The sequence below is a fragment of the Python bivittatus genome, unplaced genomic scaffold, assembly GCF_059951505.1.
Source record: "Python bivittatus isolate LINGU-HERP-01145 unplaced genomic scaffold, Pbiv_v1 ctg000840_np1212, whole genome shotgun sequence".
Classification (NCBI taxonomy): domain Eukaryota; kingdom Metazoa; phylum Chordata; class Lepidosauria; order Squamata; family Pythonidae; genus Python; species Python bivittatus.
In genome coordinates this window covers 43,184,089-43,328,267 of record NW_028277113.1, presented here as the reverse complement: position 1 = coordinate 43,328,267, position 144,179 = coordinate 43,184,089, and the positions used below count along the sequence as shown (strand labels likewise).

Here is a 144,179-nt window from a genome sequence, read left to right as displayed (position 1 = left end):
TTGGAATGCTAAAGTAGGAAGTCAAGGAGTAATCGGAATAACAGGCAAGTTTGGCCTTGGAGTACAAAATGAAGCAGGGCAAAGGCTAATAGAGTTCTGTCAAGAGAACAAGCTAGTCATAGCAAACACTCTTTTCCAACAACACAAGAGACGCCTCTACACATGGACATCACCAGATGGCCAATACCGAAACCAGATTGATTATATACTTTGCAGCCAAAGATGGAGAAGCTCTATACAGACAGCAAAAACAAGACCAGGAGCTGACTATGGCTCAGATCATGAGCTTCTTACTGCAATACTTAGGCTTAAATTGAAGAACGTAGGGAAAACCACTAGACCACTCAGGTATGACTTAGATCATATTCCTTGTGAGTACACAGTGAAGGTGGTGAATAGATTTAAGGGATTAGATTTGGTAGACAGAGTGCCTGAAGAACTATGGATGGAGGTCCATAACATTGTACAGGAGGCGGCAACTAAAACCATCCCAAGGAAAAAGAAATGCAAGAAAGCAAAATGGCTGTCTGATGAGGCTTTACAAATAGCTGTGGAAAGAAGGAATGCGAAAAGCAAGGGTGAAAGGGAAAGATATAAGCAACTGAACGCAGATTTCCAGAGAATAGCAGGGAGAGATAAAAAGGCCTTCTTAAATGAACAATGCAAAGAAATCGAAGAAAACAACAGAATGGGGAAGACAAGAGATCTCTTCAAGAAAACTGGAGATATCAAAGGAACGTTTAGTGCAAAGATGGGCATGATAAAGGACAAAAAAGGCAGGGACCTAACAGAAGCAGAAGAGATTAAGAAGAGGTGGCAAGAATACACAGAAGAACTATACAAGAAAGATCTTCATGTCCCTGATGTCCATGCTGGTGTGATCACTGACCTTGAGCCAGACATCTTAGGGAATGAAGTCAAGCGGGCCTTAGGAAGTATTACTAACAACAAAGCTAGTGGAGATGAAAGTATTCCAGATGAGTTATTTAAAATACTAAAAGACGATGCTGTTAAAGTGCTGCACTCAATATGCCAGCAAGTTTGGAAAACGCAACAGTGGCCACGGGATTGGAAAAGGTCAGTTTACATTCCAATTCCAAAGAAGGGCAATGCCAAAGAATGCTCAAACTATCGCACAATTGCACTCATTTCACATGCTAGCAAGGTTATGCTCAAAATCCTACAAGCTAGGCTTCAGCAGTATGTGAAGTGAGAACTACCAGATGTACAAGCTGGGTTTCAAAGAGGGAGAGGAACTAGAGATCAAATTGCCAACATTTGCTGGATCATGGAGAAAGCACAAGAGTTCCAGAAAAACATCTACTTCTGCTTCATTGACTATGCAAAAGCCTTCGATTGTGTGGATCACAACAAACTGTGGCAAATTCTTAAAGAGATGGGGGTACCAGACCATCTTACCTGTCTCCTGAGAAATCTGTATGCGGGCCATGAAGCAACAGTTAGAACCGGTCATGGAACAACCGAATGGTTCAAAATAGGGAAAGGAGTACGACAAGGCTGTATACTGTCACCCTGCTTATTTAACCTATATGCAGAGTACATCATGAGAAATGCCAGGCTGGAAGAATCACAAGCTGGAATTAAGACTGCAGGGAGAAACATCAACAACCTCAGATATGCAGATGATACCACCCTAATGGCAGAAAGTGAAGAAGAACTAAAGAGCCTCTTGATGAGGGTGAAAGAGGAGAATGCAAAAGCTGGCTTGAAACTCAACATTTAAAAAACTGAGATCATGGCATCTGGACCCATCAATTCCTGGAAAATAGAAGGGGTAGAAATGGAAGCAGTGACAGACTTCATTTATTTGGGCTCCAAGATCACCGCAGACAGAGACTGCAGCCATGAAATTAAAAGATGCTTGCGCCTTGGGAGGAAAGCTATGGCAAACCTAGATAGCATATTAAAAAGCAGAGACATCACCTTGCCGACAAAGATCCGCATAGTCAAAGCTATGGTTTTTCCAGTAGTAATGTATGGCTTTGAGAGCTGGACCATAAAGAAGGCTGAGTGCCAAAGAATTGATGCCTTTGAACTGTGGTGCTGGAGAAGACTCTTAAGAGTCCCCTGGACTGCAAGGAGGTCAAACCAGTCAATCTTAAAGGAAATCAACCCTGATTGCTCATTGGAAGGACTGATAATGAAGCTCAAGCTCAGATACTTTGGTCACCTAATGCAAAGAGAGGACTCTTTGGAAAAGACCTTGATGCTGGGAAAGATTGAAGGCAAAAGGAGAAGAGGACAACAGAGGATGAGATGGTTAGATAGCATCACTGAAGCAATGAGCATGAAACTGAGCAAACTCAGGGAGGCAGTGAAGGACAGGAAGGCCTGGCGCAATATGGTTCATGGGGTCACGAAGAGTCGGACAGGACTTAACGACTAAACAACAAATATTATTGAACAACAACTTGCACTTGGTACTGAAAAAAACCATAGAATCCAAACTGTACAGAAATTCAAAATTAAGGAATCCCCACAGATGGCAACTTGACTTGCATCCAGGGAAGAGGGGCACGCTACACCTCAAGGTGATTGGTTAAATGTTGAACTGAGCTTACTGTTAGTAAGTTTCTTTCTAACATTCACCTGGAATGTGCCTTGAATCCATTATTTTGTATCCTGAACTCTAGAATGATGAAAATCATGTATTGATTTTATTCTGTGGGACATCCTTTCCAATATTTTAAAGAGGTGATCAAAATCTTCTTTTCTCAAGGTTATTATATTCACAGTTCCACAAATCTTTCTGCATAGCATTTCATTTCTAGTCCCTGGATTACCCTTTCTGCCCTTCTCTGAATCTGTGGAGTCCTTGGGGTTCTCTGAGCTTGGTTCTTTTCCTGAAAACATTTCATTACCCGGCTAGGTAACATCTTCAGTGCTGGAATGGGATGGGGTTTGCTCTCTGTTTATATACTCTTGCATGTCCTGCCAGTGTTGGTGGGGGTGAGGGTTTTGTTTTATTTTTTCCCTCTGGTAGTTCCTTGATTAGGGTATTGTTTGCTGCTTGCTTGTGTGCCCTGTGTTAACCTCTGCTTAACTTGGTGATAATTGCTGGTGAGAAGCTGTTCTGGTCTTTTGTCTCTTTTGAATAGTGTGTAGATGCTGTTTATCTCTATGTGTCTGTTAATTGCTGCCTTGTCTGAATACCAAGCTTCCAAGGATTCCCTTGCATTTTTGGATTTTGCTGTCTAAAATGCTGACAGTTTCCCAGTTAAAATTATGGTTATATCTGTCCATGTGTTGTGAGATTAAGGAGTCTTCATCATGTCTTCTGACTGCTAGTTGGTGCTCGTGGATGTGCTCTGCCAGTCTTCTGCCTGTCTGTCCTACATAGTGTTTGTCGCAGTCCTTCCACTCTATGTTGTAGATGACTCCTGTGACTGGATTTCTCTGAATCTGTCCAGTTTCTCTGAAACTTTCTTAAAGGTGGTGCTCAGAATTGGATGCTGTACCTGAGATGGGGATTTAGGAAAATGGAATAAAGTGGTTATTTGGAAACAATGATTTTGTTGATGCAGACAAAAATTGCAGTTGCCTTTTTGAAGCTGTCACACTATGTGGTAACTGAAAGGTAATCTTAAAGAGGGACAAAGTGGGCATTAACTGACTGTGTGAACAGGCATGGAGATAGATGATCCATCTCACATTGTGTGTTTGCTCATTGGTCCTTCACCAAATAAACTCAGAAGCTGTGTACTAGAAGGAGAGGCCCTCTCATGGATAAGTAATTGGCTAAAGGACAGGAAAGCACAGCAAGATTTTGCTTATAGAAGTAGGAGGAGTCTCATGGTGATAATTTCTTCTTGTTGTTCATTCTATTCTCTTCGTATCCTGAAATCCAGCAATTGTTATAAGAGTTTGGTAGAAGTGTAAAGGATAGAGAGCAAATAAAATAGCATTTCAAAACTGAAAGCAATTTCTCTCTAAAAAATAATTGTTTTTAAATAAAAGTAGTAAGTTTGGAGGTTGAGTCATGACAACTGGACTTCTTTTCTTTTTGGTTAGAGACATTTCACTACTTGTCCAAGCAACTTCTTCAGTTTAAAAAAGTTGGTTAGGAGGACCCCATAAAAGTCTTCCAGGGTGGCTGTGTTTCTTACTAGCATGATAGGTTCGTTGAAGGGACAATAGGAGATGTGATTCCTAATCACTTTTATGGGATCCCCCTAACCAACTTTTTTAGACTGAAGAAGCTGCTTGGACAAGTAGCGAAATGTCTGTAACCAAAAAGAAACGAAGTCCAGTTGCCATGACTCAACCTCCAGACAATTCCACTTGGATGACTGAGAATCTTTATAAACAAAAAGTAGTATGTGTTTAGATTTAATTTCCAATATGTTTCTTCCAGAAATATATTTAACTTTTAGTTCATTTTGAATGCAGACTTTTAACATCTAATTTTTCTAGAATCTATCTACAATGATAACCAAGGGCTGGCGGGAGAGGAAGGGCATGGGGCTCTAGCCCTGCTGTTGCTTTGGGCCCCCAAAATCCTTAAACTGACTAATACCCAGTACATTTGTTTTAAGCGCTGCCAAGCAAGCTGAAACAACTTGTTAGGACAACTGTGTTAATCCTTCATTTCCATTTTAGCTGCTTATTTTAGAAGATGATGTTGACATTAAGTGTGGTATACAGAGAGATAGCCAAAAGAAATGAACACATTTTATTGAAGTGCAACAGCAGATTCTCTGACAAAGCATATTTTACTTTTCTGCTTAAAAAGTTGAACAACTGGAGAGCATTGCAAATCATTATTTTTAGCCTTCTAGCCACTGTGCCTGCTTAAATATCATTGGGGGTTGCCAGAAAGGCCACATGTTTTAGGGCTTGCCAATAGTTTAAATTGATTTTGTGACATTCAGAGAAAATAGGAGGCAAAAACAGACTCATTGCTTTCTCCCTTTGAGCTTTTGTTCAGCATATTATTTTAGCTTGCTTGTTTCTAGAACTTCTTGTTATATTCAACTTGCAGAAAAGAAACCCCCCATGAGATCTGATGCCTTACTAATTCTCCTTCAGATGTCCATTGATGTGATCCTCAGAGATTGTTCAAATTACATTATATTCTGACTTGTGCTATTTTTGTGACTGTAATAACACTTATCTATCTACACTCTGATTAGTGCATAGATTTTGCTTCAGTATGCATGGAACAACCCGGTATTGTTTACCTATTTAAAAAAGCAGCATTTTTTTATATTAGTACAATAATTTAACACCTGCCTCATGAGAATTAACAGTCTTGCTGAGTCTACTGCAGAACTAAGATGCATCTTCATTGTAAGTAAAGGAAAATGTAACAAAGGGGATATATATTATATTTCCAAACACTAAATCAACTGTATGTGTCAAAGAGACGTGAAACAACATTTCTTATGAAGGAGAGACTGGGAAGGTGAATCTTACTGGTCCTTACCTATTACATGAATATGGGACAGCAGAAATAAATTATAATCCTGTACTTGCTTACCAAGGTGTAAATAACAAGGTTTACTTTGAACAGGTCCATGTAAGAATTGCACTGTTAAGTGTTCATAGAACTCTATCTTATTTATCAACGTCCCATGAATGATAAGAAGCTTGCTTCTGAAAAGAGAAGTGTAGACACTGAGGAGCAATAGTGAGAGCTCAAGGGCAAGAAGAGAGTCAATTGGAGGGAAGGAGAAGAAAAGCAATAGAAGACTATTTCTTCTTTCTTTCCATTTTTTTCTCTCCCCTCCATTAATTTTTAGAAGATTAGTACTTCTCCCAAACAATGTTATTATTGTATAATATTCTAAAATAATTTTTAATTGGCAAAGTCTGAGAACTTTACATTTCAAATTTTGAAGAACTGCTGATCATCAGAGTTTTTCCATTCAGCTCATCTCTATAAAATGTCATTTCTGGTTAATCTTTTATGACTATTTGCAAAGAATACTGCCCACATCATGGATTCAGTTCGGACCTTCATTAACCTCAGACCTGTATTAAAATGTCAGGGGAAAACTCAGTGGCTTCATCCTTGCCTTCAAGTGAATCATTCCTAAATTCCCTTCCAAAATGAACCACCTGAAAAATAAATAAAATGTCATCCAGATCCTAAGATTATGTACCAGCAGAAGGAACCCCTCCAGCTTAGATGGCTACTGCCTGTTGAGAGTCTTAACTTTGCTAAGATAGTTGAGGACAGAGTTCATCTATATAAATTGAGAATACATTTTTATTTAATGTAAGGACTTGGGTCACTGAAGAAGAGGTTAAAAGATTATTTTATAGCTTTAAAGCACCATTCATCAAGTTGAAGCCCAAATCACCTTCTCAACATTTTTAAGACTTTCAAGGTAATCTGTCATGCTTAATGCAATAGTTTTACATAAAACTAATGAAACTCCCTTACCATTCACTGAAGTAGATATGCACCATTCTTCAAATATTGTTAATGGTTTTGGTTGCTGAAATTATTATTTAGGGTGGAGTAATTTCATTTGACTCATTTCAGATGAGGTTAGTACTTGTGTTCATTCCTTTTCCAAAACATATTCAGGCATTGCATGATTGATATTTACAATTAAATCTTTAGTTCTTTTTTCTCATTCTTTATACTGAATTAATTTGTCCTGAAGCTTAAACTGTAAAGGTCTAGGAATAGAAGAAGAAGAAATTACACAGGTGCCAACAGTTGTTTCCATCTTCTCAAAAGCATTAATAGGAATTTTAATAACATTAATCTTTATTTCATTTCAGAATAGAAACCAACAATTCAACATCTCTTAATTGTCTGGTCTAGCCCAAATGAACCATCTGGCCTTTGATCCTTGGTCTTTTGAACTATCTAGTGTCATAACAGCACATTCTGACTAGGAGGAGCAGTAAAGTTTCTTATTAGTGCAAGAGGTTTGACAGCACAAAACAATACACTGAAAATGATGGAATCCCACAAGTTGATTTTAATTCTGCTTCTTTAATACACAGGGGTAGGGCATTCTGAAACAACAACAACAGAATGAAACAAATACTCAACCAACTCCTAAAGTTTTAAAACAAAACAAAACAAGCCAAAACTGTAGGTGGATTCTAAACAGGATGGACGATAACAAAAGAGGAAAAGAAAACTCAATGAAAAGTTAACACTGGCACAGTGTGTGTATGCACTACTAAAACTCTCATGTCTGTAACCTTCAACCAAGCAAAACAGTGCATCATAGGGCAAAACTTTTTGAACCGAGACACCTCAAATGGGTTAACCTATAGAATGTGTCCAAAATCCGGGACCCCTTACTCTCATGCAATTGAAATTTGGGACAGCTTCAGCACTGCTGCACTGCCAGTCAGCCCAGGTCATCTGATCACCATGGGCATATCCCTAATCTGTTTCCCACCTCCCTCTGTTCCCTGTGCCCCATTGGCTGATGGCAAGGCCTGACAGGTAAGCAGCAATTGGCTGCTTTGGAAACGAGGCAAAAATCTGAAATCTCTTAATGGCAGTGGGCTTTGAGAGAAGAATGAGGCAGCAACCAGGATGCCTCTTGGTGAGGTAGGGCTGGCTGGGGGCTCCAGTGGTTGACAGGTGAGCCCTCTTCCTCCCTTGAGGGAGGGGGCCCTTGGGGACATGCTGGAATGGGGAATGGGGGTGCAATTTTCCTCACAGCCAGCAAAATGGCAGGCAGTTCCATGGGTCAGCTGAGGAGGAGGAGGCTTCACCAGGGGTCTCCTAAGGGTCATGAGTGGAGGGCAAATGGTGCAAGCCTATATTATATGTGGGAAGGAAGGAAGGAAGGAAGGAAGGAAGGAAGGAAGGAAGGAAGGAAGGAAGGAAGGAAGGAAGGAAGGAAGGAAGGAAGATTTCTGATGCTTCCTGAAAGCTTCCTACAAGAATGGGGAAATGGCAGCAAGTCAGAAGTCACTCCTGCTCCCACTGTTTTTTTGTTTTTTTTGTTTTTTTGCCCTTGGTTATTCTGTTTCTCTGTTTAGGTAAGGAAATATCTCTGAAACTATGATCCAAAGGATCATGGGTTGTCTAGTAGGAACTAAAATTTCAACTGTGGGTACCTGCAACTAGCATAACAGTGGAGTTCACATCAGGAATTGGTTAGGAAATACAACCAGAGTATAGTCCTTTCAATATCTGGGTAGGGGGCAGGGATATTCTTCAGTTCCATGACCCTAAGCCAACTGACTAACATCTGTGCCTGCAGATCTTTCAAGGACATAGCCATGCTCTTATGTGGTCAGTGCCTGCCATTGTAGCTAGGCTAATCTGTAAGTTAGACTCCTGCAAAGGCTCAAATACTTAGTGGTTTAAGAGACCTCATTTTTAAATCTTGTGAGATCTGGTATCTATCCAACACTTTTGATTCGGTTTAGGCCATTCATGTCTGTGAATCTGGAACTAATTCCTTTCAGTATATATATTAATATATTCCTGATATTATACATTTTGGAAGTCATCCAAGAAGAAACGTCAAAGCATTTCTGTACTGTTGCCAAGAAAATCATATGGTGTATTCTATATAGTCAGCAGAAGTTGAGCTCAACTTGAGGGTGCATTTAAAAAACAACAGAGAGAAACAGTTTGTGAGTTATACATCTTTGGGTTTCCTGCTTTAAAATGGTAACTGTACCAATAACTTTTAAGAATCAGAGTGTGCTCTGGGATTGCAAAAAAGGGATTCAGAAATTCTGCTTTGTGTATGTGTGTGTCTGTATACATGCATGTACAGTATATTTTCATTCGATATAAAATAATTCCCAATAGGGTTTTCTAGTAGTGAGCATGTACAGGACCTATTCTGAATGCAAAAAGATAAAGCATTGGTACTGTCCCATGATTGACCTGATTTTTTAATTTATACCTGGAAGAGAAGTTTAGACAAGCTAGCTTAATTCCCACTACTGTCTGTCATAAGAGAGCCAGTTTGGTCTAATGGTTAAGGCACCAAGCTAGAAACCGGGAGACTGAGAGTTCTAGTCCCACCTTAGGCACAAAGCCAGCTGTCTGACCTTGGGCCAGTCATTCTGTCTCAGCCCTAGGAAGCATGCAATGGCAAACCACTAATGAAAGCTTGCCAAGAAAACTGCAGGGACTTGTCCAGGCAGTCGCCAGGAGTTAACACTGACTCGAAGGCACTCCCCCACACACATAAAACAACATGTCTGCCTTAGCCCAATACCTGCTAACATGTAATCCTCACTAATATGTAATCTTCCCTTGCTAATGCCTAAACTAAGCAATTCTGGGTGGGGGGTGGGGGAGAGAGGTTGATAGGCTAAGCAACCTTTTGTGAGTCATTTCCATGGAATACCATCCTTGCTATTACTTGGACTCACCTTGGAGGTCTGAGGAGGGGAATCAATAGGGACCATTTTAATAAACCTATATTAACTATAAGCATCCTGGCATCTTCCTTAGGGTTCATTACTCAACAAACCAAATTAATGTGACCTTCCCTCTCTTTTCTCTCATTTAAAATTTCCATAGATTTTTTTTTCCCTTTGAAAGAGGAAGAATACACTGTACATTTGGTCCAGTATTATTCAAAATATTTCTCTAATATTTCATGGTTCTTTTTGGGGGGGGGGTACTTCCAAAATAATTAGAAATTGAAGCAGAAAGATTGTAGGAATCTTTCAGTCTTAAACATAATTATTTGGAACAAAGCTTCAGTGAACACAATAGAGCTATTGACTAACTAGGCATAGGGTTGTGTTATTAATTTTGCATTTAAGGTTATTAATTCTGTATAAACATGTATTTCTAATTCTTTTTTTTTTAATTTCAACCATTATTTATGAAATATGATGTAATGGAATATTCTCAAAAGTATCATTTTCTCTCATTAACTGCACAGTAAGATTGCATTGCCTGAAAGGTCACTGAAAAATACATGCCATTCAGAGAAGATGCTTGTCTGCTCCATTTCACAAAACATGTTTCTATTAAGAAAAGATATTAAAAATAAATAAAAGCTGGCTATGGTTGCTTCATGCAGACTTGCTGAAACTAGTTGTTTACAGTAAATGAGTTTAGGCTGCTGTTTACTGAATTGATTGTGAATGATGTTTATGCAATTTTTAAAATACCTTTGAGCACATTCCATTTAGGAAAGAGAAAGTTATCAGTCTATTCCATGGAAAATGGCTTGCTTAATATTTTTATTATTTTTCTCTGGAAATTCTGATTTACATATACAACTTCCCTAAAACACACAACATACCCAATTTCCCCTGATTGGGCTGATTTTTATATAACAGAAGAAAGCATCATAAATGAACAATGATGGATAGGGATGAAATGTACAACTGAGGTTGAGATTATGAAACAATGTCCTAGTGACTCAAGTCACCTAAAATGGTCACAAATACACACTAAAAGCACACAATGTTATTTTTATATAAGTACAAAGAAATATGTTTTTGTTAAATGGCTATACATTTAATTATGTTGGCTTCTTTTTTCTTTTTTTTTCAGATTTCCCTGTATCATCAGGAATTAGACTCGTACAGGATTCTGCACATTGACAGACCCAGGGATTCAGCAAAGAAAATGATTAAGTCCTAAAACATAACATTCTCCCAGAAGGTCAAGAGAGTCATCCAATCTATTGTCATAGTTCTGTTCCTCCACTGCCATTTTGGGCAGGCATCATCCAGGACTAAACATAAATCTTTCTACAGATTAGGGATTAATATGAAATCTACCTTGGATCCTAATGGGGACAAATTTGGGATGCGGTGGCACAGGGCTTAATGACACTGGAGTTTGCTGGTGAGAAGTGGTCGGTACTCCAGTGGTTCGGGCCTGGCTCCGCTGGACAGGCTGAGCTCCTGTCCCTTGTCCTAGCTCCTGCCTACCCAGCAGTTCAAAAGCTATTCCATCTGCGAGTAGATAAATGGGGACTCCCGTTTAGATGGGAGGAACCGGCGGTGCTGTGTGGGGGAGCAAAATACCGGTGCTGTCCGAACTCCGAATGCAGCCGGCACGAGCGACGAGTGATGCGAGTGGCGAGAAAGATCTACAGAGGAGGAAAAAGCCCAGATGACCCCCTAGCGACTCCTGCTGGTCACATAGTGTAATAGATATAGCACTAATTGTAAGATTTGTCACTGTTAGGTTTATATATACTTTGTGAGCTGCCCAGAGTTCCCCATTGGGGGGAGATGGGTGGAAAATAAATTGAATGTATAAAAATATAAATAAATAAAAATTTGGATCTTTTACTCCCACAACATTCCAGATGGGATGAACACCAGCCAACAGAAATTCCAGCTATAACGTCCTCTCTTTCTACCCCAAAAAGAGATGTTGGGGGCAAGAGCGTATTTTACTTGATTTTGAACAGAAACCAATGCAAAAATTTTCACTTGGAAAAAAAATGTGATGCACAAGTATAAGATGATACTGGCTTGGCAATAGTACCTATAAAAATACATTGGAACAGTAACTGATTGCAAACTAAATATGAATCAGCAGTGTGATGTGGCTGCAAAAAGGAACAGTTCAATTTTAGGTTATCAACAGAAATACTGTTTCCAAATCATGGTAACTAATAGTTGCACTTTATTCTGCTTTGGTCAGACCCCACCTTGAGCACTGTGTCCAGTTCTGGACAGCAGAGCTAAAGAAGGATTAAAATTATCTGGAACCAGGTCCAGAAAATCCTGGAATTCGGGAACTGGAAGCTAAGTCTGATGTAATGGTATGTGGAAATGACCCTGAGGGATGAGGGGAAGAGATACTGCCTAGGAAACAATCAGATAAAAGAGGGAGGAGCCGAAGCTGAATAATGGAGAAAGAGAGAAACTTAAAAAGGATCCACCATAACATATCAGGCTCTTAAAAGTGATGGCAGGAGATTTGTATTTCAGACTTGCAAGATTCTGTTAATGTAGCCTTACAGTAAAGTAGAATTAGCTCAACTGGTCATGTTTCCTGTCTGGTTTACCTGGGAGGACTGACATCCTATGAAGAGAAATTGAAGAATGAGGAATGTTTTGCCTTGAGAAGAGAGACTGAAGGAGAATACATCCTTGAAAAGATGTCATACAAGAACAAGGCAAAATTTTGTCCTCTATTGCGCCAGAGTACAGAGCGTAGAATGATGAATTCCAGTTACAAGAAGGCAGATTCCAGTTGAGTAGGATGAAAAAGACTGATTGGTTTCATTGATTAGATTACCTGAAATGTATGGATATAGCATGTTAGATATAAAATATATCTGAATGAATGCATAATATTCTTAATCTAACAAAGAAAGAGAAAGAAATAAATGAAGGAACACGGTAAGACAGAAGACAGAGAAATATCATAGAAGCATAGAATGAAAGAGAACCCTTGGAAATCATCTAGTTCAACCCTCTCCCCAGTGTAGGAATTCACTATTATGCTAAACAAGGCATTTAATGTTTAAAAATAAGATGCCTTATAATTCTACAGTGCTCTTTGGACTTTATCAGCCCTTCTCTCTCAAGAAAACTAGGAAGTGTCCAAGCTATTTAACAGAGGAATCAAGATGTGGTGTCTTCTTTCTGTTCTCATTGGAAGTAATAATATCTTGTTGCTTACATTTCTTACTTCATTCTAAGTAGTTAAATACAAATTATGACAAAGTATAATTAGGATTGATGGGTTTTAAATTTAATCTTGCCCTGTATTTTTTTTTTTTAAGATTAATTAGTAACTGATAGTAAGGAAATTATTTTGGTATTTTAGTGAACTTATTCCTGAATAAAAGGCTGTTTGATATATGGGCATCCACAGGGGGCAGCAAGCGAAAGTGAATGAAAAAATGTGTGTTGCAATTAAAACTGCTTCTTTTGTATATGCATCATGCCATCACACTGATATATTTGAGGAATGGACCTTGCATTCCAAAGTCACCAATAATATTTAATCATTTAGATGAAACCTCCAGGTTCAACAGATGTCTCTGCTTTAATTATGGCAACTTCTTCAAGTGGTAAGGAAGTAAATTTTAGGAAAAAGGAAAACCAAAATATTAAAGATACACCAGTATCCTTGGGTTCTATTATTGTAATTATCAATCTCACTTCTCAAGTTAAAATGTTCTTATGAACTCCTGTTGCTCTTTATCATTATAGAAGGTGACATATTCATTACAGAAATATAATTAGTAGGATGCAGTACAATTAATCTTGAAAGTTAGACATTGGCTATTATATATGGGATCAGAAATTTTGGAAATTAAAATGAAATGAAGCCAATAATTTAACATGAAAATGCTTTTGAGGAAATATTAGGGGATATTCTTTCCAATTTTTAAAAAAGTCAATGATTGACACTTTAATTTCAGATGATATTTAGAAATGTGCAGATTGTAAAATATTAAGTTACTCTACAAAAAGTAATTGGAAATGGATAATCTTCAGATTTTTCTTATTTCTTATTTCAAACTTTCAGTAGAAAGTTTATTTTGGCTAATGTGGTACGAATGATTCACTGAAAGAAGGTATGCAATAAAGATATAGCCCCATTACCACAGCCAGAGCATGTTTCAGATAGGTGTGGGTGAAGGGAGCCCTTGGGTATTGGAATTATGGGAAGTGAGAGGCGGAACATTGTTCCCAGGCCTGTAACAGGCATTGCCTGACCCCATGGGGGGTGAGGCAAAAGGAAGTTGCTCCTTTGGAAGTCACTCTGGAGGTGGAACAAGAGCAAGGGGAACTCTATTTTCTACTACTTGCTTTTAAACTACATGTTTGGAAAAGACTTTTTATAATATTGTGTGAATGGAGGACAGGGCTATGAGCATTGTAGTTACAGATGAAGTACAGCATTGGGAGATTAACATTTCTCATCCCTTTTCTAGTTATTCCTTCACCCAGATAAACTGGTAATTAAAATGGCCTACTCTCTGCTCTGCTGATGCTTTTATTAAATGCTAGATTAGTGAATAATAATAATTCCTTGTCCAAAATTTGATTTTGAATGAGAAGACTGAGCTGATTTGTATAATGAACAACTAGATTAGGCAGCTAGAAGATGTTAGTCTCACCAGACTCCATGGTTTAAACTCAAGACTTCTTCCTACCCTTCCAAATTAAGGACAGTTTTAGGTCAGTTGATGGCTTTGGGAGATGCCCGATATATGTTTACATAACAGCCCTCTGTAGCCTGGAAACTGCTGATTTCTGCCTCTCCAGCTTCAGCTTTTGCAACAATTCTTTTGTACAAAAGAGTCTGTTAAGAAAAGGATAGACAAATTATTTAGATTCTTGGACTGTTTTGTAATATCCCACTTAATGGATATGATAACTGAATTCAAAACACATTTGAATGCTCAATTTGGTGACCAGTAGTCCTGCTAGTGAGGTCAGCTCATTTTTTTTATTTTTATTTTTTGACTTTAGGCCTGCTAACTTAATCTCAAAGGTATTCATTTGCAATGCTGATTAATAATTTCATACACAGCTATAATTTAATTATGAGAATAAATCAAGATCCTTGTTTCTTTTGGCTTGATAACAGCATGCCAAATCCTACAGCTATTTCCTTTAACTTCAAAGTTATTTTTAAAAGTACATGGAAATGATCGTTTCCCATTTGCCTAGAAAGAGAAATCACTTTTGCCACACAAAGATCCAAAAGCCTGATAAGTGCCCACAGGTGAAATGTATGCCTGGAATCCTAACATTTCACATCTGAAAACACACAGCAATTCATAGTCCTAAAAGTTTGAAGAGCTGGTATAACAGCTATAGTATAAAAGCTTTCGCTGAAATTGCTTTGACAGCAGTTGTGAAACTCAGTTGATGCCAACTCTTCTTTGGACATGACAGTGCCTCAAGGGCACTGCTATCAATATGGAGAAATCTATAATTAGAATATATTTTGAACTTCATAGACTCAGCTGAAAGATGCTATAATGCCCTTTCTGCTTTCCTTTCCTATTTTCCCCCTTCTAAATTGATTGAATGTTTCAAGCAATTGTTGCTCTGCTATCAGATAATTTAAAAGAAACATATGTAAGAGGATCTACTTTATAAAGCATGAATTTCACATGGGACTGCCCCCTGCTACATCCTCCTACTTTTAAGTTCTTGTAGTCTACTAAGTTTATATTACAGTGTAGCTCATATCAGTGCTATATAATCATATTCAAAGAGCCTTCTTGCTTGGTCTGAAAATTGATATCCCAAGTTACAATACAGTTAAACACAACATAGACATATACAGAAGACTTGGGTCTTCAGATAGAAGAAAAGTAGACCTGCTTTCTGTGTTATGTCCTGGAGGGGCAGATTGATACTCATATTTCCATAAGAAAGTGATCAGTACAACGTATGGGAAACCCAATGCAAGGGTGCACACAGATGTGACCGCAACTCTGTGACTTGCCAGACAAAGAACCCTTTATTCAGGAAGCAGCTTATTTGGCAGAAGACTCACAGACATGACCCAGCTAGCTGCTGCTGCTGATTGACTGCAAAGAATGAAGCCATATCTACAAGGAAGATTTGGCTACTGCAGTATCCTGGAGCGAAAGGTTATACTGTATACAGTCTGTACTTCAGGGTTAAATTCTAGGCTTTTTCCTGACACCCTTCTGACTCTGTTGGCTTCACTACTCTTCTCCACACCTTTCTTTCCGATCTGAGAACTGCTGATTTCTGCCTCATCAGCTTCATTCCTTACATATGGTATTTTGCTTTTTATGTGAGGTATTGCTGATTGTTATAAGGTGCCTTGCTTAAGTGGGATATATTTATATTGCTCACAACTTTTGCAAATTATTTTTTAAATTGTTTTGACCATGCTTTGATTAAAGCAAGCTATGGACAACTAAACTTGTCATTATTATTGGTCACACAGCCAATTGTTTGGACGGGATTGGACATTTTTTCCACCTATTGAGTCCTTCCCAAGGACCTGGGATAGGCAGATGTTGCTCTTTGATGGTGTTAAAGTTATCGTCACAGGATATAAGTTGTTCCAAGTAAAGCTGCCTTTTGCAATTGACTGAGGGTGATTTTGTCAATGCTGATGGTCTTCAGGTGGTACTCCAGATGTTTTGGGATTGCTTCCAAGGCACCTATTACTGTTGGTCCTATCTTTGCTTTCTTTTGCCACAGTCATTCTATTTCTATTTGCAGGTCTTTGTATCTTGTGATTTTCTCCAGTTCTTTCTCTTCTATTTTGCTGTCTCCAGGTATTGCAATGTCCACTATCCAAACTTTTTTGTTTTTCTTATCAACAATTGTTAAGTCTGGGATGTTTTGTGGCAGGTGCTTGTTTGTTTAACTTCTAAAGTTCCAGAGCACTTTGGCTTCTTCATTTTCTATTACTTTGTCTGTTTTGTGGTCCTGTTACACATGCTGCTCCCAGGTTTGGCTTATGGTCACTCACTCACACACTCACAGCCTGTTGAGGCATGTGGATCTTGTCAGTCCCCCTTGCTTTCTACCTGGGTTTTCCAGATAGATGTGGCTGGAGCAGACAGACATGCAGCCCTGGTCAACAGCCAGGAAATAATTAGGGATACACATAAATCACTTCCAACCGAACACTGAGGCACAAGAGGTTCTTTGTAATACACGGAGACCCAGTGAATTTAAAGTAACAGCAAAACTTTACTGGTTGCAAGGTATATTTGCTCTTTCTCATACACACACACACACACACTCATCCACACTTACCCAGGTCCTTCCCAACTAGGCTGCCAGGCACTAGCTAGAGGGACAGAAGCCGCCAAGTCTGGATCCAAAGGTGACTCAGATGATTTAGACGACTCAGAGTGGGTGGGCTTTGGGATCCCTTTTATCCCCAAAAGTCCTTGCTGGGTTGATTTACAAGTGGATGGGATTGGGGTGAGGGTTTCCATGTGCTCAGGCCCAACTTCCTTTTTCTGGTTCAGGTCCTTTGTTTTTTCCTTAATGACTTGCTTCCTTCTTATCTACCTCCCTGAAGGGATCTCATAGATAAGTTTCCTGGCTTTTGTCCTCTCTGCTTACATGCCTGCTTCATCTTTAGGTTATGGCAGCTTCAGCCTAGTCTCACAGTCCCACCAGTTCTTGCTTGCAGGCAAATGGTATTCCTTGGAGATACTCCAATGCACCATTTGTCATACCGTTGTTTATAATCAGCTGTGCAATCTTCTTACAGCAGCTAACTAGGTGGCCCACTGTTTCTTCAGCTACTTTGCAGAGGTGGCATTTGCTGTCGGTTGCTGTCTTCTCAATTCTGGCTTTGTATGCTTTTGTTCTTAAGGCTTGGTCTTGTGCAGCTAGAATTAGCTCCTCTGTCTCTTTCTTCAACTTTCCTGCTCTTAGCCATTGCCAGGTCTTGTTGTTATCTTCTTTGCCTGCTAGTTTTTTTGTGTACTAGCCATGTAATAATATGCCTTGCCATGTCTCTTTTCTATTCTTCATTTGGTCTTTCTTGTAGGCCAGTTTGGTCGCTTCAGTATTCAGTAAGCCTTCATGGCGTGCTAGCTTCAGTGCATCTTCTTCACTGTCCTTCGGATATTCTTCCAATGCCCTTTTTTCTTCAACTGTCTGGTGTACTTGCAACATTCCATGCCCACCTATGCCCCTTGGCATGTAGAGTCTGTGAACATCACTGTGTGGATGAAGGGCATGATTCATTGTCATTATTTTTCTGCTCTTCCAATCCAGGGCTTCTAGTTCTGCTTGAGTCCAGTCCACTATTCCAGCTGTGTATCTAATGACTGGAATTGCCCAGGTGTTAATTGCCTGGATGATATTTCTTCCATTGAGTTTGGACTTTAATATTCTCTTCACTCTCATGATGTATTCACTGCTAACCTTCTACTTGACTTCAATATGCTTGATGTCAGCTTGAAGGATGCCAATGTATTTGTAGTGATCTTCTTCATCCAGACTCTTGATGTTATTTCCATAGGGCATCTTGATTCCTTCAGTTTTCACTATTTTTCCCCTGTTGATGGTAAGGGTGGCATATTTGTCCAGCCCTAAACTCCATTGCAATATCTTGGCTGTATATTTGGACATTGCTGAGCAGCAATTCTGTTTCAAGTGGTGTTTTACTATACAGCTTCAGATCGTCCATGTAAAGGAGGTGGGATAGTCTGGTAGATATTATTGATGTTTGGTAGCCTGACTGGTTCAGTATTGTTGAGAGAGGAATCGATGCAATGACAGACAGTAGTGGTGACAGTGAGTCTCCTTGAAAGAGTCCTCTCTAGATATTAACCTCTCCCAGTCTATCACCATTGACCAGCAACTGTGCCTTCCCTTGTGCCATTGATCTTTGCACAAAGCTTCTGAGGTTTCTACTTGACTCCTGTTATACGCCCTTGATTATCCAGTCATGTGGCAGGGAGTCAAATGCCTTCTTGTAATCTATCCAAGCTACATTCACATTGGTTTTCCTTCTCTTGCAGTTTTCTAAAATCAACTTGTCAATTAGGAGCTGATCTTTTGTTCCTCTGCTGTTTGGACAGTTTCCTTTCTGCTCAGATGGAAATAGCTTGTTTTCAACTAGATGCTGTTGGATTGCATCAGCTACCACACCAGTTAGCAATCTGAAAGTTGTTAGTAAACAGGTAATTGGCCTGTAGTTGCCTGGGGCTGCCTGTTTTGTTGGATCTTTCATTATCAGGTAGATTTTGTGACATGTTAACCAATCTTCAGTTTCACCTTCTTGCAGTATGTTGTTAAACTGCTTGGCAATGAGTGGGTGCAGAGCAGTCAGATGTTTCAACCAAAAACCATGCAGTTCATCTTCACCTGGTGCTGACCAATTCTTGATCTTCCTTGCCCTTTTCTCCACCATTTTTGTTGTTATTATAAGTTCTTTCATTTCAGCTGCTTTTTTATTCTTATCCACCTCCTTTATCCAAGCTGCATTCTTGTTGTATTTCTTTGGGTTGTCCCATAGCGGCACCCAGAACTGCACTGTTTCTTCTTTGTCAGATGTTGACTGGTTCATTGCAGTTTCTCCATTGATGGATTGGTAGAAACATTTCTGATTTGACTGAAATTGAAGATTCTGCCTACAGTGTGCAATTTGAGCTTCATATCTGCTGATCTTTTTGACTATGGCTGTTTTTATTTCCAGTGCTTGTCTGATCTTCCTTGTTTCTAGATGATATGTCTTGATCAGTTATTCTTTGGTTTTCTTGTTCTTCAGCTTCTTTTCTTCCATCTGTTCTAGCCTGCTTGCATCTGATCTTAGCATGCTGATCTTATTTTCTAACCTAATCTTCCATTTTGATGGTGCACTGTTTGGCTTTTTTTCTGGTTTGTTGATTCTGCATTCAAGGTATTCAGTTATAACTGCAGCCATGCTGTACAATATGTTGGTTATGTTTCTTGCAGTGAGCTGGTGTTTATATTTGATATTACAGTATTGTACAGCAGTATATATTACAGTATTATACAACATCTTTTAATACTTGTGCTAGCTGTTTCTTTGTAACAAGCTTCAATGCAGGCAACCTAATTCTGCTGTTTTTATGCTGTTCTAGATGCTCAGTTATTTTTTGTTTCAGTTCCTCTTGCTTTTTAGTTAGAGAGCTTTCTTCTTTCTGAGGAGAAGGCAGAGGGGAGGGTACCTGGTTTGGGAATGAAAATGATTCAATAGCTATGCCAACTACCCCTGGTTTGCCTTTACAGTCTGAGCTACATCTGGCAAGGCTTTGGTTTCTTTGCCCTGCGTAGACCTTTGTAGTTCTTCCAATTCTACTTCTGTGAATACTTCATTTTGCATTGTAAATTGGCATTGATCTGCTAGCCTCTGTTCTGTTATTTCTGATTCTGGACATTGTTCTTTCTAGAACTGATGCATTCTCTTCAGATATCCTCTTATCACTGAACTTGATTTGTTATAGCAGATCATTATTTCTTTGTTTTCAGTTTTTGTATATTTACAATGGGTAAACAATTTTTCTTCCAGTAGTCCTGCAGCTGCTGGCCCTGGTGGCTCAGCCAACAGTCCTGAGTCCTGTAGCCCACTTGTCACCAGATGTCCAGGAACTAGAACACCTAGTGCAGTCCTTGTTGACCCGGGCGACAACTGATCTGGTTTCTGTAAATTGCATCACCATATTGTTTATGGGAGACATACTCTTCATCTGGCTTATCAAAGACCTGTCCAGTATGGTTGAACCTCTGACATAGCTCTCATCCTCAGAGCACACAAGCCCCACAACCAGTCAAAGTAGTGCTTCACTGGTTGTTGTTGTTATTTTATCCCACTGAGATATACATACAGACACACACACACACAGACACACACAAACATTTAGTCAACTTAAGGCGGCAAATATACCTAACACTCCTGGCTTCTATTTTCCCCACAACAACCCTCTGGCATGTGAGCCACCAGATGATTATCTGAACAGATATCCTGGGAATATTATGTTTGGATGTTGAACCTAATTTATGTTTGTAGACTTTAAAAAAAAGTAGAACATGTACAATTTCTAATGGTCATGAAAATAAAGTGAACTTTTTGTCAATAACAGGAATTTTGTACATGTCACCATAAACTGGACAGGCTAACAGAAAGATAAAGAAAGAGTGTTTATGGTAGCTGGAAATGAGGGAAGGACAATCACTTCTAAGGATGGAACCAGACACTATCATTGAGTCTAGCAGCCACAGTATTCAAAATAAGAGATCTGTAAATTTGAGATTACCTAAGACAGGACCTCTTTTGACTGCAGTGCTTGACTCATATAGCACCAACCAGCATCTTGATGTCCAAAGGTTTGAGGTGCCACTGAACCGTATATTGCTTCCTTATGTATGTATGCATGTATGTATGTGTGTATGTATGTATGTATGTATGTATGTATGTATTTATTTATTTTTGCAGGAGTGGAGCCTAGGAGCTAAGTTAAACTGAGGCTCATCTAACAGAAAAGGCATTCAGCCCTTGTTAGAAAAACTCCCCTTGTGACAGAAGCACTGTCTGCCATCCTGTCCCACGATTTGCAAGACATGAGTGTTATACTTGGGAGGTGATAAGCTGAGGCCTGGAAAGTCATTGAAAGAAAGAAATTTTTTGCAGTCTCCTAATTAAAATGGTGCCAAGTCAAGGGTGAAACATGGGGAAAATATACTTACATGGATCTTATATCGCTTCAGTCCACAAATTTAATGCTGTCAAAAGCACACCCCAGACTTGACATACATTTTCTCCTATTTAGTTTGATTAATGTGGCTTATATATTGATCATGGCCCTGCACATATCATTATAACAAACAGAAGGATACTGTGTAACTCACCACTAATATCACTAGATAAACCTCACAGATAAAGAGTAAAACACCATGAGCTGTGTACATTAGATAACAGATCACATTCTTAGGAACAATTATCTGTAAAAGGAAACTGTTGGTTTATTTTCTATAATATACTCATATTTGTAATGGTATGTATATGTATGTACAGTATGTGTGTGTGTGTGTGTGTACACATGCATGTGTATGTGTATAGCTGAACTGGGAAATCAAAAGGCACTCAGGAAGAAGGAAATGGCAATCCCTTCCATCTTGCTGCCATGAAAAATGCATGGATATTAAGTCATTAAGAGCTGACTTCACCTGGAAAGAAACTTTACTTTTTATAATTAACTTGAATTATAAAATGTATTGGTGGGGCATACACTATCCTTTCTGCACAGTTAAAACCAAAAGACAGAGGAAGAAAGCAGAACATATGGCATGTCTCTGGTTCCATATCCACACATTCTCATTCTCATTCTCATTCTCATTCTCATTCTCATTCTCATTCTCATTCTCATTCTCATTCTCATTCTTCCTCCCTCCCTCCCTCCCTCCCTCCCTCCCTCCCTTCCCTCTCTCTCTCTCTCTCATTCTCTCTCTTTCATATCATTCCTGATTATGTTTCTAGGTTATTTTAATAACCTGCTACATTTTTTATATAATGTAATCCCACAAATCTACTTTATCCTACCATCTTGTGTCTACCTTAGTGAATAAATGTGTCCATTTGTAAATATATGTGTCCATGGTGGGGGTGCATAGGGAAGTTTTGTGCTTGATTAAACAAAACTGAGCTTGTCCGCTTCCTTGGCAAAATGAGATATTTGATATGCAGCCAGACAAGTGAACATCAGAGGAAAGGTGGGCTCTTAAACCTTTCGTTCACATAGCAGCAAGCGTCAGTTTCAGTTTGACTCTCTTACCTGAAAAAGCCATACTTGCTTACAGGGTCTGATCCAATTAGGACAGCATGTCTCTGACTGCTGAACATGACTCTATTAATTTTCTTTGGGAAAATTTCCAGCAAGGGAACAGAGCAACTAAATGACTAGAGCTGTTCTCTTGGACTGATAGCTTTCCTTAATGCTACATCAATGGAAATGTCTCCTCAAGCAAGCAAGTAAACCTCAGGCATTTTTTAAAACAGACAGGCATGATCATAACATTAACATAAAGTTCTGAATAATTCATTTGAAAAGAAAAGGTGCTTCTGTAATATGATTTGTTCATTATAGGTATCACACACAGTTCTTACCAGCACAGTATAATATGATGAAATTTTGATTAGGAGTTGTAGAAGAATAAATTACCCAGCCACTTGCAAAATCCATTAGAGTACTTTTCAAGTCCATTAGAGTACTTTATGACATCTGATGATGTCAACATATAAAAGAGGCAGCATGTCAGAAGGAAGATGAACTATTGAATAATGCATGTGTTTGTTTAACTGGACTTTCCCTGCCTCCCGTATCAGCTATACAGGTGGTCCTTGTTTAATGACCACTCATTCAGCAAGTGTCCGAGGTTATGACAGCATTGATCGAGTAGTACTTAAGACTGGTCCTTGAAGCTCTGGCCATTGCAGTGTCCCTGTGGTCACATGCTCATGATCTGGGCACTTAGCAACTGGCTCACTATTATGACATTGCATCGTCCCATGATCACGTGATCACCATTTGTGTCCTTCACTGCCAGCTTCTGACAAGCAAAGTTAACGGGGAAGCCGGCAGAAGGTCGCAAATGGTGACCACATGATGTCACACTTAACAATGGCACAGGACTCACTTAACAATGGCAACTGGAAGTGCTGGAACTGCCATTGCTAAGTGGTGTGGTCATGTGACGTCACATTTTATGACCATGTTGCTTAGCAATGGAAATTCTGGTCCAAATTACTGTTGTTAACCAAGGACTACCTGTATTTCTAACACAAGAGGTTTGTTAAATCTTTGATTGGCTACTTCTCTTTAGGATTGCCAACTCCATCTTTGCAATGGATGCTATATCTCTTAGGAACCTAAGTTCTGTTATCATTAATTTCCTTATTTGTTGACCTTTATTTTTTTACAGGCAAGGATTTCAGAAGAATATAGTTATTGTACCAATGGTTCTGTTTTAAGTGATAAAATAACATGAAACAGCAGAGATTATGGACTTGGGAGAAGCTGGATTCAATATAAATATCCCCAATTTAAGGAATATTCTGTGGCAGCAATGACATGGAAAGAAATATTCGAAAGTCAAAAGTTTCCCTGATTTTGGATTATGACACTTGTTTTTATTTAAAAAGAAAAACCTTTACATTCTCTTTAGCTTAAACATCACACTGGGTTTACATCAATTTCTGGATGTACTGTTATATACTCCTTGAGGTTATTTTCAGAGTAAGAGCTATAGTAGCCTACTGCAGCAAAGACTTGCATAGAGTGGGCTGTCAGTTATGTGACCTCTGCCTTTATACAAAAGTCTTAATGCCATTGAGATGTCTTGGAATACTTTTGTGGAGTCTTTCATGACTAACTTGGCATCATAGAATAATGAAGGTACTAGCTTGCTTTGGGTGCTTGGATTCAAGTTCCCACTTGACCACATCAATGGGTGATTTTGGTGCAGTTGCTAGGTTGTTGCAGGGATAAAATTAGGAGATACCCATATGTATATTGTTTTGAGCTGTGACAGAAAATCCAGATCTAAATGAAATAAATCAATGAACGATGCTTCTAAGACCCCCCAGGACCAAATTTTCCCAAGGAATCTTTATTTTTACTACTGAAGTCCAGGTGGATATCAAGTCCAGGTTTGCTGTAATAAGCACAGTTGCTGCAATCTTATCTTTTCAATTCTTATTTTTTCCTAGTTATCCCAGCTATGATACATCATTATCTATTGCCTCTGAAGAGTTAGGATCTATTAAGGAGATGGCAAAACCTTTTATTTGTTGTCCCTTCTATCCTCTAGTCTTAGGATTTGCAACTCTACTGACTCTAAAGATAGGCTAAATATACAGTATTTCCTTGATTAATCCCTTTTTTACTTCTCTGTTGCTCTATTGTGCTCTCTGTTAATAGGTTTCTTTTGTCAATTTATTTTCCCTCCAAGATTTTCCCCACTGTAGCTCCTCCTGTTCATCCTGCCTGTGCCCTTGCTCACTATCTCTTTGGTTCCCTTTCCATTTCATCCTCCTTTCATTATTGGTGGTTTTTCTTCTTTTCTCCCTCCTGCAACTCTGCTGAACACATTAAAATTGTCCTGCTGATCCCTCTGAGCAGGCACAATTACAGGTAATCCTCACTTACTGATAGTAATTAAGACCAGGAACTCCACTGCTAAACAATGTGGTCGTAAGGCACGATGTCACGTGACCACTCTGACTTACAAAGGCAGGTCCAGCAGTCCCAGTTGCCATTGTTAGGCAAATCCCACAGACACATGATCACCATTTGTGACTTCCTCTGGCTTCCCTATTGACTTTGCTTGTTGGAAGCTGGCAGTGAAGGTCACAAATGGTGATCACATGACTGCAGGATGCTGCAAAGTCATAACTGCAAGTTGGTTGCCAAGTGCCCAAATGGCAACTGCAGGGATACTGTGACAGTGGCAACTACAAGGACCCATTGTAAATACCCCTCATGTAGTGTTTTTGTAACTTTGAATGGTCATTGAATTAGTGGACGTTAAATGAGGACTACCCATCTTACTCCTTTCACACAACAGATGAGCATATAGCATCAGCATTTTCCTTATTCCTACTGATCTTTGTAGCCCATTAACTAAGCTGCAACATGTGTCATGAAACTGACCTCCACAACTCTATATTTGTAAATATTTTTTTCCAGTTGTACTTATGCAGGATGGTATGCTTCTTAATATTTATTTTTAAAATCACAGTAATAGCAGCACACACACACACAAAAGCTAAGCATGGTCTGACCTAGTGTTTCAGTGGGAGACATCCCTTCCACCCCAGAAAACCAGTGTTGAAGAGTTGATTGGGATACTGCTGCTGAGAAAGCAATATATCCTGGTCCATGTGATCAGCAGGAGTTGAGCTCAACACAAAGAAGCTTTGTTCTAAAGAAAGAAGAATTGTTGTTTTCTTGTAGTAATGTGTTCAGTGTTTGCTGACCAATGAGTTGGACAGTACATTCAGAGAAATGTAACAAACAACCATTTGCCAGATTAGGCAATGCTTCCCTACTAGTTACTACTTCTCTTAAGGACATCAAACCTAGTCATGTGACACTGCATTATCACAACACTGGAATAAGAAGCAAAGCTAACCTTTGGTTCATATTGCTTCACTTTGTAATGGAGATTTCCTAAGTAACTTGCAGGTTTTTGCTTCTGGCTACATAACATCAGTATGCTCATAAAGGTCAGATATTTACTCCCCAATAGAAGTCAAATGAAGATGTTTTCCTGTTGAAATTTAAATCTGACATCCAACAAAATATGATGCAAAGGAGGTAAACCAAGTATCTTGTCATGGACCATTAGATTCTTATGTAAAAGAGGAGAAAAAGTACAATAATAAAATATACTAAAAGAATATAGAACCTTCCTCTTCAAACTGAATTATGGCACAGGAAATCATGTTTTACTTTCAGACTGTTTGGAAGAAAAAACATTCTGCATATAAAGTTCAGAATGGCCCAAACTGCCTTGCTTTCTAAATTTCTTTAAATATATTTAGACATGTGTGAAAGAAAATCAACACACTTCAAGTTGACCAGCATGTTATACTGATGCATCAGTCTGTTCAACAGAATTTTTTCCCCAGTTGCTGCATTTATGAATGAGATAGAATAACTTTCATTCAGTTATTTGAATAAACAAAAATCATTTCAGAAAAAAAAAGTTATTGTATCCTCTAAAAAATGTTTCAAGTCTTTAAAAGGCATAAAAAGTAAACGATGGGTTGAAGTGCCCTCTAGTGGTGATTTAAAAGTGCTGTGCTTTGTATAACAGTAACATAGACATATGTATATTGTATTTTTTCATCTTTGTCAGCCACCCAAGATCACATTTGTAGACTGGGGAGCCATATAAATCGATTTAAATAAATAAGTAAAAAATAAAATAGCAAATAGCAAAAAATTGGCTATATATCCATAATAAATCCATTGTTGTTTATTAAATAATTTTCCTGAAAAGGGAACACTATCATTTGGGTTTCTGCATCCCATAGAAGCATTAAAGTAGTTTTCCTCTGGGGTAATCAGCTGTCACCATCTATATTTGTCAGTGAATAAGAAAATTTACATTTTTACAGGTGGGTTTGCAAGGGCATATTATGCAAGTCACATTTCCTGATGAAGCAGCAAATATTTGCATCACTATCAGCATAGGTTTCACTTCAAAATACCTACTAATTATTTCAATATAACCAAATCATGCTGTGACACATCTTCAATTGAAAAATCAACTGAGGCTCAAGAGCAGGAGGAAGCTGGCTACTGGAGACAGAGTAATTGATTGTCTATGGTTCAGCAGCTTCTGAGCATAGACAGCTGAAAAGGAAGGGAGTAGGCTAAAGCTAAGACTCAGTTTCTATTTAGAGTGGGAGTAGAGAAAAGGAGTAGAGTAGAATGGAGATGTGTTGCTGGTTAAAAATGAAGACTTGGTTAACAAGCCAGGAAAGGGGTTGACAGAAGAATCTGTATACTATTGATTTGCTGAAGGAGAAGCTTTAGATCTGCCAGAAGGTATTGTAGTGAGGTGAGGTGAGGTGAGGTGAGGTGAGGTGAGGTGAGGAGAGGAGAGGAGAGGAGAGGAGAGGAGAGGAGAGGAGAGGAGAGGAGAGGAGAGGAGAGGAGAGGAGAGGAGAGGAGAGGAGAGGACCTGGGACTTTGAAGGTGCTTATCAGATGTCTCCTTTATCAAATACTCTTGAAAATATGGTATAAACAGGGCTGATTTAAGGATCTGTTGCTATGGGTATTCTCCCCTGTGTGTAAATGGAGGTCAGGTCTATGAACAATTATTGGTATTTAAGACTCAGTGTTACCTCTGAATTGGGGAGAATATGCTTCTGCTAGAAAGCATCCAGTACACATTTGGATGGCCACTGGGGGAAATAAAATGTTGGACTAAATGGCCTTAGCCTGATCCAGCAGGCTGTTCTTGTTGGCTGTTTCTCTTGAACTAGATAAATATATATGAGACTGTAAATCAGTAAAAGCCACCTTTCTGCAAGGATGATATATATACAACCCACCTTCCTTTAAGCTCTCAGAGCAGAGCATTACGTATGTCACATTATGTCATCCTCCCATGTTTAGGGCTTTACATGACTTCCATTTCTCTGTTTTTACAGCGCATGTCCTATGTGGTGTTTTCAGTTACATAGGTAGCACATCATCAGTTTTGTCCTATTTGGACTCACCAGACATACAGTAGATAGATGTTTTTCAATAGGAAACTTTTACTGGGAATTGAATTCATGGACTTGAGTACTTTAGGTAGGATAGCTCCTAAACTAGTACAGTGTATATAGCTATCTGAAGTGCAAAGGTCCATGAGTCTGATTCCTGGTAGAGAATTTGAACCCCATAGAACATCTGGTTACCACTGATTTTAGAAGGTCTATCAGAAAATGGAGGATTCTTCCACAGTTTTAGGAATTACCAGAAGACTACCATTGCTTTGAACAAGGAGAACAGGAGGCTGAGTTTCCTGGGAAAGCAAATGAACTTGTTGCCATGAAGAGGGTAAGGGCCATGCCATCAAGGAAGAATCAAAGCAGAAACCAGGGTGAGCAGCAGGCTCCAAAAAAGTATATCCCCAAGTATGGAACATGGTGCATCTGGATTTACGGTCATGTGGAGAACACAATGCAGGGAACCAGAGTGTAAAACCTAGCGCCTGTACCACTGAGGCCAAAAAACACAGTGCTGGCAGACATAAGCCACTTTACTACCTCAATATGCTGACATCCCTGTATGCTACCTGTTGGCTTATCTACTGCTAGGGAAGACCATGGTTGCTTGCCAAAACAACATGCATCACTGGACCATTAAGCCACAGTTTTTTTATCCCTAACCTCTGCATCTACTCTTCAGGGACAGTGAGCAGAGGGAGAAGTGCTCTTGTTGTCTGTCTTGCTAATAAGCACAAATAAATTTTCATGCCCAAAATGCTGCTTGCATTTCTTGTTACTGTAGGAACTGAGACAGAAGGAAGCACAACTCCCACACAACTCAAAATCCCCTTAAATACCGGTATTCTGCAACTGCCTTGTTGGCAGCAAGAGGAAGCTTTAAGAGGAAGCATTTCCTCATTACTGGTTGCAGATATTTTTCCAACACTCCCTTCAGAGTTTTCAATCTATGTCTTCTACTGGTCTCAGTAACAATCTAGGATAACCATCTGAAGAGTAGCCATGCAACCGTCTTGAGAACTTTAAATTGAGTAGAGTCAGGATTGGTGTCTGGGAGAGGATGGGGGTGACAGGCAGGAAGGCTGAGTGGATAAGTACAAGACTTCAGTGACTGAGGAGAACACTGTGCATCAGGCATTCCCAGTTGTTGGACTAGACCCAGGGGAACTCAGGTTCAAGTCCACTTTCATCCACTGAAGCTCACTGGGTAACTTAAAGCCCATCACTCTCTCTCAGCTTAACCTACCTCACAGGGTGATGGTTGTGGGAAAAAAAATGGAGGAGGTTGTGCTATATATAGGGAAAAAGGAAAGGCCAGATACCAATAAGCAAAATAAAACAAAGACATGAGAAAACCATTTGCCCTTTGACCAGGTTTATTTAAATAAATATGAGAACATCAAATAATTTGAAACTATGGGGAAAGGGATGATGGAGAGAACTTGGATGGGTAGGATAAATTGCTCCTCTGAGCTTCCCAGTCTGCTCTCAACTTCTTCAGGGCACAGAGGTTTTTCTTCTGGGCCTCTAGTTCAGCATTCAGTATTCTCCCTGTTGAAAAATGTCAAGAAAAGCAAAGTAAAAGGCTATGTCACCAAGTCTGACTGTGATGGTTTTGATTTGAATTCCATGTGTTTATGTTCCCTTCATTATTTTGCATAATAACGTTTCTGCCAGCCCCTGTTCTAATGTGAGATAGACCAGGAAGTGATTGTTCAGTCTTTGTGTGCTCTATCATGCTTTCTGCTGGATGAAAAGTTAATAATTATAACTATAAATTTGCATGAAAACTTAATATGGTAATTCCATATCAAAATTCTGTTTTGCCAGTTTAATGATGTAAGATTCTCTTGTTACATCAGCATTTAGCAAAATTCTGCCTAGAATCCTTTTGTATTTCCTAACTGGTGGACTCCTACTTTATTGTGTGTGTCACTCCTGTCAACCTACACATTTTCAGTGGGCTGATTTTCATTTTCCAGCACCCTTTCTTCTGATTTCTCAGTGTATATGCATTATATATATGTGTAACACATGTGCAGAATATTGAGACATTGAATCATGGGCACCAAGTATAATTAGCATAATCAATGAGAAATAGGGCTTCCCTGAGAGATTATCAGGTTTGGCAGCATCAGTGGGATGTGACAATTTTTAAAATTTGGAATTACAGATTATTCCAACATCTCAAGATTTAGTCTATACTTCCAATTTTAGAAAAATAAGAATGGTACTGAAGTTGTGTCTATGTACATACTTACATGCAATAAAACTAACTTGAAAAATATCCTTCCCTGTAGTCTTAAACATAAAGGTTAACATCAGCATAGATATTATTCCTTGGTAACTTCTACTATGGCTGTTACCCTTAGGGAATGTCTGCAGTTTTACAAGGTGGGAGGAGCAGAAATATTACAATAATACAACAGAGTCCACCAAAGGTACATACATCAGAGTTTCAATAATGGAAGGGGCTTTCCCTGTGTCTTTGCCAATATTGGATAGACCCCATTCTTTCAAATGGAGGCTATCTGTAACCAAATATGTGGGAATTTCCTAATATAATCTTGGCTATGTAAATGTAATGTAAAAAGCTCACATTGGTCCATGTCTGAAAACATCCAGTACTACTATATTTTTTCACACTGGTTCATCTCTCCCCTACCCTGTTAATTTGATGTTGTTGTGATAATGACTTGAGAAATGAAATGTTTCCTCTTCTCATAAAATTTCAGGTGGACCTCATTTTCTTCTAGATCACATTGAATATTGTGAATGGTAGCAACAACTTCAAAGAAAATCTTGGAGGACAAGTGGAACATTTCTTTTCACAAACATTTTTCATTCAACAGAGGTTAATGAAACTGAAGAGAAGATATAGGGATGTTTGGATAAACATGCTGCCCTGGTTTTCCCAGTGTGACAAAACATAAGCAACATCCTTGGCAGAGTCAACAATGGGGACATACGCATACACACATATATACTTGCATAACAGAAATAAGAATGAGCTCCACGCAGGCAAGTGCAGGGACCCTAGAGCATGCTTCAATTGTGACAAAAAAACAGAAATACAATGCACCAAGACTGGATGAGAATGGGAAACTTAGAGGTTAGCTAGGTAGGGTTCCATATGAGAAGGGGAAAAGTTGGAATTGAAGCAGAAACAGTCTAGGAAAACAAAAAAGAAAAGAAAAGAAAAGAAAAGAAAAGAAAAGAAAAGAAAAGAAAAGAAAAGAAAAGAAAAGAAAAGAAAAGAAAAGAAAAGAAAAGAAAAACCCTGACCAAGTGAGGAAGAGGAATGCTGAAGTCTGGAAGTGATAGAACCTACAGCGCCCCTGTAGCTAACAAAGAGGGCCTTTTTTGGCCCATCCATGTCAGAGTCTGGTGGGATCCCAAAGGCACTTGTTTTCTGCTCCACAAACATGATCTAGAGGAAGATAAACATACCATTCTCAGTTTTCTAGAGTTCAGTACATTCGTAATGGGCATGTACTGGGCTCCCTGTCAGGTAAAATGGCAAAGACTTAGTCACTTCCCATGTTGGCTGGTATTCCAGACACTACTGGTATGTTTAACTAGCTGGCACTTCCTATGACTATGCATTTGTCACAGAAATAAAAAGCAAACACATGAAAGATCCAATGATCCACTGCCCTGCCCTGTGGAGGACAGCGGAACCCCCTCCAGCTCCTTGGTGTTTCTATTTCTTACATCTGCAGAGAGTGAAATCAGAGCCAAGAGCAGTAGAGGTGCTGCAGCTGGAGTGCCCCCATTTTGCTTCCATTGCCTTCCATATATATATATATATATATATATATATATGGAAATCAAAAAGGGGAATTTGCTGTAGATTGTAGATTAACACCACCTCCACTTCTTCAGGGTTGGGATAACAGGCAACTCCATGGTTAAGGTTGATACAAATCAAACCAGGGGTACAAAATATGTTTAATGTAGTACACAAAAGTATTTAACCTATGGTCTAGGCTTTAACATCAATCAGGCCAGTACAGTAGCTTTTCCCTTAGATCAGTTTTCCTTTCACTCTAGTCTATTGTTCATAAATGGCATTAGTATAATAGCATTATAATTTTAAAAAGGTGTTTTGGAATGTATAGGAATGCAAGCACAGCACTTCTTAAAAACAGATGTGTCTTTTCTGCATGAGCCTGAAAAAAAAATGGCTGCTTTAGGGAGTCTTGTTAAAGACAAGGCTGTATCTTGTGAGGAAGTCTGAAAAAAGACCCAGCTGCTTTAAAAAGATGCTGCGCTAATGCTCCTGCCCATTCTGAAGCATCTCTTCCAAATCCCTCTTGAAGCATGCAAAACATTAACACATAGGAATCAGGCCTTGTTTCCTTTTTGCCGGTCAAAATCTTTTTGCCTGCCAGTGAGTTTTGCATACTAAACAATTACATCTGCTTATTTTGGCTGTCTTGCTGCTTTTTTCCTGCCAAATGGACTAGGATTAGGGTTATCGATCGATGGCTGACAGATACCTTTGCAAATTTATGTACCCACACCATAATCACAACAAGGATATCGCACCAATCAATTATATATGTGGCAAGCAAAAACCTTTTGGACATGAGATTTTAACACTAGTGGCAGGCAAAAAAGGATCAAGAGCCCAACAAACTCCTATCTGAAACTCTTCCAGTTGTTTCTAGCTTCTGAGATGACTGAGAAGTTTCAAGACAGCTTACTAAAATCTTTCTGATTATACCCCCACTTAAAAAGTTATGCTTATGGCTTATTGTGGTATGTGAAACCATCCAATTGTGATTTATTCAATAACTATGATTAAACAAAACACTGCTTTGCACAATGTATAAACAAGGCACAAGATTCCTTCCCATGATAACTATAATTAAGGCATCTATGATGATATCCAATGCACAGTAAAAAAAAAAAAAAATCAGGTGTTTGGCTTACTTTGAGACACCATTACCTTATCAAAACATCATAATCATTACAAATATAAACACAAATATATTTCTTCACAGGGTGCATTACTCCATAGCATAACATTAAACATTATATCAGATTCACACCAATCATAGTGGCTCATTTTAATTACATAATCACATATTTTGACAGAGTCTTAAAACTTTGTACACAGGATTGTAGACTGGGAGGGACCTTATCGCTTGAAATTTCTGTTAAAAATATTCTTCTGCCCATAACATCCCTTCCTATTTTCCTTATACTTACTAAGCAACAAGTCAACAATGGGTCACTCTGTATTATACAGTTTAGGTCAAACTGTATGCTTCAATGAATTCCTAAGTGAACAGAAGCTGACACAATCTCTGTATGGTATAAAATCAAACACAGTATATTTCTGCAAATTTGAATGCATATTTACTATTTATGTGCAGTTGTTCTTAGATTCCAAATAAGAAATTACAGTGGTACCTCGGGTTACGAACGCCTCTACTAGCGAACCGGATCCGCAGCCATTTTCCCTGCTGCCACGCGGTCGCGGCTTCCTGTGGGAGAGGTCGCGGTAGCAAGGAGACGTTCGGTGAGGCTTGTGGTGTGTTTTGCGGTGTTTTGCGAAGGTTTTTGGTGTGCGTGTTAGCATGGCTCCAAAGAAAATGCAGAGCAGGCTTGGCGGGAGTAAGGCTCTGATGAGAAATTTGCCTCGGGTTGCGACCAAATTCGGAGGGCGGAACGGATTAACTGCATTTACATTGAACCTTATGGGAAACTTTACCTCGACTTGAGACCAACTCGAGTTGCAACCAGAGTCACGGAACGGATTAAGTTCGTATCCCGAGGTACCACTGTATTATGGCATTAATAATGAATATGTCAGGTGCAGAAGTTTCCAGACCCTTTTAGTTGGTAATTTGTGACACCTCCACCTATTTCCTGTAGCCAGCTAAGAGCCTTTTCTCCCCCTTACATTTCAGTTTTTTCCCTACTCTTCCTTGAAGAATTCTTGTACTACAGTTCAGAAATATTCTTAGGCCTCCTTGCATGCACTACATGTTTGAGATTTGCTGACGTATTTTCAGTAATATTCAGGTATGGGCACTGTGAAGACCACGCCTGAGAGATTTCCTCATAGTCACATTCCCCGAATCAGCTAGATGAATATGCCTTAATGAGTGACCTCTGTTCCGAGATGAGGCCAGGAAGCAGTGCTGTCCTTACTGTTTTAATATGGGCCAGGTAAAGGACAGGGACTGTTGAATTCTCCTGGTTGTGGTGCTCTTCTTATAATATCACCAGCCAGCAGGAGAAACAACCACCAACCACTGTCCTTAATATGTGTTGAGCCAGTCTTAGGGGACTATGGATGGGTGCTGGAAGGAGGCTGTAGGTATTTTTAAAGTGGTGTAGGTGTGCTCTGTGATGGTTGCCACCTACTCAGGCTATTTCTAACATGGGCCTATTGGTCTTCTGGAAGTTCAGGGTTCTGTATCCAAAAATATCCCTGCAAGCATGTTGCTAGATCATAGGAAGATACAGGATGAAGCAGGAATCGGCTTGTAGAACATATCAAGACAGTTCCCTCCTGCTTCATCCCATGTACCTCTTATGCCCCAGCAATTCCTCAGCAGGGATATTTTTGGACATGGGAATACCAGTCTGCCTGAAGATCACTATTCATGTTTGTTTGTTTTTAATTCCTGACTGACAGGTTAGTGGGATGTAGGAGGATGCACAATGAAGTGGGAGTGATCTTGCATAGCACAATGAGAGAGCTGCATTTTGTTTCATCCTATTAACTGCAATATTTTGGGATGCAGTTTCACCACTCTTCCAGAAGACCAGTAGACCTATGATCAGAAATAGGACAAGTGACAAGTCACAAGCACAATGGGGCAGTTCTGAGAAACATCAGGTGCACTCCCACCTCATTTCACCCTCTTGGTTGGTGTGTGACCTGTTACAAAAGGAAACTGGCAGTATACTTGTCAGTTTCACACCAGCTTCCAAATATTTGAAATCATAGCTGCTGCATAGAACAGCAATGCTAATAGTAAATGATCACTAATGGCAGCACATGAAAGTATCCTACAGCATGTGCAAAATTGTATTGAAGTAGAAAAAACAGGCCCCACCACAGACAATAAATACAATAGAAAGTACAGACAAAATAAACCCCTTGTCAGCAGAAAACCTGTAATGCACTCTTTGGGGGCATAACCAGCAACACCCAGCTGGCAAAACTCAGCTTTATTTCCTGGTTTAATTCTTCCTTGCAATCTGCTTCCTTAAACCCAGGTTTACCAGTTTTTCGAAAGACAATTAACCATGTATTTAAAAACACATCAAATGCTCTTCTGGAAGAATGCTAGGCATTATGCAGTCAGATGTTTCTGCAGAATCACATGCAGAATTTGGCAAATTTCTCTTTGCCAAAATGATCCAGAAACTGGTGGGGAGGGGCCATACCTATGGGCCCTAAAAGTGGTCAAAGGGAGTGGGGCAGATTCCTGCCTTGATTGCCTCATCACCAGAATCATCAATGCATCATCGTGCAATATTTGTTCAGCAATACTTCCGCCAGGAGAAGAGGAAAAACACTACTTTAAAACCAGGACAGCTAAAGACAAATGTAAGCTGCCTTGAAGTGGGCTAGGAAAGAGATGGAGGCTGTATCGTGAGAATATATCCTCTAAAAATGATTAGCAGGCCATCTTTGTCTTATGGTAAGTAGCATCTGAGGATGAGCCCACAGAGATTTAACTCTACTTCAACTGCTCTCATTTCAAGCAGGACTTCCACTGTAATGGCCTCAGGGCTTTCGAACCACTACTTTTAAGCAAGAATAAGATTTTGGCAAATGGCTGATCAACTCCTGGTGCTCTTTCTATAATCTTCCCTATTTTGTGGTATACTTTTGTTGTTTCTATTAGAAGGAACTGATCTCAACCATCATTTCCAAAAGGCGGTTGTACGAGGCAGCATCTAGCTGATCTTGGCTGTTATGGAAAAGACTAAGCTGGGTTAGGTGTGCTTAGTACTCAAACCAAGATTACCAGGAAATCTCACAGCTGTAGACTATATCAGTATTTCTCAGCCTTGGCAACTTTAAGACGTTTGGACTTCAACTCCCAGAATCCCCCAGCCAACATGTTGGCTGGGGAATTCTGGGAGTTGAAGTCCACACGTCTTAAAGTTGTCAAGGTTGAGAAACACTGGACTAGATTAGGAGGGCAAACGTGCATGCATACCTCTCCCTCTGTGTGTCCCTCCCTCTCATTCGACTGAGCCAATCCAGTTCCCCATATTGCCTAGAGAACTACAGACATCCCCCCATGAAACCAGGAAGAGTTAAGTCTAACTCGACCTTACCTTCCCATTTTTCCTTCCATCAACCTCAGAAGACTTCTGGCGCCGCTCTACCCAAGAGGCCACCCGCTTCTCTCTATGGTTGCTCTGCACCTCCCCAATCCGTCCATCCGGTTTGTGACTTTACCCAGCGTGCACTGCGGCGGAAGAAAGCGACGACAATAACAAACAGCGGCGGTGAGGGCTACGCGTAAGCCCGCGGGGCCCGAGACAGCCGGACCTTCTAAGTACACTCGCCGCTCCCGCGGGCGTCATCCCACCTTCTTTGGTCGACAGCCCCGTCTCTTCGCGCCGCTGCCGTCCCTCATACTTCTTTCCCCCACTTCTCCTCTCCGGGCGCCGGACCCTGAAGCTCTGTGTGGAGCCGCAGAGGAGGGGAGGAGCTCCCGAACCCGCCGGTGCCCGGCGCGGGACGGTGCCCGGGGCCGTCCAGCTGTTGCTCTTGGGATGGCCTCCTAGGGTGAGTCGCGGGAAAGGGGGGCATCCCGAGGCAGAGAGCAGCCCGCCGTCCGTGCCCGCTGCTGTCACCGGGCGACCATTGCCCGCCCCCTGCGCACCCTCCACCCCGCCCCACCCCTGAACGGGCCGGTGTCTTCTGCGCGAGCGGCTTGGCGCGTTGGTCCCGAAAATGTAGGGTTCAGGCTTGTCTCCGGACTGCCTTTTCCCCGAAGTTAACTCCGTGGGGGATGACTCAGCCGTCCCGCACGTTTGTAGTCCCGCCTACCCACCTTGTTGTGTAAGGGAGGCAGTGTAATTTTAGGGTGGCGGTGGTGGTTTTTTCCTTCTCTGTTTTCCACTAGGTGCTGTCATTTAAAGTAGTTTATGTGGACATCAGAAGTGGCTCCTTTTCCTCCACCCCTTCGTTGTTTTTTAGTCTCATGTCGTCTTTGTAACTTTTCCGTTAAAGCCTGTATATAAAATGTCAATTCGTAGTTTCTTTGCATGGGCAGTATTAGGTGGATTTGACTCTTTTCTTTTTGTTGTGTTGGTGGCTGAAGTCTGTCATTGACTGATTTTCCCACAGTTAGGAGATCAATCAACATAGCAGATTTGTTCCCCCACTCACCCTCCTTGGTATGCTGAGATTCCAACCTATAAATAAGTGTGAGAATTAAAAGGATATTTGTTAGAGATGTTAAGTGCTATGTTGTAATTGTACGTTTGATTTCATCAGGATAAGTTCAAGTGGATGGTGGATTGTATGAGTGATGGTGAATTACACTGATATGTATTATGTTTAGCTGTGGTACATATGGAATCTATTAATATGTAATGTCCCATACTCAATAGACATTTTTGGAAGTAATTCCAATATGAGATACATTCCAGTTAATCTGTGACATTGGTTTGTAAAATTTAGCTTAGATTTTTGCCAGAAGTTGATAATTTTCACTGTTCTGAACTAGACACCTACAGTGTTGCTTCAATTATTTTGTGACTTCATTGATTTAGCTGCCAAGCCTTTGCATTCTCTTTATAAATGTGTTACATTTTCCTTACAAATATGTTTAATTTGCTTTTTAAAGTAATGATGAATAAAATTAATAGCCACTATTTAACATTCCCTCAAAATGTTTTCCTTTGGTATTGTGTTACTCTAATATGCATTCTGTTTTTCAGAGAGTAATAATTACATATTTTAATTTTATAAAGGGAGGGAAATTCTAATTGAACTGGCAGAATGTATTGATAAGAATCTGTGTTAGTTACTGTCATATGTAAATAAGATGTTTCTTTAAGCAAACAGAAGTTGACAGAACTCTTACATGGTACACAGTTAAACATGACATTTTTCTGTAAATTTGAATGCATACTTACTATTTATGTGCAGTTGTTCAAATTCAAGATAAGAAAATAGGGTATACTAGACCATCGTGTGACCCGTTGGGTCATTCTCTGAGAGAAAGGTAGGGCAGTCTGATGTGACCAGAATGAACATTAAATTTTAGGCTGACCATATTCCATGAATGGACAGTTCTGTGATCATCTAAGAAGAGTATATATCATAAACAGAAAAATAATTGTAGTTGCAAACAAACTTCAATAATAAGTCAGTATTTACTTACCTAAACAGATAAACAGAATGACCACAGGTGGGCAAAAAATCAGTGGGAGGGAGTGTTGAAAAACACGATCACATGACTGTGGGGATGCTGCAAAGGCCACAACTTTGCAAATAAAACTGGTCTGAACATCATGGAAATGTCAATTCCACAGGAGTAATGGGTCCCAGATTTTTTTTTATGCATTCTTTAAGTTAGCAGATTTTAGGTACCTTGATTCAAAAATGTTTGCAGTACTACATTTGGACTAACTTGAGGGTACAAACAAACAAACAAACACAATGAGAGTTTTAGTAGTATATAGATAGATGGTAGGTGCAGAAGTCTGGACAGTTAAAAAGAGGTTGGATATCTGGATGATCTTTGACTCTTCAGAACAACCATTACATACTTAAAAGAAAACTAAAGGGTTTTGCAATGGCTTTGACAATTCGTAGACCTGAATATTATTGAATATCTGTGGAGGGGAAATGTAGTGTAGTGCATACAGAGACCTCAGATCGCAAGAATAGGAAGACTTTTAACTGGCCACAGGAAATATTTGGAAGCTGTTATTTCTGCCAAAGAAGGTGTTCCAAAAAGTAGTGAGCGAAAGGGTGTCCAAACTTCTGCACCTGCCATATATCCAATTTTCTTGCTTTGAATTGCTGAACTTCTGCACATAATTGGTAAACATGAATTCAGATTTGTAGAAAGATGTCATAGTCAGTTGTGTGTCATGGAGAGGTTATATCTGCTTTTGCTCATTTCAGGATTCATTGAAACATAAAATTTGTCCATGGGTGCCTAAACCTTTGTGTACAACTATAAATTGTTGCCATTTCATACAAATGTTTCAGGTTTATAGCTGGTATAAAATTATTGCTGCACAATTGTGCCATGTGATAATGCACCTAGGTCTCATGTTTATATCAAATAAATGACTCATAGTTTTTAAGATACTTTTCCTTAATTTGCAAGGTTTTTTTTAAAGAGCAGGCATAGTAGAATGAGGAAACAATATTCCATATTCAGAATTTTGTATTCTTCTTTTCATATATGCTATTTTGATGTGAGCATATAATTCATGTTCCTGGATTTTCTGTGGGTTGATTTAAGTTTCAGCTTGGATTGAGAGTTGTTTTCATTCTCTGCATATTCTTATATCTATCCATAAGTATTTTAATATTTTTATCCTATGTTTATTCACCTAGCTGTAAGCTCCACTGAACTCAGTAACATTTACTTTCAAGGGATATATTTAGTATTGTGCTGTGATAGCATGATTTAGAGTATGTTGGAAAGTTAAAATGTGTTTGACATTGGAATAAACAGCAAGAGTTTTCTTATAGCGTGTAAGCATTCTATTACTGTTAAAGAGCCTAAACAAGGTTGATGATGGGAGAAATGAAACAATGCAAATTGCTACTGATAGCATGCCTTATTTGTAGAGTATTGGCTTAGTGTTTTAACTTTTACATCTGTTGCTAATATTCATAATACTTTTATACATTGTTGTTGCAACAATGCAATACTAGCGTCAAACATCACATCTAGTCATAGCATCAGGTTTTTGATCTCTGAACTAGTAAGTATATAATCTGATTATTGGCTGTTAATTTTTTTCTTTGTGTTATGAAAAAGTGATGTCTTTTTGAAAAGGGAGGCAGATAATTGCCTTTTTTAGAACTGGTGGCGCCACCCTCTCCCACAAAGAAGCATTAATTTCTAGCCATAACACTAACTATCGACCCAGCCACATGTCACCTACTGGGAGGCCTTGACCAGGCAGGAGGGGCAAGGATTTAAAGTACCAGGTGGCTGAATTCACAGGCCTGAGGTCCCTGTTATCAGGACTAACACATTCAAACTCTTCCCAGATTACCACTTAAGACCGCACCTCAGGCACCTCCTGAAGTGTTTAGCTAAAATCTACTTCCTTGCAATGTTTACTCATTGATTCTAATCCAGTCTCTAGAGCAACAAAAATTAACTATGGTTCCATCTTTCAGATAACTTGTTTAAAGACTGCTCTCAGATTGCCTCTTAGTCTTGTACATACTTTTTCAAGTGTTCTACTGGACTTTTTCTCCAGCTCCAGCTCCTCCTGGTCACTAGACATGCTCCTGGCATAATCCAGAGTGTCAATATCCTCTTTAAAATGTAACTTGCAGAATTGAAGACAGTACTCCAAAACCAGTCAGACTAGTGTACAATAAACTAAAGTTATAATGTCTCGTAACTTGTTCTGTTTCTTCTGCACAGCCTAAGATTTTTTGTTCTTTTTTTCAGCAATTGCATTATGCACTGCCAAATAGCCACTTTCACATTCTTCTAGTCACATCAAAAAGTTGAACAGCAGTTGATGCAGGACATGCATTTGTGGTTAACCAGCTGGTAAATTATGTAACAACAGTACATCCCACACAAATTTACTATCTTGTCAACGTGGATATCATGTCAGATAGTTGCCAAAATAAATATATACCATGTCCTTGGCATTCCTGTGATTTACAATATTAGTAATAGTAAGCATGTACACATATGCTTATATGTATGCACCCATAAAAATGAATCTGGTCTAGCATGACCAATGCTTATATTAAGCTGACTGCTATGTACTTTTCTGGATTTATGCTTTTCCCTATTTTGAAAAGCTGCAAACATTCTTCCCATCTTCATATTTTAAAATCATCTTGTCTGTTTTTCAAATTAATTTAGTGGCTGTGAAATAAAATTTCCAAACTTTTTCAACAACTTGAATTGACCTGACCTTGGAGCCTTAAAGCTGTATAAAGGAGTTTAATGCTTTCTTGCTCATTTCCATACCTTCTCTAAATTGTAAGTCCCTTTGTATGTCATTTGTTCTACTTGAACACAAGTTATTTTTGTAGAAGAAGAAAGAAACAAAGTAGGATTGTGGTGTTAATAAGTATTAAAGAGAAGATACAACATTATATCATTTTCCTGTAGCAAAGCTTCTTTGATCATCTTTGTACTTTCAATAAAATCAAGTGTCAGTTAATGGTAACATAGACTTTAACTATTCAGACTGCTTTATTTTACTGCTTTGTTATGTCCTTTTATCACCTACAGAAGTTGCTTCTGATCCTCAGACTGTTTGGAGAGCTCATTCTGCAGTCACTTCTTTAAAGTCCCCCCAATTTTCTTTCTTATAGAAATAATTTGCCTTTAGCATTTCAATTATTCTGTGTATTTAGTGAATCTGTATATGTATGGGAGAAAGGTATCTAATTGCAAGAAGAAAGAGAGATGTATATGTGTGGTGTGTTGTACATTTTAAATACATTACCAATAGAAGAGAATATATGTAGCTCAGGATTTAACTGTAGAGTCCTTGGGGTTTTCTGAGCTTGGTTGTTTTCTTGCAGACATTTTGTTACCCAACTAGGTAATATCTTCAGTGCTAGAAGGGAGTGGGGTTCAAACCTCAGTCCCTTCTAACACTGAAGATGTTACCTAGTTGGGTAATGAAACATCTGCAAGAAAATAACCAAGCTCAGAGAACCCCAAGGACTCTACAATAAATATATTCCCAAGTTTGAGGTTAAGGCTAAATAGGATTTTTCATGAAGTATTCCTACAGTGCCTTAGCTCTTGCAGTTAAGAAAAGTAGAATCAATTAGTGGCCTGAGAAGAATGTTCTTAATTTGGAGTTTGTTTGAATGTCTCTCCAAGTGAATACCAGACTGATCTCCAGAGGAGTGTTATTGCTCAGCATAGTGGAACCACTGACCAATATTTGATGAGTGGTGATTACGTGTGTGAAACAAGGGCCTTCTTCTAGAGATGTGAGCTGGAAAAAGATCCACCTCAAGCAGGTTTGGTGGTTTCAAAGTTGTATGATCTTCTTTTCAGATGTTGGTTTTAAAAAGCTGAAAAGTAGGGATTTTATGGTTGTCCCTGACTACTTCCAATGGCTGGGAGACTGAGAAGGGAGAGGAAGCTAGAGAAGCTACAGAAAATTAGAAAAGTGTTGAGATGAAAATGATAATTGTATTCATGTTCTTTTGCCTGAAAAATACTCATTTCAGAATTTTCCAGAAAGCCTGTGCCTCTGCTTCTCAGCAACGGCACCCTTGTGAAACTTCCTGCTGTCTTTGGTGAAGCATCAACTGTTTGTCCACAGTTCAGTTTCATTGCTTGTTAAGATACACATCTTCATCAAAACGATTGAAACTTCCTGGTGCATTTTCTGGTGTTTGAGGCTTTTGGTATTGCTTAAAATGCTCTGGTATTTTGTACTGTTTAGTTTTTTGATTCACTGAAGAATGGTATAAAAATAAAATACTAAAATTTCAGGAGTGATTTAGAAATTATTTGAGTTACCTTAATGAAAGTGATACACACTTGTGTTTCTTTGATTTAAAGTTTATGTGTGCGTGTGTGTGTACTCACACTCATACATACACACATATGTGTGCGTGTATACATATGGCATCATATTTCAATAAACTGGGATACAAAACTGCTAGTTTTGTCAATATTCATATCTGAAGTAAAGGATTATGTAATTTTTGTACAGTAGGTTCCATTTAGTTTTTTAAGCTAATAACTAATGCCAATCTGTCCTAAGTAAATTATTTCACATGTAATCTCCAAATAAACAGGAGTGTAGAAACACGTTTGTGCTTCTGTTATGGAAGCTGCTTTAGGTTAGTTACGTTGTTTCTGAATCCATGGACTAAACTTTCTCTCTCCCCGGATATATCCGGGTAACAGATTACTACCATAGATAGATGTGCGGAGGTGGATTTTTTTACAAAGTCTATTTTGCAGATACAGCAGTGCTATTTAAGTGGCATTTTCAGTGTTGGCATTTATCAGTCTTTCTCTGTTCGTTTCTCTAGTGTAATCTAGTCTTTATTTAAGGTGTACTGTAAATATTCTGTGCAAGAATTACACAGTACAGGTAATCCTTGCTTACTGACGGTCTCATTCAGCAACCGTTCAAACTTACAGTGGTGCTGAAAAAATAACTTTATGACCAATGCCCTCATTTATGACCTTCATAGCATCCCTCAGCCATGTGATCACTGTGACAGCATGTGTTGTCCTGTGCCTGACCTGTTGTTTTTCTTTTTTCTCCACTTGAATTGCTTTCTGTAGGCAATCTCTCCTGTTCCTGATCCATTCCCCCCCCCCCCCGCTTGCAGAGTGGAGAGATTGGAGAGGAAGGGATTACAAGAGAGTAAGCGGGCACACAATGGGGAATACACCAGGCTGTTTGCATAGCACCTGGCACCAGCACATTGTTTTTGATGTGTATTCCCCATTGTGTGCCTGGTTACTCTCTTGTAATCCCTTCCTCTCCAATGAATGTAAATACAAACATTAATTCCCTTCTTGTTAATTATCCTAGTGCCAAGTGAGCATTCCAAAGGGCAGGGGAGTGATTAGGAGGCAAACAAAAAGCCCAAGGTGTGAAACTGATCAGTCTTTTCAGTTTTGAGTGGGCTATTCCAGTGCTGTGGGGTGGAGGGAGCATTACAAAGGGCAGAGGAGTGGGGAAAAGGAAAGCCAGTTTGGTCTAGTGGTTAAGACATCAGACTAGAAGGCAGGAGACTGTCAGTTCTAGTCCCGCCTTAGGGATGAAAGCCGGATGGGTAACTTTGGACCAGTCACTCTCTCTTAGCCCAGATCACCTCAAGATTGTTGTTGTGGGGAAAATAGGAGGAGGAAGGAGTATGTTCACCACCTTGAGTTATTTATAAAAATAATAAAGGTGGGATAAAAAAATATTTTTTAAAAAAAGCATCACAGTCACGTGATTTCCCATTTAGTGACCACTTCACTTAGTGATGGAGTTGCTGGTTCCAGTTGTGGTCACTAAATGAGGACTACCTGTATTTTTCTATTCTGTATGTCACAAAATTTACTGTTCTTTAAATAAAGATACTTTAGTGATAGTTTTAGTAGGGTTGTCACTGAGTGAAATGTCATTATTAACTAGCTCCCTATTGCATACATATTCACAACTTAATTTCTGTTTTGCACTGTTAGGTATTTGATACTCCATGTTTGATAGAAACGTCATTTTTTGGCCAAAGTCTAATGAGGACAATACTTTGTTTAGCAATCCAGCTATTCATAAAGGTAGTGATACCTCCATGCAGTTCCTGAAGGTAAGCATTCTGTCTATAGTATAAATGTTTGTAGATAAACCTTTAACATAAGACTCATAATAGCTCTCATTATTGTATTAAAGTTTAATTTTGTGGAGTTTTTATTCTTTTAATATAATAAATATGTTATAAAGACTTATCTTGGCAGTTAAGGTTTGGCAGAATGCTGGTGTAAGTTGATTCTGGTCAACTTATACCAGCATTTCTCTTACAGTTTGCAAAATACCTTAAATGGAAAAAACTACATTTTACCTGAATTATGGAGTGATTATTGGAGAACAAGAATACACATAGACAGAAATGCTTAGAAATAGAGACAACTTTTATTTGGTACACTGGCATAGCATCAGATGAAGATCTAATTTTAGGGAAGCTCACTTAGTGACAGATAACAATATCCCTTTTGGTAAAGAATGAAGAAGTAGGAGTGAATATTGATGATAAGGATATTGGCAGAGTGTTTAAGCTGCCATGATGTGATCGAAGGAAGTTTTGCATGCTGACCATGTGGACTGAGTCTGTTAGGTGAACAGTATGCTCCCTTAAGGGATTACTTCACTTAATCCTAGCTATAGTTTTGTCCCAGTACCTCCAATGCAAAAATGTAATTATCAGTGATTCATTTGAATGGCAAACCACTAGTATTATTGTAAGGAAATGATCCTGAATGCAATTAAAATTCCTGCCCAGCCCTGTTGATTGGTCCTTAATCACATTCTATAATAAAGAATGTTTAAATTATGAATTTGGGTGATGAAACCATCAATATCAAAGTTCTAGGCTAAGCCCTATTTATGTGTCAATAATTGATCTAAGATAAAAGGTTTGCTTTCCAATTAATTACATTGCCTCTGGCCAGTGAGCCCATTTAGAATATTATTGACTCTACAAAAAACTATAGTGCACAAAATTATATAGAGAATTCTTATGTCCTGCACCCCGTTATGAACTGTGGCCAACAAAAATCTCCAAATCTAGGTAATGAGCATTCAGCATTATATTCAGTAGTAATTCCATTTTTTTCTGTATTCTGAGAAACAAATTATGTGTAATTACCTTTTATTTCTTAATTTCATGTTTGTCTAGAAGGACAATTTTGGGGAAGTAATGCAAAATATCTTTTTTTCTGTCTTACACACATACTCTAAAAACATTTTATTTGCAACTAATAGCCCCAAAATCTGCTGCTTACAACTTTTGATGTTCAATTTTGCTTGAGATATTAGAAATATGTCCACTATGTTCATTATTAATTTGGAAAAATAATCTGAGCGTAAGTCAGGTCAGGACTAGTCACAGTTTGATTACAAATAAGATACATTTGTAATACAAAAGTCAGTATGATTTAGTGTTAAGGTATTGAATTAGGACCAGGAAGACCCAGGTTCAGGTCCACCTTCAGCTGTGAAAGTTCACTAGGTGACTTTGGGTCAGTCACTTTCCCTCAGCTCAGTGCAGCCTATCTTACAGAGGGTTGTAGGAGAAAAGGGGGGAGGGAGTGCTGCCACCTGCAGGAGGCTTCTGTTTGTATTTATTTGAACAGAAGTAAAAGTCTTCATGAATGGAGACTGCCTGCTCCATATAGGGAGGTTGAGACTGATATGTGTTGTTCTGTGTCTTTTATATTTGTCATATAATCTGTACATGAATAACATCTGAATAGAGCTAAATGATTTAGATAATTTCAGAATGTATGACTGATATTATTATTATTATTATTTTTTTGCAGTTTCAAAATAATAATAGCAAAGTCAAAGGTATAAACTTCAGGAACCTAAAGAAGTCATCATGAAGTTATATGTATTTCTGGTCAACACTGGAACCACTCTTACCTTTGATACAGAACTTGCAGTACAGAAGTAAGGCGTTTCTTTAAAATTTTCTAAGAAGAACCTTTTCCTAGATTAATTCTCTGTCTCTAGGTTATACTAAACTTTGGAAGTGAGAATTAAAGCAGAGCTATTGTGAAAATGCATCTGTAGCTTCTCTGTGGTGCTTGGGATAAGCTTTCTCTAATGTTACATGCATGACATATTTGAGTCTTTCCTAGAACCTCTCTCTTTTGACTTTGTTTGAAAATGACTTCCTCTTTGGTTAATTGTCTGTAAAAGATAGGTATTTTTGTCATAACTTAGTGGTAATATTGGATATCATCTGTCTGTTCTTACAGTGCTTGGATAGCCTCTTGTATGATTCTGAAAGTGTAATTATTGCTGCTAAAACATTGTAGGTTGGCTAAATGAAAATTGACATTCTCCCTCTGTCTTTTAAGTAAGTGCTAAAAATCTCCTAGTTTTACAAAAGTATTTGATACCCAATATCTTTTTATTGTTTTATTAGTGTGGCAGATCTTAAACAAGCAATCCAAAATAAATACAGGATAGCCATTCAGTATCAGGTACTGGTTGTCAATGGAGGCGAATGTATGGCAGCTGACAGAAAAGTCTGTAGTTACAGTGCTGGAACGGTAAATATTCAGATACATTTTTAAATATTTAAAAGATTAAATAATGAAAAGAAAGTTGAAATAATTGATTTTATTTTAATACAGGATACAAATCCAATTTTCCTCTTCAATAAAGAAATGATCTTGTGTGAACGTCCTCCAGCTATACCCAAAACAACATTTTTAGCAGAAAATGAGATGGAAATAAAAGTTGAAGAATCCCTTATGATGCCTGCAGTTTTTCATACAGTAGCTTCACGAACACAGCTTGCTGTGGTAAGCAATTTAAATTCTTTAGCAAATTGTACAGTTTTATGATAGAAATACTCAATAAAACATACTAAATAGAAGCTACCCTAAAATATTGTAAAATAATTTGTAATCCAAATATTTTTGTTCTGTCATTTTTATGTTAATATGCTTTGTATATTGATACTTTAATTGAATTTTTCCAAAAAGAAGTGAGTCCCCTGTGTTAATAATTATCAGATTTATTTTTCTTTTTAGAAATAAATACAGACTAAAGTATTAAAGATTAGGATGAACTTTGTGGAAAAAGGCAAAGGCTATGACAGACTACACAAACTGGATATCTTCCAGATATGTGTAATTCATCTATAGAATTCTATAGCAAGCATGGACATTGTTCAGCATTCTGGCAGTTGAAGTCCACACATGAAGCATGCTTAGTTTGGAGAAGAATAGTAATTGATGAGGCTCAGAAGTGCATGACCCCGTGAATATTCTTGAGGCTTTAATTCTAGTTAATATCCAACTTCAAGGCCCTTACTAAGTCTGTTCTGTTCTTTACTTCTTTTCAAAAGTATTTTTCTTTCCTTTGAATGGAAACCCACTCTTAAATTTGCAGAAGTTATTCATTTTAAAGAAGGAGACTAGGGTAAACAGCAGCATAGAAGCAAATATACTCTCTGTTATGGGAGAGGCAGGTGCTTGAGCTGTGTTAACACCATATATGTGTTCGTAGAATATAGGTAGTCCTTGACTTACAATAATTCATTTAGTGACTGTTCGAAGTTACAGTGGTGCTGAAAAAAAGTGACTTACAGCCGGTCCTCGGACTTATGACCATTGCAGCATGTATTTATGACTGTTGCAGGATCCCGGGGTCACATGATTGCCATTTACGACCTTCCCAGCCTCCTTCCAACAAGCAAAATCAATGGGGAACCATGTGATTCACTTAATGACTGGCACAAAAAAGTTATAAAATCAGGTGTTGTCATGTGATGCCTCTCTTAACAACTGCACTGCTTAATGATGATTTTCTGGTCCCTGTTGTGGTCATAAGTCGAGGACTACCTGTAAAGAAGCTTGGCTATACATTAAGATACTTAGATAAGAATAAATTTCATACAACTTCTCTTCATCAAGTAGATAAAGAAACTTTTGGTACTAAGGAATTCAGTTCATTCAGGAAGAGCTCCCAAGCACTATCTCTAAAAAAAGAGATTTAAGTAGCAACTGATAATGGCAATGGTACAGTAGTGTTTTTCAGTTTCTGGCATTTCAAGTAAGACACGTCAAATAGTAGATAATAGGGGAGTACCTTGCCTGTGATAGCTGGGAAACAGTAGTCAGTTAAATGGAGCAATGGTTCAATACGATTTCCTAAACAGCTACATTATTTTGCACCTCTCTTGCACCCCTGTGCACCCTCCCTAACCCTCACCGCACTTCCCTTGCCCCCTCCCCAACCTTTGCTGCACCTCCCTCGCACCTTTGCACACACCCCTTGACCCACACTGTGCCTCTCTCGTGCACCCTTGTGCACCCTCCCCAATCCACAACATGCTTCTTGCGTACCCCACATTCCCCCTTGCACCTTTGTGCAGCCTCACACACCCTCCCTGCCCCTGCTCCACAACCCCTCGCTTCCTCCCCCACCTGACAGCAGCCACTTACCTGTCTGCCAACCTGGGACTTGCAGCTTCCTGCTGGCTTCCCCACTGACTTTGGTTGTGGGAAGATGGCAGGAAGTTACCTCTCCTAATGACCATGGGATTCATTTAATGATGGCAACCAGGGCTGCAGGGATTCTGCACTTAGCAACAGAAATCGAGGACTACCTGTAATATTTTATTTTATAAATAATATTTTAATTATTTTATAAATAATAATTTATTGAATTATTTTTATCCTCTTCAATCAGACAGGCCCCCAATCTAAAACGTAGATACAGGTAGTCTTCAGCTTACAATGGCAGTTGGGACCAGAATTGCCATTGCTAAGCGACGGTGTTGTAAACTGCAAAGTCATGTGATCATGCCGCTTAGCAATGGCAATTCTGGCAATCCCGGTTGCCATCATTAAGCAAGAACCACGAGGGTCATTAAGCGAGGACCTCATGTGACCATGACTTCTGACTTCCTGCCAGCTTCTCCATTTACTTTGCTTATGGGAAGCTGGCAGGGAATATCGGAAATTGTGATCATGTGACTATGGGGATGCTGCGGCAGCACCATCGAACTTTGAATGGTCGCTGAATGTATGGTTGTAACTGGAGGACTACTTGTAATGGAAAGACAAAATGGTTGAGGAAGGCAAAGAAAATAAAATAGTTACCTGTCCTGATAAGTTGAAACTGCTCAGATAAGGGAAAAGTTTAATGGAAGACATCGGCATATGCAATTGCTTTCTTTTTATCCTACAAAAAAGGCATTTTGTGGACAGGATGCTACAGAAAAACGAGAACTGTATTCCTGATGGCATATAGACATTTATTCTGAGGCGGGTTACTGAAATGTGTGTATTAGGTGGTTTATCTATCCTGATGGTTTAAAACTATTATTCACAGACCTTCAGAGGGCATTTCTTGTCATATAAGAATCACATTTTTCTTGAGCTACAGTATATTCTTTTTGATGTTCCATATTTCTTCCCTTGGAGATGTGAGTTATTTTCATATGTTTTTCAACTACTAAATATAAGCTATTGATATTTAACATGATTGTTTATACAGGAAATGTATGAGATAGCCAAAAAACTTTGCTCCTTCTGTGAAGGCCTCGTTCATGATGAACATCTTCAGCACCAAGGCTGGGCTGCTATAATGGCAAATTTGGAAGATTGCACATATTCTTATCAAAAGCTACTTTTCAAATTTGAAAATGCATATTCAAGTTACCTGCAATCCATAGATGATATTAAAGTAAAACTTACACAGTAAGTTTGCCATTAAATTCTTCAGTAAGAAGCTATTGCTATATAGCTTCTTGTAAGTTTTTATGCATTTGTATGTTTCTTTTGACTTTATTTAGTACATTAGTTCTGGTGTTTGGGCTTTAATACTAATTGAGATGAAAATAGTAAGTAATTGTAATTATATTATTCAAGAATTCTGGAAATAAGACTATATACATTTATACGCACTTGCTAAAGAGTAGGTTCCTCTGAATTCAATGGAATTTAGTCATTGGTGTAATACCAGAAAAACACATAACTGCAAACAACCATTTCATTTGATGGTTTATACATTTGCATACCAATACTTAGATTGGTAAGTATTAATGTGATCAGCTGCATAATATTAAAGCATAATACAAATTATGGTAGCCTTCTTTTCATAAGGAAAGGTCCCATTCAGTTCAGTAAAACTCAGCAGAATATATAAGATTGTAGTCTTCATTATTTAATATGATGATAATGATGATGGATGAATGCAGGGTACTTGTTTAAATGCTTTGAGATCTGATCTCCAGACAATTATATAATAATTTATTTTCAGGCTTTCCATTCAACTTCTGGAAAAACTGTATTATTGTGTAATTAATGTTGCTATATACATAATATTGAGAGCCAGTTTGGTGTAGTGATTAAGGCATCAGGCTAGAAACTGGGAGACTGTGAGTTCTAGTCCTGCCTTAGACATGAAGCCAGCTGGGTGACCTTGGGCCAGTCACACTCTCTCAGCCCTAGGAAGGAGGCAATGGTAAACTACTTCTGAAATCTTGCCAAGAAAACTCTGGGGACTTGTCCAGGCAGTCACCAAGAATCAACACTATCTTGAAGGCACACACACACAAAATACCTAACATTGATAAAATGGTGCAAATATTAATTTTTAATTACTTGATTTCCTAATTTAAATTTACATATACATTTCAAATTATTTGATAAAGTGTTTTAAAGTATATATAAAAAGTTTTAGTTGTAGTGAAAAGATAATTTAAGTGGAAACACATGTAATACTTCATTGTCTGATAAAGCACTTGATGAAATTGGAGGGATTAGTGTAACATTGTACTGAAAATACTGTGAAAAGCATATTTTTCATGTGAGACCTCACACCTTTGTTTATTTATACTTAACAGTGTTTGTTTATTTATTTTCCCAAGCTTAGGGGCTGCTGTTTCTATTATGGCCAAGATCCCATTGCTGGAGTGCCTAACTAGACATAGTTACAGGGAATGTTTGGAACGAATGGATTCTTCTGCTGATCATGGAGGAGTAGAAAGTGAAGACACTGAAAATGAGAAGTCGGCTGAAGTTATGCTTTCTCCTGATACGCTTAAAATGAACAAACAATTATTGATAGCATCATTTTGCAAGTCAATGGAACATCCAACCTCAGATGGCCCAGTTTTTGAAAAAGTGAATGAAAATAGGGAAGCTAGTCAATATGCAGTCCAGGACAGTGATGTTTCAGTGGAGCTTAATGAGAATGATCTGCCTTCTTTTAATGTTTCACTTTTAGACTGGATAAATGTTCAAGATAGACCTAATGATGTTGAATCCTTGGTCAGAAAATGTTTTGATTCCATGAGCAGAGTAAGTGAATGTTTTTAAGAATGTCATTGTGTTCTGTTTCATAACACTAAATTATAGTTTTCTGTCTTGTAAGTAATATATAGTGTGTTAGATCCAGAGTGGCCTTTTCGTGTTTGTTTGAAAGTGGTAATTGCAAGTCAGCATAGATTCTTACTGGAGGAAGAGGACAGATGATTCTTCTCCATTGTCTCTTTTCCCAGGCAGAGTTCTTTTGGGGTATATAAGGATTTTTTAATATTTATATGATGTGCTGCTTGCATAATTTTTTCCAGAAAGTTTTAATGTATACCATTACTTCAACAACTAAAGCAGTGTCAAACGTTCAAGATAAGGATGGGAGTATCTTTATATTAAGTTGCTCAATTTATAGCCTTAGATGAGAAAAAGTTCTCTGTAGGTAAATGAATGGTGCTGTCAGATCTCTACTGTTCCACCAGACCATTTGAGTTTACTTGTCTCTCAGTTGAGTTCCTTAATTGCCAATGTTGATAAAAGCTTTTTTTTTTTTAAGTAGTCTGCTAAAAGGCTGCTATATTTGAATTTCTAAGCTGGTTAAAAAGGAAGATGTTGCTTTTCATGGAAACATATGTAGCAAGCCTCTCAATAGGCTGGTAAAAAATATTTTAAATGAATAACTTATCTGAACTACAAAGCTGTCCAGCTCTCCCTGATTAATCACATATTAATCTATAATTTCTTATCAGTAATATGAAAAATAAAGCTGATCCTCCAGATTTAGATTATTCATGTAGCAATTGACTTAATCTTACTTCCCACCAAAGCTTCAATCACACTATCAGGTGATAGGATCAGTACACAGCACCAAAAAATGGGGTCCCATAGCAAAGAAAATATAAAATCTGAGGGTTTGATCTCCAATTTCTTTGGATCCTTGGGATTGGCAATGGAAAATATCTTTCTCAAATTGTTGCAGTTCAGATATTTTGGCTTTAAAACCCCATAGCCCTCATTCCGCGTAATAGTAGGTAAAGCTATTGTAACAAATTTGTCATAGACTCCTATATTTAATCTATTTGTGAAATTTATATTCTATCACATAGAAAGACATACGTTGATCTTAATAATATATGTTATACTCTACAATTATGTGGGATCTGACATTGATGTCTACAGGTATATTGGTAACAAATATTTGGTTCATTATTTGACATTAATTGTGTCTTCCCATGTATATCTATGTTTCAAATATTTATTCCAGATTTGGCCCTGACCAGTTTGTGTCTCATATAGGAATGCTAAATAATGTATAATTGTAATGAATTTTGTATCTACTGTAAAAAAAGTAGTAACTACTTTTTAGATTCCATGACCTATAATTTCTCCGGAATCTTAAAAAACTCATATTTTTCCAAATGCTATTTTGTTATTTTTTATTGGCTTGATGAACTATTGTTCTAGTAAAGATTATAGCAACTTGACTATAATTCTCATGAATGTTATGTCATTTACTTAACATGAATAATATGATGGGATATAGATGAAATGGTATGTGAGAATGACCTTGGGAGACCAGATAAAGAGATGTTGCCTAGAGAATGGGCAGATAAGAGGGACCATAGCCCACAGCTTCATAGTGGATGGAGCAAAAGGATCAAGAGAGACCCTCCCTAAGTTCAGAGAGAATTGTACTTTCAGATTTGCAAGATTATGTCAATGTAGCTTTACAATAAAGTAGAATTAGCTTATCTGGCCATGTTTCCTGTCTGGTCTATCTGGTAAGGGTAACCATAACGTAGTAAAATTTAATTATGAATGAAGAATAATTTATTTTTTCTCACAGAACCCTGTCTCTTTCCCCCTTCCAAGGTGTCAGGGAGATAAATTATTGAGAGGTTTTTCTCAGCTGGATTGCAGTATGAAGTTGAACTTGGTTGAAACTGATCAGAACAGTTTCTGATTTTACCAGTTCTTCTCTTTACTGCAACCAGTATTTCTCACTTGGACTGAGAGAGTGTGATGGCCCAAAGTCATCCAGCTGGCTTGCAACTCTCGCTGTTGAGGAGGTTGCCCTTTATTTTTTAGAGATGAATTCATGGTGTTTTTTTTTAATGTACATCCTGTTCTTCAAATATACATGGTTTTCAGGAAATACAGTTTATTCACCCATTGGATCTAATAGCTGGATACATTAAGTTGTTGTAAGTCCAACAGAATACTTAAGATGCATTTTGCTCTGTAAGTGACCTGAGAATGTCTCTTGGTAGATGAACTCAACATGTTAAAATTAATATAAGAAATGTTTTCACAAAGAACAGAATGTAATAAATTGAATTGCAGAGAGATATGCAGGACCAGTGCAAAAATGCAAGTGATTTTGAATTGATCTGTGCTGTCCTTTAAATATTTTAAGTAGATACTGGACTCAGTTAATCTATGGATTGAGAAATGGCACTGTGGGTGATATCTTCAAATCACAGTTTGTTTCATTAGATTGTTTAGGTTTATCATATCAAATATTAACATGCTAATATATGTAATGGCCATGACCAAGATGCTTGCTTTGAGGAAAAGATTCAGAATAGGACAGTATTAGAGGTATTGTTTTGTTTTAAAAGAAACCAGGACTGTGTATGCTTTTAAGGAAGTAATCTCTGTGAATACAGCAAGACTTAAATAAGTTTATTAAGATTGCACTTTTAAGAATATTTCATAATATAAATCTCATTAAATCCACTTCTGCCATCCTGCAACTTTTATAGTAGGTTTCTCTTTCTAGCACCTTCTGTTTGCTTTCTTTTGTAGAAGGCATTTTTCAGCGTTTTAGGGTCCTTCAGTGGAAGAGAAGGAAATCCTCTTCTGTTTAAGAAGTATGATTGCATGAAGGTCAACTTTACCCCTTTTGTGTTTCTTATTAAGAAAATCTTGTTTAAAATTTACAAACTTTCAAATTACATCACATTACTTAAAGTGCATGTGTTTGGATACAAATGTGTTGTGGATGATGATGATGATGATGATTTCCTACTGAATCGGCCCAGCTGGTTAAATCTATCCAAGATAAACTATTAGCAGTGCCTTACTTTAGGGAGGCGAAGGATGGTGATACTTCTGGAAGGGTCTCCCAATGGATATCCATTTGGGTCCCAATCTGACTGCCTTCCAGAAGTTTCTCAAAACAGAATTGTTCTGGAAGGTACTTGGGTCTTGACCCCATCTTCGTTTAGGCATAACTTGGTCTGGTTAATCTGATGTTATTCTGTGTTTTTGTTAGTATTTATTGTTTCTTACATATTTTATCTGTATACCACTGAGAGTCCTTAGGGAATAATAATAATTAATAATAATAAAGTTTATATTTCCCATAATTTCCCTTTTCACAAAAAGTGATTATTCATTACATTTGTCTTTTTGTTTTTCAGCTTGATCCAAGAATTATTCACCCCTTTTTGGCAGAGTGTCGACAGACAATTGCCAAATTAGATAATCAGAACATGAAGGCTATTAAGGGACTGGAGGACAGGCTTTATGCCCTGGACCAGATGATAGCTAGCTGTAGCAGGCTCGTGAATGAACAAAAAGAACTTGCTCAGGTGAGTGGCAGTTGTTTTGAACATGTCAAGACAGCCTTATTTGGTTAATAATACTAAACTTTTGAAACTGTTCATCAGTAAATTGGATGTGTTCCGATTAAACAGTGCCCTTTATCTTAACAGAGCATACATTTTAAACTAAACTTTTTTAATGATAAATATGGATGTCTTCCTTCAAGAGTATGAAACTCACTACCTCATTCTTTAACTTAGACGCTGGTTTTGATGTGGAGGTTTTAGTATAAATTTATATGCTGCCCAATTTCCAGTGATTCTGGGAGTCTCTGAAGACATCACCAAACATTTTCAAGGACTATACATGGGTCAGGGGATTTAAGTTTTGTACCTCTGATGTAATCTCACTATTTTCTTTTTATTTAGCATTGTTCTCATGATTGAAGTCAGTGACCACTTGTACTAAGATAAGGGTCATCTGATGTATTCAAAGACATTTCTTATTGTTTATCTGAATTAGAGGTTTGCTTTACAGAAGCTGCTGAACTGCATTATCAAAAGAATCGGCCATTATAGTCAACCATAAGGAAATTGGGAATTACAATTCAACATTGGAAATAGTTTTACTTTTAATTATACACATAGCCTTATGGAATAGTTTGCCTCATATATAAGAACTACCTCCTCCCTAATGAGTTTATGTAAACAATTAAAAACGTAGTTCTGGATGAAAGCATTTGGGGTATGTTAAGATTTTGTTATTTACCTCTATTGGTCAGTTCCATTATGATGTACAGTCATGTGAAAAAGAAAGTACACCCTCTTTGATTTTATGTATCAGGACATAATAAAAATCATCTGGTCCTTAGCAGTTCTCAAAAGTAGGTAAATACAACCTCAGATGAACAACAACACATGACATATTACACCATGTCATCATTTATTTACAAAAAGAAAGCCAAAATGGAGAAGCCATGTGTGAAAAACTAAGTACACCTTATGATTCAATAGCTTGTAGAACCACCTTTAGCAGCAATAACTTGAAGTAATCATTTTCTATATGACTTTATCAGTGTCTCACATCATTGTGGAGGAATTTTGGCCCACTCTTCTTTACAACATTGCTTCAGTTCATTGACGTTTGCGGGCATTTGTTTATGCACAGCTCTCTCGAGGTCCTGCCACAGCATTTCAATCAGGTTGAGGTCTGGACTTTGACTGGGCCATTGCAACACCTTAATTCTTTTCTTTTTCAGCCATTCTGTTGTAGATTTGCTGGTGTGCTTGGGATCATTGTCCTGTTGCATGACCCAATATTGGCCAAGCTTTAGCTGTTGGACAGATGGCCTCACATTTGATTCTAGAATACTGTGGTATACAGAGAGAGGAGTTCATGGTCGACTCAGTGACTGCAGGCTGCCCAGGCCCTGTGGCTGCAAAACAAGCCCAAATCATCACCCCTCCACCACCGTGCTTGATGGTTGGTATGAGATGTTTGTGCTGATATGTTGTGTTTGGTTTTCGCCAAACTTGGCGCTGTGCATTATGGCCAAACATCTCCACTTTGGCCTCATCTGTCCAAAGGACAGTGTTCCGGATTTGTTCAGATGCAACTTGGCAAACCTAAACCGTGCTGCCATGTTCTTTTTAGAGAGAAGAAGCTTTCTCCTGGCAACCCTTGCAAACAAACCATACTTGTTCAGTCTTTTTCTAATTGTACTGTCATGAACTTTAACATTTAACATGCTAATGCTAACTGAGGCCTGTAGAGTCTAAGATTTAGTAACTCTTGGATTTTTTGCAATTTCTCTGAACATTGCATGGTCTGACCTTGGGGTGAATTTTCTAGGACATCCACTCCTGGGAAGATTGGCAACTGTCTTGAATGTTTTCCACTTGTAAATAATCTTCCTCACTGTAGAATGATGGACTTTAAATTGTTGGAAATGGCCTTATAACTCTTCCCAGATTGATGGGCAGCAACAATTGCTTCTCTAAGATCATTGCTGATGTCTTTACTCTTTGGCATTGTGATAAAACACACACACCTCAGTGCTCCAGACCAGCAAACTCCTAAAACTTCAGCTTTTATAGAGGTAGTCACACTTGCTGATGATCAATTATCAAGGGCATTTGATTAGCAGCACCTGGCTGCTATTTAGCCTCTTCATACCTATGGAAGCAGTAAGGTGTACTTAGTTTTTCACGCATGGCTTCTCCATTTTGGCTTTCTTTTTGTAAAATAAATGATGACATGGTGTAATACATCATGTGTTGTTCATCTGAGGTTGTATTTACCTTTGTTTGAGAACTGCTAAGGACCAGGTGATTTTTATTATGTCCTGATACATAAAACCATAGAACTCAAAGAGGTTGTACAGTGGTACCTCAGTTCACGAACTTAATTTGTTCCGTGACTCTGGTCACGACCCGAATTGGTCACGACCTGAATCAAATTTTCCCATACGGTTCAATGTAAATACGGTTAATCCGTTCTGACCCCTACGAATTTGGTTGCCAACCGATTTTGGTTGCGACCCGAATCAAATTTTCCCGTAAGGTTCAATGTAATTACGGTTAATCTGTTCTGAACCATATGTATTTTTTTTTTAAACTACAAAAATATGACACAAAGTACAGTACGAAGGGAGGGAACGCTAACCTTGCTCAACGCAACTTCTGGCGTGGAGGACAGGAAGGCGGGTGGGGAGGCGGTTATTGCTTGGAGGGAGAGTCCCCCTCTCTACAGGAAGCCACGACCACATGTCATGGCAGGGAAAATGGCCGCGGATCCTGTTCGTCACCCGATCCGGCATTCGCGAATGGAAGCAAAATTTTGCGAACGGTGCCGTTCGTGACCTGAATTGGTCGTGAACAGAAGTATTCGTGACCCGAGGTACCACTGTACTTTCTTTTTCACACGACTGTATATTGTTTATTATTATGTTGTTTTTAATTCTCTGTTTTTTCTGGATTGCTTCTTTGGGAGTAGAGTATCATAGGAATGTTAATAATAAAATAAAAAAAGATTAGGGCTGAACAGAGAATTTAAAAGAGGTGCTATGCAAAATGCATTAGCATAGTACAGCTGCTCTCCTTGAAGTTTTATAACAGTTGCTTCTTCCAGAAGGCTCAGAATGTCTTTTTTGAAGATTTAACTTGGTTGTCTGGTGGTCCTATTGAAAGCATTTTCTATGCACGTATACACAATTCAGACAACCAGGAAAAGCCTTCAAACTAGTTATGCTGAACCTTTCAGAGAAACATCCATTTTAAATGCTTTGCACAGTCCTAACATATACCAGTTTATATAATCCTTTTCTTTCTAGATTAGATTGATTTGCAGACTTCTTGCAGCCTAATATAGGGGCTGGGATCCAAAAAGCTAGCTGCCGTGCACCCCAAGTTTTATGGGGTTTGCTTATTTATTTGTTTTTAACAGTAGCTTTCCTGGGCCCATCTTATCACAGATTGATTTTTGCAATTGTCCTTTAAAGTTCTTCTCCATATGTTGGACTAAAAGTATGAAGGCACATTTGTGCCTCCTCTTGCTCTAGAACCACTAGAGCACTTATTTGGTTCTTAATGAAAGGCATTTTAAAACACAGCATAAAAGGTACTGATTTAATTTATTAATGTACCAGTTAAAGACATCAGGGAAATGAAGGTTGAAATGTTGGTCACAGATGTAATCAGATAATCTTTTGTGTTATTGTCACTGACATACAATTGTACAAAACTATTACAAGTTAGAAAGTTCAAATTAAAATATATAAATATTTCTAAAATCAGTATGAGTTAAGGAAATAGTTCACTGCAGCATTATAAATGTAAATAATAGAATACTAATGAAAAAAATACTAATAAAAACACCTAGATATTTAAAACCAGTAGCAGAATTATAAAACTATGAATAAAGTACTGAAGAAGTAGTAAGCAAATTTTTTAGTACTTAATACTTTATTCATAATGGTCAGAAAGCTAACCAATATACAATTAATGACTGTGCAATTATTTCTGTATATAAGTGAGAGTTGGACATAATTCAAACAAAAATAAGAAAATAGTTTAAATGTAGGTAGCTTCTTATTGCATAATTACATTTGTATATAACATCTTATTCAATATGGTCAGTAGGTGGCAATATATTACAAGGATTCTTTTACTCAGTTTCTAACATAATGCAACCTTGTTAAGTCTAAATTACTTAATGTATTTTTATTGATAATAAAGTTGTTTGGTGTTCTTTAGAATATTTTTTATATGAAGATGTGAAACAGTTACAGGTAGTCCTTGCTTAATGACTGTTTGTTTAACGATGGTCTGAAGTTAAACAAATTTCTGATGGCCTTGGAAAAAGTGCTTTATGACCTGTACTTGCACTTATGACCATCGCAAACCATCGCAGCATCCCCCACAGTCATGTGATCATGATTTGTGACCTTTTTAGTACAGTTGTTAAGCAAATCATGGTTGTTAAATGAATCACATGGTCATTAAGCGAATAATGTTAAGCAAATTCTAGCAAAAAACATCCATTGGGAAAGCGGGATTCGCTTAAAGACCACATGATTCACTTAATGACCATGGTGATTTGCTGTTGTAAAAATGGCCGTAAAATTGGGTTCAATCATGTGACTCGCTTAACAACCGATTTTCCAGTTCTTATTATGGTTGTTTAGCGAGGATTGCCTTTATCTCTAGAGTATTATGTATCACTTTGCAAGATCTTAAAGGAGTCTTGTGATGTGAAACCATTTTAGATATTAATATAGGTACTGAACGATCGTCCATAGGTGATTGTGGTTTGCAGAAGGTTTTTTGATTCATCATGGAACTTTAGACAATATAAATAATGTTCCTGTTTTGACAGTATGAAGCAGACAGGACATTTAAGAAGACCTTATTAATGTGGATTTTAATGTATAGAGTATGTAATTTTAAATTTGAGAGCACAAAACAATGACATCTTGATATTTGGGAGATGAGCACATCTCAGTTACTGGGGATGAATGAATATAACAACTTTGCAAACTGATTTCATTTGGCACAGAGAACAGAAAATGCTTCTTTCCTTACATCAATTTATTTTACAATTTATGTAGGGATTTTTGGCTAATCAGAAGAGAGCAGAGAACTTGAAAGATCCTTCTGTATTACCTGACTTGTGCTTGAGCCATGCAAATCAACTGATGATTATGTTAACTAACCACAGAAAACTTTTAGATATTAAACAAAAATGTACTACTGCCAAACAAGAACTTGCAAATAATTTACAAGTCCGACTGAAGTAAGTGAAGCTATTACAGTACTTTATTTCACCCCCATATGTATTTTTTATTGTATGTGTACTACTGTTTTGAAGTTATATTTCAGATATTTCTTTCTTTCCTTGAATGGCTTATTCAGAACTATATAATTATTATATTCAGGAACCATTCGTTTAGTTTGCAGTGTGCTATCCACAAAGTTTGCAAACTTCTTTTGCAATTTAAGTGCATAGGATTTTGCTTCTTTTCTTGTAGTATCAGTCTTGAATAGGTCCCTAACACAAATAAAATGTATCTTCAAAAGAGTATAAATGGCACTTCCCCCCCCCAAATTAATTTGGGGGGAATCTTGCATTTGCTGAGCATATGGTAATAGGGGAAGGTGCTATTAAAAATAAGTGAATAAACGGGAAGAACAGAGTATATGGAAAGGAGGCAGGCATGTTGACCCTCATCTTTACCAGGTAAAAGTTGCTGTGGAGAAACTTTTTTTGTTCAGAGACTCTCCAAATGAATGAAGACTCTAGATAGTCAGAATCTTCCATTGGTGAAAAGGGGCTGTCTGTTGCAGACACACTCTGAAAATAACCATACTGACCTAGCATCCTAACTGAACAGAAATAGTAGTCCTAAGCATATTGAAATGAATGGGAGTTATTACAGAATACAACAGAAGACCTTATCGACCCTTCATTTTTGTAAACTGAAGGAAAGAAATCTCAATACACCAAAGATCTCTTTTCCAGTTTCCATGGCCTAAGCTGGCAAAGTATATCCAAATTACAGCCTATCCATACTTAGCTAAGTGCTATTCAGCTCAGTGGGACATAGTATAAAATAAGCATTATGAGTTTATATTTGCTAAGCCCAGCTTCCCATAGTCTCTGTGCATGTGTTTTTGTGTGTATATGTTTGTGAAAGAGAGAGATAATAAGTGAGGGAAAGACTTGTGTGAAGTCGTCTTCAAGTATCGTTTGACCCCTGATGGCTTCATGGACGTACCCATGCAGGATACGTTTTCTTAGGAACAGTATCTTACAAATTAGCGTATAACCTTGGTATTTCTGGTATTCTTCCATCCAAGCATTAATTAGGCCTGACCCTGCTTAGTTTCTAAGCCTGTACAAAATCAACCAGGTGCCAGATGCTGAGACACATAAAAAATGCCCTAATACTTACATATTTGCACAGAAGTCTTATTATTGATTGGTGATAGGATAATATGCTCTAATTTACTGTATATCCAGAAAAATTACTATACTGTTGTACAAGCTCCACAAAATTAAATAGAAGCAGTCCTCACTTAATGACAGTAATTGGGACTGGCAACTCTGTCACTAAGCTATGTGGTCACAAAATGCAATGTCACATGACTGCACTGACTTATGATGGCAGTTGTGGCAGTTCCAGTTGCCACTGTTAAGTGAATCCTGTGTGATCATTAAGCACAACGTCACGTGATGACCATTTGCAACCTCCTGCCAGTTTCTCCATTGACTTTGCTTATCAGAAGCTGGAGGTCGCAAATGGTGATCATGCGACTGTTGGGGATGCTGCAGTGGCCGCTACTATGTGGACTGGTCTTAATCTGCTCATTTAGTGTAGTCACAACTTTGAACAGTTGCTGAATGAGTGATTGTTAACCGAGGACTACCTGTAAAGAGGTCTGATAATTATGAGGTCCAAAATTTCCTTTATACAATCAGATTGTGTATTCCATTCCATCCACCTGCGTATATTAAATGTTTTAAGACTATCTTGTAAGAAAACTGAAAAGTTCCAAGAAGTTTCAAATTAAATATGAGAGAAGAAAAAGGACATCCGTGGCATATTAATCAATGGGAAAATAATCCAATTAGTAATAATTCAAGAAGAAGGATTTAAATAAGAGTTTTTTTAATCCAAGAAATAAAAATCATATACTATACTTGTGGAATCCTTTATTGTACTTATTATATTAAAATTTCAATTTAAGGAAGCTTGACCCTTCCTCTGAAAACCATTAATAATGTTGGAGGAATATTGTCAGATATTATAGAAGAACCTATGGAACAATGCCCAGGTAACTAGGTAAAAATAACATATTTGTCCCCTATCCTGCTGGATTTCCATAAAGCCATTATAATAGTTCCTTTGGACAGCTATTCAGGTACTGGTAACAGTTTTGAGTTGCCTTTTTAGTTTTTCTTTTTGTTGTGGTTGGTGAATCCAGATTCATATTAGAAGTTTGGATGATATGAATTTTAATGGGTATCTGTGGAATGGAGCGGCATTCTTATGTTTTGTTTGTTTTTGTTTTAATTGCATTCTAATTATGTAAACTGCCTGGAATATTCTGTGACTGCAGTATATAAAGCTTTCAAATCATAAATAAGCAAATACAGTGGAACCTCGGGTTATGAACTTAATCCGTTCCGTGACTCTGGTCGCACCCCAAATTGGTCACAACCCGAAGGAAATTTCCCCATAAGGTTCAATGTAATTACCGTTAATCCGTTCTGGCAGAGAGGACAGGGAGGCGGCTATTGCTTGGAGGGAGAGTCCCCCTCCCTACGACCACGTGTCAGGGGTGGAAAATGGCCGCGGACCATGTGTCAGAGGCGGAAAAATGGCTGCGGACAATGTGTCAGGGGCATAAAAATGGCCGCGGACCGTGTCACGGGAGGGAAAATGGCCGTGTATCCTGTTCGTACCCCGAGGTGGAATTCGCAAACCGAGGTAAATTTTTGCGGCCAGAGCTGGTCGTAACCCGAAAAGTTCGTTAACAGAGGTGTTCGTAACCCGAGGTACGACTGTACTTGGTTGACAGAGCCATGTCTAGTCTTTATTTTCTTAATGTATATGTCATTTTAAAAAAACCCTCAGAATCAGAATAAATTATATATATAATTTTGTACAGGATTCTGTACTATAGCTTACACCTAATGTCATGTAAGTGGACTTCTACCTGCCTGGCAGGACTTTCCTTTATTCCTCTTACCATCACCACCAGCAGCCTTCATATATTTCCAGATTAGTTCATTGGGTGCCCCAGACCCTAGTATAAGGCTTGTGGGCATAAGGAGGGTGAAGTAAAACACCAATTGTATATTTAGCTAGTAAAAACAAACTATAAATGGGCTAGCTATTGTTACTACTAACAGGTTCTTTTATTTTTTTAAATAAGCACGTCTATCCTAGGGGAGAAAAAAAAAACCCTTCAGATTCAGAGAACCAGTATAGTGTAGTGATTAAAGCTTTAGAGTAATCTATATTCATTGGGTGGCTATAGGCTGGTCACTACTTCTTAGCCCAACAAATTCCACAGATTTTTTGTTGTGGAAAAAAGTAGATTTGGGAATATGAAGCATATCTCCCTGAGCTCCTAGAGAAAAGGTAGGATATATATGTAACAGATATTTAATAGAGGATTTTTCTTTTAATTACCAATCCAAATTCTCCAGTGAAAATGGAGAATTTCACCTGTTTTCACCTATTCTGTAGGTGGTGCTGCTTTGTCATGCTTCATGCTGACCAAGATGGAGAGAAACTACAAGCATTGCTTCGCCTTGTAACAGAGCTGCTAGAAAGAGTGAAAATTGTAGAAAAGCTTAGTAATGTCCCACAGATGTACTGTTTGGCAGTTGTTGAAGTTGTAAGAAGAAAAATGTTTGTGAAACACTACAGAGAGGTAAGTAACTTCAGTAGATACTTTAAATCTCAGATGCATTTATAAATTTGTGCTTAATTTAAATATCTTTTGCTTTATAGAGAAAATGTGTTTATACATTTGCATTTAATTAATTTTTTTTTGCTTTGTTTTATAGTGGGCTGGTGCATTAGTAAAAGATGGTAAACATCTTTATGATGCAGAAAAAGCCAAAAGGGAATCTTTTGGGAAATTATTTAGTAAGTATTGTAATTTTTTCTCTCCTCTCAAGCTACAGTGGCACAAACAACATCGTAACATTAGAACAAATGTGAATCTTGAATAAATTAGTATTAATGTTTATATTATGCCCAACCATGTGCAGCATAAATATAGCATATTATGATTTTTGTAAGGTTTGAAGCTGGCAAGGTGGGAATTAGCAGTATCCTGCCAGACAGAACCATTACGTAAACATTGAGCAGATGTCTTCCAGTGTCAAGGCTGGAAAAGATTGAGCAAGAATCTGTTGACTTGAACAGGTCAGAGGAAAAAGCTTAGGATTTAAACCCTGGGTGATGTGTGTGTATGTGTATGTATGTATGTACTGTATGTATGCATGGAGAAAGAGAGAGAGACCTTCATTTCAGTGTTTGACAGTAGCAGATCTTTTGCATATGTATGCTTTCTGATCTGCAGTAAAGGAACTTATGTTGTGCTGAATCAATGAAGCTCTGCCAGTTAACTTGCTACTGTGTGCAGTGTGATATTCCTGAAGAGTAAAGATTATTGCCATGTTTGGTGTGAAGTCTGACAGTTTTCTTTTTGTATTGAACCAACGTTATGTCATACTCACCACGCACAAACTAAATGTGCACATATAAGTCACAATTATTTATGTGCTTGGCAGTCATTATACAATCAATCACATTATTGACAAAAGGTATGTGGGGGTGTTTATATGTGAGAGAGAAAAAGAGAAACAGCAGCCATTTCTTCTCTATCATCTTACTATCCCCTACTGTACTTTCCTGGGCACTTTTCTTCTAGTCGCTTCTTATATCAGGACTGTGCTGAAAAATGAAGAAGCTGGGATCACAAGTAGTGTTCTCTTCACTTCTTCCTATTGAAGGACGTGTGGTCCAGTAAGAGACAGAAGAATACTGAAAGCGAACAAAAGATGGCTATAGAAATGCTGCTAGTGGGAATGGTTTATATTCTTCAATCACGGGATATATTTTTGTGGTGAAGGATGAGGCAAGAGATGGGCTGTACCTGACATATGCTGGGAAGAATGTGATTGGATGGTGTCCTGCAATTCTGGTCCCTGAGGGCCAGAATTAATCAATCCATAAGAGGAGGAAGAAGAGAGCCCAGAAAATAGTGCAACACTAGGCACTGGGAATGGAACGGTACTGGTAACACAGGATGTGGAAGCACTTAATAATGAGAATATAAATACCAGGAGGAATAGGTCAAATTATGTGACCTGTGTGGTTTCAGGGTATCTATAAAAGTGCACAGGATGTGGGGACAAACAGGGACAACTAGAAGTCTTAATGCAGAAGGGCAAGTATGACTTAATAGGCATTATGAAACCTTGTGGGGCAAAACTGATGAATACAAGGATTGAAGGGTACAACTTATTCAAAAGGGAATAGGCTAGATAAAAGGGGGAAGGAAGTGGCATTTTATGAGAAGAAAATGCAGACATCTGGAAAGCCAGAAATATGAGCATGAAGATTCAGTCAAGGAAGTAAAAAAGAAAAAAAAAAGGATATTATGAGGATATGCAGGTCAAGCAGATCTGGATAATGTCTTCCTGGGCCATATTTCAGAACTTTCAGGGAGGAGTGATATAGTAATGATGGGAAACCTCAACTACCTGGATATCTGTTGGAAAACCGACTTGACTAAGACTGCAAGTCCCATTTCCCCCCCCCCCCCCCCGTGGTCTTATTCTTTCATTTGCCAAAAAGTTGATGAAGAGATGACAGGATATCCTGGACTAGATCTGATCCCAACCAATAAGAAAGAACTGGTGGGAGAAATAAAAGTAGTGGGAATCTTATGAATAAGTGGCAACATCATCTTGATCAGAAAGGACAGGAGAAAGAAAATGTTCCTACTTTCAAAAGGGGGAAAAAAGAGGACTCAGGTAACTACAGACCTGTCATCTTGATGTCAGTACTGGGCAAACTCTGAAAATTATTCAGCAACCAGGCTTGTGAGCATTTAGAAAATGCATTGTTTTCCATGAGCCAGCATGAGTTTATCAAAAATAAATTACGCCAAATCATGTCTTTGTTGATAGAGTGACCACTTTATCTGTCCTGGTTATGTACTAAACATAGTGTGCCTTAGTAAAGCATTTTATAAAATCTCCCATGAAATCCTTTTGGAGAATATGGCAAAATGTGAGCTTGACTACATTACCATTAGATGGATGAAGAGCTGATTGAACAGTTATACCTTATGAGCATACATCAGTGATTCCCTGTATAACTGGAATGAGCTATTGGGTGGTGTTCCATAAGGCTCTGTTCTGGCCCCAACCCTGAGCTACATATATTCTCTTCTATTGATTTATAAATCACTTGGGCAAAGCATTGGAAAATACAATTATCAAATTTATGAACAACACCTAGGTGAGAACCTAAGAAGATGAAATGTAGTACAGAGAAATGCAAATCCTTCGTTTTGGTAGGAAAAATTGAAGGCAAGTGTACAGGATGGGGGAAGACCACACTGGGCAACAGTGCATGGGAAAAAAATCTGGGAGTCTTGGTGGATCAAAAGATGAACAAGAGTGTGACGCTGCAGGAAAAAATGGAAATGCATTCTTATGTTGCATCAGCAGAAGTATATGGCAAGATTTTCAGTGTTCAGACAACACCCTAGAATATTGCATCCAGTTCTGGGTATTGCATTTTTTAAAAGACACTAATAAAGTGAAGCACTCCAGAAGAGAACGATCAAGTTGGTAAGGAGATCTGGGAAAAAAAGAGAAACTATAAAGGTGTTGGATAAGTTTAGTCTAAAGAGATGTCATATAGAAAGCAGTGTAGACTCATTCTTTGCTGTTCCAGAAGAAAATAAATAGCTTAAATGACAAGGAAGCAGATTTCAATTGGTCATCCAGCAATAAGAGTTGTTCAGCGGTGAAACAAATGGCTCAGGTGGCAGACTTTCTTCAGTGTGTGTAGAGAAGCTGGATGACCATTTGCTGCAGTTCCCCTGTAGTCGTGGATTCCTGTCCTGAACAGCAGGTTGTACTAGATTAAAAGTCCAAGGTCCCTTCCCTCCCTTGTGTTCTATAATTCTGTGATTTGGCTTTGACAATTTGTCTCATTTCTCCTGCACACCACATGGTGCTATAGTGAAAATTACGGTGTTGTCTAGCAGGACAGGTGGATTACTAGAGTTCTGGTTAGAGCTAAGAGATATTAGAACTTAATTTTTTTAACTAAGCAGGCCATTTGTTAAATGCTTCACTTTTTTATTTCTTCAGGTATCTTGGTATTTTGAAATAGAAGTATGTAATGCTTATGAGAGAGGTGTGCACAAAATGGAAAATATGTTTTGTTTCAATCGTGAAACAAACATATTGTGGCTTAGAAATTTGTCCAAACTGAAACTAAGAACATTTTGGTTGTTCTAGGTTTTGGCCAAGATAAATTCCAGAGGAGTCTTACAGGATGAGTAGGGCAAGGCTGGTGTGCTTCATCCCTCCACCCTTCCTCCTCTTCCACCTGGCCTATATGCTGATCTGCCCAGAAATCTCCCCAGTGTCTCCCCCCCCCATCTACCCTTAACTGCCACCACCTTTTAAATGTCATATATCCAGTCTGGGGAGGGGCAGGTTGTATATGTTGTATTTGAATTCAAGGGCAGTGGACTGCTCATCCCCCCAGCCTTCCTAGTGCTTTCCTTTCGCCACCTCCCTTAGCAATCTCATGTCACCGTCCTTGAATTCAAGTGTGGCATATCCACCTGTCCTGCCTGCCCCTTCCTATCTCCCTCATACTTTCCTTTACTTATCTCCCCTTAGCCACTATCACACTAGCTTTTTCCCTCTTCTTCCTATCCTGAAACACTTCTGCCCAGAACATGTGTGTTTCCATTCTAGGAAAACATCTCTTAAAGCATTAGAGCAGCCATGTTCTCCATAAGCCTTGGAATAGCTGATTAGAAGGCTTTCCAAGTTGTCTGCTTGGGTGTGTATGTGCCCAGCCCCTTCATTTGGCTGGTAGTCCCACCGGCACAGTCGTTCTGACAAAGCTTTTACAAACAGCTGCACCAGAGGATGTATCTATTTTAATACTTAAAAGAAGGTATTTCACTTGTGCTGCTACACTTTTCAAAACATCTATTTTGCACAACTTTATTATACAAGTATTCATATGCTTTTGCAATGAAAATATTTTGGTCTTTCTGTTCCCTTTTGCCTTTTGAGGCCTTCTCACTTTTTCTTGAAAAGTTGTTCAATTTCAGTCTTGAAATTTGAGCAAAGTGAATATTCATTTTCCTTAGAAATAGTAGTTATAGTATTCTTTCATATTACCAGATTGTCTTACACATGAATAAAAGGAGAAAAATTTATTTCTTTGAACAGGGAAATCTTTCTTAAGAAATCGTTTGTTCAGGGGCCTTGATGCCTGGCCACCATCTTTTTGTGTGAGTATTTTATCTTTTTTTAATGAAGAAATCTAGTTCTTTTCTAAGAGTTTTGAATAAATAGCATACTAGGAAGAAGCCTGTAGCCAAATCTAGTATTGGCAAGCTTGTAAGGAATAAATATATAGGCACTTTATGTCATAATATGCTTGTTGCATTTGTTGTATTAATATTATAGCTTGCTGTAGAATATTCATCAACAAACATTGATTGCTGATACGAACGTTCATTTGTGCACAGCTTTAAATAACTATATGAACAGCTAATTTGTATATATGGTAGTCTTGACTAATTTTCTGCTGTAAGTAAGTAAGTACAGTATCATACTGAGAAAACCAGATGGGGAAGTTAACCAAGTAAAACTTGGTTGTTGCTTTTTAAAATACATGATCAGCCTTTAGATGTTGATAACCCTAACATGATGAGAAGCAAAACTAATAACTTAGCTATCCCAGCCTTCCTTATAACAAAAGTATAAAGAAAAGAGAGAGGAACTCTGTCCTTCCTCATCTGCAAAATTATGCTGATCAAAGATCAAACAAGGTGGCCATACTTAATAAGATGAGAATATTAAAACAAACAAATATAGAGAAGTGGAACAGGAATAAGAATTGTTCTTCTCTCCCTTTCCCCTTGGAGGCAGGTGCTTGGCAGGGACACTTTTAGATCTCCCTGCTATAAGTGATCAGATTTCTGTTTTAAACTCATTTATGTCAGAACTATGTGGGGCTTTATCTAGCTTTCCATAATATAGATTTCTGTGAGAGGTAAAATATATATTTAGATAATATATTTATTACACAAGGGGTAAACAGCCTGTTACTCTTCATATCTTTTGGATTACAGCTGCTTGGGTACTATTACAGAATTTACATCTGTATTACTAATTTTTGCTGAGCTGTCTACTATAATCTAAATATACTTTCTATATAATTAAAGAAATTCAGATCTTATGAGTATATGAAGTCAGATTTATTTTCCTTTGATGTGAGCTAATTTTAATTGCACTGTATTCAATAGTAAAGAATTGTTTCTGTGCATCAGTTATATAATCTTAATTGCATCAATTTTAATAACAGCAGGTTGGTTCTGGTTATTTCATCTGTCAGTTATCCTTATCTGACAGTGCTTTCTACATTTTGAATAACATTTAATATAATGTAAAATGTAAACAAATCCATAACCACTATGTTAATATTTGTTTTCCAATCTATTTTGTATATTTCTTACATTAACATGATTTATGAATGGCATTTCTAATCTGCTCTGTCACAAATAAGATGATATCAGAAGACTTGTTTGTGCAACAGGACATCACTCTCTCTTTACAGCTTCACGCATACCTCATATTAGCTCTGGAAGTTCCCCCAATCTTCCAAAGCAGATTAGCGTATTGAGGAGAGAATTGTTTCCAGATGGAATGATTCCCACTCATGACTACCAGAATGGAATCATTGATAAAATCCACTTCAAAAAGAAAGATCCTTCTTTATTAAAACTCTCAATTACAACAATATATAAATGTAGCTATTGAACAGCTGTTTGTAGATTTTATGTATTTGATTATTTATCTATTTTAATCATGTATACATCTCTCTTTGATTTATAGACTCGAAAACCTCGCAGGTTTGATGGTGAACTTCCTGATATTTCATTATCTGATTTGCAGTTTCTTCAATCCTTTTGTCCTTCAGAAGTACAACCATTACTCAGGTAAGGTATTACTTTAATTATGTGAAATAAGTAGATTCTGCCAACAGATAACTATAACAAGTACAATTGCAAATAAGGGAAAAATCTCTTTTCCTATCTGGTTCACAAATATGCAGATAACCAAAAAGATACAGCTTTCAGCACTCTCTGTTGGTAAAAGACTATTTATATAGCATATTTATAATCAGATTAAAATGGCTGCATATCAGATTTGTGAGTAGGAGTAATTTCAAGACAGAAAAAACCCATGTCAGAAATTCTGGGCAATAAAGTAGGGGAGAAACATTCATGTGTTCTTGTTTTGTTGTTCATACAGATTTATGACCTACAACCATTTACTCACATATGGGTTAAATATTTCACCCAGAGTCTTTTCAAGTGGGCAGCCATAATAAATTTAATTCAATATATAAATAAATAAATTAGAAATATTTTTAAATTAACATAAAAAAAAAACACTCCTTGGAGACTAAGTCTAGATTCTTTTCTGATTAAACTTACAAGAAGTGTTTTCACTGTAAAAATGAAAATATTTAGGATAATTTTTTGCTGAAGTTCTCCAGCATTTTCTTTTATCATACAGTCTCTTACATGACCTGATTTAGCTATGCTTGGAACTCAAGAGGACTTAACAGTGGCATCAGAATGAATGGTAGGGGCCATATTAGAAATAAATAATAAAATGTAATAAACAAGGCAGGAGCCTTGCAGTTAATTGTTCTGTAATGTGACTAATATAATTTATTCTTTAATAAGTGTAATCAATTAAAATTGTGTTGTATTTTTAAGGGTTCCCATACTTTGTGATTTTGAACCTCTCCACCAGCATGTACTTGCTTTACACAACCTTGTCAAAGCAGCACAAAGTTTGGATGAAATGTCCCAGACCATTACGGATTTGCTGAATGAACAAAAGGTATAACTGAGATATGTATGTGATTTTGTGTAAGAGCAAAACGTCAGATCTATGCAATATTTAATTCTACAATAAAATTGGTAAAGACTTTGGATTAAATCCAATGCATTGCTCAAAGGATACTCCCTATCCCCAATTTTTCTGAATTGCTGACTCCTGCGCCCTTAAATAGCTCTCCTGAGGATTTAAAAGACTTTTAGCCAAGATCTGAAAAGAGAAAATAAGAAAAATGAGGTTCAGGAGTCCATGTAAGTTCAGCACCACTCTCAAGGGCCAGGGTATGTCCCTTCTATAGATGTCCTATGTTCATTCCGTAGAGTTGTGGGAATATGTGTAAGAAAACTCTGGCATCCACACTGTTTCTTTACATCCTCCTCTTAGAGTGCAAAACGTCCTCTCAGGAATGTTGGTCACTCCTGAACTGTCAGTTTTATGCTGGAAAATGTAGTGTGGTGGAGAATTAACCAATGGAGGGATATAATATTAAGACTGGCAGTCACTTGCACACAGCTGTGTTGATTTTGCCTTGCATAATGAAAAACAGATTTTGAAAGGCCTTTTTAAAAAAGGTGCTGATAATTATATTTCTTCCATTCCTTTTTAAACTCTGAATTTTACTTGTTTTGGTAGTGGGAAGTTGAGGTAGGCATGTGCAGCTGATTACTGTTAATTCTACACAATAAATTACCTTCATATTTTTAGAGCATTAAAAATAAGCCATGTGACAATATTTAGGCAGTGGGGCTGTGCAATGCTTTGGGTTTGAAGAGAAGAAGATACTACAAAGCAGGCATGGCTACACAAGTAACACCTATCAACAGCTTGTCTTTTCCAGGGATTGTGTGAGAGCTGCTAGAGTAGTCACACGATCCCAGAAAAAGATGTAGCTGATTTAAGGATTTACCATGATGTGTTACATGAGTAATCCAGAGTGTTCTGAAAACCCCTTTTCCTTCTGAATTTAAGCACTATTATGCAGCATAATATTCAAATTGCAACAAATTATGTATATTCTCTTATTTCTACATTGAGATCATTTCTAACTATGCTGTACTATTTGTGTATATTGAAGGAATTAGGGACAGATTGCAATGGAGAAAAACTATATGGTTGCTAAGAGTCAACACCAACTTGATGGTGCATAATCAACCAATCAATCAATTTGTGTATATGTATGCATATATATGCATGTATTTTACAGCATTTGTAAGCTGCCCTTATGATGGACTTTGAGCAGTAGAACAAAAGATACAGCAAACCACAGTTAATACAGTTAGATTTCTATTAAAAACAATCCTGGCAGACCAGCATCCTTTAGCTTAGCCAAAACCATAATGGAATAGAATTATCATATCTCACTTGTGAAAAGCCAGGAGTTTGGTAGCTGCATGTGTTTCCAGGGACGAGAATTCTATAAAGAGTCTGCACCTTTTGTAACCCAGAAAGGTGGGGGGATACTCTCAGGAAGCCCTTTCATGATGACTGAACCAGGGAGGCAGATTCTATCTTGGCAAGGCCTTCCCTGATATAACCTGGTCCCTGATATAACTTGGTGCTGTATCATGTAAAGCTTTCACAGTAATGATCAGCACTTCAAATTGAGCTCAGTAGCCTACTGTAACCATTGCAGCGATTTTAAAATAGGAATAATTCTGTACTGGCAGGATTGATTGGCCAGCTCTCTAGCTACTGCATTTTATACTAGATGTTGCTTCTGGATTGCCTCCAAAGGCAGCTTCATGGAAGGGCATTGCAGTAGTTTGACTGGTAATTAGGATGTGAGTTACTGCTGCTAGGGCATCCTAACTGGTACACCAAATAAAGATGGGTGAAATCCCCACCACAGTTTCTGTGGTGTATAAAAAGGAGCTGCAAGTCCTGAAAACCTTCAAATCACGCACCAACTCTTTCTGGGGGAATTCAGTCCTTTTCAAAGTAACTACTGTGATAGTGTTGTTAGGATACCATAATTTGGGACAGATATGGTCTTAAATAATGGGGATTCAGGTACATCCACAGATCATTTGCTTAATTGTAGCCTGTTTTGTTTTGTTTTGTTTTTAAAAAGCACTACTCCCTTTGTAGTTTGTGGTACTTTGATGATTCAATTATGGCCTTCCAGATGTTGTAGACTGCACTTCCCATCATTCTTTGCATGCTAGGCTTGACATGCATTGAAATTCAGTGAGATCTGGATGTCATATTGACATCCCAGTTTGAAATGTTAGATTTACAGTTTCCAGAACTATTGTATCACAACATTACTTAAAGTGATGTGTTTATATACTTAGTAGACTCAAGTGTACCAGTGTTAACATACATAAATGTAAGGTCTTCGGGGTGGGGGGGGTGCCTTGGAATAAGTTTGCCTCAGCAGTCTTAAACATTGTTAATGTAGATATTTATATTTTTAACTGTTTTCGGGTTTTACTTTAATTGTGAGCCGCCCAGAGTCACCCTCTTGGGGAGATATAAATTTGATAGATAGATCATATAAATATATGATAAATTTGATAGCATATAAATTTGATAGATAGATCGATCAATCGATCGATCTCTTTTGGGGTTTCTCATATCCATGTTTCTACTTTTAAGAAGTTTCTTTCTTGGTTACTTCCTGTAGTTGTGAGTGGGAAAGCATCACATCATCCTGTAGTTTTTTCAAAACCAGATTTTTAAATAAAAATGTAGAAATGCACATCAGCTTAGGATTTCATTAGAACTGGCATATGGATAGATGTAGTTAGCTTTGTTGGTATAATGCCTATATTTGAAAATACACGCAGAAGTGCATTTAACCTTAGCTTTGCTATATATTATGTTTTATGCCATGTTGATATATATATCCATACTTTCATTGTATGGTGCTGTAATGTGCATGTATGTGTCATACTAAAATAAAAGGAAATACTGTATCTGAACTAATTATTTCCTTCTATGGTGCCATCTTAGTATAATCACTCCAAATAATTACTTACCTACTTATTATTTTGGCTCTTTTATTAGGCATAGCAGACACAGTAACATTTAATTTTGTATTTATGGAAGTGTATATTCATGGCTAGATTTCACTGATAATTTATATGCTTTCACTTAATAAAATTGTAATCTGATGTAGTGTAGCTATTATACCTTATTTTTTTAAAAAAACTTTTGAGTATAATAAATGCAGTTTCTTTTATAATTTTCTATTAGTTTGACTCAACCTGTCTGACCATTGTGACTATGATGTGTTGCCAGATAAGCATTTTCTGGTAAACCCTTGGATTTCCTCAATTTTTTTTTTCTCACAAAAACTCCACCTGCTATTTAATAGCTGCTTGTAAACTGTCAAGAGCTTTTAGGCATGACTGCTTCTCTAAAAGAGATGAAAGACTTCTTAAACCCCATGGCATGTGTGGGACTCACTGTATTTAGACTGGGGCCTGTGTTGGGAGTTGTTATGAAAGAATATTGTTTTAACTCTTTCTTGCTTTTTATGTTTTATTCTTTTAGGCTTCCAACAGTCAAGCCTCACCACAATCTATCACTACCCCAAGAATGGAAAATACAACAGGAACAACAATTGCTACCTCTCCTAAAACTCCACCACCTCTCAGTCTTCAGGGTCCTCTTTGCCCTTCCGTGTGTCCTCCAGCTCCTTTAGAAGAATTGTCTCCAGACAGTATTGATGCTCACACATTTGATTTTGAAACAATTGCCCACCCAAACATGGAGCAAGCTCTTAAACAAGGGTCTTTAGATTTGGACTCATTGGCTGAAAGTCCAGAATCAGATTTTATGTCTGCAGTGAATGAGTTTATAATAGAAGAAAATCCATCATCTCCAAATGTGATAAGTGACCCTCAAAGTCCAGAAATGATGGTAGAATCCCTCTATTCCTCAGTTATCAATGCAATAGATAGTAGGAGGATGCAAGACACAAATATATGTGTAAAAGAAAATCCTGCTATAAATGTTTACATGGACAAATGTAGAGATGTTGCCCAAGAATCTCGGTTAAATTTAATGAATATCAAAGAAGACCTTTGCCACTTTAGAACATTTGTAAAAAAAGAACAGTGTAACTTTTCCAGTTCTTTAAAATGTACTTCAATAGAAATAAGGAATATTATAGAGAAAGTAAAACTTTCTCTTGAAAAATCTTTAAAAGATAAGCATCAAAAAGAACTACAGTCTGTAAAAACTGAATATGAAAGTAGAATAAATATTTTAGTTGAAGATAGTGAGGAAAACAAACAAAAGATTGCTAAATTAAATTGTGACTTAAAAGAACTTGAAGACGTTTTACATGACAAAGATAATGAATTTGAAATAGTAAAGAATGAAAAGGAAGCAGTTGTCTTCTTACAAAATGAGAAAGATCAGAAACTGGTTGAAGTGGAATGCCAAATGAAGAAGCTGTATCATGAAATTAAAGAACTGACAGAGTCACGTGAAAGAGTATTAGAAAGTTTGAAAAAACTTAATGTTGAAAATGATGAAAAATTGCAACTTCTGAAAGCAGAATGTCAAACTATGGAGCAAGATCACCTAAAGGAATTGGAATCTAATCTACATGTCAGACATATGCAAGAATTTGAAGAATTAATGGCCAAACACAATGATTGTTTAGAGAAGTTAAAAGAAAAACATCAACATCAACTTGAACAGATGCAAGAATCTCATGCTGCTGATGTCTATGAAAAAGAGCAACAGATTGAGGAATTAAAGATTAAGGTTTCTGAACTCTCTGACTGGAGATGTAAGCTGGAAGTTGAACTTGCACTGAAAGAAGCAGAAGCAGATGAAATGAAAGTACTAATTGAAGCAAGCAAAGCCCAGCAGCAAAATAATCTCAGAACCCTTGTCGACAAAGAAACTGAAACGCTAAGAAAAGAAACTGATAAATTAAAGCATATAATTCAAGTTAGCAATGATGAACATCAGGTAGGTCTAGCAGAGCTAAGGACTTTAATAACCATTGAGAAAGATCACTGCATTTCAGAATTAATTGACAAGCATGAAGGAGAAGCAAATCTGCTTAGAACAGAATTGGGTAAAACAACTTCCTTGCATCAGAAAGCACTTGAAGCAGAAAAAAACTTGGAAGAACAAATTAAAGAATTGCAAGGTAAGCTAGAATTAGGAATGAGTGCTGTACAGAAACAAAAAGAAGAGATTTTAGCTTTGCATGAACAGCAGAAGAAATACGAAGACACCATTGAGAAGCTTGTAGAGGAAAAAGAACTATTAATAGCTACCCATGAACAAGACAGGAAAGGGATGGTGCAGAAACTCAGTTGTGAAAAAGAAGATGCAGTACAAAATGCTCTTAAAGAATTTGAATTACAAAGGGGTTCTGTTGAAAAAGAACTTTTGGGAAAAATCCAGCAACTTGAGATGCAAGTTAATCAAAGGTATTGTATGAATTAGGGTACCTTATAATGTTTTTAATAATAATAAATTCAATATATTTTGTAGTGAGTTGTCTAAGTACAATATAAAACTACAGGGGGATCTCTCCAGTCAGATTGCTTGGTCTATGCACTCCACTAGTCGCATATTTTCCCCTCAGATATCCTCAGCCTACTTCTTATGCCAATATACAAATCAATGGTTAATTCTATTATTTCATAGGTTATACTGAGAGAAACATGATTTATTGGTTATTTTCCCTAAGTTTTAATTTTGAATTACAGGCTATTTCAAACTATCCCATGAGGGGCCATGTATTTGCTTTGGATTTGCATTGCTTTTTTCTTAGTGATCGAGTAGGTTGGTTTTTTTAGAAATAGTTGCACATGAAAATTTTGTCCCATGTTAAAAAGTTGCCATATCAGGAGAGACATTAAAAATCTTTCCCTCTGATGTGGAAAGTTATTTGATAGAAGAGGTATTTTTCAAACAAATGATTTTCTTATATGGAAATTTCAACCCCTCATTCATATATATTTGAAATGTCTATACCCGCAAATTACCTGAAAAACTTTTTGTATTCATAGTTGGGTGAAATTTTGTATTCATAGTTGCTTGATGATCAAACTGTAATTTAATTATACCCCCACCCATCCAAAGCCATGATGTTAGGAGTCATACCAGTGTGTTGCAACTCATACTTTTTTTTCCCCCCAGAAATGTGAAGCTCAAATTTATTTTGTGGGTAAAGCTTATTCTGTAGATTAGCATAAGCTTTGGTGAAATTGTGATATCTACCTGAAAATGAACAAAATTGTATAGATGAGCAAAATTCATTATTTGCTAGTTTCTAAACAGTTACTATTTAATAATCTGTTAACTTTATTATACTTTATTATACAATTAAAGGGTAGTAGAGACAGATTACTAAAATGTAATATAAACAATACTAAATGCTTAGTAATCACTGAATCTGTCAGATCTGGATTTACAGTCGTGTAAATCACAATATAATTGAATTTAAAATTCTGTTTCTATAGCAGGGGGATAGAATTTGGATTTTACTAAAGTATATGAGTAATTTTTGTACTAACTGTGAATATACACAATGATAGGACAAGTTAATTTCAGTATAATTAACTGAATTATAATACAATATAGAGCAGCCTAACCTCTTCTTGTGAGAAAAAAATTAAATGGCAATGGAGTGCTTTTAGTCATTACCAACAGCAATTGGTGACAGAAAAAGTTTTTTGATCAAAATTTCTGGCTGTTCACAACCTTACATTTAGTTGTATACATTGCGTTTTGACTTTTTTTTTATTATAGTGGGAAAGAGTAATGTTTTGTAATCAATTTGATCATAGTTTGGGGGTGGGGAGAAGAGGGAAGAGTGCTACAGAAGAAAGAGCCCTAAAATGTAATTTCACAGATGTTTGAGAATGATGATTTTTGTGTGTTTTCTTATACTTGTGCATAGATAGAACGGCTACATTCATGGAAATTGAGGAGAAGATCACATTGGGAGGAATACCTTTATCTTCCTCCATTTTTTTTGAACATTATATTATGTGGAATTTGCTTGAGTATTGTATCCCTTTTCCTCAAATATGGTAGCCTTTCCCACTGATGAAGCAATAATAGTAAAGAGCAAAAGGCATATTTATTCCTAAATAAACTGTATCTCCAATCTCTTCCTTCCCAATTCCCAAAGAACCACATAGTTTATCACTTTTTTAAAAAAAAATAAGGTAATATCCAAGTTTTGAGTTTGTGATTTGAAAACATGTCAGGATTTTAAATAATAATTTAATCATGCCTTTTACTCACAAATTATTGTAAGTCCCTGGTTCATTCTCTTAAATGGAAACCATTTTCCTCATTGATTCCTGTGTTCAGTTCCAATCAGTGTTGAGAGTTCATTCATTTTTCAAGCAAAAAAGAGGTTAAAGAAGAAATGTTCACCTTTGGGGGATTGCAGTATATTTCAGAGAATCATGTCCTTCCATTAAGTGGCCAGTGCTGGACAACATAATAGGAAATATTATATTGGGATAGGTGGTATATGGATGGGAGGCATTTTCACAAAAGCAATTGTGTAGCTTGATTTTTTTTAATGCAACTTGGTCTATATTAGGGGATTTATTTGAAGTAAATTAAAAAGACCCCAAGATTATAATTTAAGGAGTTATAGCTTACACAGAGACTCCTGTTAGCCCAGTAGATTATTTTACTTAGGTTAAAACAGAACACAAAGTACAAACCATTCTTGAAAACTTCTCTTGGTTTTAGAAGAAATGTTTGAGGAAAAACATGATATATGCCTTTGTTGCAGCAAAAAGTTTTAGTTTTTTAAATTATGGTGATAACATGTGAGACCTGGGAAGTGTAAAAGTTGCTCAAAGAGTTGATGTTGATTGCATTTGGCATCTAGATGAAGCACCTTTAGGGATCTCCAATTCAATTTAGTCATGTTTATATCTGTCCAAATTTATCAAGTGGTTTATACTATTAATAGCCTGAAACTGTGAAATAACGGGAGATGCTAAATACATGAGTAATTAGCTCATATAAAATTATTGATTGGATGACACAAATTTAATATAGTAAAATTATTATTAATTTTTGTCTCTATATTCATATTTGAGTATACAGTATCTAGATCCCTAAATATTTTGCTTGAATAAATACAATATTTTTCTTGATAGGTATTCTTTAACTTTTATTAATATTATAAATCATCTTTTTTATTTGGAAAATTAATCTTATTTAATTAATCTTACCTTGTGTGTAATATACATGTATAATCCTATAATACATTAATTACTAATATTTAATAAATAAAATTATTTTATTCAATTGCTATATCATAAATACAGATTTTATAAAACATTACAATGATTCCTTACAAGTCATTTTACTAAATCAGAAGACAGGATGATGTTATTTTTTTCAGATTTTATTTTAGATAAGTTTCCCAAAGAAAATGTCTGCACCTTCTCATTCTTAATAATGTTCCTTTCTCCTTTTATATGGTGAATTTCAAGTTTAAGAGCAAAAGGTTTTATTTAGATACTTTTTATTTTAAAAGAAAAGCAAAAGCAGTTCATTGTAGAATTCTGAATTTTCCCAGAGAAATGGATTTCATTAGAGTTCTTTAACTATATGTGGCTGATTTAAAGAAAACTGGTTAATTTAAGAGGACCTCTTGCAATTATCAAATATTGTAATGCCAAAATCACTCAGTTATAAATTGAAATTCTTTATTTAAACAAAGTGTCAGAATGAATACTATTACTTAACAAAGTTTCCATTCAACAATTTGTTCTTAATCAAATATTTCTTATAACTGTTTCCTTTATGTGCAAAGTAATATCACTAATAGATCCCATGATTTGCATTTAGTCTTTCTATCTTGGTCTGAATTTAAATTGCTCCGTTTTGATTGCTGCTGATGGGTTAGCAGCACCTGAGTACTTTTCTGAGGTTACAGTCAGGAAGCATGTTAAATGATCTTGTTCACATTGTTCCAAGATTCTCTTGTTTTAAAATGTACCTTCTGTTGTTGCAATTCTTGTAATATCTCACCTATCTTGTATCAGTTCTATAAACTTAACTTTATTTCTGAGTGACTCTATTTGCTTCCTAGTAGTTTCTGAATCTTTAAATTCTCAGTTCTTGATCATTTCTTTTTAACGTTATTTCATTTATAATTTCATTCAGCTTTGCACTGATGTCTTTCTATTTTTCTAAGCAATATTTTTCAGATGTATATAACAAAAATAGCTAAAATTGTATCTCTGTGATGGGCCTGACAATCTGTCACTGAATGGGAAAATGAAAATACAGTGTTAACTATTTCATCATCTAGAGTTTCCTGTTACCTAGTTTCAGACTGTTTACATTCTGTTATCATTAACATTTTTACAGCAGAACTAATGTAATATTAATGAGCTTTCGATTAAATTCTAGGGTTTATTGACAGGTAAATTTTGGTTTGAGGAGAGTTTGTTACAAAAGTTAATACTCAAAGAGGATTTGTTCTTCCGCCCTTTTTCCCAGATATCTCCAGCACATTTAGGATAATATCTGGCATAAACAATGAACATACCAAATTTATCTGAAAAGAATACGATACTGAATTTAAGATATCCTCTCCCACAAAAGAATAATTACACACACACACACAGAGAACATTTGCTCATTAACTATGTTCTGTGCATCTAGATAAATTAAATAGAATTACCCTTTGATTTACAAATAAATTAGGAAAGAAAAAAAATACAGATCTTTGTAGTAAACTGTAGTACGTTAAATATGTATCTTGTGTTTGTATATTAGTTTATTTAGAACATTTGTATATCACTAGTAAAATTTTAAAGCAGTTTACAGTTGTATCCAATTAATTGCAGTTCTGGCACTCTTAATTTTTTGACATTGGCATGCTGAAGCTATGAAAATCAGCTTTACTCATTGGGTACTTCTGTCATGCACATTTCAGTCCAGTACTTCAGAAAATTTATATGGAATTACTGGTATAATATCCCAAGTTTGATGAGATGGCAAAGTTTCAAGCTAGGGCTCCCAGCAGGACTCTGCTTGTTCTCCCTGACATGATACAAAATTAGTTGTTCTTGTCCAGATTCTGATTAAAAAAGAGGGAGAGCAAATACAGTATAAATTCTATGCTTTTTTCCTGGGACAAGGCTGCAAATGTTAGTTGTCAAATGTAGATAGATGAAACAGCTCTGGAGCAAAACTCAGTAAGATTGGAGGTCTAGGGAGACACTGAAATACTTTGCTTATCATACTGTATGTATAGTGCAAGCAAATGGTAATAAGCAGCAGTATTTTGGACTAAAAAAATACAAGACACTAAATGAAAATAAATCAGCCAAAGAAGGAATATCCATAGAAGTTAAACCAAGCTACTATTCAAGTAAATATTTAAGCCTTAGCCAGAAATATATATTAATGGTTAGCTGACAGACCAGGAACATGGGATGATAATTCTCCTTTTCCTTGCAACTGTATGCTCTTAATTCTAGAGACAGTAGTGTGCTGAGCAGATGCGCTATGATAATTAAAGAGTTAGCAAAGGTTATGACTGCCCATATCTAAATCCTCAAGACAAAAAAACCCCTACAGTTTAATTACTAGCTTCATACAGTAAAAAGGCCTGGTTAGGTGGCATCAGGGAAGATTTATTCTACTCTGAACTCCTTTGAAGAAAAAGAAGATAATTAAGCATGTTTTCACTTCTGTTTCAAGCACCTCTATGAATCATTTCTTTCTCATTGGGTAAGATGAATGTAGGAGGTTCAGGTTTCAGCCCTTTCTGCTTTGTAGGCCAATAACATCCAGTCTTGTTCCATTTTCATAACATTTATTCCATAAATGTAATGAAGAAGTCATTAATGTTGTTTCAGTTGAAACCTTTTGTGCTTATGCTTAAGAAGTTGTTGAGCTTTGAGCTACTTTTTCCCATTTAGGTATCTTTTATTGTATTGATTTTGCCTTCCTAAATACTATTTGTACAGTTGGGTGGGGGATGGGGGGAACAACAGATATAGATAACCATTGGAAAAGCCAGATTGCTGTAGGTCTGAATTCATTATTTAAAATCGGCTTGAATTTTGTTAGTAGGTTATTATTGCAAGGCCAAAACCTGTTTTGTCCTAAAACTTAATTTAAATCTGATAATTAGTAAATCAGCTAATATTGATCTGAGCCTTTCATTTTTAACTATATGTACATATGTCAAATTAAATGATATTGAGGTCCCCCCCCCTTTTTTTTTTACTACGTTGGATTGTTTGATTGTATCCTCAATATTTTTTCCTTTTTCAAGTTCATTTGAATCATCTGCGTCAAGCTTGGTTGCAGAACTTCAAGAAAAACTCCAGGAAGAGAAAGTGAAGTTTTTGGAACAGCTTGAAGAATATGAGAAAAGAAAAAATGAAGAAATGCAAAACATTCGAACATCACTCACTGCAGAGCAGCAGGTAGCTCTATGACTACAAATTAGATTTTCTTGCTGGGGATAATATAAAATAATTGAAAGCTTCTTTGGTTTTGGCCGTCTGTGAAGCAAATTCCTCAAATTTCAAAGACCTGATGATATCCTTATGTCTTTGTATGTAAAGGAATGGTTGCCTAGCTTTTGGGGCTGGTTTTTGGCTGTTTTAGGCAATACCCCAGTGGCTTCATAAAGTTCACTGCATTCCTTCTGTTTTAGAATCCATATTCATTTCTGAGTCTTCACTGAGTCTCAAACCATATCTATTACATTACTGAAGACTTGATACATCGGTGGGGCAGGAATGGGGGACAGATTATGATTGTAAAAGAAAATGTTTGAATGTCTGTTCAGCCAGAAAAAGTAAAATCTCACTGAAACAATAGTCGGTGACCTGGCAAAGAAACCAATCATACCTACAAGTCAGATTTGTATCTCACAAGTATTCATGTATAGCAAATTTTCATTTAATTCTGTGCTCATGAAGAAATGTGCTTTACAGCCATCTTTATCTCACTGACTTCAGAGGGAGTTACAAACACTTCACAATGATGTGTTATTAAGAGTTAAGTGCAAGTTTCTAGTAATAGGGTAATGTAATATTAGATGTGTTCCAGGCCTTTGCATCTAAAATCTTTTAATGTGCTTTAATACTATTAAGGATTAGAAATTTAAAAGTGTGCATATCTATATTTTGTTCATTGTGTTATCAAAAATAACTTTAATACTGTCTTTTCAGACTACATTTAACACTGTCCTAGTAAGAGAAAAACTGAAAAAAGAAAATATAATAAAGGATCTTAGCGACAAATTGAAAATGATAAAACAGCAGCAAGAAAGGGACAAGGGTAAGCATGCAATGTAATACATTAGGTTTTGCATACAAATAGCAATTATGCCGTACAGTGCAGTGTTAAATATAAATAATTGAAATGCCTTGCTCAGATCTGATTGAAAGTCTTTCTGAAGACCGAGCTCGTTTACTTGAAGAAAAGAAGAAACTTGAAGAAGAAGTTAATAAGCTGAAAAGTAGTAATCTTGTTTCATCAACATGCTTACCTCCTACTTCGGAACCTTCTGGAGCTTGTGCAGCTGATTTCACAACAGAAACTGAACGATTGAGTTACGATATAGCAGAAGAAGGAAAAACTGATTCCACGCTAGAAACTAGCATGATGACTGTAAAGTAAGTCATTTTGCATTGAAATAAGTATCTGAGTATTACAGAATGAATGAAATATGTTTTCACCCCTCCCCAAGATTAGACGTGCTGGTCCTAAGGTGTTTTTTTTTTTTCTGAGCATTATTTATAAAGACATGTCTTTTGTCATGCCATATGTACATATAATGTTTGATTGTTATATCAACAATCTCTCTCTCGTCTCTCTTGATTATTATCTGCTTAATTATTTAAAAAATAGTAATATATTTAAAATTAGAATGCCAAATCCTCAGCTATTAGCGTTTCAGATTTCATTTGACCCACCTGTTCAAATGAAGGGAAAAAAACCACCCCTTTTCAGCACTTCAGTTTAATTTTGTGTGTATTTTATGAAGTTTCAGCCTTAAATTAAAATTTGTGAGGAACGTTGTTTTATATTAAGTATTTTGAACTGCAGAAATCAGTTTTATTCATCACTGAAACAGGGTTTCTAATCCCTTCATATCAAAAAGTAGTGTATAAATAGATGGAAAATTGTACCACCTATATCTTTTCAAACTGACTTATTTGTTCGGTTACATACGTCTGCATTGAGCAATAAAGACTTCGTCCTGCATCATTAAATAATGTTAATCTAATTGAATGCAACAGTGTTGCTAACAATAGACTTTTTTTTTTTAGCCCACCAATTTCTGTTATTGTTTTGTTCACTCATATTTTCTGAGGTTTCTTTCACGTTGTGCATATAATGGCCTCTTGGGATTTGAGTTAGTTGCCTGGGTAGGCAGTCCTGGGCAACTCTCACAATCATTTCTATTATACCAAGTTCTGTTGCCCTTCAACCCCCTTTTTAAATGAAAAGATTACAAGAATTGAGCACAAATGTATGTATTAGCTCACACCTAGTCTCTTTTAATCTTCAGCAGTTGTTCAGAACCTTAATACCCTACATGACATAAAAGGGAGGGATAGAATTAAGTGTTATCTATATATTGGTATCACCAAACCTAACACAGCAATTTCATGTAAGTAATTAATGCCTGGAGGGTAAGGTAGTAGTAGGCCATTGGCTTTACAAAAAATCAAAGAGACATCCTCCAGCACCATAATGCTATGTCTCTAAGCCCCATCTCTGCAAGCCTACATAGGATGTTACTTTGGTCTTTAGCAGGGTGGGGCAGAGAAATAACCCAAGATCTCAGGGCTTCATGTGGTCTCTAAGTGCTTTGGCTAGGACACCAGATCCTCTTCAGAGGTCTCTGCCAGATTGTAAGATTGATATATAAATTATTCAATGAATTGTGAATAATCATATTATCAGTATTAAAATTATTTAATTATTTAATTTAAATTAATATTTTAAATAAATTAAATATAAAATATGAATTAATTAAATCAAGCATAGTTTTTGCCCTAGCAAGAGAGTAGTCTTCAGCATGCCACTCAAAGGCCAGGTATGACCCTGGACTCAGAAAAGATTGCAGACCCTGTTCTATATTATTAGAAATTACTGATGAGTCCAGAAAAGGTTTGTTCTTCCCTTGTTCAATCTGCAGTTTGAGGCATCATCCAGTGTCTTAAGATACTGATAGACTTTACTCAAAGATGGAATATTACTTAATTTCCTGCTAGATTAATGGATCTATTAATAGTAATATCTTTATAGCTCTTTCATACACTGTCCTGACGTTCAGGACAAACTTCAGGGATTCCATACAAGATTACCAAGATTTTCCTGCTTGGGAAATTGTTTAGCAACAAAGTAGTCAATAAACAATCAAATTGTCTTTCTCTTCAGTGACTTGGTATTCAGCCACTCCATTATCTGCCTTTTCTTCCACAGGTGGATGCTACTGGTACTGCCACCTCCTTTAAGTGGCCAAAGCAATACAACACTGTTGTGATTTATTCAGATCCTCTCCAAATACCCAGAAGTATCATTTGCTGCTGCTGTGGCAGCTGTGCCTTTCAGAGCAGTAGCTGGTATCTAGGCAATACTCATCCCACTAGCAATAGCTGATTCATTAGATGACACCTGTCCCATTTGGTGTTTGGTCTCTTTACCTGGCCAACTCCCCATAACCTCCAGTAAGATTCTCAGCTTCTCCAGAATATTTGGTATAGGGAAGGCAGCTTCAGTTGCTGCCTTGTATGTGTCTGTATACATGAGGCTTGCATGAAGAGGGCAAAGATGAACATACTGTGCACTCAGCTTTTAATCATGTTTGTTTGTTTGATATGTCCGTAATACAAAGTATTATTTAGGGTCATTTGGCCAATGCTAAAAGCTGTTTGTTACTCTTTCTTAGTTCTTGTCATATTGTTAAAGATTTTTTTTAACAATTATTACAAATATACTATGTTGGAGAGCCGGAAAGGTTTTTAATAAAACTTCATATCTTGTTAACATCTTCTATTTTGCTTTCTTCTTCTTCTTCTTCTTCTTCTTCTTCTTCTTCTTCTTCTTCTTCTTCTTCTTCTTCTTCTTCTTCTTCTTCTTCTTCTTCTTCTTCTTCTTCTTCTTCTTCTTCTTCTTCTTCTTCTTCTTCTAGTGAAAATGCCCAGATGTTATCTGAAGAAAAACAGAGGATAATGATGTTAGAAAAAGTGAGTAGTTCTTATGCCAGTATCAATCTTTAGCAGTACTAATGTTAGATAAAATTAAGGTTTGGGAAGGAGCCTACATTCAGTCTTTTTCCTCCTCATCTATCCATTGCATATCCAGCACTATTCAAGTTGATACTACCAACTAAAATAAAGTGTCCTTTGAACTGAGCCAACGTGGTGACTTCATGGATATGTCCATGCAGGTGTCTTGATAGCACCATGAAAGTGGTTTACTATTGCTTTCTTCCGTGTTGTATTTAATTCCCAGACTATTCTACAGCTCTAGTATTCCCTGGTAATCTTTCATCTAACCAGATTTGGCCCTGCTCCCTCCTAGGTTTTGCACAAACCAATCCCCACATGCACCCATGTTCATAAGGCCCACAGAAGAGGTGTTCACAGCAGCCTGATTTTGCACTAACCAGCTTGTACTATTGTGTTTGCTGTTACATGAAACATTTCTGGGCTTTATAGGCAGAAAGGCAGGCTAGAAATCAGAGCTGTTACTGAGTTGTGACTTGTGATTACTCTGATATAAATGTGCGATTAGACAAAAATATTTTAAAATGAATCATTTGGTTCTCTGAAGCAATGATTCATTAAATATAACACTGCCATAATGCAGACCACGTTGCACAACAAAATATTGCTGCTGTCTTGTAATTGGATGTCTGCTCATTTAGACCCTTTTTTTACATCTCTTCCAACTTAATGCTACTTTGCCTCAGTAGGCTCCAGCACCTGGCTAATCTTGTCTGGAATCCAAGGCCAAATAGAGTCTGGCCTAGTTAGGACTTGGATAGGAGATCTGCAGGAAATCCCAAAACTATAGGCTAGACTAAGAAATGGAAAAAATCCTAGGGGAAAGCAAACTTTTTTTGCCAAGTAAACAGTCTGGAACTATTACTTAGGAGCTCAGCTTGATTTTGTAAGGCTTATAGTAGTGTCAGTATCTGACTGACTTTGAAAAATTCCAATAAAATCTAAGCAGGTCTGAACCTGGTTAGTACTTTTATAGAAAACCACTAGGAAGTCCCAAGGCTCTGAGTAAGGTTTGGGAAAAAAACATCCCGGAAGAAGGCCAAGAAAACCTACATCTGTATTGCTGTCAAAAAAAAAAAAAAAAAACCCACAGGAAGATGTCTGTGTAATCACTAGGAGTCCAGATTGATTTTAGGAAATATTTGGTTTTGGTTTGCTTGTTTGTTTTTAAAGGTAAACAAACATATTCAGTACTCCTGGTTAACACTAGAAATATAGGGAAAATATTTAAAAGCTTATTTTCTGATACAGATAGCTCTTAGCTGACTAAGGGAAATTCCCATAATTCAGCGACAGAGCACATATTTTATATGCAGAATCCCTTAAGGTTTAATAAGTTGTATTTAGTTTAAATATATATGTATTTAGCTATAAAAATCTCTAGTAAGTTTTCTTCTAAGGAAGGTTTGGCTTTATATTCTGCCCATACTAAGTTTATCTTACAAAGGCTGGCTTGGAAAAATGACTGGCTTTTAAACCGTTTTACACCATTCACTACACATTGCTCATCCATGTTGCAGTAAAGAAGTAAGGAGCATATACTAGATTTACCTGCCTTGCTTTCCAAAAATCAGCATTTCTGGGACACTTGCTTACAATACTGAATGTTTTATATTGCTCTCATTCCCCTTCTATACTTGGTAACATAAATTTAAAGGAAGCGATTGGTATTTTGAGCCAAACAGTGTTCAACAGAACTGAAGTGCAAATGTATAGCTCAGGTCCACTGAAGTTTTATTGATCATCTTAGTTAGCTGTAATCATGGGGAAATAACCCTAAAACACACACACACACACATATTAAAGTTGGGTTCCTAAGTAAAAGAGCAGCTAAGTATTTCAGCCTAAACTTCTAATCTCACAAAGAACACACATTAAGCTGGCAAGGAGTTACAGAATATTCTGGGGAACAGTAAATAGACATAGTGCTTATGTGTTTGTATAGAAAATTCTGAAATCACTTTTACGTTGAGCCTTTATTGTTGCAATCCCATATGTTTACTCAGGAGCAAATTTCATTGTGCTAGATGGTTTTATTCCCAGACAGAAAAGAGCATCTATCTTTTCCTTCCTTGCCAAAAATTATCAACCCTAAGTTCTATTCTGTTCTATTCTAACATATGCAGCTTCCTATTATGCAGTCTTTCTGTATATGCATATATGGGCCTTTTTCTAATGTATCTCTATTTTTGTGCCTATTTTTTGACCTGTGAATCACATCACAAATTTCTAAAATGTGTTGAGTTTCAGGACACACATCCACATGTTATGTTCTCTTATTTGGGAGGTACAAAATCTGCTCATATATATATGAACTTCCCAGGCAACAGATTCTCATTTTTCTTTATTCCCTATTAAGAAGGTATGAATAGAATTGCAGCGTAAAAATACTGGGAATGCATCTATAAAGCTATAATACTAATAAATACACACACACACACATACATATTTAAATAAAAAAATAAGCATTTTTTTTGCAGACACTGCAGTTGAAAGAGGAGGAAAATAAAAGGCTGAATCAAAGATTGGTAAGATTTGTAAATTTTATTAAAATTTTATTCAAAAGAATAGAAGGATGAAATTAATCAGTTTAATTTAAAAAAAAATGTCCTGTAAGGGATATATTGTTGTAAGGTAGTGTGGATTAGAGGCCATTTTGGGCTCTCTTGTGGTGCTGAAGGTAGAGACCAGAATTGTACTGAGCAACTGTGGCTGTGGCGGACTATTACTATAACTGATGCTTTGGTGGTGAATATCTGCCTGCCTCAGGCAGTTCTCCACCTTTTCCAAACATTCCATTTTTAATATGCTTTTTTTTTTTAAACTGTATTTTAGTTTTAAAGGAAAATATGGAGCAACAGTAGGCTAGAGAGAATAGAAAAAGATTCTGTTCTTCCCTCCTTCTCCTTTTCACTTCATCCTTCCTTAAAATTAAAAGGACATTTCTCCCTTCTCCTTTCTGTTAGCAACACTTTGCTGCGAGTTAGGAGTAGGAGTTTTGCCTCTTGAATCATAGTCCAAAACTAACAGTAGTTAGTTGCTTCCCAATTTTTAAGATTGGGGACCTTTTCTCATGAGAAAAAACTAGGTTTATTTAAGGTTGTAAATCCTAAAAGAACATTTGGGGACATCTAATGTCTGACTAAATATAGTATTTGATTAGTAACTTAAACATGCAATTAAAAAAAAGAACAAAAATTAATATGCAATGAATAAGCTTAAAGGTGGTTTTTGCCAGTCCTTTAGCCATTATCACTACTACATGTAGTCTTTGTTTAGCCACTGCCTCATTTAGCAACCATTCACAGTTACAACAGTGATGAAAAAGTAACTTTACAACCAATCCTTGCATTTACAACCTTCCCAAGCTTATAAAGCAAAGGAAAGCTGAAGTAAGATTATAAGCACAGTCGTGGTTTCACTTAGCAACTGCTTTGCTTAACAACTCAGTTGCCAGTCCCAGTTGTGATTGCTAAACAAGAACTATCTGTACTTCATTTTGAACTACTAAAAACAACCAAGATACTGACAACATTTTCCTGGCACAATATTAAAAACTAGATGGATTTGATCATGATTGTGATGATTATGTGCCATCAAGTCATTTTCGAATCCTGGTGACCACATAGATAGATTTTCTCCGTAACAATCTATCCTTACCCTGTCTTTTCAAGTCTTCCAATGGTGCCCTCATCACCCCTGTAACTGAGCAGTATGGATTTACTATATGTCAGATGTTTCTAATAAGGAAGATTTCTGGAGTATATCATCTCCTCTCAGCTCAGGCTTTAGGTGTTGTTTAAGGATTTAAAAAAAAATAATTACCCCACCTTTATTATTTTTATAAATAACTCAAGGTGGCAAACATACCTAATGTTTCTTCCTCCTCCTATTTTCCCCACAACAACAACCCTGTGAGGTGAGTTGGGCTGAGAGAGAGGGACTGGCCCAAAGTCACCCAGGCGGCTTTCGTGCCTAAGGCGGGACTAGAACTCAGTCCTCTGCTTTCTAGCCTGGTGCCGTAACCACTAGATCAAACTGGCTCCTATTTAGCCAATCTAGTTTTCCATTCATTTAAATTACATGTGTCATTTCAGGATCCTACTGGTTTCGGCGGAATCAAATCTCCTCCAGAGTTATTGGAAAATAATCTCCTAATTTCTTTTGTGTCTGATTTCATGACAGACATGTAATTAAATGCTATAAATGAGAAATCCTAAAAGAGCTGATAAAAAGGCATAAAGCCATAGCTGTATGTTTGAAATGAATGGTATATATAGTTACCACTGCAACAATAACTCAGCCCAGATTGGTTACCCTTTGTCCCACCCCAGTTAGTAAAGCAAAAAGAATAGGTTTTTCTGCCCTGGCATTTCATGTTTTGTAGAATATTGAGTATAGAAATAGAATTGGTAAGCACTCCATAAATGCAAAATGTAAGTTATAATGTAGGATATATGATTAAAGAAAAAAGTGTTGACATTCATAAGAGCATAAGGCTGCTTAAAAATCAGTTTTAATGGTGATGAATAACTTTCTTTGTCTTTATATGATGAAATTGCTTTAAGGTCTTAACAAAAGTTTGTCCAAAAAGTGGAGATAAAGCGTAAAAAGCCAGATTTTTTCTTTTTTTTAAATCTCAATCTATGACAAGATTGATCAGTATTAATCTATGCCTAGAACATGCTGTGTCACACATGCTGTAACAGGAAAATAATAGTAATGTTACATTTTTCAGATGTCTCAAAGCATGTCTTCAGTTTCTCTAAGACATTCTGAAAAAATTGCTATCAGAGAGTAAGTATACATGTTGGTAATTGTGAATTTTTTAAAAAATTAAATTCTTCTGTGGTCATTAATACAGACTAAAATCAATATGTCAGAAAACTTTAAGTAGGAATTATTTATATTTGTTTACTTGCAAAAACTTAAAAACAAAAATGTAATCCCTTCCCCGCTACTACTTTTTAAAGACATTAATAGAATTTACCATTGTGTTTGTGTTGAGATAGATACCTAGGAGTTAACTTGTATAAGAATTTGAAAACAAGTTACAGAAAATTAAATGTGCATGCATGTACACACATACACACACACACACACACACTGCTAATTACAATATCTCTTGTCCTTAAACTGCTGATGTATCTTATGAAAACCCTACTATCTTGCACATGGGAATTTCTTTCATTCCATTATTTAAACTTATTGTAGGTTAAAAAAAACCTTAACCCTAAACCCATCATATAAATACATGGCTAAGTCCTTTAGAGAGTATTTTCCAGTACTTTATAGGAATTCAGCAGACTTTACTGTGTACTGTGAGTAAACTCAATCGAGACATCCATCTAGCTCAGACATCCCAATTAATGCCCTCTTGTAGGAATTTCCCTTCCGTTTCCCTTCCTTAAGAATGATGTATGGAAGGAAAGCAACAATCCAGTTTTTGCTGTTCTGTGTCTTTCTTGCTTCCAAAGCCTACCCCTTAAAACAACCTTCCGGTTGTTCTTTCTTTCCCTGTTAGATTGTGGTCAAAGTTGTAGTAATAATTGCTACAGAAGATTATTCTGTTGGGAGATACAAAATATTTCACTCTTTCCAAATTTCTTTCTCTTAGAGAATCCATTCTTATTGTTTCTGCTACCTCTTCTTGCCAATAAAATCACTAAAGATCATTTTTGAATCCTGAATCACTAATGATGATAGGGGTGTATCTCTCCCCTATCCACTTTCCTAAGTAGAACAGTGAAATTAGAAGCTTATTGTCATGAGTTTTTTGCCATTTTGTGTATTTCCCTGGATCTTGGGTTTCGTAATTAATATATTTTCTGAAAAGTTTGAGAAATTAAGATTTATTCATTCAGGGCAAAAAAAAACAGTAAGTGTACCATGGCTGTTCTTTGTTACTATGACCACAGCAGTGAACTCTATTTACATAAGAAACATGAAACTTTTTAAGTATGCATGTCATTTACTGTACTTTACATTATTAACCCAATAATCAGGCATGCTTATTGATGAAAGCTCCATGCTAAAGCACTGGGAAACATTATAAATTATTAGACTTCATTAGCCCATATTAGTATCCATCAGAGAGACATATGCAACCTTTTTTTTTTTACATATTATATTTTTGTACTAGATATCTGTGACTGGAGATATGTGCCATAGTTTCATCTTCAATCACCCACCTACCACTCCAGAATGCATTTTCAAGCCTCTGCAAAAAGACACTTTCTTAAAATTAAGAGTTTAAAAGTTAAAAGAGTTTAAAATTAAGAGTTAAAAAGGAATGTTTTTCAGATGAAACAAGAATCTCCTGATTTACATTTCTGTTGAGCAGGACCGCAAAAATAAATGCTTAGGATGTAATCTTGTGCTTGGTTATTTGGGATTTTCGTTGAGTACATATATCTGCTTAGTACTGTATTATGTATTGCCTGCTTAGCCTTTTTCTTTTTAACTAGTTTTCAGGTTGGTGATTTGGTTCTCATAATCTTGGATGAGCGTCATGACAACTATGTATTATTTACTGTTAGCCCAACTTTGTATTTTTTACACTCAGAATCTCTTGCGGCACTAGATCTCAAACCAGGTGGGTATGGTAAGTGTCATAACTCTGGAAAGTGTTTTTCTGATGTATTTAAAAAGTATGATCACCCATTAGATAAAAGATTTTTTAAACTATTGTCTACTTATGAATATGTACACACACATATATTATATAATTATGTATAAAGATGTATGAACATCCAGTGGGACTTGCCTTGTCCTTTTTCCCACCCATCAACCCTTGGATCTGTTCTAGAGCTGATTTAAAAAGTACAGTGGAGAAGGAGAGTCTATTCCACTTACAAAAATAATTCTATAAGCCAAAAGTATGATTGAGCATATTGCTTTCAAGTTATCGAGGAAGTGCTTTTTGTCTGAAGTTTGATATGATGCTGTGGTGGAACTAAAGTTCAGGAGAGACTTTATCGTAACTCAATGAGACTGGTTCATTTCTTCCTCTTCCTTACCATGAAATACCTATTTTCATGCCAATATCCACATCTTATGAAATTATGCCACTGGATATATTTACCATTCTCAGTATGAATTTTCTATGTATGTTTGTAAAATTGTATATTCCAATCATACCATTTAGGGATAGGAGGGGGGAAAAAAACTTATGTGTCCTGTAATATCAGAATGGTTATACACACATGGAGCTTTTCTTCTATTAGATAATTGAACAGCTAGATAGATGACCTTGAACAGTGTTGTCAAGATTAGTGGAGTGGGCAGTTGCTTATATACAATGTTTTCAAGTCCTGAACATTCTCTTTCTAGCTTCCGGGACATCTCGAAGACCCTGGGTTTTAGGGAAAGTAATGGAAAAGGAATATTGTCAGGCAAAAAAGGTAAGGATTAATTATCTGATTCATCATGGTTCAATTAAATTGTATAACAGGATTTGAGTATTATTTTGCTGAGAGGAATAATGTAGCTTCTTCATACTTTCATTATTGTGCAGTAGATAAAAGAGACTGTTTGTTTGGAAAGATATGAAATGCCATGTTCTACTGAATACAAAGTACCTGAAATGTCATGGATTTCAAAAAACAAAAATAGAAACACACACACACACACACACACATATATACACATTGCAGACTAGAAACCTTAGATACAGTTGATTATAGATCTGGTACTACATTTGCAATAATTTTCTTTCCTTCTTTCCTTCCTCCCTTCCTTTTTTCCTTCCTTAGGCACAAAACCGATTTAAAGTTCCTCTGGGTACAAAATTCTACAGAGTAAAAGCAGTACCATGGAATAAGAAAGTATAACACATGATGGAGATTCAACTCAATACAATATTTTCTGGCTAGTCCTTCAGTGCCCATTCATCAATCCAAGTAGCAGGCCATTTTTTTTATATAGAGGTCATATGACAATGCTCCACAATATGATCTTTTTTTTTTCTTTTTAATGTGTTATATTTTAGAAACAAGAAATTCATCATTATGTCTGGCCTAATTGTTCCAATTTTTTTATCCAGATAACTTTAGAAATGTGGACCAAAAGAGTTCATTTTCTGAAAGGGCAAATCTTGTGTATCATGGCTTATTTACTAGCCATGTTAATTGCCTGTTTAAATATGCATTAGTTCATATTAGGTGTTAAATGTTAGCTACCATTACCAGCATCTGTCCTTTTGTGAAACCATTATCAAACTACTTTCACTCTTTAACAGATTCTTTATAATATGTATAAAACCATCAGTTATTTATAATACAGGAGTGTTCATTGCATGCAGATAATCATAATTTTCTTCAGCGTGAGTTTGCCTCAATAGATGAAAAGGTAACTCTTGCAACTTGCTTTATTGCATTAAAAAGCCGTTTAATATAAGAGAAAGGAAAAAAAGTATCTTGTTAGGCTAATATGGATCAGTCTTTGAAGTTTTTGAAGGGTTGATCACAGATTTTGAAAGAAGTAGCTATGCTCTTGTATTTAAATGAAACACCTTCCCCACCCTCAGAGAAGTCTTGTATTGATCTATTTAAAAAAAAATCATATTGATGAAATTGTATTTCATGGCTAAGGTTCAGGGAGAAAAATCCATTGTACATTAACTATACAAAGATCACTTAAATAACAAATTATTGTACTGTAAAAGACATGTAGAATTTTAAAACAATAAAAATTTGAACCTGTAAATGTTTCAATGGTCTGCATGCTTTTTAAATCCAATGTGGTAGGGCAGTTCTATCCAAGTCTGTTCTTGTAAATTTTAAAATTGAATGTATAAGATACTTTGTATGAATATTTTAAAAATGCCTGTAAAAAGCTTTCTGAAATTTTCCATATATGATGAAGCTCATAATTTAAATGACAATTTATGGGTGCACAGTGAAGCACCTAAGTAAAATGGTTTAAGTAAATTTCTTGGGACAAGACAAAATAGTGTTCTAACCATTTTTCATCTAGAATCATGGGGTTGGAAGGGACCTTGTAGTCCAACCTCCTCCCCAGGGCAGGAATCCTCAGACCATCCCAGACAAATGATTGTCCAACCTTTGCTTGAAAACCTCCCATGACTCCATGCAGCAGGCTGTTCCCTGCTTAACAGCTCCCACGGTCAGGAAATTCCTCCTTATTTTGAGTTTGGATCTCTATCTGTAAAGCTTCCACCCATTGGTTCTTGACCAAAAATGAGATTCTGCTACTGGGTTGTTCTATTCAAAAATAGAAGAACAAATGAGACTAAATCTACATTTAATGACCAAGAGTTTATAGCACTCTTTAATCATGTGACCAGCAAGCAATTCAGGCCTGCTTCATTATATCATGTTGATCTTGCTGGGATCACTTTATTGATATATCATGACAAAGATATCAAATCTTATGTTTGCATGAATCATTACATCCCAGTTCAGATATAATTATCACTGTGTGATTGACAGTGGTTTGTTTATATGGAAATAAGTCATCTACCTTTTATACCTAGTTTCAGCAAAGATGAAGCAAGTAAAGATTTTCAAGCCTGAATATTGATGCTTCCTTCAGTTCACACAGCTCCAACTAGCCCTTCACAAGTTGACATGTAATGTCTGTAATAAGCCATTATCAGCAGAATCTTCCAATTTCCAGGGCTCTAAGTTATGCATTTTTTGTTGGCATTGAAAGTTTTGTGTTTTATCCTATATCATTTTGAAGACAAATTTAAGGATTATTTTAATATAACAGTATTATATTATATATATTATATTATATTATATTATATTATATTATATTATATTATATTATATTATATTATATTATATTATATTATATATAATAATATATAATAATATATAATATAATAATATTATATATTATTAAGTGTAACAGTAGATACACTTTAAATAAATAATGATTTATTTCCATTTTTAAAAGACCTGGAAGAACTGGGGTGGGAATGGGGGTAAATCATGTGGCCTGAGTCACCTTTTTATCATTAATGATATAAAAAATCTACGTAGGGCTTCAGTCATTTTTAAAACCATTTTTCAGAAAGAAGACTGTTAGCTATTCTTTAATGTAGGGGACATCAGAGATAAAGACTCCCTTTGGGTATATGTTTTCTTGAGCTCTCACAAGGCCAAGACCCTAAGGAACCTTTCCCTGGATGTTCACACCAGAAAAGGCAGTCCCTAAGGTATTTTGGAGGCAAGCCAGGAAAGGCTTTATACTAAAATCAGTATTTTGAAATAGTCTTGGAAATCTATTGGTAACCAATGCAGCAACCATAAAATTGATGTTACCTTGCAGTAGTGGTTCTCACCCAATAAAACTTGTCCATCATATTTTGTTCCAACAGCATTTTACCAAGCTGACTTCAAAGTTAGACAGCTGCATACAAAATGAATTGGTGTCTAAGTCTGTGGTGATGAAAGTATAAGTCTTTAACACTATGGCTTCTCTTGTGGAATAACAAGAGGAGGATGTGTAGAGGAGGCCAACAGGTAAAGAGAAAAATTTATTCAGCAATGATCATTGGGTCTATTCTGCAGGAGCAAATACTGTACCAGCATACACATGTGTAACATAACATGTCCATTTCTCTTTGGTTTAATGTATGCTTTAGACTTGCATGGTTAAACATGGTTCTTTGCAGATACTAAAGTGCTTTGTTTAGTATATGAACTTTTAAAACAGTGTCTGGTCACTTACTCATCCTAAACTTGACGTCCATACTAATTTATTACCTTGGTTTCCTTGTGCATAACCTGTCCATGTAGAGACAATAGAGAAGGACCTTTATTTGTCCTTACAGTTCTTAGTCCAGGAAGGACTTCAGCTGACATACCAGGCTAAACTGGCAAAGGCTCCCTTGGCTACAGCTTCCACATGATATTCCACCAGGAACCACAAGTTCAGGAGGACCCCCAAGTGATGGATTTGCTTCTTCAGAGCTTTAAGCTTTAGTCAACCCCCTCCAGAGCTATCACTAGAATTGACATGGAATGAAGATGTTTCTGAGCACAGACAAATCTTTCTGGGATTAAGTTTAGGCTTGTGTTGTCATGCCCAGTATCTCACAGCTTCCAGGTGCCAAGTACGGACTTCCACAACATCTCTGGCCCAGCTGGGGTGGTAAAGTATAAGTGGGTATCATCAGCATCCTGATGATACTTCACCCCAACCTGACAGATGATCTATCACATTGGCTTCATATAGATATTAAATAGCAACAGGGAGTGGGGGGGAAAGCGGAGCTCAGTGGAGCAACCACAGACTGAACTGTTCCTTCTCTTTAATTATCATTTACAATTGTCCACCAAGGTAAGAGTGGAGCCACCATAAAACAGTGTCCATACCCCCTTGCAAGTGGTTCAGCAAGAAATCCTGGGGAATAGTTCCTAAAGCCAACAAAAGGTCTAAGAGAACCAGGAGGGTCCATCCTTCCCTACAGTCCCAATGCTGGTCATCCACCAAAGCAACCAATGCCATTTCCATTTCATAACTAGGTCTGAATACTGTACTGATCAGAAGGAATCTAGGTAATCCACTTCATCTAGGATCCCCCAAAATGGAAGATTGTAACCTGGGCAGAAGTTTCCTGATACAACCAAATTGAGAGATGTTCTGTTCAATAGAGGATAAACCAGCACTTCCTCCAAGATAGTGGAACTGACATTACCTTGGAGGAAGGCATGAATTGTCTCCCAAATATACTGCAGGCACCATACCCACCCAGCTATCCAAAGCAGAATAGGGTATTATGTTCTGTCTTAGGACACTTAGGCACAAGAAGGGAAGAAGTCTATTCTGCATCCAATCCTATTTATTATGCTGAACTGAAAAAGGAGAAACACAAGACTCTAGTGTATTGACCTGTCATTGCTTCTCATTACATTTGAATCTACATCTTTTTGCTCTTAATATTTTAAATTATGATCAAAATTACATTCCTATAACTGTTAACCATGAAAAAAACTGGTACATTGCTTATAGCAGTGTCTCAGAAAAACTTTAGGAACATTAAGTCATGCATTTAGAATATAAATAACTTGTGATAGTCTTAGTTTTTGAGAAATACTTGTCATCTGTTTCACTTTATAATCTTGGTGTGTATCTAAAATGGAACTTCTGTCAAACAGAACTGTAACATATTCCGTAATGATTCTAAACAGTCATCCAAAAAATATTTAGTTTACATTCTTGTTGGATATCACAGCCTGACTGGCTTATGAAACTATGAGTGCTATGTACTCTTATGCCATCAAACTCTACAATAATAAAACCACATCCATATCTTTATAATTGTATAAAATGCACATACAGAATGAGGTGGATGTATTAAATGACTCAGTAATTCCTGACAGACAGACAGACAGACAGACAATTTCTCATTCTCTTCCATATCAAATACTTTCTAATATGGACAGAGTAGTGGGGAAAAAAAAGGTGTGAACAAAAATGTTAACTTGTTTTGAACAAAAATGTAATCAACTTCTTTAAAATCAAAATATTAATTAGCTTGTATTTATGGATGCTTTCATTTCATGCTAGAAATAGTAAAACAAAATGCTGTTGCATTATATGGCTTGGGAAAGAACATGTTGACACATCCGTTAGGAAGCTGATTTGCCAAGCCAATGATTATGAGCCAATCAGCTCAGGGAACATCCAAAAGCCTTGATTTAATAGGCCAGTATAAATCTTTCAACGCAACTTCTTTGCAGTGTGCAGGAGCATGGACAAAGCATCTGTCTTTCCATCAATAAAGCAGACCACTGTTGTTCAGAAGCTTTTTGCAGCTGCCGTTACTGGGAAAAGTGGCTGCACTGCACAAACATATAGAGGGACATATAGGAGTAGTTTTCAAGTAGCTGTGCAAGTTTGGAAAAATCATGGCTGCTTCAATGATTCAAACAAAAGGAGTCTATACATGTGCAGAAACTTCAGTAGCAATGCACATCAACAAAATGGAGAATAAAATATACCTCTTTCTGCATGAAAGGGAAATCTATTCACTTTTTCTTTAATGAAATTTTCTGAGCAGCTGAATTAATTTTGTCTAAACCATCTGTAGCAGTGTTGAAGAGCATTATTGATTGATTGCCATGATCTTCCTCCTAAATCACATTATATTTAAATATATTGGTAGTTGCAAATGCAGCAGAACTGAAAGTGCCATAACATACTGTGGAATTTGCTAGTTGGAAATATATCAATATATATTAAATAAACACTATACCAAAAAAAAAAACAAGTTTAATTTACTGATTGAAGACTCAATCAATGATATTATAAAAAACAGCCATCTCCAGTCAAATTCATGTATCTTAGTGTATTTGAACTCTAGACTAAATAATATGTTTCTGCTTCTGCCCAGAAAAACTTATAATGAACTTTGGTTGGGCTAAGATTTAGGACAAAAAATGATTCACACAAGCACTCATACATTCATTCAATTTACTAAAGTAGTTTTTAAAGTCAAATACATTTCTACTAAGTTTGGATATTAAGCTCAGTAGTACAATTTAACAGTATTTTTCTCAATTAACTGATGCCCTTATATCATTTTGTAACACCAGGCCAATAAAAATAAAATCATAGAATAAGTCAGAGTTTGTTTTTGTTTTTTGTTTTTGTTCTTTTGTTTTTTGTTTGCATCAAGTATAATAAAAATTACAGGCCACATTGGCATCTACTGTATATGCACATCTATTTCAATTTATCATTAAGGCATTCACTTATAATCTCTTCCATTGGCTGACTTAAGAGGACTATACTATTAATTATCAGATTTCTAAAAGGTGAAATATATATTCAAAGGCAAGCAAGTGAACATGCATATCATTACAACAAAAAATTCAAAACACATAACAGTAGCCTTCAAAAGTGCTGGTCAAATTTTGTTTTCTGAGGATAGGAAGGAAATGGGGGCATCATCTTGACCTCCATTAGTGAGATAAATAGCTGAAATTTGGCCAGATTAAGATTTTAAAACTACAACTACTTTCTACTCTGGTCACTGAGGCATTCCTGAATTTTTAGAGAAAACCTCCTCTTCCCAGGAGCCTGGGTCAAGCAACATCTTTTAGGGGAAGGCCATCCTCTAGACAACTCTGGCTGGGTTTGAGTTCAGGTTCTGGGTAACCTTTGAAGAACTCAGCCCCAGTATCAATATTCAATCTACTTCTCTTGTCAGTATTTCAGCATCAGCAAGGTCAACCCAAGCCTTTGTCAAAGAAGAGTCTCCCCCTCCCACTTTAAAAGAGTCTCTTTTACAGTCTCCCCCTCCCACTTCTACCTGAGAATGCTTCCTTCACACCCAAATCTTTAACATTTTGATTATAGCTGGATTGATGGATGGTAATGACCCATTTCTCTAGTTATGCATCAGCCAGATCTGACTGTTCTTTTGTGGGTTGGGCATTCTGCTCTCATCCACAGTGTGGCTTTCAACTGTATTCCAATGGCCGTTCTGAGTGGCTGAGTTGCAAAGGAGAAATAGATCTGTCTATTGTAGCAGGAAGTGAGAGTCTTGTACTGGGGCCTTATTAAACAAAGTAATGAAAAATCAGAAACATTCACTTGGTCATTTTGTCAATACATAAATATACAGTATGAGGAAATAAAATAGGCTTGGATTTTTACTGCAGGTAGATAAATAGGATTAAGAGTAAAGGAGATCTCACTTGGTGAGTTGCATGATTGGAATAATATTTGTTCAAAAAGAAACAGAAACAATAAAAATGGAGGAGTTGCACTATATTTCATTACAACAAAATTTGCAGGGAAACTGCCAAGCATGGTCTATCCCAAACATTCCTGACTTGTGCTGCTATCAGCTTTCTCCTTTAAAAACTAGGGGAAGGCACCTGGTTACCTTCATACTAATCAAAAGAGAAGACTTAGTAGGAGAAGTAAAGCAGTGGAAATAAGAAAAGAAAGCAACCATGTCATCCTGGAGTTAGGGAGACTAAAGCTTCGTATAGTAGGACTATCTTGGACTTAAAAAAACAAACAGATTTTAATGCAAGTGGGACAATGATCAGTAACTGATGAACTGAACTTTTACATCTTCATAGGACCCACTGGATGGAATCCTGTTGCAGTCTCCTCAGAATATACTGAGGACCTTTCTTCGTCTCTGCTCTTGGCAAAATTTGGTTGGTTGATTTTTCAAAAACAGTACCGATTATAAGGGAGGGATCCTTATTTGGGATATAACTTTTTTCCCTGTGCTATTACTCTTGACTAATTTCATGTGCGAAAAAGAGTTTCTCTTGCCAACTTTGATACACTGCAAGCTGTGAAGGGAGAGAAGAGCTGAGGATAGGAACTTAAGAAGTGAAAAGCGTATGATAACCATAGCAACAGCACCACCAAGAGCCTCCGCTGGGGCAGTCAATGATGTCAAAATGGCAGGTGTAGATGGGCGATTGAAATCCTCTTTTATAACATGCGTCCCATGCATGACACACATATAAAAAAAGAGTGGGGCTTTGACTACTTAGTCACACCTGCCATTTTGAAGTCATTGGCTGCCCCTGTGCACCACCCAGTTTTGGCTTTGTGACAGTGCCACGTAATAAGACATAATTATGAATACAATTCTCAGTGAGGGAATATTTTCTATCCATTCTTCTAGAGTCTGACAGGCAAAATAGATATTGCTCAACAGTATCTAGCAATATGACTGCTATTGCCAACAGGATGATGGAACAGGTGACAATAAAAAAAACTGACCTCAAGCCCATACTTCCCTCACATTCTTAGGAAAATGTTTCTGGACAAGCCTGTGTGCCAGAATATTTCATTTTAAGGAATGAGCCAGGGAATACAAAATTGCAAACCATATTTCCCCAATCTGGTGCCTTACAGAAGTATTTACTGTTTTCAGAATTCCAAACTGTTGATCATGTTAGTCAGATAGTAGCAGGTTGGTGAAAGCTTGTCTATAGTGACTGGTGGCGGCTTTTGGAACACAAAGCATGTCCTCTACTATTCAGTTATGGCTCATTTATTTTCTCAGAGAACAGCCAAATGTAGGTAATGAAGTGGAGACTTTCTTTAGAAATATAATTTTGTTGGCAAATGATCACAGAAATCTATTTTTTTTCTTCATTTATGTGTATCCTATTTTTTCTATTGCACATAAATGCATAGCTTTGTGGGTGTTATTTTCAATGAAATGAAGTCTTAACTTTCATGTACCTGTAGGGCAAAATCTCAGGAAGATACTTGGCCTATGAAAGGGAGTGTACTAGAAGAATCAAGTCATGCCAGAGAGCAATTAAAACTGGGAGTGAGGAAATATTTTTCAGATAAGAGTGGATTTTCTAATCAAAAAGGCTTTTTTTTTTGGTTTGGTTTTGTGCAGCTTCATTCATATAACTGGAAAATTTGGGAGATTGAGATGGATGGATGGATGGATGGATGGATGGATGGATGGATGGATGGATGGACGGACGGACGGACAGACAGACAGACAGACAGACAGATAGAGTTAATCCTCAGCAGGATGATTAAGACATAAAATTCTTTTCTGGGATGTTAGTTCTTCAAATTTCTACTGTATTGTTGTTGTTGATGCTGTTGCTGTGTGTGTGTGTGTGTGTGTGTGTGTGTTTGCATTTATATCTGACTAAACTCTTCAGTTTGGCTGATACAAGAAATGATGCATGGAAATTTCAACTGATTACTTCAGGAAAGTAATCTTCAGGTTACCTCAAGTTACTTTACCAGATCTTTCCATACAGAATTAAAGCCTACAGTTTAATTGTGTGTTCTTGCACATATACTTGTAAATGCAGTTGTTAATAACATTGTGCTACAATCATCTGGAGTTATCGCCAGTTAATGGATATATTATCAAACTGACAGGGCTGGTATAGAAAAAAATGTTGCGCTGCCAGAGCTCCATATCTTATATTTCTGTCAGATGGCTGAATCTAGGCAACTTACATATAGAAGATACAATATGAAGTGCTGTCTTCAAGTGTTTTCTCCTAAAATCCCTCCATCTTTCAGCAGACATCTTAATGGGTTGAATCTCGACTTAGTCAAGACTTAAGCTGGTTGTGACTAATAAATTCACTCATTTCAATGGAGTTGCTCAAGTGTCTGAATCCAGCCTATTATTCATTGGACAGAATTGTTGGCCATCACAATCATAGTGATGCCTTTGTTGTTTTACCACAGCCTGGCAGCCTTGAGATATATTGGACTTCAGCTCTCATACTGCCTGGAAATTCTGGGAGATTGTCCAATATATCTGGAGAGTGCACGGCAGGGGGAAATTTCTTTTTTCTTTTTTCTTTCTCTCTTCCTCTCTTTTTCTTTTTCTTTTTCTTTCTTTCTTTCTTTCTTCTTTCTTTTATTTATGCATTCAAATTATGACATATTTCCTTATGACAATATCAGCATGTTCTAATATTCCATCAGGTTTCAGTCTTTGTAATTAAAGCTTTGATTTAATTTGATGAGCTTACAAACATGGTCCACGTGTCCTAAATACTTATTTTAAGTGCATAATTTATTAATACTTAATCATTATATATTGCTTTATTGTTATATTCTGGCATTTTTAATTTATCTTAACTGTCTTGTAGGCTTAGCTAATTTGGAAGAATCATGATTGTGTGTGATTTGCTTGGACAAAGTTGGGGTTTACCTTGCTTTAGAATTAAACACTTTTATACCAACTGATCTTCCAGCATGATGAGTAATTCTTTTGCCTGTGCATCTTCCTCTCTGACTCACATGAGGTGCGAATCACAAGGCAAATTACTCAGTTTTCATTCCTGAATTGTCACCACTCCATTTAGCAGGGAACTAGTCCTTTTGTAATGAATTTAGTCCAAGATGTCACCTATTTCCATATGGAATTAGTGCCTCACTCATTTCACAATTTGGCCCATGAGTGCTGTCTGTCCTGGAGCTTTGAATAGGAGGCATAAATATGAGAACTCTCAAATTCCTTGCTGGTATCTTATAAAGCAACAGTTTAAGTAGCCTAAATATAGGTTGCTATTGTTCATTTTCTAATTTCCTAGAATCTCTAGTTCATTCCCCAGTGCAATCCATCCTGTGAAGAGTAGTGATAAAGAGCACTCCAGAATTCATCCTGATATCATCTAACAGTTATTGCTGTCCTTCTCTTACTAATAACATTATATATAGAACATATATAACTTTAGCTGATGAGTAGGTAGCCTGAAATGATGTGGTAGAGTAGAATAACCAGACTTTTAGGAACTTCATTATTTAGAAAGGATGTACATTATGCATTTGGTAAAACTCAGCCTGCTGACATACACAACTCTATGCATACAACAACCAGGCTTAGCACAATGTACTAAGTCTTCTTTGTTTAACCAAAGAATAAACTACAATTAACTAGTTTCACACAGAATGCTACCCCAGTAGTGGGCAGTCCATGGCAGCAAAATATAAGAAATTCAACTGTATAGGGCCTGGATAGGGGGATTTGGCCTGTATTAGGGGATTTTGTGAGTGTTAATCTGGCAATGGGAGGCATTTGTCCCTCGGAGGCTTCCTATTCCCATTGATACCCTTGGACTGACTAGCCCCTTCTTCTGGTGTTGTCTCATTGGATGGCCCCTCCAGGTCTCCAAAAGGTTGGGAAGCCAACATATGGCCCCAAATTCCTCAAATACTGCATGGTCAAAACAAGACATACCATGTTATGGCTTAATGTATTGTATGAACCAGACCAATTAGGTGTACTCAGTATCTGCCTCATTCTAAGACATTTATACTTTCAGTCCAACTGCCTTAAGATTTTGTTCAGGATCAGTTACTGCTCTGACCATACTGGCTGGGGAGTGAGTATGGCAGTAACAGGAGGGTATCAGATTGGGGAAGGTGGCTTAATGTATCAACTTGCGACTGAGGAATCTTTTCACATTTGTGCACTGCAGAAAACTCAGACCAGGAAAAAATAATGATTTATCTTCTGGGCATCACCATTTTTTTGTCAGTTGTTGAGAAGGTAGAGACATGAGCAATGATGGGATTATTGACTAGAGCAGGTGGGGCTGAATTTTTCAGCCATTTCTCCAATTTTTGTCTCTTTCCCCTGCCCACCCCTCCATTGCAAGGGACTTTTTTGACTTCCAGTAGCAGTCAGAAAACTTTGAAAAACAGCTTGCTTTCCAACATGAACTAAGTGTCGCTCAAAATCTTGTGTTACTCCTCCCCCACCATAGGATTTTATACATATAATCCTATACATATTTTCCTGGGAGGAAATCACACAGAACATTGGGTTTTATTTAAAGAGAAATACATGTAAGACTTAAAGTGGTTTCCAAAGCCTTGCGGGAAATGGAAAGATAAAAGTTTATTTATGCATGCTTTTTAAAATTTAGCAGAGTAGTAAATAATATTTACTGTAATTTTGTTCATTGTGCAATTGCCTGAGATGCCCATTGCTCAGACAGGTCATACACAGCCATATTGGGGAAAAGGGCACAGCTCTTTGAAGTGCTTCTTGTTTCTGTCAGAGCATAGGCAATATTGCTTGTGACATGGAAAAGTTATCTGGGTGTTGTAATACTCCAGGCTTTATTTCCATTTTCATACCTGTTTTATTGAGTATTCTGCTTCCCTTTGTCAATGTCACTTTGACTACATACAGTAGAAGCATGCCTGCTTTTCCAGCCACTTCTTTTATCCTTGTAGATAAAGTAAGTGATTTCGTGAATGAACTTGCTCCAATGGCTCCAATGAAACTCCAGTTCCTATCTCCTTATAGATTTGAAATCTTCTGTGCAAGAATCTAAATGAAACCAGTTCTGACAAAGGTCCATACAATTTTTGCTTGAACACATCTGAGGATGTGAGACGTGCAGCTCACATCTCCTTGGGCAGTTGTTTCATTTGGAATTTGCCTTATAGATTTGTTAAAGATACATTCCAGTAGGGCTTCCATTTCTTTTCTTGGCCACATGTGCAAGGGACCATGCTTTTAATTGTGAAAGAAACATTAAATGCTTTTGTAAGTTGAATGTTTTAATTTAAGATTAGCAATTCTTCAGCAGCAATAGCAATAATGCCATTGAACCAGGGCTAGATGTGCTAATAGCTCTTGCAGCCTCCATAGGTCAACCAGGTCATAATCCATTGTGCCATAATAATGCTAAAATAATAGATTGAAAAGACTCCATGCTATGAAAGATGTAATGTCAGTTCTTTATAAAATCATAAGATCATGATATGTCCCCTACCAAGATATGTCATGGATGCCTACAATAAGTCTGACTCCCACAGATAGAAGTACAAAGTGATATTTTTCTGATCATTATTTTTTTTATATTTTATTTTCTTTATTAAATTATTTTATTTGTGGTCTAGGATGGTTATATTGCTGTTTCTCTGTACTCAGGATGGGAATGGCATCTGGTTCTCTTGGCTTTTCTCTTCCTTGCTTAATATAATTTCTTGTGGCAGTCTATCTTGCAACAGGGAACCAAAATTGGTTTTCTAGAAGTAACAATGTAAATTATTGAAAAAGACATCAGATGAAGAAAGTCTTACATCTTGAGAAGATGCTGATGTATATATCAAGTTGAGTACCATTCCCAAGGTCTGTCCTTAAGTTGAATTTGTATGTAAGCCGGAACAGTATTATTGTATAATACTGTATAAGCAATATTATGTAATTAGCTTGGGCCATTGTGTATTTAAATTCAAATTTTGCTACAATAGGCTCCATTCTTTACTATTGGTTATCTGTAAACCAGGCATTCTTAGTCCGAGGACTACCTGTAATACCATATATGTAGCTATAATAATATATTAATTAGAAGGCTTCTAACTAAAATCCTAGATCAAAACATCCACCCACCAAATTTATATTATTGACTTCTTAATTTTTTTTCAAGATTATATATGTAATTTAATTTTTGGAGTAGTAATCCTTCACATTATCATTTCTTCCATACATAGAAATTGTTTATATTTATATTATTTCTTGAAATAACATTCCTTGGTAAAGTTAAAGCATGTGACATAGATGTTATTACTATTTCAGACCATTTCCTTGTGAAGTTTACATTTTTATTTGACAATAATTTAAATACATCTTTCAAATGGTCTCTGAATGTTTCTTACTTGAATGGTAGAAGATTTCATTAAGCAGCTGGAACAGGGGGACCCAGTTACATCAGTGTCTCTCTGGTGTGGATTATTGTAAAAGCTTTTATTTGAGATCATATCATTGCATGTAAAAAGAAGCAACAGTTAGATTCTTGTTAGAAATCAGAGGAGAAAGTTAAAGAACTTTCAATCTTTATTCATCTTCCCCCTCCCCCCGAAAAAACAAAAGATTTAAATAGAAATCAGAAACAATTCCTAATGCTTACATATATATTGACTGCAACTATCAGGGTAAAATGGGAGGAAAGAGTACAATTTATAAGCAAGTAGTTTCCTAATGTTTTTATCTATCTTTTGTTCATTTTCTTTTTTTTTCTTTCTTCCCTTTTTATATATCAATAGACACTTTTTTTCTCTTTCCACATGATTATTTGTATTTACTTTCTGAATAACAATGAAAATAGAAATTAAAAAAAAAACTTTATTCATCTCCTGAGCAATTAAGATTAATAGTCCCTACTAAATATGAACTTCTCAGACTTTGTTTTTGAAACAATGTTATTACATTGCATTAGGAACTAATACTGAGAAAAGGGAGAGAAATCAGGTAAGCTGGTCTTCTTTTAGTCTTAAGCAATTAAGCAATAAAGTATATTATCTTCTATTTGTAATACACATGGGGAAGTACATAGAGATACTAGATTTATTGATCAACATGTTAAAAAACATTTATTCCAAATTGTATAGTTCTAAAACCTCATCAACAGATGACTTATTCGTTTAATTGGGTTCTCTTTATCTAGTTTTAGGACTTGTATGGAGAACAGATCACATTTTAGATCATACTTATGCAAAAATATTGAAAATTCAAATGAGTTCACAAACTTTTAAGCACCACCGTATACACTGAGGGTTTTCCAAATAAACTCTTTCTCCCGGTTCTGGAGAAACATTGCAGGCAAACACTATAGTTCCCAAATTAGACATGGACTTTGTAATATATAGACCAATATACTTATAGATGCTAAGATTTTAATAGTATTTCTTAAGTATATCCAATGTAGACACACACACCCAACACACACACACAGACATGCTACCCTTATTTTGGATCAATTAACAAATCTGTTTTAAAAGAAAAATAGATCTTAAATCTGAACTTGACTTATTTAAGAGAGCTTTTAAACAGTCTATTCACAAATAATTCACAAATAATTCAAGTAACACTTGTTATTTGAATTATTCAGACCTGATGACATTGCTAATTCTGAAGTTTCACAGTTGTTAAAGAGTTTAGAAGAATCCTATCCCTAAATTACTTATTCTTAAAATCTTACTTTTTCTAAGAAGTTGATGAAATCGATATTAGCTATTTATATGATATTTGGAACAATCAGCCTCCAGGTCCTATTCAACAGGGTTGTTGACCTGACTTTAGACCAATTGTTCTAACTTAAGGATTCATATGTTCAGTTTGGCTACACCCCCCAGACATCAAACAAACTGGATATTCTGCACATGAAGAAACACTAAAAGTATCACTATGCAGTATATCATTGGAAGAATAAATCTACAGCAGACTTAACCCAAACTGTTGCTAATATGCCTTGGCTGTCAATATATAAATTAAGTGCTGTTTGCTTATGAAATTATTTCACAAGTCTTTTCAATTTTTTTTAATGTTTTTTGAAGAGAGCTATAGAGATGACCTTGGAGAAACTATGCAGCAACCGTTGCAAAAACAAGATTAAAGCCTGGGAAACAAACAAACAAACAAACACATTAGAAAGAAACCTTAACCTGGTTCTGCCTTAACTCCCTGGGGTATAAGAGGAAAGGAAGGGACAACACAGTCAGGATTTCACAATTCTGTTACTACAGCCTATCTCAAAGGAGTTCCAGGTATTCTTGAGTCAATTTCCTGATCTGGCCTACCTTGTAGGGCAGACAGTTTATGCTACATTGTTAATTCTGCTGTCTATCTATATGAACTTTCTGTTAATTAGTTTAAATATTCAATTGTGGGTTCCTTCTTCAACAAAGGAAATACTGAATTTAATTTCAAACCAAAAGAACCATCCATAATAATAATTATTGCAAAATTTACAAAGGAATGGCATATATCTCATAATGGTTTATAAACTGCTAAAATCTAGAAACACTGCAGATATCCAACATGGAATATTTAAGACATCAGAAAGGAATCTCTCTGCTTACTTTAAGGGAAGGTGGAAATAGGAGTATTCTATTTCTGACATCTAATGAAGTCCTAGTGGATTCTTTTACAGTCATCATCTCACATCCAACTTATTATGAAAATCTTGGAAATACATGTTGGTTGTCAATAATGTGGAAGTTATGAACAAAGTATATTTAATATTTATATTCATAGCTAGTGTCAATTTACTATGGATTAAACAGAATCTGTACATGGTTATTCCAATCCTTTATATTTTAAACACATCTAATAAGTAAGCAATAATAAATTAAAACATGCTCTAAAGCTCTTCTTCCTTTTATGCCACCAGTGCCAAATCATTCCTTTTGCAACAACAGGAAAATAATAACTCAAGGACAGTATATATTGCAAGAATAGTTGGTAACTATTGCATTCACAGCTTGCCAAGCCTGCTTTGGCTGCTAGATCATGGACGTTGCTATAACAAACTTTTGACTTGCTATTTGAAGGATAAGAAAAATAGATCTGAAACTTTCTTGTGACTGTGACTCAAAATTCTGGAAAAACTTTGTGTGGAGATCCTATGAGTGAGCCTTCAAGGAAACTAAATAAATTGCTTTCATGCTAAAAGCCTGAATTCAACTGTACTTGAATTGTTCTTGATAAATGTTCTTGATGAATGTTCTTGATAAATGTTCTAATATATACCTAAAAGAGAATGTTTCCCTTCATAGAACATTCCTAGGTGATGCATATTTGAAATACAGCTATGGTGAGCGTGAATGGAAACTAGCGGTAAACCCCTTAGCTATTGTAAATCAGCACCAGGCAGTTATTTTCAGAACGCAACCATTTAAGCATCTGTTTGGCTAATTTTTGTGGCCAGCATCCAAGAGTCATTTTAGCAGAGGATATAAGAGAGCCCAAAGAAGCCAGCTACCACCCACATTCCAGAAATTTGCAGTGAAGGTAGAAAAAGTCCATGGAATAAAGACAACATGGACATTTTTTTATCTGGATGCATGTAATGGTGTGCCAAAGGGTTTAAACTGATGCCTATGCTGACTTAGTTATATTTCAGATAACAAAATTTCCCCAGAGATTGTCTTCCTTTCAGGAGAAGAAATCATGTTAATATTTGTTTTATATTTTTGTATCCCACCTGCATCTCTTACAGAAGCATTGTATAATTAACATGTAATAAACACCTAAAATATCTATTTTTTTAAAAAAAGTGGTTGCAGTCTAAGGATATTCTGGAGGGGTAACAGTAAGAAATAATCTGGAGCTGAAGAAAATAGCTCCCTCTACTGGTTATCTCCCCACTTGCCCACTGGATGATGTCATTATGTAGCATCACTTCCATTGGTTTGTACATGCCTTCTGTAATCTTTTTTGTTGACTTTATTAGTAAAATTAAGTCAGGAACACCCAAAGACACCAAATTCCTTTCCTAATATCAGTGCATCTATACTCAGAAATTCAAAAGCTTTGGGACCATTGAAATATCCCCCTTCCAAACTAGTCAGGACTTAGAAACCAGGACCGGTTGAAAGCTTCTGGCTCTGAATTCTTAGAAGGGGAAAAAAAGTGGAGTTCCTAGGTTATATGTCACAGAAGACCAACCAAGAAGGAAGTTTCCATACTTCACTCAGCCATTTCTGTTTACTGGTATCAGGCAGTAGCAAGCTCGCTGAAGTTCCCCATCTTGCTATTCACACATGATATGACAGAATCATGAATAGAATATCTTGCCATAATATGGGATTAGGGTTAGGGTTAGGTTTATTATATGGTCTACACTGCACTGCACTGGCTGGGGAATTCTGTGAGTTGAAGTCCACCCATGTTAAAGTTGCCAAGTTTGAAAAACACTGCTCTACACAATTATTGTATATTTTCACTAATACTATTTTGACAGCCATGCTGCTGGACATCAGAAGACAACAATAACATTAAGATAAATCTCTTAGCGGGACTATTTTGCTATCATTTTTTTAAAAAAATGCTGAACTAATTGGAGCTTGCTGAGAAAGCTGCCAAAATAGTATAAAGTGAATCATCTCTGGCATAAGCCACTTCAAAATATGTCATTTGCACATTTTTGCCTATAAACTGTCTTGAATGGCACACATTCAGTTGTCCAATTCCTCCTATCTACTTCTCTTTTCTGTTCCCATTTCTCTTTTCCCTTTCTTTACCTCTGGTTTCTTTAACACCTGCTAGCTTTCTTTCATTTAACTCTGTTCCTGGACATCACAAAGGGAATCAGGCAGGCTAATACATTAGTTATTTCACTGAAGCGCTGGACTCTGAAGAGTTCTGAAAACTAAGAGTTTGACAGATATAATATAGAGATTCCTGCCTTCCCCAGTCTTTCTGAAAAGTAGGAGGCCTCTCCTTTTCTAAAGTGCTTCTTTGGAAGAAACGTATCATCTCCTTTTTTATTAACTAAATTGGGCGGGCTAGATAGAAGTACCAAAGTAGAAGTGTTCTGCTCACATATATTTGAAATGCATGTTCATAAGATGATGCATATTTTTCAGTGAGCAAAGGCTTTCATGTTGTAATTATAAAACATCAGATTATTGACATTAGGCTTTGTGGAGGGACACCAACTTTCAAAGAATAATTTGACCTTCTATTGGCATGGATTGTTTCAACTCACACAAGAACATTGCTACCACCTTCTTACCAGTTCCATGAAAATAATTACTTCTGCTTTGATACAGTGATAAACTGAATTTATAATCTTGGATTTTTCCCAAGTCACAATCTTGTTATCTTTGGTTTAATGGCTGAAAAAGTAAACTGAAAACTTTTATTTCCACTGCTACCTGTTGTGTTTCTCACATGCTTTATTACAGATCCAGAATCAAGAAGCATAAAACAAGAATCACTCTCTCCCCCTCTTCTGAAACTCAACAGCTGGTCAAGATGGCTGAAATTCAGCCCAACGTTCCAACTGAGTTTGGTCAAAACTCCAAACATAAAGAAATAGAGTAAGTCACATTAAATTGCTTGCTACTTTAACTACAATTTTGCATGATTCATAACTTTCATTTCAACTTTTAATTGATGCAAATAAAAATTTATGTGCATGATGTGAGGCAGGAAGGTCTAGATTTGAATAAAAGATTTCATGCCTTAGATAAAAAATGATGGAGCTGAAAAAAATGAGTGATTGAAACACATGAAACAAGACATTCTCAGATTTAAAATTCTGATAAACAGCTTGCTACAGATGTGAAAACCATTTGGAAAATGTATGTATGTATGTATGTATGTATGTATGTATGTATGTATTTATTTATTTATTTATTGAATTTCTCCCCCGCCCATCTCCCCCCAGTGGGGGAATTCTGGGCGACTCACACAGAACATTAAAAACAAATATATATGAATACATAAAACATCAATTTAAAAACATTTCTAAAAAAGGGAAAGGAGAGTCCAAGAAAATGAAAAATCTGGGGCTGAAGACAGGAGGCCTCTATGGGGCTATCCATCCCCATGCTTGAGGTATTCCCTCCCCACCCCAAGCCAAGTGGCAGAACCAGGTCTTCAAAGCCCTATGGAAGGCCAGGAGTGAGGGGGTCAATCACACCTCTGGGGGCAGAATGTTCCAAAGAGCGGGGGCTACTGCAGAGAAGGCCCGCCTTCTGGACCCCACTAATCAAAGTTCTTTTACTGAGGGGGTCTGAAGCATCTGTGTGATCAGGGGAGAAGGGTTGAAGTCAGAGGGGAGAAGCTGTCCCTTAGATAACCTGGTCCCATGCCATGTAGGGCTTTAAAGGTGATAACCAACACCTTAAATTGGACCTGGAAGCAAACTGGTACCCAATGCAGCTCACGGAACAGTGGTGTTACATGGGCCCTCCTTGGGGCTCCAAAAATAGCCTGCGCGACTGCATTCTGGACCATCTGACTTCACAGAGTTTAGAAGCAGAAGTTTTTTAGTCACTAAACAAAAATTATACTTTTTTGTTTGTTTAATGCTTGATATTTGTGTCAGGAAGATTTTTGATTGAGAGACCACAAAGGTTATAGCTCTGGATCATCAGAAGTAAAGTGGTAGAATAAATACATACAATCATACAGATCTAATATTATATGTATTTAATGGAGCTACATTTTTAAACTATGCATTATATATTAAATTATTACATTATTTTTTTCACACACACTTACCAACATTCATCTTTATAGGTAGGTAGACCATCTTGGTTTTTGATGGTATTCCTGTACTATATTTTGAGCATGTATTAACCTGAAGTCCTAGCAGCAATAGATTTGGAAGGAAGGGGGCTTGAAGGAAAGAGGGGGGACGGTAAGAATTTGTTTTTGTTTTTGTTTAGGTATTTTTTTTCTACTTTCCTGTACTTTTAATTAGGTTTTCTCCTTTTTTCTCCCTTTTTATTTGCTATTTTTGAGTTCCTTTAAAAAGTTTTTTAAATATTAGACATTTTTTTTTCTTTTCTTTCCCATGACCCAAATAAATATTGGTCTTTGCAACTTTTCTCTTTTCTTTTTTTAGTCTTCATTCAGCATGACCTCTTTATTTGTTTACTGGAATGTAAAAGGTCTTAGATGTCCTTCCAAGAGATATATAGAAATTCATTCCTGAAGAGAAATATCTCTTAACTAGGAGATAGGTTGGCCAAGTATATGTCAGTGGAAATTTCAAACTTTCTGGGGTGTACTTACTTTGATTAACGAGTGTTCAGCATTAGTGGTAGAACAAGAACAATGCAGAAGGATTTTTTTAAAAAATATTGGTAATTAGTTTTAATAAACATATTGCCATTTATTGGTTGTTATTTTCCCACTAAAGATTATTCAGATATATTACAGAGATGTTTTGAGCATATTTTTATTTTATGTGGATCAGATCATTGTGGCTGGAATTTTAATAACATTTTAGATCCTTTCATCATAATTCTATTCTACTTAAGTTTAATATTGTACTTAAAATATTACAAACATACATCAGAATCAGTTATATGACAACTTTTAAATCCTTCTCAAGAAGAATATGGTCTACAGATTAATTTTCTATACATAGAAACTCTGTGAACTTAATGGTGGTTTGGGACATCTTTAAAACATATATATAGTATGTGCTTGTATGATTCCTTGTGCTTCATGGAAAAAGAAAGAAATACATACATACCTCAAATAAGACAATTGAATGGGGGGGGGGAGTTAAGGAATTTTTTGATTGAAGGAACTTTTGAAGACAACTACATCAAGTTATATAAAGCTTTTATGCATGCTAACTTAATTCCTTTTATGCACTTGGTACAGAATATTTATTTAATCATATAAAACAAAGATATTGGGAACAAGGAGAAAGACCTGTAAACTACTGGCCTCATGACTGAAACAGCTAGAACAAAGTAATATTATTGTTATTATAAAGGATACTGAGGGTAAATATATATATTTTCTTAGTTAAATGTTGATACCAAAATAGTAACTGCAACCACATCCAGCAGATTATACATAATCCTCCATTAAATTATCTATCCTGCACAGTCTGGTTCTATGAAAGGTAGACAAGTATCTAATATTAGATTATTCATTGGTATTTTGAATATTCATTCAGAAACATTGAAATAAACAGTCTTGATTTTATCAGATGTGAAAAAGCCTTTGATTAGTGCAGCAAAAATTTGTGAAGCCATTTTTGCCAAATATGTTTTTTTTTCTTTTTTATTTAAGCATGGTACTCCAATCTTTCTATGGTTATTACAAATTACTCAGTTATTCATCTATAAAAATGCCTCCTGAAACTCATCAAGGATGCCCTTTTTCTCCTCTTATGTTTAATTTGACATTGGTGTCATGGCCTGCCTTACAGACACACTAAAGAGACTTTGTTATGTATAAGTGGTGGCACTGAATATAACTTTTTTATATGATGGTGATTATTATGTTTAATTGACAAATATGAATGTTCCATACCAAAACTTTTTAATATTTTGCAACAGCCTGGTAAATGTAATTGTAAGTTTCATATACTTCCTACAGCCTCTATTATAGTGTTTCTCAACCTTGGCAGTTTGAAGAAGTGTGGACTTCAACTCCCAGAATTACCCAGCCAGCTGGGGAATTCTGGGAGTTGAAGTCCACACATCTTCAAACTGCCAAGGTTGAGAAACACTGCTCTATTGTTTCTACTGAAATTTGTAAAGTTGGGGTTTTCGTTGTACAAATTCTTTTAACTATTCTGGAATAATGATTCCAAGGAAAATTGCTTTGTTGGTTGATGTATTTAAATATATCAAATTGTTTATCCCAAATTAATATTCAGTTCAATATATATATACAGATACCCAGTGTGATATAGTGGTTAAAGTGCTGGACCCAGTGGAGAACCCCAGGTTCTAGCACTCCTTCAGCCCAGGACGCTCACGGGGGGGGGGGGACTTTGTGCCAGTCATACTCTTTCAGCCCAACCTACTTCATAAGTTGGTTTATTTATATAGAGAAAAATGGGGAGAGAGGAGCACCATATTCACTGACTTAAACTCCTGAATGAAGGGCAGGATATAAATCTAATGAACAAATAGAATTGTTTTATTGTTGTAAGGTGGCAGGAGTGATGTAGTCAATTATTATTGTTGTTAGTTTCCTCTTGCACTTTTATGTATTGCTTTACTCCCCCCCTTCGACTGCCTCTGCCCTCTGATTTAAGATGTCCTCATGGGAGCAGGGTTTTTATGATACTTTCCCTTGAAGTATAGAAAGGCAAAGAGGCTACAATGAAAGACAAGATACACCCCAACATATATTTCTAATTATTCTGAAACAGTGTAACTGTTGACTTAGTTACCCTAAGTTCATAACAAGTTCATAACCAGCAACATTTGAAATGAATGCTCTGTAAGTCCAGACACAATTTATTTACAGATACTGAACAAAAAACTTTTTGGAATGCATTAAAGATGTATGGGAGGTTTATATTTGAATAATGAAATAAATATTTCATTTGAATAATTAAATATATTTGAATAACGAAGAGAAGCTACACATTCTGTCCCTCACTTTTATTTAATTATAGATATATCATGCAAATAGACTAGAACATAATTGTGTGGCTAAGTTTAAGAGAGATGAAACAAGGAATTAGTTTTAATCTGTTAGTTACATAAAAATATCAGCAGCCCTTCTAAACGTGTGGCATTCATTGGAAGGAAACCAGGCATATCTTGTTGAATATTATTTTCCTCTTCATATTGTTTATGAACAATGTATCTTCATGAATAAACTGTTACATTTAATGTGTGAATAAAGCAGGACTTTCTCCCCTATTAAGTAATGTTAGATTTTTTTTAAAAAGTCAAAATTATTCCAAAAATGTTCTTATTTTAGAAAAGGAATTACTGTATATCTTCCATGTATAATAAACCCATCAGTTTATGTGGCTAATTTCTTCATGAAAACATTTCAGGATCTGTTCCATTAGTCCTTGTATGAAGTTAATTTCCAAAAGAATTCAACAGAATGTACATTTGGAAGAAAAAGATCTAACACAGAAAGATTGTACTTCTTCAGCCATACCTTGGTTTATTTAGCTGCATTTAACAGTAATGCTATATCATAAATAATTTGCACGGTTACCCTATTACTCAGAAGTAAACTCTGTTGTGTTTAGTTGGATTAGTAAACAGTTCCTACTTTATTCTTAGTATAGTATTTTATAAATAAGAAGAAAATAAGACACTTTTTGCCAGTTCAGGAGGAAGCTGATGCCAAGTATTTATTTTCATTGACATGTATCATTTCAAACCAAGGTTAAGACTGCCAAAAATAATCTTAAAACAGCTGGAAGAATTGCTAGGCTGACATCTTGCAGATGGCTTTCATTAGGCTCATTTCACTCCTAGGTCTTTAAGTTGTATGTTCTCACCCAGAACAACTGAAAAACAAACAGGGCTACCATTTGCCTCCGCAGCCCACATCTGGTACCTCTAATCATAGAAGCTGCCTAATATTGGAACAAACCATTGGCCTTTCTTCTGCAGCTTTTTCATTGAGGTAGGACAGTTGTCCAGATACAGCAGTCAAAGGGTTTCCTGGCCCTATGGTCTAAGGTCCGTTGTCCAAAGATATCATAAATGTAAACCTCCTAAACTGGAACTTTTTAAGGAAAGTCATAATACCAGTGAAACAGATTTTTGCATACGCATGATCCCAAGTTTATCCTTAGCATTTCCATGTGGGCTGGAAAAATCCTGCCTGAAATCTTGGCTTAGTTTAATTAATTTGCTCTGTTCCTAAGCACAGATACGTGTCTTCCTGGATGATTTTTATACAAAGTAGATATACTTTAGTCATACTTCAGTAGTTAGCGGAGTCAGTTTCTGGTTGTGCTCCATACCTTAGCAAGGAATCTTCTGCATGCTGGAGCTTCCTTACACTGCTGCTAGCTGGGCCTTCTGAAGCAGAAACAAAAAAGAAAGTCTATCAAAATTACCACTGGACTCTTTCTGTTGTAAAAAAAGCTTCATTAATTCACTCTTTCTTATAATTCAGAAAAATGATGAACCAGGCAGGGAGTGATTTCTCCAGACTCCCTAGGAGCTGGGCCAACTACTTCCTGATCAGGATTTGGACTTGTGCAGGGAACTGAGTTGCAGACATAGTGGGGTCACTTCTCTTGTCGTTTTTAGCTGGCCTGATATTGTCAGATGACGTCAGGTGAACAGAGAAGACAAGCTGGAAAAGAAGATTGGGGGGTTTGACCTAGTTACAGACAAACAAACAAACAATCCCTTATTGTTTTCTGAGATATATTTGACTTATTTTCTGAATTAAGTTTGAAAATGTTGAATAAGCAATGAGTGATAATTACTAAACTTTCTACAAAACAAAAGTGGCTCAAGGAAAAGCAGACCCTTGGAGCATTTGGTGAGATTTGCCCTTTATGGTCATAGGCTGCCAGTCAAAAACATCAGCATTTGGGCAACGTCTGAGGAACCACATGACCAATCACTGGTCAAGGGATCTGGCATTTAGTACTATTGTTTTTACAAGTCGTCAGTGTGTTTTGATTTGAACAAAGGTGTGGACAAGCTGCTTCTTCTAAATGAATTCAGACTAATAGGATTAACAACATTATTTACTTTGCCTCTGTAAGTATGTAATGCATAGCAAAATTCTCACTTCCTTGTGTTTTCCCAAAATAATTCTAGTGTTCACGCTCTATTAACCATCATCCCTTGGACCGGCAATAAAAATTATACAAAATTCTGATTTTCCTAGTGTGCATAGGGCACAGAAGGGCTTTTCAGTTGTAACACCCAAAATATCAAATGACACATTCTGGTAAGGCATCAAAACCATCTTATTCCAAAAGCATTATTAACAGCCTATAAAATAATACCATACAGTACACATTTGCTAGATGTAAGCTCCATTGTACTCAGTGAAGTTTGCTCCTACTGAAACATGTATACAATCACACTATTAATGTATTATAAGCCTACTGTTGTTTATATACTGGTCATATCATTTTCCTAAGCAAGTTCTTTATTAACTGAAGTTTCTAAGCTGCCTTGAATGTGTTTTAATCTAAAAGTGTGGAAAATAAATGCATTCAATAGTTAATATGGAATGATAATTATTCTTTGACAGCGTTCAACTGGATAGCTTTCATATTCCAAATTTAAATCAGTCAGGAGATTCAAACAAAGCACTTGGATTAAGAAATCATATTCAAATTTCAACTGGCAGAAGTCTCATAACAACATATATGTTTTAGCCTAAATTTGATTTTTATTTATTTAGAAATAGTAGTCCTGAAATTGCTGTCGGAGCCTGAAATTCTTTGAAAGCAACACAGAATTGTTATTTTGACATACATTTGCAGATGTATGTTCTAACACGTTATTCTATGAGCCAAGTCTCAAAGTGCTAGTTAATGTGACTTAGGAAGCCATCTGTAGGATGCAAGCCATTTTACACACATCCTTTACTTGTCCTGAATGCACAAAAGGGAAGTGTTAATCACACTGTTAATACCCCTAAAATAAATAAAACAAAACACTGTATTTAAGACAGCCAACGCTGTGGTCCAATGAACTTTGTTATACAAAATAATGCCCTATGGCTCAGCTGTAAGTCTGATGGGAGCTGCCTGTCCTGCAGATTTTTTTTTAATACTAAAATTCACGATTCAATTTAATTCAAGGCTGAAAGCCAAAACTGCTGTCTTTGTAAATCACCATTTGAAGGCTTCAGATCCTGATGTTTTTTTAAATTATTATAATCTAGGTATATTTATTAAATATTGCTAATATATATTGTTGTAGAATTGGTTAAATGAGATTTTATTTATTACAAGCTGAACATTCAGCTGAATGTTCTAAAGTACACTAATTGTCTTGAACTGTTCAATTATGAACATCGGAATGAATGGATTTCACTCTAGCTCTGTGATAAAGCTTTGTGCACCACCAAGGCTGCAGTGTAACACAAAAACTTACAACATAGTGACAGGAGTTTAGCCAGCCAGGCTTCCTCAAGGTCTTCACTCTCCAAACATGAATTGCAGGATTTTTACAAATTTTATCAAGACCAGCACCTATCAGGGTGAAACTAATCAGTGTTAGGTTAAGAATATTGCCAGTATGTAAGCTTTATCAAGCAAGTATTTGGAGTTGCTCATGTATTTGGATATTATAATCACAATATGTGACACTGTATTTATCAATTCAGAATACACACGCACGCACGCACGCACACACATCCATCCATCCATCCATTGGTGTGTATGTGTGTATTAAATTCTGGGGGTGGCTGGTGCCTTGATGACTCTCCCTGACTGCCTGCCAATTTTATATCTATTCTTGGATCTATTTATTTTCTATTTATTAATATTATCATATATTGTAATTTTAATTGATTTTAACTGTTTTGTAAACTGCCCAGAGTCATTTCAATGAGATGGGCAGTGACAAATTTGATATATAAATAAAATAAAATAAATGTATACACACACACACACACACACACATATGTATATGTGTGTGTGTATACATACATACACACACATACATACACATACAGTGTATATATATATAGTGTGTATATATACAGTGTGTGTGTGTGTGTGTATACAGTATATATATGTATATAAGTATATGTATATGTATATATATAAGCCAAAGGATGAAAAGAAGAATAATTATCTGGAAAACAGCATTCTGAGAAATACGTAAGATATAGGATGTTTAAGAAAAGCAATATTTGTTATATAAACTGGTAAGATCAGCTTCTCCTAGATCAGCCTTCCCAAACCTGATATCTTCCAAATCTCCATTAGATCCAGCTAACATGGCTAACAGGCATTCTAGCTTGAAAACATGGGAATTTTATGCCATCCTATGTGGAGGGCATTGCATCAAAAAGGCTGTCCTAAATTAAGGTGCACATGGAAATGTAGCTATTTACTAGCGTTTGCACAAATATTTGCATACAGGTATTAATGCAAAAGAAGTATACCAAATGCAAAGTTTAAATGCAAAGAAAAACATAGAATTATCTATACTTTAATATGCAAATATAAATGCTGGTTTTTAAAACCTGGAGATTAATATGGATATGAAATGAAATGCAAATGTGGCAGGAAACAGGCTGATATAGGATCACATAAATGAATTAATAGGACCCTTGTGGTGATTTCCCTCATCTGAATTTGTACTTCAGAATTTGGAATTCAAATTTCATTTATCTTGTTTCACCATTATATCTTGGAAATTCTGCAGAATACTGGGGATTACAGTCTGGACGGCTGGAATGAGGAAGAAGTGAAAGATTCTAACCTCACTTCAATAACATTTCCATTACAAATTTAATTTCTCCTTGCATCAAGCTCTGAACTAATACATAAAATTATTTGTGATAGAGAGTACATGTCCCAAACAAACAAACCATCACAAAGGACAGTGACCAAGATAAAGGATCAAACAAGCCTATCTGTTGCACTAATGGAAAAAGTAATCAACTATTCCTCTCCGTATATTCTTTTGTATGAATCAGTTACTCCTCATCATTTGAAGAAATTTGACTCAAACAGACAAATGAAGAAAGGGTAGAACTTGTTCCTCTCCCTCAAATTTGGATCAACATGGCATGAAGCTAGTTTCGCATTACCTACCATAAATGTTCATAAAGTGCAGCATTTTCTTTTCTTTCTTTCTTGTTTTAATAAAAAGAAATGGCTATTATTCTAGGTATCAAGTTTTACTCTAAGAAATGCCAATGGCATGATACAAAATCAGCCCTTGGCATTTTAATTCATATCTGCTGAGAGAGATCTCACTGATCCCTCTGCAGTGAATGCTCTTTCATTTTATCCTCAAGGATACCCTGGCATATACTGGTGAATACCACCCAATCTCTTGCTGCACCTCTATCCTGAAAGACCATTTTAAGAATGAATAAATAAATATAAATATTTTGGAAGCAAATAATACTATGCATAGTGTTTTTAACAATTAGCTGAGCATAACAGCAATCAGACAAATTAATGATCCTGATTTGGTTTGTCTCACAAACGGAATCTGTCCATATGTTAAGCATTAAAAGGAGCTAGAGTTAGTTTCAGCAGGGGGGGATTCCAGATTAGACAGCCCATGGTGTGAAAGATCATGGAAGAATGCAAACCCATACAAACAATACTTCACTACCATGTGCAAGTGAAATTCTGCATTAAATTGGAACTTTCCTTGAAGCGAGATGAAAGAGTAACTAGACATCAATAAGTGGCAATGATTTATTAGCATGCCTGGTGTCACTTAAGCTATGAAATGCCAGATGTATTTAGCAAACACAACCAGACATATACAGTCATTTTAAAAGATTAGGAGGAAACATTATCAGTTACTCCAATCCAAAGACCTAGGCGTGCTAAAATGTACACAGGGAACTCTTGCATACAAAGGGTGGATCACTCCTTTAAAGGAAATGAGGAGTGCCAGGGTGCAAATGTTTATGGACAAGCACAGCTCTATCACTGGGCAGTAAAAGTGGTTTACTCAGGTAGCAAATGCTGTACAATCCCAAAGTAGCTTCCTGCCTTCAAAATCAGTGCAGAGAATGCTGAGCAATTGTCAGGGCTTAAGGAAGATCCAATGGTAAATTCATGTGACTTTTACATAAAAAACCAGGCAGACTGCCACTTTGCTCATGGGTCAAACCAATCCTGCAAGCATGCTTTGCACCATCAATTCAAATGAATAGAATAAATTCAATGCTTGGGGAGATTGGGTTTAATCAACTATTAGTTACATGCATTTATAAAACCAATCCATGTTTTTAAAAATAACTATGGTGCGCATGTTCCAAAACACAAATAATAGGCATATATTAAAACAAAATCCAGATGTTAATACAAAAATTTCTTACTGATATGTGTGAAATTTATCTCTGTTTTGCCAACAAACAAGCAAAAAGTGGGATTTTCCTATGTCATGTGAAACTGAAATACTACTTTTTTTTAAAAAAAAAAATCTTGTACCATTTCTGGGCCTTGAATGATCTGTTTAAGGCTTTAGGATGGGCCTTTGAAGCAATGCTGTCTTAACACTTCTGGTTTGGGCATGTATCCATCCACACCTCTTGTTAGTAAGATTCTAGCCTGTTTCATAGGTGAAAGAAGAATTAGCAGCTCTGTTGGAAGTCATAAAGTCTAGTCATAAAACCTGAGTTACATAAGTATAACATTGCAAGTTGTATTTTTTAAAAAGGGCAAGGAGACTACTGGTAATCAAACATATAACATTTCAGAATCAATTGTGAAGTGTTTCCTGCTAGCTAGAAAAAAAAATGGGAAAAGCTTGTAAACAACCATGATAGACAAAGTCATGAGTGTGTAGGGGTCACAAGGATTCATCTTGAGATTTCATGGGTGGATAAATTACTCCAGTAATAGGATCTTGATCTAGTGTTAATTCATGTGATTGTTTGCTAACCATATAAATTATATGAAGTCAACCATTTAAAATTAACTGCTCCCTATTTCTCATTTAAATTTTGTTAATGTTTGACAAAATTATGCTATCAAAATTATGCTAGAAGTAAAGAAATAAAGCTTGCAAGGGGAAAATTTATTCGATGAAAGATTAGGCAAGAAAGACGTTTTCAGATATTTTGTAAACATCAAGGATATTATCTTTGCTTGGGCCATTTCTAAAATAAAGCAAACAGGCTATATGTTTTGAGATAAATGTGTGACTTTAAATTACTACAGCCAATATGTTGTGATGGCTCCAATGTCCCCCTATTATGGGATTATATGGGAGAGGGTTTTTGGAAACAAAAGCTGAATTCCATCTGTGCAGGCCCTACAGCAGTGTTTCTCAACCTTGGTAACTTTAAGATGTGTGGACTTCAACTCCCAGAATTCCCCACCCAGCAAGGCTGGCTGGGGAATTCTGGGAATTGAAGTCCACACATCTTAAAGTTACCAAGGTTGAGAAACACAGCCCTACAGCATAGGATTAATTGATCAAGTGCTTTACAGAGCACTGCTAACACTAGGCATTTTGTCACAGTCAGAAACTAAACCTTGGTCTGGACTTTGAGAAGACCAGGCTGCTGAGAGCTGGAACCATCTCCAATTGCTACTCTTCATCTGTTGATCTCTTGATGCAGTTGGAGTCATCATGCTTTCTCTTCACTTTGAACTTTGATCCTGCTAACCAGGTGCAGTTTCTTTCACAGGAGGTAACTTTTCAGGCATGTTTTTTTTTTTTTTTTCCTGAGTAGATCAAACCAGAAACAGACAGACTTCAGACTATTGGGTATGCTTTAGTTTATTTTAAGAGTGAAAGTCAAAGACTTAAATTCAAGAATAAGCTGCACTGGAGCCCAATAATCTATTTTCAGTACCAGAATTAAATTGAACTCACACTTTCTTATCATTATTAATCAAGGTAAGACTGAAGCTTCAGCTTGGATACTTACAGGAAGGCCAAAATAAGGATTTGTTAGCAATAGCATACTCCCATGATCTTTGAAGACCGTCTATTGTCCTGAGTAGTTGTATGATAATCTTTTCTGAATACATTAGATAGCTGACTTGGCAATGAGTGAGTTCTCTTATGGAAAACATTTTCAAGCAAAGAGGTATGCTGGGGATAGAGTGGGAACAGTGCTTATGTAAGTGGCCAGATTCTTCATACATTAGCCCTATGCATGAGCAGGCTTACATCAAGCTTAATTCCTTGTGTGTGTGTGTGTATCAGTGTTGACTCCTGGCAACTATCTGGACTAGTCCCTACCATTCTTTTGGCAAGGTTTTTTGGAAGTGAGTTGCCATTGCCTGCTTCCTAGGGCTGAGAGAGAGAGTGACTAGCCCAAGGTCACTCAGCTGGCTTCCTGCAGAAGGTGGGACTAGAATTCACAGTTTCCTGGTTTCTAGCCTGGTGCCTTAACCACTATACCAAGCTGGCTCTTTAATTCCTATTAGTGACCATGAAATGTATTAGGTAACAGTAAGAGGGACACAGCCTCCTGGCTTAATCTATTTTACAGGATTTCTGTGAAAATAAAATAAGGAAGGAAGAATCACATATTATGTTCTTGCTTCTTTTCACTTGTTCTTCCTGAACCTAATGTGTCTTTGTGACAGTTAGTGACAGTATTTGTTTATAGGCCTCCTGGGTGAGACCATTATTGTAGGTAGAACAGGATTCTTTCATTTTTCCCTCTTGCATTCATTGAGAAGGGACAGATGCCAACATCTCCAGAATGAAAGTTGAGGATGAGAATAAAGCTGTCAGTGGCTATAGGACAACCAAATTTATTTCTCCTTCATGTTCCTTACTTCCATCTCATACTTTACTGATTTTCAATCACCATGTCTCATGGTAGTTTTTCTTTTTTTAATATAGTAATGATGTTGTTTTATTACAAGTCGTTTACTGACTATAGATGAATTGTCTGTTTTCTGACCCCTGTTGTTGTTATTTAGCTTCTACGACCAGAGCAAGTTGGTGGGAGACAAAATAATGCAGTAGTAAGATAAGTGCTTCCTGTGTTTGACACGTTTTAGATGTGTGGATTTTAATTCCCAGATTTCTCAGCAATCATCAAGCTAACTGGGAAATTCTGAAAGGTAAAATGTATAAATGTGGAAGATGCCAAGTTTGGTAAATGGGATTAGGATCTTGAGTTAGATTTAGGAACTCAAGCCTATACTCAGTCATGAAGCTTGCTGTGACTTTAACCAGTCATGCACTTCTCAGCCTCACTGGCTACACAGAGGACTTATGAGGCTAAAACTTCACCTATTGTTCTGAAGACTTGATTAAAAAAATAAATGAAAATGTAATCAATATATTTAGCTGTGTTTATGCTAGAACTTGACCATGTGAATTAAGAAAGTATGTCCTTTTGTAGATGATTCAACAGAATCGATCTACCTTTTTTGTCTTTGGTAGAAAAAAGTTGCCCACTCCTTTCTTACATCATTTATTGATTGTGTGCTTTTGGGCTAGACACAATGTGCTCAAATTTGGAAGAAGAATCCAAATAACTTCAGAATCTTGCATTAAGTGGTCATTTATATCTGATACTAAGAATTAACAATGATCTAATTTCATAACAGCAATAAAAATATATACTCTGTGATTCATTTGCTTCCTGGAAGTCTTTGACTAACTATAAAACTATGTGTTTGCCTGTTGTTTTCTATCTTGTTTCAGGCTTCACTCCTAGCATTCCTTATATGCTAACGTTATAGTTGCATGGTGACCTGTAATTTTCTTTTACATTATTCTTGTTTAAATGATATCATAGCTGGAGTAACTCTATATGTCTTTATAGTGTTAACTAATTGAAGACTGCAAATTTTGTCACTTAGGTTTATCCTGGTTGATATATACAGCCCACAGGATTGGCCTAGTGAATTTATAACCATTTTAGTGATCTGCAGAAAACCATTCTTTAACCTGGCGCCTTCCAAATCCAGTACCTAGCCTTCCTGGGTAGCATGGCCAATAATCTTGCTAACTAGAAATTCTGGAAGCTGCAGTCTTTATATCTCTGGAAGGTAACAGTCTGGGGATAGAATCCATTCATTGTTAAACCAAAAGAGACAAACTCACAGCTTTTAGAATGCCATTCTTCTTCTCCTTCTTCTCCTTCTCCTATTAGATTCATAGTCTAATGAATCTAATAGGAGATGATGAAAATTTAATTAGTAATTCAAGTCCTAACCACGGACCTAAGAATTATTAAGGTAGCATCTGAGGACAAAGGCAGTTCCAAGCAGGGTATTTTTTTGTAAAATTAGGGTGTTCATGTTCAATAAATTCAAAATTTCCAAATATTGAGGGAGCCCTTTAGGTATTGCTCCAAGGGCTCCAATCACAATTGGTATAATAGTGGATTTCTTTTTCCACAAGCAGATTTCTTTTTCCACAATAATTTCCGATGATGATGATGATGATGATGATGATGATGATTGGTTGCACAGTCAGCCAGATGTTTAAACTGGATTTGGCATTTTTATGCATCTATCGAGTCCTTTCCAGAGACCTGGGTGGTATTATTATTATTATTATTATTATTATTATTACTATTACTACTACTACTACTATTACTACTACTATTACTACTACTACTACTACTACTATTATTATTTAGAATGCCCTTAACAAGTACCTTCTAGACTTTCTACTGTCATGGAGGTGTGTTTGCTGAGAAACTTCTGCCTTGCTCTAGAATCACAGCATAAAATGACTTTAAGAAGGTACAGTGACATTGCACTAAAGTATCTCCTTCAGTTTCCTGAAACTTTTCTCTTTCCCTTCCAACTGAGATTTTGGCTCACCACCCCGGCCCCCTTGCTGCCCCTTTCAGAATGCTTTAGAGTGGAATCCAAACTTCTTTGCCTGTGATTTCAGAATTTATTGTTGCAAAGGTGTGGAGGCTGTTGCTGTTTTCAGTTATTGATAGCTTTTGTGGCTGGCCATGGTTTTTCATCTAAAAAAGCTTCATAGTAGGAGATCCTTCATTATGCCTTCTTCTGGAGTTTAACTGAAGCATGGGAAGGCTACAAACCATTGGGTAGATAATTGTGTAATGAAAAGCAGAAGTGTGAAAGACATATACCTTCACTAGTTCATACCTTCTGGCCAGCTATGACCCTTTTATATGTATTCCTTGCTTTTTTATTATTTGTAAACTGCCCAGAGTTGCTAAGGAGTCAGGCAGCCTTGACACTGAAATAAATAACTCAGCATGCCAGCCATCAGGATTACTTTAAATTTTGAAAACAATTTCTTTTTTAACAAATCAAACCAAAATGTTGGGGGAAAAAATGCCTCAGGACCTCTTGATACAGCATTCAGCCACAAGTTTATTCAGAGACATGAATCATATTTCAGGAAGTGTAACACAATCCTGACTTCAAATAGTGAATTACTAGTTTGTACATGCAGAATTGCATGTATCCATGAGAGGAAGGATCCTGACATCTTTAGAAAGAGGTGGAAGGCTATACCTGGGACAACATAAGTCCTTTTGACATAGGGGTCTGCAGAACTTCTTGTTGACAAGTTTTCTTTCCCATGATCCTTTCCAGATATCTTCTTCAAACTTTTTTGAATTGATATGAAATACACCAAGAATTTAACAGCCAAGAAGAGATGTCTTCTATTGTTTTATTGTCATTGGATACAATTGATAAGCATGTTTGTCATGACCGAGTTATCTTTTCAATTTTTTTTCAAACACATGAAATTATATATTTCAATTGCTGACATCAATGTTAATTATTTCTCTTATTTATTCTGTAATAAGTTGATGTGACAACTGCTACGTAAGTCTGACATAATAGGAATTATGACATAATAGGAATTATAATAGGAATAGAAGTCTGACAGCAATAAATGATATTGCATTTGATGGAATAAATAAAATGAGTCACCTGCTGTTAATTTCTATCCTTGAGCAACAAACTGAATTTATAATAACCAAGTGAATCCCTCCTTGCCTATCATTTTAAAAGGTCTTATTTAAAATGCTGCTGAAAGAGTATTAATCTACAACTGGATGAACTCTATACACATTGGTGAAAAATATTACATCAATGAAATGAGATCACTGCAACAGGAAGATTAAAATTTGGGGAAAAGATTTCAACTAACAGCTTTTTTTTTTCCTTAAAAACTAATAATTCAAGCTTTCCTATCAAAATATGCAAATATACCAGCAGGAGACTTCTATAAAATTCTACAACTCTGGAAGAGTAACTCTTCTTATTCTTTTTATATTGGGATTTGGAATTTTTATTGGCTTATATTTGTTTTCCAGCAGCAACTGCATCAGATAACTTATGCCCAGATAAGAATGTTTGAGGACATTCATATGATCCTGCCCAAGTTTGAAGGTATTTGGAAAATGCCCTTCTCTCTGGCCATGCCATTATGGAAATGGGAATATAGTAGCCCACAGCATCACTTGTATGGCTCACAGGGTCCTTGTAGAAGGGGTAGGGGCCAAAATCTCATTCCCTCCTTTTGACTTTTTTTAAAAAACATTTTAGGGGACCGAAGGGGCCTTAACATCCAATACTTGGTTCTACCCTCATCTGCTTTTAGAAAGCAACTCACAAAATGTTGTTCAAAGTCTGGGGTGCCTCTTAGCTAGTTGTTTCATTCTCCTGTGATGGACCTACTTGGTGACTGTCTGAGGACTCTGGAATTCTGCTTAAGGAATTTATCACTTCTTCTATAACTATACATACACCAGCATGTATGTTAGTTTGCCTGTTGAAATGAATTTTAATTGCTGGTATGTTCTCTACTTCTTTGATTATTTGCATTTAAATCATGTTTTAGTTGTGTTTTTAAATATAGATATGCTTTTGTTCATATCTATTCTTCATATGGTCAAGCATTCTCCATAATGTGTCCAGATATACATGTGTATTTCTAAAAATTGCAAGTCAGTGCAGAGACTAGGCAAGCAGATGAATGAAGACAAGAGAAACTGTTGCAACCTGGGAAAAGACCAATTCAATTTTTCATTCTGCTGAGCTATAGAAACAGTTTTTTGATTCCCTTCCACTATCACTTCTTTTTCAAGTAACAGTTTCCAAAGCTGTTTATAAGGGAGATGGATAAGCAGCTTTTGGAAATCATTCGTGGCATGGACAAAACTTGAAGAATGTTATTAAGATAACTCTAATAATAGTATTATTCAGAAAATTCAGTCTCCATGAATTGAGGACTGGGAAAGAAGTAAAATGGTGTGCCCCAGGACTTTTTTTTTTTTTTTTTTAGCCATGGAAAAGCTAGGTATTCTGGAAGAAAAATCATATTAAAAATATTTCTGGTGGGTTTTAAACCAAAACCCCTTTTTGTGCTAAGCCAAGAATATAGCCACTGTGCTATTTCAGCTCAGCCAGGAAAGGAAGGCATAGAAAATATTTGAGTGCACAGTATTCATTGCTCAGTTGAGGGAACAGTCCTTCCTCTGCAAAACATTCAACAAACTACTTAGTTTATCCTACAACAACTGAACTACTCTAGCCCAAACAGACAGGAGCACTTGAGGTAACCTAATAAGGAAAGTATACTTTGGAAATGGAGCAGAAAAATATGCTCTGAGGTTACTTTGAAGGTTACTAGAGATTAATAGAGGGCAATATCATTTGTTCTGTCCTCTATAAATGATTACCAGCCAGTTCTGGTAATGAGGCAGCCAGGCAGTAAGTCCCATTCTTTTTTAAATCATCCCTGGTAGGTGTCCACGTTTCTATCCAGATTACAAGCTGCACTCAGTCATTGATCTCTGTTAACAGGATTTCTGTGGTTTTGATCTCCTTTTCTTAATTATCCAAAGGAAGGAATGTGGGTAGTCATCAGCCAGAGTAGGTCATGAACCATCACAAACTGGAATTTGCAGTTATACATGTGTACTTTCTTACACTCAGAAATTTGTATTCCTCTGCCCAGCTGGAATTTAAAGAACTTTTGGTTATGAGAAATTGATAGCCGAATAATTTACAGGAATACTTACAGCACAGTAATTTACAGGAATACTTCTCAACCTCTCCTTGCTCATTTCGACATATAGAAATGTCATACTACCACAACATTCTTGTAAAGTGGCACAGTCCCATTGGGACACAGTTGGTTCAATGTTTGCAGACATCTGCTATCATGGAAGCTTGCTGGAGTGGTCACTGTCATTTAGCCCAATCTATCTTCTAGCATACTAGTTGTGAAGATAAAAAGGAAGAAGTATTGTACACATCAAATAATCACACACACACACACAAAGAATTCCCAGGAAGAGAATTTCAGACAAAAGGTGATATATTTGGGGAAATTCCTTACAAATATTGTGCAATCATCATCATCATCATCATTATCATCATCATCATCATCTGCCTGTCCCACCAGATCTGATAGAGTGGGCACATTCCAGGTCCCTTCCCTTAAATTTGCCATCTAGTGGGACCAGGGAAGTGTGCATTTTTAATAGAAGCCCCTGCCTTCACCTTGAGATTTGGCAGGCCCCCATCCTCTTAACTTTCCATCTCTATTACAACAACATTCCTTTCGAAACTGAAGAGATCTTTATCAGAAATCCTTACTTCAATTTTTTCAGATAGATCCTCTATATGGTTCTGTTTAAAGCCCATCCAAGCAAACTCATCATGATTCAACTGAACATATTTTTACCAATTTTTCTGAAGTGTAATTCATCTTGGTAACACAGTCCTCTGCTCAAAAACTAAATCTCTTCCACCAACAATATCTAAAGCCAGTCATTCATCTTTAATATTCTTCTTTCCCTTTCTATGGACAGGAAGAATAGATGAGAAAAGTACTTGAGCTCCCAGGTTGTTGAGCTTTCCTCCAAGATCTTCAGTGTCTTCTGTAGACAATGCTCATTTACTACTACTACTACTAATAAAAATAATTTATTAAACTTGTATGCCACTCAGCTCTTAATGACTTTAGGCAGCTCATAACAATCAGACAAAAAAATTACAATAAAATCAATAAAACATAAAATATATAAAATACCTTAATATATAACATATTCATAATTTATATATAATTTATATATATAATATTTTTAGAGATTAAAATATATAAAACATACTGGAGCTTAGGAAAAAATAAAGAATGCTGAGAAGTATTTTTCCCAGAATGAACAAACTTTATGTTTTATTAACTAACAAATAAATATATAAAATCATAATACAATCTGATATAAATACTAAAATAAAAATAGGAAAGACAAAAAAGCAGTGAAATCCATATAATAAAACAACTCTAGAAAATTAAATTGGATTATATGGAAGTCCTGTTCCTTGCTTTTCTTTTGAAAAAAAAAATACTAGTTTGAATGTTGCCAAACAATATATTTTGGCAATGAACTGGAAATGAGGTGTAAATTTCTTTCCAATATTGTATAATTCTTCTTGCCAGTTACCTTCACCTCCTGCCACCAAATACATAAAGGATTCAAGGATGCTTTGATAAATTTCAAGTAGTTGTGATAACTATTTTTCCTATCCAGCAGAGGGCATGGAAACTTTGTATGGCTGGAGCTTTTTATCAGGAGAAACTAACTTACAATGCTTTTTTTTTTTTCCTTCCCCAAAGCGCCCATAACATTTTTGTTACTTGGATCTCTCTCAGCCTCTGGAGCTTTAGAATTTTCCTTTTACTCTGATCAACATCTAGAAAATTTTGTCTCAAGCTGTCACCTTTCATTCGTTTTATTATAATTTTCTCTATCCTGAAATCCTAGCATACCCAAAATGTATGTGTCTTAACAGAAAACAACATTGCTATGGGGAGGGATGTATATTAGCGCAGACGCATGCAGGTGTGTGTGTGTGTGTGCATGCATATATTTATGTTTGTGTGTGTATATATCTATATAATCTATAGCTATATTTCTTTCCTTCTTTCCTTCTCTCCTTCTTTCTCTTCCTCTTCCTCTTTAGGGAGCAGCTGATTTATACAGGCATCCACAGCTCTGTCTTTTTTTTTTTTTTGGCATTAGCATGAGCAGTTGACATCTACAATATACATGTAAATTAAATCTCTCCTCCACCCCCACTTTTAAATAACTTTTTAACACAATGCATTCTTTGCAAAGTCACAACTTACAATTGTGCAGATTGTTTGTAATTATAAGAGGAGTATTCTACAGTACCTTCTATCATGTCATCCATAAATAGTGACATAGCACTGATGGCTTTAAATATGCCTTTTGCACTCAAAGCAGTCTGTCATTCCTTTTGGCTTAGGTTAGTTTATAAAGACTGATTTTTCCTAAATTACATCAAAGTCTGCCTGTAATTGTATATAAACTTATTCATTTTATTTATTTCAAGCATTGATGTTGTTGTTCAGTCGTTAAGTCGTGTCTGACTCTTTGTGACCCCATGAACCATATTGCGCCAGGCCTTCCTGTCCTTCACTGCCTCCCGGAGTTGGCTCAGTTTCATGCTCATTGCTTCAGTGATGCTATCTAACCATCTCATCCTCTGCCGTCATCTTCTCCTTTTGCCTTCAATCTTTCCCAGCATCAGGGTCTTTTCCAAAGACTCCTCTCTTCGCATTAGGTGACCAAAGTATCTGAGCTTGAGCTTCATTATCAGTCCTTCCAATGAGCAATCAGGGTTGATTTCCTTTAAGATTGACTGGTTTGACCTCCTAGCAGTCCAGGGGACTCTTAAGAGTCTTCTCCAGCACCACAGTTCAAAGGCATCAATTCTTCGGCGCTCAGCTTCTTTATGGTCCAGCTCTCACAGCCATACATTACTACTGGAAAAACCATAGCTTTGACTATGCGGATCTTTGTCAGCAAGGTGACATCTCTGCTTTTTAATATGCTATCTAGGTTTGCCATAGCTTTCCTCCCAAGGAGCAAGTGTCTTTTAATTTCATGGCTGCAGTCTCTGTCTGCGGTGATCCTGGAGCCCAAATAAATGAAGTCTGTAACTGCTTCCATTTCTACCCCGTCTATTGCCAGGAATTGATGGGTCCAGATGCCATGATCTTAGTTTTTTTAATGTTGAGTTTCAAGCCAGCTTTTGCACTCTCCTCCTTCACCCTCATCAAGAGGCCCTTTAGTTCTTCTTCACTTTCTGCCATTAGGGTGGTATCGTCTGCATATCTGAGGTTATTGATGATTCTCCCTGCAATCTTAATTCCGGCTTGTGATTCTTCCAACCTGGCATTTCTCATGATGTACTCTGCATATAGGTTAAATAAGCACGATGACAGTATACAGCCTTGTCGTACTCCTTTCCCTATTTTGAACCAATCGGTTGTTCCGTGACTGGTTCTAACTGTTGCTTCTTGGCCCACATACAGATTTCTCAGGAGACAGGTAAGATGGTCTGGTACCCCCATCTCTTTAAGAATTTGCCAGAGTTTGTTGTGATCCACACAATCAAAGGCTTCTGCATAGTCAATGAAGCAGAAGTAGATGTTTTTCTGGAACTCTCGTGCTTTCTCCATGATCCAGCAAATGTTGGCAATTTGATCTCTAGTTCCTCTGCCTCTTCGAAACCCAGCTTGTACATCTGGTAGTTCTCGGTTCACGTACTGCTGAAGCCTAGCTTGTAGGATTTTGAGCATAACCTTGCTAGCATGTGAAATGAGTGCAATTGTGCGATAGTTTGAGCATTCTTTGGCATTCCCCTTCTTTGGAATTGGAACGTAAACTGACTTTTTCCAATCCCGTGGCCACTGTTGCGTTTTCCAAACTTGCTGGCATATTGAGTGCAGCACTTTAACAGCATCATCTTTTAGTATTTTAAATAACTCAGCTGGAATACTGTCATCTCCACTAGCTTTGTTGTTAGTAATGCTTCCTAAGGCCCACTTGACTTCACTCTCTAGGATGTCTGGCTCAAGGTCAGTGACCACACAGCATGGACATCAAGGACATGAAAATCTTTCTTGTATAGTTCTTCTGTGTATTCTTGCCACCTCTTCTTAATCTCTTCTGCTTCTGTTAGGTCCCTGCCTTTTTTGTCCTTTATCATGCCCATCTTTGCACTAAACGTTCCTTTGATATCTCCAATTTTCTTGAAGAGATCTCTAGTCTTCCCCATTCTATTGTTTTCCTCAATTTTCTTGCACTGTTCATTTAAGAAGGCCTTCTTATCTCTCCTTGCTATTCTCTGGAAATCTGCATTCAGTTGCTTATATCTTTCCCTTTCACCCTTGCTTTTCACATTCCTTCTTTCCACAGCTATTTGTAATGCCTCATCAGACAGCCATTTTGCTTTCTTGCATTTCTTTTTCTTTGAGATGGTTTTAGTTGCTGCCTCCTGTACAATGTTACAGACCTCCGTCCATAGTTCTTCAGGCACTCTGTCTACCAAATCTAATCCTCTAAATCTATTCATCACCTTCACTGTGTACTCACAAGGAATATGATCTAAGTCATACCTGAGTGGTCTAGTGGTTTTCCCTACGCTTTTCAATTTAAGCCTAAATTTTGCAGTAAGAAGCTCATGATCTGAGCCACAGTCAGCTCCTGGTCTTGTTTTTGCTGTCTGTATAGAGCTTCTCCATCTTTGGCTGCAAAGTATATAATCAATCTGGTTTCGATATTGACCATCTGGTGATGTCCATGTGTGGAGTCGTCTCTTGTGTTGTTGGAAAAGAGTGTTTGCTATGACTAGCTTGTTCTCTTGACAGAATTCTATTAGCCTTTGCCCTGCTTCATTTTGTGCTCCAAGGCCAAACTTGCCTGTTATTCCGATTACTCCTTGACTTCCTACTTTAGCATTCCAATCCCCTATGATGAAAAGGACATCTTTTTTTGGTGCTAGTTCTAGAAGGTGTTGTAGGTCTTCATAGAACCGGTCAACTTCAGCTTCTTCGGCATCAGTGGTTGGGGCATAGACTTGGATTACTGTGATGTTGAATGGTTTGCCTTGGATACGCACTGAGATCATTCTGTTGTTTTTGAGGTTGTACCCCATTACTGCCTTTCCCACTCTCTTATTGACTATGAGTGCAACTCCATTTCTTCTAAGGGTTTCTTGCCCACAGTAGTAGATATAATGGTCACCTGAATTAAATTCACCCATTCCCATCCATTTCAATTCGCTGATTCCCAAGATGTCGACGTTCAATCTTGTCATCTCATGTTTGACCACATCCAGCTTGTCTTGGTTCATAGATCTTACATTCCAGGTACCTATACAATATTTTCGCTTCCAGATACATCCACAGCTGAACGTCCTTTCGGCTTTGGCCCAGCCCCTTCACTCTTTCCGGAGCTACTTGAAAATGCCCTCCCCTCTTCCCCAGTAGCATATTGGACACCTTCCGACCTGAGGGGCTCATCTTCCAGTGTCATATCTTTTAGCCTTTTAACATTGTCCATGGGGTTTTCTTGGCAAGGATACTGGAGTGGGTTGCCATTTCCTTCTCCAGTGGACCACATTTTGTCAGAACTCTCTGTCATGACCTGTCCATCTTGGGTGGCCCTGCACATGGCTTCACTGAGTTACGCAAGCCCCTTCGCCACGACAAGGCAGTGATCCATGAAGGGGCAAGCATTGATAAGGCTGCTCAATTTGAACAATGAGCTCTGGATTTTCCACAGAAATAAGCATTAAAAAAAAGTTACCCAATATACAAAATGGCAACCCAAATGGGACAATTAAAATAATCAAAAGGAGATTCCACTCAACTGGACCCAAATGCCTGGGGGAAAAGCCAGGTTTTACCCACTTTTTTAAAGACAAGCAGAGTTGGAACCTGTCATATATTGGGGGAGATATTCCAGGAAACAGGCAGCCACCAAAAAGACATGCTTCATAGGTCCCAGAAGGTATCAATGTTTAAATGAGGGGACCTAGAGCATGGTCTCCCCATGAAAATCTGTTGGGTGGGCAGATATTCTTGGGAGCAGACAACTTTCAAGGAGATCACCAGTACCTTGAATTGCACCCAGAATTCAATTGGAAGTCAGTGCAGCTTGTGGAGTAGCAATGTCCCATGGGTATAACAAGCTGTGCTCCTAGCTACCTGGGCTGCTGCATTCTGGACCAATTGAAGCTTCAAGATGGTCTTCAGGGTCAGCCCAGTGTAGAGTCCATTGCAGTAATTCAATCAGGAGGTGACTAATGTGTGAGTGACCATAAGCAAGGCCTCCCAATTATATATTAATAGACTCATTTTCTCAGCATTCTCTGGGTTTAATCCTTTTGTGGTTCTGTGGTGAACTAAGGAAACAGCTTTCTTCAGAGAAGTTTTCTCTTTAACCCAGTATCTTTTCTTTCCACCTCTCCTGTTTCTTCACTCTTACTCTGCAGTTTTCCTCATCCATATCCAACATTCAGAATAATATATTGAAAAGAATATTTTGCTCTCTTTTTCAAGGACTAACAGTTTTGCTTGTTTAAATAATTTTTCCTTCCCTACATTGCTGTTTCTCTATTTTCCTTTCTTTTTTACTTAGGTGTCATAGGTTTTATTTCAGAAGATGTTTTTCTATAAGAGATTGAAGTGATTACTACATTCTCTGTAAGTCTTGAATTAAACTCTACAAGGGTTTTTACAAATTCTCATTAGTTACTCCCAAGATGTTTACTACCACTTGATTAGTGTTGCCAAATGTTCCTCACATTCAGATAACAAATTGTGTGCTCTGTTTATGTCATCTGACCAAAGAGAAACAAGGGGAAGCATTCTCAAATGATTTATCTTCAATAGAAGGTAAAGCACTTTCATTTTAATATTATGGCTAAATACAGTTCATGTAAGATTATATGTAAGAGCTTACTACTGTCTGAGAAGCCCAACTGCTTTACAGTTGGGAGGTATTGAAATGGTATAAAGATAATTCCAAGCTTTTGTTTTCTTTTGTTTTTGGAGAGTACTTTTATTTCTAAATAAAGATTAGGTTGAAGCAACCTAGGAAGCTTGACTATTTCACTTTTCATCTTATTCTCTAAAATCCTCCAACAAACTTTTAGTCCTTACAGTCCAGTCTAAAACTGTACCTGAAGATGTGCCACCATCTTCTATTCAACTAATTCATGTTTTACAAATTCTTTTAAGGGATGGAAATCTGTAATATATGGTTGATTATGAGCTATAACAACCTCAGTCACAGGATTAATATGCTATTTACCATCAGTCCAATGTTCATTTTATCTTGAAGTTGAATTATTATTTATTATTTAATTTGATTTTGATGCCACCTGACTCCAGAAAGACTCCAGAAATTAAGAGTCAAAAAACCTTTTAAAAACTTTTATATTGAACTCAGTATCAATAGACTGGGATAATGTTTTTGGTAGGTTCTCTTCTACTTTGTATTTTAGCTACAGTATTTCTCTTACATTGGCAGCAGCAATTCCTCCTTGGTTTCTTTAATTCTTACCATTCCTTGCCATTAGCTATATCAAGTTTCTAACAATCGCACTCAAAGTTAAATAACCGACTCTATTTCTAAAACTACAAAGTATCTCTTACAGTTGCTCTGAAAAGCTCCTTCATTATCTGGATAGCAGGGGGACCTGTAAACAGCAGAGAGTCCTGACCCCATAATATATTAGTTATTATTAAGTGGACCACAGAAATATACCTGAGTTCTGTTGAACTTGTATCAAACTAGAGGATCACTGCCATCTGTTGGTAGATGAAACACAAACTACTGCATTACTTTCTTAGTCAATGCATAGTTTTACAAACCTGACATTTATCTGAAGAGAATCTTATTTCATTTTATAGGTTATTCCTGCCACACTTGTATCATAATTCTAACAATGATTCCTGCAGAAAAAGTGGAGTGATTAATATTTTCATGTGTATCTGGATATATCAGAATGGATAGTCCTTGACAACTTAAAAAAATAGAGAATAGAGAATACTGCTCATTCTTCTGATTAATATGCATATTTTTTTGGTCTGAATTATCATCTAAGGTTCATTTCTTTCTGTGAAAGCATTAAATATTGGATCTTCCATATTGACAGTTCATCAGGGAAACAATTTTGAGTCAAGTGTTAACTTCAAGGGAAAAAAGGATGTACTAAATGAAAATGGAATACCCTGTGAGTTAATGCTGTTCTGACTTAAAGCTTCATGCATGCTGCAGTACAGGTGACGAGCTTTTCCATGTAAAAGCTGCCCGTGCTTAGAAAGTGCTGTATATCCATCTTTTCCCCTTTTAGAACCCCCCTGTCCAACTAAATTGTTGAGGAGAGTACCCACAGGCAGGAACAACGAGATGAGACTACACAGTCTGGATTTTAAAAAAGGCAGAGACATAAGAAATGTCATCATTTCAAATCATATTCAGGCACACACAATATGTCTGTTTTGATTTGGTCATTAATTCAATCTAAGGTGAAATCTATTTTGCTGACTTCTGTGGTTTCCGTGTAAAATATGCCAGTTTTTTCTCTGAGGGTTGTGATAGTTATGGGCAGCCTCCTTAAGCAATCCACAATATTCCTAATAGCCACATGCAAAATTATTGTCAGATAATGTAGCTGTGTCTTGGTAGCATCATCTCATGTTATGGAAAAGGAATCACAGCAGTAATTCCTGCATGTAGAAAGCAAGCATGTGAGTGGGAAGGATGGGTTAAAATTCATTGTTCTGCCTTCTAGAAGATTTTATTTTTCTCAATTAATTATTCCTGTGAAGATAGAATGCACTACTTCAGACTATCAAAAGATTTACATGCTTACAAGAATCATAAGTCAATTTTCCTCCTTATTCTTTCCACATGAATTATTTCCCTCGGGCTTTGTTAAAGAAGTAAAATTTGGATTAAATGTGGGAGAAATACAACAATTAAACCCTGAAAGTCGTTTCCAAAATTCATTGTAGCCTTAATTAGTGTTGGTAATAGAAATTAAGGAGTATGAAGGTTTCTGAAACAGGGAAACTTGTGTGCTAAGGAGGATAAGAGAATATGAAAACATAAGAGAATGTGAAATATAGCTGAAGTTCCCCCCCCCCCCCACACAACAATAATATTGCACATTAAACAGCATAACTGTATCTAAAATAAAGAATATATAAGGAGTATCATATATTAGAGGTCATAATTCATAAAAGAGAACCAAATGTCAGAACAGCTAAAGGTAAATATATTTTGTACTACGGCTGTGCATAGCTTTGGAAGTACTTCAGTTAAAGAAAGCTTCAGTCGATGCATTCCTTTGAAGCAGTGACCTGGATCAAAGCAGTTCTTTCCTTTGAAGTGCCCCATTAGAACAGCATTCTGAGCTTTCCACGTGTGCCAGAGAATGTGTGAACAGAATTATAGAGAATGATCTTTGAATTTTGAATTGATCATTCAAGAATGTAGTTAATGCTACCTATGTGCAGTCCTGGTTAAATGTAAACAGAAGGAGGAAGCATAGAACACATAAGAAAGTTCAGCAGGACTTCCATTCTAAGGTTTTTACTTTATTTACATTATTAACCTTCAAGATTTCTAAATGGTAAAAATGTACTTTTTCTTCAAACATGTTGAACTAATATAATTTCATAATCCAACAGTACAGCTGTAGAACAATTATTCCATAATTAACTCTGGCATGAATCTATTTTCCATAGCAATATGGAAAATATTACTGTTTTATATTAGTATTTTTTCTGTGTTTTTTCCCTCAGAATATGTTCTATTACTACTGCCTACAAATAATATTTACCTCTGCCATCCTCCAAGCTGTGCAGTCTTATATAGACAGAATTTATAGGAAGGGGTAAGTATAACATCAGAATTTATTTGCAATATTTTAATTAAATATTAATTCATAATGCCAAATAACACTTAAGAACATCCCACACAAATTATGCAACACTTTTTAAAAAATTGTTTCAGTTTGGTAGTAGTAATGGTTTTGGTAGTACTGGTTTTGATACCAACTGAAATCCAAGTAGATGACTGGAGCTTCAAAATTATCATGTGAACTAAGTCAGTCCAGCTCTTAAAATAATCTGGGATGCTAAGATAATGTTTAATTTAAGAGCAGAAGCCAAACTCTTACTTTGAACAGAACAGGGTTAGAAAGAAACACATTTCACTACAATGTATTTTGTTTATTATGTATAACTACAGTAGAAGAAAAGTGAAAAGTTGGATAAAAGTGAAATGTTTCAGCTTCAGAATCATTCAGGTTTAAACATCTACTGTCCTTTTATGTGTTAGCTTTTGTCAGACAAGTTTTTCAAGTTATAAAGATACACATTTGTGTATGCATGTGTGTGTGTGTGTATAATGAAGCAAATAATTTTGAGAGCATATAAATTGAGATATTGAAGTAGGTAGAATTTGTTACAGTAACTGAATGTAGTATTATAGTACAACATCTTAACATAGCAATTATTGGAAGGGCAATTAATTAGATAATCCAATTGCAAAGCAGTTTTATATTAGGAATGACAACTCTTCTTATTTTGCCATACAGGCTGAGAATCATAAGGAGTTCTCATTACAACACAGCAGGAGAGTACTGGGTTGAAAATAGTCAGGAAGATGACTCTTGTATTTCTAAAGGAGGTCTGGAGAAGGTAGACCATGATCTGAATATTAGCAGTTTCCAGATCAAATAATTTTCTTTTAAATAGTATTAATTTTAACATGCCTTAATCATTAGTTTGCTTATAAATCAGCTTTGGACTTTTTAATTAATATCAACAGAATATATCTTACAATTTGTGTATGTTTCAATAAAAAAGCAACTGAAACAAGGAAGCATGACAACAACAATAAGAAAGAAAGCAGAATATAAGAGAGGAAGAAAAAAACAACCTACAACCCTTTTGAGCACACATACATAAATAAATATATCATTTAAAAAATTGGGTGACAGCAATTTTCACTATTTCTATCTGGAAAGACAGATGAAAGTCAAACTTCACTGATGTACTGGCTAAGAAATAGAGCCTAGTCCTGGATAAAACTATTCTTGAGTGTGCAGCACTTCAACATTCTTTGCTGTTGTGTTACTTTTTCAGACAATACTCTTTCCATCATGTTTAAATTCCATTGATTGATCCAAAAACAACAACAACAACATATAATTTGCTTTTTCTTGGCTGCCAGTTTCCTAAGCTGAGAGCCTCAATTGCTGGTCTTTAGTGTCCCTGATTTGGACAGATTATTGAACTTAAAATTATTCCTTGATCTTTTTTAGCATCCTAGCTGCAACAAACTGTTTGTCAAACAAAACAGCATATGACTTTTTTCTGATTCTTAGAAGGAATCATAACATTCAAAAACAATAACTGAAGATGCAGATTTCTATAAATAATATATCTCATGCTATATAATACAAGTTCAGGATATAAATTTGTAGAAGAGACTAGGCTGTATGTGTGTGTGGGGGGGGTTGTTTTTGTTTTAAACTTTGTAATTTATCAATTTTTTGGATTCCCCCCACCCATAAATATAAATTCTAATTATATTGGCATATTATTTTTTGTTTCCTCTTACCACCTAGTCAGATAAACTCCGGCTTATGTTCAGGACTTAAATTCAATTTATTCAAGAAATCAATAGGTAGTCTTAGATAAAATTATTACATTTGAACCCCATCTTTTTGTAGCTCAAATGGAATTAAAATTGTCCCAACTGTAGCACATTGGTACTGAAAAGTGGTATCATTTTAACCAATATCATTGCATCAGCTAAGCTCTTAAATTGTAGTTTTTAATAATTTTAATTAAATATCTAAGTATATTGTCCTCTGTGTATATTGTCCTCCAATTTTGTGTAGTTGACTATTATTGCATGTTTCCAACAATCTAATTTTTCAGATTTCTAATTACTGAAAGCAAAGATTTTAGCAACTAGCCTACCCTTTGCAAATAATTTGCCAGAGGTAGGTTTCTAGCTTCCAGTTCCAATTCTTTTACTGCTTCTTCCAAGTCATTATTATCAATCTAAATGATATTGCAATCCAATAAATCTTAGGGGTACATTCTTACCAAAGACCAAACTCCAAAGCAACTATTCATATTCTAATTTGGAAGAATCAATTCTGTCTCATGCTACTGCACAAGTAAACATCACATTCAGATAAAAGGAACTTAAAAGAGTGATCAATCGTGCACTAATAATAGGAAGAATTTCATTATTCTTTCTAAAAGCTATATGGATGGCTCTCTGCTGAGCTGTTCTTAAACAAAAGGAATGTTGAGTTCTACAGCAAATAGGAAATGTAAAGGAATGTATAGGAATATGATTAGAGATGGAGGAGGAAAAGGAACATAGCCATGATGGCTAGAAGAAGACTCCAAAATACAATTAAGAGCAGGAGCTTTGTTACATAAAGTCCAACGTCTCATAAAAGAAAGAGGAAAAAAAAAAGTGTAGAGCAGTATTTCTCAACCTTGGCAACTTGAAAATGTGTGGACTTAACTCCAGACATCTTCAAGTTGCCAAGTTGAGAAACACTGGTGTAGAGAAATGAAGGGAAGGACCCAATGTTGGACAGAGGAAGGAGCTGTAAGGATAACTTGTGTTAGGTGGAAAGCTTATTTGAACAAATGCAAAAGCATAATTGTGTGATCCAGGTACTTTGAATATTCGTTTATAGTCAATGGGCCAAACAAAGTCTACTAGCAAGGTAACTGTGATATCATTCCGAGAGAGGATAGAGTACTCCAGATGCAGACCTACCATAGATTTACAGTATATGAGGGCATTATGATACTGGCATTTTAATTTTCAGCCCTTTCATACGGATCCCTAGCATGGAATATTGCTTTTCTCAAGCATTCCTTGAATTCATATCTTCATTGAGCTATGAATGAACTGACCCCAGGATCTTATGGCTTTTTGCATTTTTATGCACTTACTTAAATTGAATTATTTAGTTGACCATTCATCCAATCTAAAGAGTTCCTATTGGTTTTATTATCCTGAATAGTTTGATAACATCCACAAACTTAGCCAGGTCACTATTTATCCCTAAGTCAAGACAATGTATGAACCATTAAAAAGTAGTGGACCCTTATAGATCCTTCAGGAATTCTATTTCTTACATCCATTCATTTAATCCTATCCTGTTTTTAAACCAGTTAACAATCCCCCAAAGGACATGTTCACTGATTCTATGGTTACTAAGTTTACTCAAGAGTCTTTGATGAGGAATGTTGTCAAAGTTTGAAACTTTGGTAATTCAAATATGTAATGTTGACAGTGTCACCTCCATCCACTTGTCTAGAGCCATTCTCAAAAAATTCTGTATGGATGGCCAGGCAAGAATTATTTTTGCAGAATCCATGCTTATTTCCTTTCAGCAAAGCTTGCCTAGTTGAATGGAGTTGTTGTTACCACAATTTCCACCAATCTACCAGGAACAGATGTTGGTGACCAACCTATGATTTAATGGATCTCTCTCTTCTGGATGCTTTTTTAAAAAACTGGTATCACATTGATTATCTCTAACAGTGAACCTGATGTGACTGCCAAGCCACGTAACTTTCCCTGTTAAACACCCTGGCAAAACTCCTATTCTTGCTCATTCTCCTATTTGCTTGCTATGCTCAGAAGCTCCCAACTGGTCTCCTCAATAAAGCTTTACAAAAGAAAGGAATTCTGAAGAGT

The 144,179-nt window shown here is 36.6% G+C and overlaps 1 protein-coding gene and 2 long non-coding RNA genes across 4 annotated transcripts; 2 read left to right on the top strand and 1 right to left on the bottom strand.

The window, feature by feature from the left end:
• Positions 1 to 28,982: 28,982 nt before the first annotated feature.
• LOC112541658 (uncharacterized) lies at positions 28,983 to 36,328 on the bottom strand. Its single transcript, XR_003085644.2, has 3 exons — positions 36,195 to 36,328; positions 35,938 to 36,071; positions 28,983 to 29,172 (listed from the first exon to the last, which is right to left on the bottom strand). It is a non-coding gene; the product is annotated as an uncharacterized LOC112541658 (long non-coding RNA).
• On the top strand, positions 36,257 to 94,999 carry RB1CC1 (RB1 inducible coiled-coil 1). 2 transcript variants are annotated; one of them, XM_088131053.1, is made up of 24 exons: positions 36,257 to 36,394; positions 44,001 to 44,122; positions 45,852 to 45,981; positions 46,463 to 46,589; positions 46,674 to 46,844; positions 49,549 to 49,751; positions 50,924 to 51,356; positions 54,737 to 54,907; positions 59,968 to 60,152; positions 63,616 to 63,802; positions 63,939 to 64,020; positions 68,376 to 68,437; positions 70,047 to 70,150; positions 70,940 to 71,066; positions 74,562 to 76,465; positions 82,315 to 82,468; positions 83,222 to 83,330; positions 83,428 to 83,668; positions 86,197 to 86,251; positions 88,774 to 88,821; positions 91,032 to 91,090; positions 92,761 to 92,888; positions 93,626 to 93,696; positions 94,048 to 94,999. In XM_088131053.1, exons 3-24 carry the CDS (start codon positions 45,911 to 45,913, stop codon positions 94,123 to 94,125), a joined length of 4,770 nt encoding a protein of 1,589 aa, XP_087987179.1. In that variant the 5' UTR covers positions 36,257 to 36,394; positions 44,001 to 44,122; positions 45,852 to 45,910; the 3' UTR covers positions 94,126 to 94,999. The 2 variants fall into 2 exon arrangements, with proteins under 2 accessions (XP_087987179.1, XP_087987178.1); XM_088131052.1 differs by having other exon boundaries at positions 92,761 to 92,897.
• A 17,451-nt stretch (positions 95,000 to 112,450) lies between these two features.
• On the top strand, positions 112,451 to 141,531 carry LOC148213740 (uncharacterized). The gene is made up of 3 exons (XR_015794115.1): positions 112,451 to 112,582; positions 140,237 to 140,328; positions 141,034 to 141,531. It is a non-coding gene; the product is annotated as an uncharacterized LOC148213740 (long non-coding RNA).
• The last annotated feature ends 2,648 nt before the right edge of the window (positions 141,532 to 144,179 follow it).

Excerpts from the sequence above, each read along its gene's own strand:
- RB1CC1 (XM_088131052.1), top strand. The coding sequence starts at position 45,911 with ATGAAGTTATATGTATTTCTGGTCAACACTGGAACCACTCTTACCTTT. Across the intron at positions 71,067-74,561 it reads ATTTGCTGAATGAACAAAAG|GCTTCCAACAGTCAAGCCTC; the intron begins GTATAACTGAGA and ends TTATTCTTTTAG. Across the intron at positions 86,252-88,773 it reads GGATAATGATGTTAGAAAAA|ACACTGCAGTTGAAAGAGGA; the intron begins GTGAGTAGTTCT and ends TTTTTTTTGCAG.